General features: G+C 42.7%; 1 protein-coding gene and 1 pseudogene across 4 annotated transcripts; both read right to left on the reverse strand.

Annotated features, from left to right (window-relative positions):
• Nucleotides 1-16407: 16407 nt before the first annotated feature.
• Nucleotides 16408-101406, reverse strand: AK4 (adenylate kinase 4). 4 transcript variants are annotated; one of them, XM_032136612.2, is made up of 6 exons: nt 101293-101406; nt 100425-100699; nt 59235-59354; nt 30003-30175; nt 23700-23818; nt 16408-22503 (listed from the first exon to the last, which is right to left on the reverse strand). In XM_032136612.2, the coding sequence occupies exons 2-6, from the start codon at nt 100567-100569 to the stop codon at nt 22389-22391; spliced, it is 672 nt and encodes a 223-aa protein (XP_031992503.1). In that variant the 5' UTR covers nt 100570-100699; nt 101293-101406; the 3' UTR covers nt 16408-22388. The 4 variants fall into 4 exon arrangements, with proteins under 4 accessions (XP_031992503.1, XP_031992504.1, XP_031992506.1 ...); XM_032136613.2 differs by lacking the exon at nt 101293-101406 and adding an exon at nt 100902-101106; XM_032136615.2 differs by lacking the exon at nt 100425-100699 and having other exon boundaries at nt 101293-101383.
• On the reverse strand, nt 94367-94537 carry LOC116457413 (small ribosomal subunit protein uS14-like; annotated as a pseudogene).
• Nucleotides 101407-125339: the final 23933 nt, after the last annotated feature.

Raw genomic sequence — 125339 nt, forward strand, 5'->3', positions numbered from 1 at the left:
GGTGAGTCCTGGCACATCCAGTGGATTGAAAGAGCTCCTTTGAGAGGCTCCCTTGCTCACTGCTTAGACTTCACTGGTCAGAGGAAGATGCAAGGGACATTCTTTGGCTTGCCCTTTTAGTCCAAACATCACATGGTTTTATGGCACTCTTCCAACTGGAGCTGAAAAAAGACCAGAAGCCTCTGACTCCCACAGTCGCTGCTTGCTCCAGGCAGATCCAGTGGCAGACTTTTGCCACAGTCCCTGGAGCCCATGGGAAAAGAATGTGGTCTGAGAGAAGATCTTCCACCATGTGGAAACACCCAAGTGCCTGAGGCACGTTCATGAGCACAAGCAACATGGAATTTCTTTTCAAATGTCAAAAATGCAAACCAAGTAAGCCTACTTATTTGTGCATCTGGCTCACTGGGCGTGGAGAAAAACAAAATGGGAAAAAAAAAAATCCTGAATTCCATGCATGTCACTGTGTTTACAAAGCTAGGTCCAGAAATATGATTATGACAGTACTCAAAGTCAACAGGATACAAGATTCGTGTGTGTACATGCATGTATATGCACACGTGTGTGTGGTGTGAGTGGAGGGGAGCTGGCAGAAAGGACCTAGACTTCCCAGCTAAGCGCAACTGTGTGAATCCTAGCTCGGCCACTGACTGACTTTACAGCCTTGGCCAACTTGCCTAACTTCTCTAAGTCTCTGTTTCCCAATCCGTAAAATGGAAATAATACCTAGCACCTAATTCACAGTTGTGATAGGTTTTGCTGTTACATGTAAATGATGAAAAAGTCTCAGTAAACGGTAGCTTACTATAATACTTTGTCCACTGAGAGAGACAGTGACAGACAAAAAGGATGGCTTTTTTTTTTTTTTTTTTGAGACAGGGTTTCACTCGGTCACCCAGGCTGGAGTACAGTGATGTGATCTCAGCTCACTGTAGCCTCAACCTCCCAGGCTCAGACATTCCTCCCACCTCAGCCTCCAGAGTAGCTGGGACTATAGGCACACACCATCACATCCAGCTAATTGTTTTATTTTCTGTAGAGACAGGGTCTCACTCTATTGCCCAGGCTGGTTTGAATTCCTGGGCTCAAGCGATTCTCCCACCTCAGCCTCCCAAAGTGCTGGGATTACAGGCGTGAGCCACCATACCTGACAGAATGGCATTTTTTTTTTTTGCAATGAATAAATAAATGTGTGGTATATGCATGTGTGTGGCTAAAGAGAGAGAAATAAGAAGGTCTTGGTTTTTGGAGATCACATCCTTGAAACTTCTTTCTTTTATTATGCTTGAGGAACGCTGTTGCCCGTCCTCTTTTACAGAAAGTTCCAGAATATAAGCTAAACTACATAACCTAATATAAACTTACATTCCAGAATATAAGCTAAACTATATAACCTAACCCAGATGCTTCTGGAGCCACTGGAACCAACAGTGTTGTTTCACGTTTCTGTTTCCCCAATGGCAATGACAGTAGGACTGTCGTTAGTGCAGAAAACAATTAAGGGTAGTCTCCACTTTAAATTTATTTTTTAATCTAAAGTTTACAAAATTAAAGAGTGATACCTACGTGTGGCTAGTAGCTATCTATTGTATGTCATAGTCATGAAACATTTCTATCATTCCAGAATATTCTATTGGACAGTCACTGCTCTAGAAACATGCTTCATGTACTTTGGGCTTGTTTCAAGATCTATACCCACAAGCAAAGCATTTTATTCCAAAGCCCTTCTTGTTTCACTATGGTTTACTCCTATTCCTTTCTCCTTCGACTAGTGTACACTGAACATCCACATATATCAAACCTTACAGTGGATTGTCAAATAGGCTGCACTCTCATTTTGCTAAAAATTTCACAAGATTAAAGAGTGAGACCTGGCCGGGCGCGGTGGCTCACGCCTGTAATCCCAGCACTTTGGGAGGCCGAGGTGGGCGGATCACGAGGTCAGGAGTTTGACACCAGCCTAACCAACACGATGAAACCCCGTCTCTATTAAAAAATACAAAAAAAAATTAGCCGGGCGTGGTGATGCGCGCCTGTAATCCCAGCTACTCAGGAGGCTGAGGGAGGAGAATCACTTGAACCCGGGAGGTGGAGGTTGCAGTGAGCCAAGATTGTGCCACTGTACTCCAGCCTGGTGACAGAGTGAGACTCCGTCTCAAAAAAAAAAGAGTGAGACCTACATGTGGCTAGTGGCTATCTATTGTATGTCACAGTCATGGAACATTTCTATCGTTACAGAATGTTCTATTGGACAAGGGCTGCTCTAGAAATGTGATTCACGTACCTTGGGCTCATTTCAAGATCTGCACAAGCAGAGCATTTTATTCCAAAGTCCTTCTTATTTCACTATGGCTTACTCCTTTTCAGAGATTATTATTATTATTATTTGTTTTGGAGCAGGGGATGGAGTCTCGCTCTGTTGCCCAGGCTGGAGTGCAGTGGTGAGATCTTGGCTTATTGCAACCTCCACCTCCTGGGTTCAAGAGATTCTCCTGCCTCAGCCTCCAGAGTAGCTGGGATTACAAGCACTTACCACCATGCCTGGCTAATTTTTGTATTTTTAGTAGAGATGGGGTTTCACCATGTTGGCCAGGGTGGTCTCGAACTCCTGACCTCAAGCAATCTGCCCACCTCGGCCTCCCAAAGTGCTGAGATTACAGGTGTGAGCCACCACACCTGGCCATAGATTATTGTTTCTCCTTCAACTGATGTACACTGAACATCCAGTGTGTATCAAACCTTACGATGGATTGTCAAACAGGCTGTACTCTCATTTTGCAAAAAGTGCATGAAATATAGACATACTGGACTATCCCCTTTGCAATGGTCTGAATGTTTCTGTCTCTCAAAATGTGTACATTAAAACCTAATCACTAGGGTGATGGTATTAGGAGACTGGGCCTTTGAGAGGTAATTAGGTCATGAGGGTGGGGCCCTTATGAATGGATTAGTGACCTTATAAAAGAGGCCCAGAGAGCTGCCTTGCCCCTTCCACCATGTGAGGACACAGCAAGAAGACATTATCTATGAGCCAGAAAGCATGCCTTCACCAGAGACCACACCTGTCTTTATCTTGGACTTCCCAGCCTTTACAACTACGAAAAGGAAATTTCTGGGCTGGACATGGTGGCTCATGCCCGTAATAACAACACTTTGGGAGGCTGAGGTGGGAAGATCACTTGAGCCTAAGAAGTCAAAGGTGTAAAGAAAGAAAAGAAAAAGAAAGAAAGAAAGAGATTTCTGTTCTTTGTAACTACCCAACTCAATTTATAGTATTTTGTTACAGTAGCCCAAACAGACCAACATACCCTCTTTTGTGGGGTTGTGGGTGGACACTCAACCCTTGGGCAAGTTATTTAATCTCTCTGACCTTCATAGCATTGTAGGGAGGATTAAACAAGATAGTGAAAAACACTCAGTAAACACTCAATAAATGGTAAGCATTATTGTTCATAACATCATCATCATCCCAGTTGGCAGGGGACACAAAGGAAAGGAAACTCAGTCTTATCTGTAACAGGATAATTTGAGCATTGCAGGCCTTCCTTGAATTGAACACAGAACTGTCTTCTTATGGCGTTTTGTTGCTGGTCTTTGTTCTGCCTTGGGCTACTCATTACAGCTGAAGAATACAAACAGTTGTCCCCTCCCCTGTCACACCCTCCTTCTGCTCCTTCTATATCCTTTTGCTCTCCTTTGAATATTTTCTCCTTTCACAATATCTTTCTAAAAAATAGAACCTAGAGCCCTCCTAAGTTCTTCATACATTGCCCAACTTCTATGTTCAGTGTCTACCAAGATGCATGGCCATGAGAAAGGATTTAAAGCATTTTAAAAATGTTATGAAGGTTATACTTCTGCAACTGAATGTTGAAACCTAAATGTAGAACGTTCTTCATATCTATTCCACAAGACAAGCACATACACACACATATATGATATTATTTACACAAATGGTGTCATAATGTACACATTGTTCATATTTTTTATTTACAATAAATATATCTGGAAATATTTCCAGTGCTGAGTTCAATTATATGATCACTTTCATGAATCTGAATACAATACTACATTTCTATTATAGGAACCAAGATTTTATCAGATGTTTTTGAGGGTGTGGAAGATTTTTTAACATTAGGTTGAGCTCATTTAGAGTCATCTAAAATCTTAGAATTTTTTTCATATAAATTGTTATCAAACCAAGTTTCTCCTATCCTATATACTTTTGTAACTGAATTTTAAAACATAAATATAGAACTTAGCATTTAATTGCATTTTGTTGTTTTGACCTAGACTCAAGGTCTTTTGAAATCTTTATTTTTTATCCAGATAGTGATCTCTCACAGCTGTAAATCTAATCAGCATGATTTTACTTGCATCTAAGCCACTGAACCATCCAAGGCTAAGAAGGAAGCCTTGTACATGATGAAACAGGTGTGACCTTGCTTTAAATACATGGATCTACTTCCGCTCCCACTGATCTTTGCAGGAGTCTTGCTCTAGGACTACTGGATCCTGTCCCTCTGATTTTCCTCCTCTCCCATTTTAGGTCTCCCTGATGAGACGTGAGATAAAGATAGTCAAGCGTGGTGAAGGAGGGAATGTATAGCCTACTTTCCTTCTCCCTAACAGCTTTGGTGACAAAATCAAAACTCAACATGAGAGGAGTTTGAAACAATAGAGATAAAATAGGATTTGGGGTTCTACTGAAGAGCCCAGTTGGAAGTTAAATAAGATCAGAAACTCATTTGAGGAATCCATTAGTCATGAGTATATCCCCAGTCAGGAGGAAATGAAACACAACCAACCTGTTTGTAAAGAATCAGCAAACAAGAAGGAGAAACCGGGGTATCCCTTGTACATGTCACCTCTTCTTTTGCTGCCGAATCTCTAGTTTGGAGTGTGTTGAGTCATATCAATGGGTTCACAAATGTCAGTTCATTGGGTTGGCAGTGCCTCGCCACTACAGATGGGTGCCGGAGTCAGCCTCCAGTTTAAGAGAACTAGATGACCACTTGGGCTGGCCTCAGGATCTGTCACCAGAGGGAAGCTACAGAACCATTGCCAACAAGGGCAATCCCAGACAAGCCCCCAAATTTGTAACTGCCCAACAGGTTCACCTTGCCCACTGCCTAGACAGAACCAATGTATCAAGAGAGGGGAATTGAAATAGAGAAAGAGTAATTCATGCAGAGCCAGCTGTGTGGGAGACCAGAGTTTTATTATTACTCAAATAATTCTCTCAGAGCATTCAGGGATCAGAGTTTTTAAGAATAATTTGGTGGGGGGTGGGGGGGCCTTTGAGTCGGGAGTGCTGATTGGTTGGGTCCCAGTGCAACACTTAATGAAACTAATAATTGAACTTTTTCACAGTCCATGACTTAAATGCTGATATGCAGTGAGAGAGGAACATAGCTTCTTTTTAAGCACTCATGGAGAGTCACAAAATTTGACCAAAAAAAATCTTCAAAAGTTCCATCAAGTAGGCATAATACAAAAAAAATTATTTGGTCACACTGCAATAAAGCTAGAAATTAATATCAAAACTAAAAAGCCCTTCTACCTAGAAATCTAAAAGAAAAACTATTGAGCAACCACCGTGTGAAAGAGAATATACAAAACAACATCGGAGAATTTCTGGAAAAATATTATAATGAAAAATGTTACATTTCTGAATTTGTGAGCTATTATAACAAATATCAGAAAAAAATCCACAACCTTAAATACATATAAAAAATAACAAATATAAATTAATTAAATTATCAAGGGCTAGAAAAACAACAAACTGAACTAAAAGAAAGCACCAGGAAGGGGATTTTAAAAGATAAAAGCATAAATTAAATGGATTGTAACATATACCCATAATTAAAACTTCAGGAAAAAATCAATAAAAGGGGTGTGGCAAACTTTTAAAACAGGAAGTTTAAGAATTCTTATTTAATGGAGAAACATGAGAGATGTTTCTTCTAAGGTCAGGAACAAGTCAAAGATGACATTATCTCCATCACTATTTAACAGTGTATTGGAAATATTAACTAGTGTAATTGGACAAGATAAAACAATTAAAATTAAGAAGTGGAAAATACCCTTCACCACTAAAAGAAACCAAGGCTCTTTGGAAAAATAGTTAATTCCAGGTCTTGAAAGGGAAAGTATTGGATGACTGTGAGATCTTATGCCAAAACTCACAGAAGCACTCAAACCCTGATGGTACCACATTTAAAAAGAAACAAGAACAATTTGAAGAGGGTCTCACCAAATTCGGGACAATTTGAGTAAGAGAAGAAATAATAATTAGAGCTAATAAAGGAGTTTGACAAGGTGTCAGAATATAAGATCAATATACAAAAATCAATTGTATTTCTACATACGAGCAATAAATAATCTCAAAATGAGTATGAAAATTCCATTTACAACTGCATCAAACAAATAAAGTACTTAAGAATAAACGTTTTCAAAATAAATTTTAAGACTTGTACACTGAAAATTATAAAACATCATTGAAATAAATCAAAGAGCTAAATAAATGGAAAGACATCACAAATTCATATATTGGAAGACTTAATATTGTTAAGATGGCAGTACTCCCAGATGGATCTACAGATTTAACAAATCCCTATCAAAATCCTAGCTATTTTTTTGAAACCAACAATCTGATCCTAAAATTCGTATAGAAATGTAAGGGATCCGGAAGAGTCAAAACATTCTTAAAAGAAAACAACGAAGTTAGAGAGCTCGCACTTTCTGTCTTAAAATGTACTACAAAGCGGCCGGGCGCGACGGCTCACGCCTGTAATCCCAGCACTTTGGGAAGCCGAGACGGGCGGATCACGAGGTCAGGAGATTGAGACCATCCTGGCTAATATGGTGAAACCCCGTCTCTACTAAAAATACAAAAAAAATTTAGCCGGGCGTGGTGGCGGGTGCCTGTAGCCCCAGCTACTCAGGAGGCTGAGGCAGGAGAATGGCGTGAACCCGCGAGGCAGAGCTTGCAGTGAGCCGAGATCACGCCACTGCACTCCAGCCTGGGCTACAGAGCAAGACTCCGTCTCCCAAAAAAAAAAAAGAAAGAAAAAGAAAAAGAAAAAAAAATGTACTACAAAGCTACAGCCATAAAGACTGTGTGGTACTAGCATAAAGACAGACATAGATCAATGGAATAGAATTGAGAGTCCAGAAATAAAATCATACACTTATGGTCAATTTTTTCAATATGGGTGGGAAAGACAATTCAATAAGGAAAGAAAGGCCATTCTAGCAAATGGTGCTGGGACGACTGCACGTTCACATGTAAAAGAATTGTTGGATCTCTACCTCACACCATAAGCAAAAATTAATGCAAAATGGGCCGGGTGCAGCAGCTCATGCCTGTAATCCTAGCACTTTGGGAGGCCAAGGCAGGTGGATCACTTGAGGTCTGGTATTTGAGACCAGCCTGGCCAACATGGTGAAACCACATCTCTACTAAAAATACAAAAATTAGCTGGGCATGGTGGTGCACACCTGTAATTCCAGCTACTTGGGTTGCTGACGTATGAAAATCACTTGAACCCTGGAGGCAGGGGTTGCAGTGAGCTGAGATTGCGCCACTGCACTCCAGCCTGGGCTGCAGAGTGAGAGACTCTGTCTCAAAAAAAAAAAAAAAAAAAGGATCAAAGACCTAAGTTTAAGAACTATAAAACCTTAGAAGAAAACATAGGGGTAAATCTTTGTGACCATGTATTACATAATAGGTACTTAAACAAAAGAAAAAAATAGGTAAATTAGATGACACACATTTAAACTTTTGTGTGTCAAGGGGCACTATCTAAAAGTAAAAAGACAACCCACAGAATAGGGAATCTAAATTAGTTCCGACACCATGGAAAGCAGTGTGGAGATTTCTCAAAGAACTTAAAACAGAACTACCATTTGACGCAGCAATCCTGTTACTGAGTCTACATCCAAAAGAAAACAAATTGTTCTACCAAAAAGACACATGCATTCGCATGGTCATTGCAGCACTATTCACATAGCAAAGACATGGAATCAACCTAGGTGCCCATCAATAGTGGATTGGATAAAGAAAATGTGGCACATATACATCATGGAATACTATGCAGCTATAAAAGAGAACAAAGTCATGTCCTCCACAGCAAAATGGATGCAGCTGGGGGCCATTGTCCTAAGCAAATAACTCAGGAACAGAAAACAAATACTGCATGTTCTCACTTATAAGTGGCAACTAAACATTGAGTACTCAGGGACATAAGATGGCAACAACAGAAACTGGGGACTACTAGAGGGCAAGGAAGAAAGAGGGATAAGGGTTGAAAAACTGTTGGGTACTACGCTCTGTACCTGGGTGACAAAATCATTCATACCCCAGTCAATCCTCAGCATCACACAATATACCCAGGTAACAAACCTGCACGTGTACCCCCGATTCTAAAATAAAAGTTGAAAAAAGAATTGGATAGTGATACCGAAGTGGATAGTGATACCAATCCTCCACCCTGCCACAAAGACAGAGAGAAAGAGAGAGAGACAAAGGCAAAAGGGGAAAGCTCTTCTTTTTAATAGAAGAATATAATCTAATGAATATAGAAGAAATGATATGATTAGAAAATGACCATTTTAGGCCGGGCGTGGTGGCTCACTCCTGTAATGTCAGCACTTGGGAGACCAAGGCGGGCGGATCACCTGAGGTCAGGAGTTCAAGACCAGCCTGACCAACATGGTGAAACCCCATCTCTACTAAAAATACAAAATTAGCCGGGTGTGGTGGCACACACCCAGCTACTCGGGAGGCTGAGGTAGGAGAATCACTTGAAACTGGGAGGCGGAGGTTCCAGTGAGCCAAGATCGTGCCATTGCACTACAGCCTGGGCATTAAGAGTGAAGCTCCATCTCAAATAAAAAAAAAAAAAAGAAGAAGAAAGAAAAGAAAAATAGAAAATGACCATTTTGTAACTCTCAAGGTAATAATTTATTCAGGAAAGTATTATCAGTGGATATGAAAACCATTAAATGAAGGCTATTAGAGGAATAGGATATGTATAACTTCTCAGAGCATGACCCCACAGATCACTTACTAATTACAAAGGGAAACCTACTTTTAGGGCAGTCATGTGCATGTATAAGGGTAACCAGAGAACTTATTTTGGGATAATTAGGCAAATATAAATGACTTGATTAGATGAGAATATATAATTATTTTAATGTTCATTTTCTTATGAAAATGGCATTGTGATTGTGTAGGAAATGTTTAAAGAAATGGATACTAAAATATTTAGGGGTAGGTTGGCCAACAGTCTTGGTTTGCCTGGGACTGGGGGATTTCCTTGAACTCAGGGCTTTCGTTGCTAAAACTGGGCAGTCTTGGCCAAAACCAAGATGATGGGTTACCCTAGATGAAGTGTCATGTTGTCTATAACTTTCTTTAGAAAGTTTTGGCAAAAAAGAAAAAAAAGAAAGTGGGAGGGCAGTGGAGAGAGAAAGCAAATGTAAAAAATTTTAGTTGCTGACGCTGGGTAAAGAGCCCAGGTTCAGAATTCCTTTAACTTTACTGTAGATGGGAAAATTCTAAATAAGAAGTTGGGGGAAATGTTTAATAAGTATTGATTATTTTGAATTTGTTACGCTCCTAGAAACGTATTTATAATTTCTGTATCTAGATAAATATAATGCATAAATTTGTTAAAAATAAAAAGCCTATATACTTCTGGGTTTGCCCAGATTATTCTGGACAGATTTTTGTATTATTTGGTGCATTTCATATCCATTATATTTTCAGTGTGGACTGTGTGAATTGTGTGAAGTGTGCTTCTTTATCTCATTTAGCACTTTTGGGTCTGAATTCTAGTTTCTTTTATATCACAATCACAACTTCTGTTTTCTTACTGTTTGCATTTTCTTTGTATATGCTCTTTCGGAATAATTTTATTTTAGATATGCCCATTGTATACCATAGACTTGGATTTTGTTTTGTGAGCTTCTCTGAGAAAACTTTTTTTTAAAGTAAATGACTAAACCCATTTGCATTTATGGATAGGGCTGACGTGTTTGGTCTTAGCTCATCATATTATTTCGTATTTATTTTAAGTATTAAATTTACCACATTTATGTATTCTTTTCTCTTTGTCCTTTTTCAATTTATTTTGGTATTTAGAAAAGTTTTTATTTTCTATTAATATGCTGTATAATGCTGCCACAACTTTTTCTTTACTTAGTCTTCTACTACTTGGTTTGTCAGCTTTAAATGATACTGATATGGTTTGGCTGTGTTCCCACCCAAATCTCATCTTATAGTTCCCATAATCCCCATGTGTCGTGGGAAGGACCCTGTGGAAGATAATTTAATCATGGGGGCGGTTACCCTCATGCCGTTCTCGTGATAGTGAGTTCTCATGTGATCTGATGGTTTTATAAGGGGCTTTTCCCCATTTTTGCTGGGCACTTCTTCTTACTACCGCCATGTGAAGAAGACATGTTTGCGTCCTCTTCCGCCATTATTGTAAGTGTTCTAAGGCCTCCCCAGCCATGCTGAACTGCGAGTCAATTAAACCTCTTCCCTTTATAAATTACCCAGTCCCAGGTATGTCTTTATTAACAGCGTGACAATGGACTAATACAGATACCCTCCAGTTTCTACCTATTACTTATATGGCAATCGAGTAGCTTATTCTGCTCTCCTCTGTCTCCCTCTGTTCTTCTATATTTTTATTTCTTTAGTTCTGTTATTTCTACTTTTGGACATACAACATTTACATATTATCCTCACGCCTTTGTCTCTGCCTTCATTTTAGTCTCTTCAATTAAATAAAGGACATGTTCACCACAGTTAGCTGCTGTATTTTCTCCAGTTATCTCTTGGTTTAATGAGGATTGTTATCTAGCGTTAACAGAGTCCTAATAAGGGCCAGTCACAGTGGCTCATGCCTGTAATCCCAGCACTTTGGGTAGCCGAGGTGCGCGGATCACTTGAGGTCAGGAGCTCAAGACCAGCCAGGCTAACATGGTGAAACCCCATCTCTACTAAAAAGAAATACAAAATTAGCTGGGTGTGGTGCTGTGCACCTGTAGTCCCAGCTACTCAGGAGACTGAGGCAGGAGAATCTCTTGAACCCGGGAGGTGGAGGTTGCAGTGAACTGAGATCGTGCCATTGCACTCCAGCCTGGGCAACAGAGTGAGACTCCGTCTCAAAAGAAAAGAAAAGAAAAGAAAGATTCCTAATAAGGAACATTAAAATATACAGGCATGGTGCCTCATTCCTGCAATCCCAATACTTTGAGATGTCAAGGTGGAAGGATTGCTTGAGGCCACGAGTTCAAGACCAGCCTGGGCAACATAGTGAGATCCCATCTCTCCAAAAAATTAAAAATTAGCCAGGTATGGTGCCACACACCTAAAGTCCCAGCTACTCTGGAGGCTGAGGCACTTGGGCTCAGGAATTTGAGGCTGTAGTGAGCTATGATCACGCCACTGCACTCCAGCCTGGAGGACAATATGAGACAAAGAAAAGAAAGGAAGGAAGAAAAGGAAGAAAAGAAAGGAAAGGAAGAAAGGAAAGAGAGAAGAAAATATAACTTGAATTTGCATTTTAAAACTATTTATCAATCTTGATAACTGAAGATCAGCTTAACTGGATATAAAAATCCATGGTTCACACTTTCTGTCCTCGAAAAGCACTGCTCCACTGTAGTTTTGATTTGTGTATTGAATCACGTGGTCTTTTTGCCTGGAGGTTTAGAGGTATTTTCCTGGGCATACAAGAAAATATCTTACACTTGACCACTTGGGGTTAATTTTCACACAAAGCATCCTTTCAGTAAATAGATTCAGGATTTTTCAACTTAATCTTTTGGTAAGTTTTATTGGATTATAGCTTTGAATCTTAGTCTCGATTCACTGCTTTGTTTTTCTTCTTTAGAAAACTCAATTATAGGTGTGTTAGATCTTCTTTGTCTTCCATAGCTATTCTTTTCTTTTGGGGCTTTTCATTTTGTTTCAATTCTCTTGGAAATTTTCATTCCAATTTTTCATGTGTTCTTTGTATACTTTTTTGAATTTGTACCTTCTTGCATACCTTATAATTTAGCTCTAATTTTTAGGATTAGTGTGTTCCTTCATTTCGTTTCTGTGCTCAGTCAACTCATTTCACAAATTCTTGTTTTGTACCCACTTCTATTTTGCATTTGTGAGTTTCTGTTTTGTGTGTTTTTTACATGTCATTGATACTATTTGATTTATTTTGAAGTGTTGTACTGTGGTTTTCTCTGCCTTGAAGTTGGGTCTTGAATATTTTCATCAGCTGAAGAATTTTGATTCTCATTTTCTTTTCTTAAAAAATAATTTTGGATGTTCGTTTTCAAGACTGCTGGATTTTCTGTTCATTTTCAAGACTGTTGGATTTTCTTGGGCCAGGTATTTCTACAAATGAGGTTGAAGGAGTTGAGTAGTTTACTAGGTTTCTTAGCTCAAGACTGACCTCTTCAGTTAGTACAGTAAAATGCAATTTCCTTAATGAACAGCATCTTTTTTCTTTTCTCTCTCTCTCTCTCTTTTTTTTTTCCTTCTCTGCATGGAGTGGAGTGTTAGGGGAGTTTAGTATGTCATCGTTTTTATGAAACTCTTCTTTCTGTAGGATTCTTAACTTCCAACTTTTTCTTCCCTCTTCATCACCAAATTTCCAAGAGATACCTTTTCTTTCTTAGTTCCTTTGTTCTCTCCCAGAAGCAGTACCCTCTGAAGACTTAAATGTTTGGGCCCATGCACTTTCAAGCCCCTTCAATTCCCCAGTAGCAAGTGCTGTAATGCAGTATGGCTATTCTTAGTATTTCTCCACTTAGTGTGAGACTCTCTGGGATCCGACTGCATTATATTTTTTTCAAATAATTCCTGTTTTTCTTTTCCTTCTACTTGAGTTTAATAGCTGGGACTATGATTTCCCCTCTTAAACAAAATGAGAATTTGTATTAAATTTCCTAGTATGTAGTAGATATGAGTTGTAATTTTATTTGCTGTTCTTGTTGAGCTGTATGTACGTGTGTATGTGTGTGTGTCTGTATATATGTATTTATTTATTTATTTATGAATGACAGGGTCTTTCTCTGCTGCCCAGGCTGGAGTGCAGTAGCATGATCTTGGTTCACTGCAGCCTTGAACTACTGGGCACAAGCAATACTCCCGTGTCAGCCTCCCAAAGTGCTGGGATTACAGGTGTGAGCCACCATGCCCAGCATGTATGGTTTTTTGAAGATGTGTAGAAAGATTCAGATCTAGGCATCTGTCATTATCTTCTCAGAATCCTTACTATCTAGCCTCAACTTATAAATGCAATATCTATAAATATTTAGGTGAGACTTTCATGTGTATCCTAAATAATTCACCTCCTTTAAATTATCTTTATACTGAGGAAACATACCAAAGTTTTTTTTTTAACAAAGATAAAATATAAAAGATGGTTCACCCAGGTCTCTAAGCAATTTTAGTCTGCCTCCCTTCTCCTTGACCCTGTTGGACTAATAGAAGGTTTTCATATTGTGGTGGTGTATATGATCAATGTATCCAGAATAGTCAGGATGTCATGGTGTTCAGTATGTCCAGAGTAGCCTGTCTGAGATGGTCAGTGCCCCCACGATGGTTGACATAGTCAGTGGATCTGGAGGGGTCAGTGTATGTGAGCCACTACTTCGAAGAGAGTGGCTGGTCTGTCCTGACTGATATAGTTATGGACTATTCATTTTTGTGTTTCTGATTCCTCCTTGTCAGGAAATGGCATCCCTCTCTCAGGTTATATGGCACTAGATTGGCAGGGATGCAACGTGTCAACTACTAATGGGGTGTGAGATAGAATTTCTTCATGGGAGGCCTTCTAGGCTTGTTAAAGGGACTGACCCCAGGATCCTGGCAGGAGAAAAACTGGCCACAGGAAAGACTCAGCACTGCTCAGCTCCTAGTCACTTCCAAATAGTAGGGTTCCCTGTCCCCAACTCCTTGTGGTCCTGAGCAAGGCAAAAGGTGGTGCCTTGACTGTGGTCCCCCTGGTAGAGAAAGAGAAAGAGAATCACTGGATATACATACACATATTCACTGGCTGAAATTAATATGGGAAAACATCACATCAGTTGAATTATGGAGCAGGGGAAAAACTCAAGTGATTTAAATGGGTAGTGCTCTCTTATACAAACAGAATTCTCGACAACTCTGCATTTTGTTGTTGTTAAGGCTGGAAAGCCCTCCCCTAATTTTTTAAAATTAAAACTGCAAATATTTAACAATAAAACTTCACATGCAACAAAAATTTTTGGCTTCTTTTGGCAAATTGAATGATGGTGGCAGCATTGAGCCACCATCCGTAAGATGGTAACAACTGTCCAGAACTGAGCAATGGCTCCCCTATGATAGGGCAGTGCTCGCCAGTCCTCACAGCCCCACCACTCACTGCCTCACATTCACCACGATTTCACTCATTTTTGTTCCCTAGAGTCATTTAAGTTTTTCTCTTCTGCTATTATCCAACCATCCTTTTTTGTTGAACTCTGCTACCACATCTTAGTTCAGACTATGGTACAGTTACAACGTTATCGTGCAAATCTGATGGTGTCATTTTTTGGTAATACACTGCCTACCACCAACCAAATGAAGGCCAGGCCCTTCCCAACATAATTCAATCTTATCATTATCTCCCCGGTCCTGCCTCACACTGCTGTGGCCTCCACCTGCCATGCATGCTCAGACTTCCTTGTGCCTACTATTTCCTCTGCTTGGGTTCCCTTTTGCATGCATCACTCAGCTCAAATATTAGCTCTTCCATGGGCTCTACTTGGCCAGCCAAGACAGTTACTACTTCTGTTGTTTCCTTTGTAGTGCAGTGATCAACTCCAACAGTCATGTATAGAGTAATCTAATAATATGTCCATCTCCTCCAGTACATTGTGAAGAGGTCTCGGGCAAAAACTGGGTCTGATTCATCTTTGCATCCCAAGAGAGTAAAAATGCATAATAAAAGAATCAAAGTTATAACTGGATGACAAGATATATTAGTCTTAGGCCCGGTTTTGTCAGTCAGCTTGGGCTAAGTTATGCTGTGAAAATAAACTCTATCCAAATCTCAGTGGCTTATAAAGCAAAGGTTTATTTTTAATGCATACTACTCATCTATGATGGATTGGCTACATCTCCGGTCCACGTCTTCATTTTAGGATCCAGGTTGAAAGAGCTCTGTGAGGTCGCCAGTCTCACTGCAAAGGAAAAAGAATGGTGACCATGCCCTAGCTCCTAAAACTTCTGCTCAGAAGTGGCACACGTCATTTCTGGCCACATTTCACTGGTCAAAGCAAACCGTATGTCCAAGCATGAAGCCAATGGGGCCGAGGTGTAAAATCCTCCCAAAAGAAGGGAAAGTGGCCAGGCACAGTGGCTCACTCCTGTCATTCCAGCACTTTGGGAGGCCAAAGTGGAAGGACTGCTTGAGCCCAGGAGTTTAAGACCAGCCTGGGCAACATAGTGAGACCCTGTCTCTACAAAAAAATCAGAAAAAAAAATTAGCCCATTGTGGCATACATCTGTAGTCTCAGCTACTAATGAGGCTGAGGCAGAAGGATCACATGAAACCAGGAGGTTGAGGCTGCACAGTGAGCCATGATTTCATCACTACACTCCAGCCTGGGTGACAAAGCAAGACCCTGTCTCAAAAAAAAAAAAAAAGGAGGGGACTGGATGTCATTAAATTTAATACAATCTACCACATTGCCATCCTCTTCAGTTCCCCTTTCCTCTGCCTTTTCAGCGGCATGGACAAGCCTTTAGAACATGTTTCTCAGGCTCCTGTGTCAGCTGGCTTCTGGCTGGGTTCAGCTAAGGGAAGCCGCCCCAGAGATAGGAGAGTGTGAGGCTGGGAAATGCCAGAGTGTTTTTCCCCATCCCTCACTATCTCAGGGAGCTTCTCCTATAGCAGCTCTATTTTCTTTGTGGTTCTAGCTCCCATGTGATAGACCTGCTATAGTTTCTGCTTCTGCTGAGTAATCCCATATGCTACAACCTTAGAGTCATATAATCTGATCTAGTTTCCTAACGTGTAAAACAGGGAGAGAATCTGCTCACATTATGTTTCAAGAAACAGAAAAATCCCTGGTTGTCTTGTGGTTAGAGGGAAAAAAACAAAGAATGTACATTAAAATTGTAAACAATAAAGTGCTGGACAAATAAGGAATTTAAGGGTATACGAATAAGGCAATATGGTGTAGCAGAAAAGAAAACAGGACTGGGGATAATAATTCTTGGTTCAAGATCTTGCTTTTCTGCAAATTGGAGACAACATTGTTGATAATATAGTTGTTGCAGAGAGGCATCAATGAAAGTATTTGTGAAACTTTATATTATCAAATATAAAAAGCTATACAAACATTAAATGAATTCACTAGTTATAAGCAGAAAAAACTTTATTTCTATCAAATTGAAAAGTATGAACCTTCAAGCAAGATAATCAAAATAATCAATAATACAATTAACAGTTAGGGTAGCATATACAGATCAGACTGGAGGTTTAGATACTTTGAAGCACATACACCGAAATGAAGAGGGCCAGCAACTGTCCCACCGAGGAAAAGCACTCTGACTCATCATAAACACACGACTTCTGGGAAACTTGAGCTGACATTTCACAGGACAGTAAACCAAAGAGACAGCTCGTCATTGGGTTATAGAACTGATCTGCGCTTGAGAGGGATCACAGTGAAATGCCATTGTAACTCAACAATTTCCCCAGAGATCTGCTCATCTCGAAAACAGGAATATATAAAAATCAGTAGTACAAATTCTCATAAAACTAGAAAAGCCTTCTAAGCCCTAATATCCTTGGAGCTTACATAAAGACTGAGTTTTCATTTTTCTTCCCTTTACTCTTCTCTAAATTAAATACAAAATAGTGTTATTTAGGACATTTCTGACTATACAGCCAAAGCTTTAAAATGAAGACAATAATAATTTTATAAAATGAATTAGACACATATCAACCCTAGGGGGAATCTTCAAGGTGGTCTGCTCCTTTGAAAAGCTTTAAACAGGAAAGCTTTTATTTAAAGAATGACACTGTGCTTCTGGGAATAACCTAATTATTACCAGAGGAAGGAATTCATATCTATGCCATACAAGAGCTTTCATCCTTTAGAAATGTTTTACTGCAGTATCTCTCTCTCTCTCTCTCTCTCTCTCTCACACACACACACACACACACACAAAATGATCAAATTAGGGAACTCCCTGAAGCATACAGATAATGGCGTTTATTCTGGCAAGAACTGTGCAAATTGTTACAAGAAAGACAAGGGATGGCAAGTATGAACAATTATATTTCAATAGATGCAGGAAGCAGATTTTTTTCACAGTTGAAATACGGCTTCTCAACCTCCGGGGCTTGCACACTTCTCATTTGGAAACCAGACTGGGTCAGTTACATGTGGAAAGAAACAACTTACTACTAGACCACATTTCCATATTAAAAGAAGTCTCCATTACCAGGTTATTTTTTTTAAAGACACTAAATAGACCAGGAGTTACTAAAAATTGAAGGAGATAGTGAGAAAGCAAGTCATACTATGAACAGGACCTCACCTTATGAATTGCCTCTCTAGCAAAATCAACTGCAGAAAGGAAAGACACTGTCTGTTAAATGAAAGGTAATAAACGGAATTCTCAGGTGGACATAAATACCTCCTGAAATCCTGTAACCCAGCAGAGTACAGATGAGACACGCCCTCTGTAGATACAGTGTGCAACTACCAGTGTGACTGAGTGCCCGTTTCCTGTCTCTGCACCAAAGCACCAAAAACAGATTCCAGGCTGAAGCAAATATGTTGCTTTATCTGTTAAAGAGAACAGGGAGCTCAAACTAGGGAAAGGTATAAAAAAGGCCCTTTGAATTTCCTAATCCCTATAGGTACATGAAAACCCGTTTAAATAAACAGGATTATTTCCATTTATAATACAAGGAGGCGAGTTTAGATTATTACATAGGTAATTGATGAGGATTTGATTAGCCAATACATGTGATGTGCCTAACGGGTAAACAGACAGTACCTAGTGCCTATGCCTGAACACATTTGGAAATATGCGGTATTTATTATTTGAGCAAAGACCTCCAGCAGGCTTCAACTCTTTGGACAAAAAGCTAATGTCAAATACTGAACTCAGGTTCCAGTGAACTAAACTTTATAAAAGCGCTATTTATGGGTTTGCGCAGGCATCTTTCTAAAGTTATCTGGTCTCAACATCTTAAATAGCAGGAAAAACCACAGCGGCCCCTCGCTCCGAGAATCGTTCCTCATTGATGGCTATTCTTACCTTTCTCCTTCCGTACCAAAGAGATGGGCACACCTAGGGTAACCATGGAGCTCATCTGAGCTTGGCTGCTGGAGGGCAGCAGGGGAAGTGATCCCTGGGGAAGGACAAGACAGGAAGTGAATCTCCCCTGGTTACTGCCTCAACTGTTGCACGACAAGCAGATGGTGGGCAAAGGTTTGGATTTGGCATTCAGAGTCATGTTAATGTGTAATGGAATAGAGAGACAATGATACAAAAGTCAGGAGTTAACCTGTGTTCAATGCTTTATCATCGCTTGTTTACCTACCAGCATTTTAAGAAGGATTAGTTTAACATCAAGACCTTGTTTGGACTGGGAGTAAGGGGGTGATTTGTTCTGATCTCAGGAAGGAAAAGTGAGCAGGGTCTGGATAGCTCCAAGGAGCTCAAAAGCCTATGTGTGAGCACCATGGCTAGGGATGGCTCAAGGGTAAAGGTCACTTCAGGGGCACAACCCAATGGACACCGAAAGGGTAGGTAAGGAACACGAGCTTGCTTCCTTCATAGATTAGCCTGGGCCCAAGCCCAGCCTACTCTGACAGTCTTTTATCCTATTCATAAAGGAGGTCTTATGCAGGAAAACTAAGACTCTCCTCTAGAAGCTTTCTTTGCTTAAGCAAAGGAAAAAGAAAAAAAAAAAAAAAGGAACGTCATAAAAAGGTGAACATCACTTTGGTGAGCTCTATTTTTTTTTTTTTTAAGAGACAGGGTCTTGCTGTGTCGCCCAGGCTTGGGTGCAGAGGTGCAATCATAGCTCAGTGCAGCCTCGAACTCCTAGGATCAAGCAATCCTCCTGCCTCAGTCTCCTGAGTAACTGGGACCACAAGTGTACACCACCATGCCTGGCTAATTTTTCATTTTTCTGTAGAGATGGAGTCTTGTGATATTGCCCAGCCTGGTCTTGAACTTTTGGCCTCTGACAATCTTCCCATCATGGCTTCCCAAAGCATTGGGACTACAGGCATGGACTAGCTCCATTATTCTTGGTGTGAGGCCATAAGCAGAACCAAGCAGACTCAAGGCCCTTGGTTGCTTGGACACTAGTAGCTATTAATAACATCCAGGAACAAACTCAGTCTTCTGAGTCAAGAAAAGCTAGGCTGCAGTCCCAGCTACACTGGTCACCAGCAGCAGAAGCCTGGGCAAGATGCTTCACATCCTTGGGACCCCTGTCTTCTTTATCAACATGAAATCATGGCTATTTCAAAGGATGCTAGAAAGATTAAATGAGATGTTTATGAAGGTCCTAAAACCGCACATTTCACTCAGTAGGTTTTCAATAAACAGTACCTATCTTAAGTCTGCGTTAGTGTTGGAGGCAGCCTTTCCAAGTTCTAAGTAAGTAAGAAGCCTATTAGGATAATGGAAGCAAACTGAATTAAGAGCTGGGTAGAATGACAGAATGCGAGGTCAGGTTGGCATCTTAGAAACCATCCGAATCACTCTCTTTGCTTAAAGGTGAAGAACGGTCATGTGCGGCAATAGAAAAAAAAAAAAAGAACAAGAAAAGATGTCCCTTTAATTTTACTTTTGTCAAAACATTTTCGAGATAACTTTAATTTTTACAAAATCATTTAAGGGAAAACTAGTGAGTTGTTGAAGAAAACCAGAAATAGATTTTTTTAAAGCCACTGACCACAAAATAAGCATTATGTTTCAAAGACCATGAAAAAGGTATTTGTCTCTTTTTGGTCTCAACTAGCAAAGGAGGTGAGACCAAACTGCTCAACTGCTGGACAATCTCAGCAAACACACCCACTGTTGAGACTTATTGAGTGACTCAGCGTTGGCTAGAATTGTCCATTTAGTTGGAGGGGAAGAGGGAGGGAAGGATGGATGGAGGAGTGAACTATGGAAGCAGGGATCAGGCCACTTCCCATACCTCTCCCAAACTCCAAAGGCAATGATTACATTGCAGGGTCAGCTAAACACAAAGGGAAGTGAAGAAAGAAGTGCGAAGATTTTCCTGTTTCCAAAAAAGCACGGACTTTCCTCCTTTGAGTATTCTATAGAATAACTCTCTACGTTTCCTAGTTTGTGGAAATTTTCTCTATGGCAGAACTACTCTAAATTGTGCAATTTTCCTCATATCAGACTTATTTTTCTCTATACCTGGTTCCCTAGCAAACCTGAGCTTTATCTATATATCTGATATGCACCCCATCTCCACAGCTGGCATTCAATTGCAACTCTAAATTCTAAAGTGCTCAGAGTCAATATAATGCACTGACGATTCATAGACCTGATTGGGCATTTTCACTGCATAAATCTAAAAAGTAAACCATCTCATTATGTTTGAGAGGATGGATAGGGAGGAAACTGGTCTATATTTCCACTAAGGTAGCCAAAAAATATTCACATGAAGGGACAATGGGAGAGGAGCTGGCAAGAGTTTGGGCAGTACTTAGAAGGAAGATGCATTCATTATCATATAGATTACATATGGCGGTGAATTGACAGAGGATTCACTGGGACATCTTCCGAAAGTAAGTAATGTGTTTCAACACCACTGAAGTGTTAAAACAGGCTTCTTCTCACCAGTATGAAAAGTTAGACAGGAGTCACTTCCAGGAATAGTAAAGGACACTCGCTGGGGACAGTCATGATGCATGAAGAAGGGATACATATTTTTAAGGCAGCAGGAATAAATTTCATCATCCTTCCCAGAGGACAGCAAGAATTATTCAAGGTGGCCACCAAGTCTGGAAACCAGGCAAATCTTTTAACAAATGGTTTATTGATATGTTATAATGAATGACAAAATATTAGTATCTAATTCTAGACTTTATGGCCACCCCATAGGATGAATCTTTGGAACAGAAAAAAATAAAGATTTTGTTTTCTCATAATCATAAAGCTGTTATACTCAGTCCAAGCACAGCTAGTACAACATTCTGCTCAACCCCACAGGCTCCATTCCCTTTACCACATATTTATAATATGTTTGGGTCACTCATAGGAGTGAAACACTGTCGGCGTCAATAGTTAGCAGCATTTTCAAAACACATTTTATTGTCCTGAATAGAAACCTTAACTATTCAATTAGTCCAGTAATTCCAAACGGTCTCATTATTAATATACATAAGATATGATCTTACAACAGTTATGTAGCTAAATACTTAACTTCCCATGCTTTTTGAGGATCCCCAAAAGACTTTAGGGGGTTCCCAAGACTTTCAGAGGGTTAATTTTTTTTCACAATAAAAGAAAGCAACACTGTCAATCCATAGAGTCAGACCAGCAGTTTAATAAGATGCTCTTCATAGCTCAGTTCCCAGTGCATACAGAGATTCAATACAGCCCCATCACTCTCAGTTCTTAGAATCTGAGAGGGACAAGAGCAATAATTATTGTTTAACAGCCTAAGAGTGAAAACAGATCTCAAAAAAAAACAAAACAAAACAAAAAAAAAAGAAGCCAAGTTCTTTCATCCCAGGATGTCTGAAAAGGAGAGACTCTATGGAGTACGGATGCAGAAAAGGAGTTATTCCTACTGGAACAAAATGAACTGTGGACACAGTCACTCAAGACCAGAGAAACAACCACTATGAGTAAGTATTTCACTGTTTCACTGTTACCAGGAGGGCACACACTGGAAAGGCTGGGACAAAGCCTGGGCTAGAGCCCTTAGGATTCATTCTCAGGCTTCCTGGTGCTGTGGTTCAATAGCCTTTGTGAGGATGGGGAGAACCAGACACTATCACCATCACATGTAAAAAAGAATACCACGGCAACAGCTGTCAAAAACCAGCTGCAGCTGAAGTTACACACTGTTTGAAATCCACACTGTACTTGCTTTCTTGTGATGGGCTTAAGACATGTGCAGAGACACCTTAAACATGGGTAGGTGACCACCCTTTTGAAAGGCAGAGGAGGGCCTCTTCATGAACTCTGTCTACTCATTTGTTTTCCTATCAGTTCACCATTTCAACTAGAAAAGATGCTGCAAGCTACCTCAGCTAGCTTCTAATTTGGACACAGCACCAATACTACACACGCAATTGAATGAATGACCACATCTTCCTGGTTCTTCCATTGGGCAGGGTCAATATGCTTCTTTGGACTGAATAGGTGTGATCTTGTTTGAGAAAAGTGTATAAACGTAGGGCCAGATTTTGTTCGTCTCCGTTCCGGAAAACTGGTGGAGCACTCCTCGGCTCCTGAAAAACAAAGTCCAACATACAATGGCTTTTTAGGCTTCTTTTCCACATATTAGTGCAGAAGATCCTAGACATAAAACGAGCATGATCTCATGGTCTATATCATATATCACACTAAGTACTAAAACAGCCCCTTTCAAAGGTATCAACACCTCCACTGGGTGTACCTAAATAAGGTCATAGCTTTTGCAATTCTGGTATGCTTGTCATGATGCCACCTTTTTCCTCCCCTTTAAAACATATCAAAGAATAGCATTATAGGGGCCATTCCAAATGTGCCCCAATATATAATTTTCAAAAGCAAACCACTGAAAAGCTTTACTAAAACCCTTATTACTTAGTCAATCATGGAACACATAATTGATGTATCATAATAATATGATCATAAAACTCTGATCTAAAGGTTTGCTAAATTTTTGGGGGACTACAAGGCCAGAAAGTGATTGTAACAGAGAGTATACACTGCTATTTTGAATGCACTCAGCGTAAAGTTTTGTTTGACTTGCATGTTATTTAAAAAAATTAAATATGTAGCCAATATGAAAACTGAGATTCCCCCTCACACACACACACACAGAAAGCCAGAGTTCTGCTATTCTTGAAAAATGGGAATCATTGGCCTGTGTGCCCTAGAATGACAACTGGCTGGAGCAGCCCAAGACCTGTCCAGTTCAACTGTCACTCAACTGTCTAGCTTGACACATCCCCCACCATGTTTGAGACTCATTTCCAATACCTGCCCTAGCCCCTGCAGCCATTTGGATTTTTAATCTCTGGTTTATGGTTTTAGCCTTTCTTTGTTAAACTCCTTACAGGCACTTCAAGAAGGGACACACCAAAAGTCTCTTCTAATCTTCTATCCAAACCAGATATTTATATGTGGGAGTATCAACATATGTGGGACCACTATCTCAGTCACTTAAAATTTTAAGAAAATGAAAATAAATCTCAATGTTGTTTTACATCCAGAACAGATAGAGATGATCAGGTTTGGGTCCTTATGTTCTAACAGCAGTATGGAACCTTATCTTTCATGCACAGATCCAGCATTTCATCTGACTTCTGGGAAGGTTTTGGGTCGCTAGTGGTTATCTGTCTTAAAGAAACACTACTCTGCCTCAGCCCCGTGTTCTTCCCAGCAGGCTCCACACCTTTCCAGTCTGTCTTTTATCATGAAACTATTGAAGCACACTTACTTGTATAATTCAATGACTGGCTTTGCCACGTCTTTGTACTGTCTTAGCCTGGCAGCAACTGCTTCGGGTTTATCATCCTCCTGCTGGACTAATGGTTCACCAGTGACATCATCAATACCCTACAAATACCAAATAAACCAATTAATATAGACAACAGTTGGGCCATTTCATAGGTTAAAAACTTTTCTGTGCAAAACCATGTATTCACCTTTGACTCCTACCACATGAGGAATTAGGCCTTGGTGACAGTGGTAATTTTAAGAGTAGTAGAAAAAGAAATAGCACACTTAAGAGTATGTTAACCTTATTTCCTGGGAGCTGACATTAAATCTTTATTAACAGTTCAGATCTTTTCAAACATGTTCCAGTGCTGTTGATAAATGGTACTTTCAATTCAGCCTAAAATTCCATGCAACCTCCCCCAACAACAAACCTTGTCATCTTGGTTCTCTAAATATCCCTAAAACTACCTTGTCTTCTAAAATAAAGCCTGAGTTCTTAATGTGGAAAACGAAATCTCAAAAAAACAACTTGGCTTACTTAGGAAAAATACTAATCTAGGAGAATACAGTTCAGTACCATCTCTGCCAGCTTTCCAATTCTATCCTGGAGCTTCTATGATATTTCTCTTATTCAGGTTATTTTACTAGATCAAATAATGACATACACTGTAGGAACATATAGAAGGGAAAAAAAAAACTGAAGTGACTGCATCCTCACCTAAATTGTATTACTCAAAAGGGAAGCTGGTGTTGGATTTGTTAAATCCTTTATTTTAGCTTTTCTTATGTGTTGCTTCTTTCTCAATGTAAAATAAACAAAAAATATACCTTAACTGCTAGTTCTGATTAATATAGGTTTTATTTTATTTATTTATTTTTAAGATGGAGTCTCACTCTGTTGCCCAGGCTGGAGTGCAATGGCTGGATCTCGGCTCACTGCAACCTCCGCCTCCCGGGTTCAAGTGATTCTCCTGCCTCAGCCAAATAGGTGGGATTACAGGTGCCTGCCACCATGCCCAGCTAATTTTTGTATTTTTAGTAGAGACGGTGTTTTACCATGTTGGTCAGGTTGGTCTCGAACTCCTGACCTGAGGTGATCCACCTGCCTCGGCCTCCCAAAATGCTGGTATTACAGGCATAAGCCACTGTGCCTGGCTGGTTTTATGTATTTGATTTGAAAATGTATATGATTTTCTGCAGTATGTTTGTCTAATTACTTTGCTAGCTTTCTATTCCCCCCCAAAAAAAATCTCATGAAGGACATTATAATAAAGTTATAGCTGATATCATATATAGGATTAAATATTAAATACACTTACTATAAGTTTGGGGAAAAAGGCAAGAACCCCCCACTCTCATCATATGTAATAACATTTATCAGTTGGTTGGGGCGCAGTGGCTCACGACTATAATCTCAGCACTTTGGGAGGCCAAGGTGGGCAGATCACTTAAGGTCAGGAGTTTGAGACCAGCCTGGCCAACAGGGCGAAACCCCATCTCTACTAAAAATACAAAAATTAGCCGGGAGTGGTGGCAGGTGCCTGTATTCTCAGCTACTCGAGAGTCTGAGGCAGGAGAATCACTTGAACCCAGGGGCGGAGGTTGCAGTGAAATCATGTCACTGCACTCCAGCCTGGGTGACAGAGCGAGACACTGTCTCAAAAAAAATTTTTTTAATAAAAATAATAAAAAATAAAAAATAACATTTAGTGAAACTCTTAACCACTAATATTAAGGAAAAGAGAAATAGAAGGCATGAATTAGAGTATTTAAAAAATGACATATTTAAAGGTGTATTAAAATAGGAATAAATTACCCATGACAATCAGGGACAAACATTCTGAGAACTGAAAAATTATAATTAGAAAAAAAAAAAAATCTTGATTTTCAATTTGTTTTAATCTCTCCAGGAATCATACCTCCTTACAAATAGCAAAATGGACACGTTTTGAATTTTGCCTCCCACGTCCATGACTATTACTCACCAGGGGAGATAGTCACAAGAAATAAATCTGTCAAAAGGTAGGCCAGAACAGAACTGAAAGGCACAGGCAACTCAACTGGATAATCAGAAACTGGCTATAAATTTGAAACGCACTAAAATTCCATTACAGCTCAGGGCCTCAGGTATATGACTTATTCTTATGATTTATGAGTGAGCCATGCAATTATCACATGTGTATTCCACGGTTGTTAACCCAACATGACAAGAGAGATGGGGATGGGAGAAGGCTATATATTGCCTCTGTTGCCACCTTCTTTATTTTACTTACAGCCACAAGGCTCAAAGGCTCAGAAAGTCATTTTCAGAATTTCAGAGCATCAGCAAATACAACCCTATTTCCAGAAAGCAGAATGATGCTAGAGCAACAGCATCCCTCCTTCCCAGGGAATCCAGCCACCACTGACATAGGAGTTAAGAAGAAATCACTTAGGCAGTGATTTCTCCCATCCCCTTACGATGGGAGTCCTCAGTAAGGCTTTTCTCTTTAATGAAAAGCAGCCCCAAATCATTTTCTAACAAAGAGCAGCCTGTAAAGTCGAGCTGCAGACATAGACAAGCAAGCTGGGAGCTTGCACGGGGGAATGTTGGCAGGAAGTAGGGACTACACATGTTCAAGATGGCGGCTCCATCTTCCCTTCTCTTTGTCAGCCACGTGTACAAGGAGGAGCAGGGCAGGGAGAGTTCATTTGCATAATAAGGTTAGGGTGGGGCCACCAGCCTTTCTCCAGCACTATGTAAACGTCATGCCTGATCCAAACAGTCTGACCCCTATGTAAATCAGACACCATCTCCTCACCCTGGACTATAAAATCCAGGGCATCAACCACCAGCTGGTCTTTTCCACTTGGAGCCCGCTCTATCTCTATAGAGAGAGCTGTTTTCTCTTTCTCTTCTCCTCTGCCTATTAAACCTCTGCTCCTAAACTCCTTGCATCCGTGTCCTAAATTTTCCTGGCACGAGATGACAAACCTCAGGGTATATATCCCAGACAACACAGCCACTTCACCACAGCTGGTAGAGTTGGTCTAGGTTAGCACTTTCACTATGGTCTTCAAAAGCAACATGGTAATTGCAGATGTTCTTTGAGGGAAACCCAGGCTTTGAAAAGCAACTCAGAGGTAAGGCTTTTCAAATGTTATAAGAATCTCTGGGCCGGGCGCGGTGGCTCACGCTTGTAATCCCAGCACATTGGGAGGCCGAGGCAGGCGGATCACGAGGTCAGGAGATCGAGACCACGGTGAAACCCCGTCTCTACTAAAAATACAAAAAAAAAAAAAAAAAATTAGCCGGGCGTGGTGGCGGGCGCCTGTAGTCCCAGCTACTCGGAGAGGCTGAGGCAGGAGAATGGCGTGAACCCGGGAGGCGGAGCCTGCAGTGAGCCGAGATTGCGCCACTGCACTCCAGCCTGGGCCACAGAGCGAGACTCCGTCTCAAAAAAAAAAAAAGAATCTCTGCGTCAGCAGGTCTGGACAAATGCAAAATGTAAAGCGTCTGTGTTGGACGTCAGCGTTCCCATCTGTATTGTCAGAACTCCCATCTATATTGTCAGAGTAAAAAAGGAGTTTTTTTACTCCCCATTTTTTCCCCCATTTTACCACCCATTTTTCCCCCATCGTAGCTTCCTGAGATAGCTATCAGGAAGGGATCTAATAAAAGAATTACAGAATTTTTACATTTTTTGGAGGTGGTAGGGAGGCCAGCCAGGTCTTACTCTGTCACCCAGGCTGAAGTGCAATGGCACAATCACACCTCACTACAGCCTTGACCTCCCAGGCCAACAGGCCTGGCCTGCTTTTACATTGTTAAAAGAAGACTTCAAAAGGAGTGCTTAACTCAAGTGAAACGGTCTCATTGGGACTTTACTGACACAATGGCACCCAGGAGTTGGGAAGCCATTCTTAGCCCCTTGAAGACATTTTCTATAGTAATTACTGACTCCATCTATATCCAAGTGTAATGTTTCCATAAAGACTAACCTAGTTAGGGATGTATTCCACATTTGAATAACAAGTAATACTATCTACCACCCAAAACTGGAGTTCATTATTATATGATGAAGACAGCTCAATCTGTCTTTATCAGATAGTCTGTCTTTATCAAAAAAAACAATAATTCCTTAAGAAAATTTGTTAAAATATCTTTACACATATACCTTTACACATGTCTAATTTTAGGTAACTGTATCAATGTTATGCTTTGAACTTTTTAAGGGTAATCTTTTTATTCCTTTAGCCTTCCCTAGTCACTTAACTACCCACTCTGCACATCAACTATGATTCCTTTCCCTCATCCAGTTGCAGCCCAGGATACAGCCTTCATGACTTTCTCCCTGATCTTATAAAGCTGGAGATCACACACTCACACACACAAACAGATACACATAAAGAGGTGTAGTCCCTGTTTTACAAAAACAGGATCATTCTGCTGTTTGCACTTCTCACTGAAAAATACTTTCAGGGCCGTGCGCAGTGGCTCATACCTGTCATCCCAGCATTTTGGGAGGCCGAGGCAGGTGGATCACTTGAGGTCAGGGGTTCGAGACCAGCCTGGCTAGCATAGTGAAACCCTGTCTGTACTAAAAATACAAAAACTAGCCAGGTATGGTGGCATATGCCTGTAATCCCAGCTACTCAGGAGGCTGAGGCAGAAAAATCACTTGAACACGGGAGGTGGAGGTTGCAGTGAGCCGAGATCACGCCACTGCACTCCAGCCTGGGTGATGGAGCGAGACTCCATCTCAAAAAGAAAAGAAAAAAGAAAAGCATTTTCAGAAGATTTCTCCATGTCAAAAAACTATAATGCTCACCTAGTAGAATGGCTGAGATCTAAAACACTTACTACACTAAATACTGGTGATGATGTGGAGAAATAGAAACATTTATTGCTGGTGGAAATGCAAAATCAAATAACCAGTTTGGAAGACAATTTGCCAGTTACTCACAAAGCTAAAATATACACTTACAATCCAGCAATTACATTCCTTGGTCTTTACCCAAAATAGTTGAAAACTTACATTTGCACAAAACTCTGCACATGAATATTTGGAGCAGCTTTATTCATAAATGCCAAGACATGGAACCAAGATGTTCTTCAAAACGAATAAACTGTGGTACATCCATACAATGGAACACTATTCACTTACAAAAATAAATGAGCTACCAAGCCTCCAAAAAACAGAATGTGTAGTGCATATCACTAAGTGAAAGGAGCCAAGTCTGACAAGCAGACATATCATATGATTCCAACGATATGACATTCTATAGAAGGCAAAATTATAAGGACAGTAAAAAGATCTGTAGTTTTCAGAAGTTTGGGGAAAATCAGGGAGGAATTAATAGGTAGAGCACAGGAAATATTATAAGACCATGAAACTATTCTGTATAATGCGGTAATAATGGAAAAATGTCATGTCATTGTACATTTGTCAAAATCCATAGACTATAAAAGAAAAAATGAAAACGCCAATGCAAACTATGAATTTTAGTTAATAACTCTGCTATATTAGTTTATTAACTGTAACAAATGTACCACACTAATGCAAAATGCTAATAATGGAGAAGCTAGGGTGAGGGAGGGGATTTTCCATTTAATTTTTATGTAAACCTAAAGCTTATCTAAAAATCAAGTATATTAATTTTTAAGTAGTGCTAATTCATTCTTTTTACTGACTATATTATATTCCAAGATGGTGTAAATATTCTCCAATTTATTTAACCATTCCACTATAGATGAACATTCATTTGCTTTTTTGAGATTTTTTGGTTTTGTTTTTTGCCCACTACAGCAACATTGAAACAAGCATCAACGTATACATGACCTAACCTGCTAATGCTTCCATTTCCACAGCTATTCTCTTAAAAGTAGCCTGAATTAAATATTTACTTAAAATTCTTAATGTACATTGTTGCATTGCTTTAAAAAGAGGCTAGTAATACTTTAGCTAACAAAAAAAGGGAGTATTATTTTCCCCAGATCCCACCAGCAATACTTTTAGTTTTATTTTTTAAATAAAATATATAATTATATACATTGTATACATAAATTTATCAGTAATAAATATGAAATTAAAATTTTTATATTTTGATTTTGCCAGTCCAATGGATCCAAAGTGATATCCTATTTAAATACTTAAATGTCCCTTCCCTGACAACTACATTTGAACATTTAAAAAATGTTTTTTGGTCATGTAGATTTGTTCTTTTTTGAATGGTCTACTCATATCTTTTTCTCCACTTTTCAATGGAAATTGTTTGTCTTTTTCTTGTCAGGTTGTGAAAGCACTTTGTATATGCTTACATGTACATGAGGTGGATTGAAGTCCAGGTTATATACCCTTCCACTAGGAGGGTGAATCCAACGGCGGCTGAGACGATCTTTAAGTGTTTCAAATGGAATATTCAAACTGATCACTAGATCCACTTCACAGATTTTGTCCAGGGCTTCGGCTTGTCCTAGTGTCCTAGGAAAACCTAAATGCCAAAAACAAAGCAAGTCAAATGCAAGACATTGCCCAATTCCAATTAGTTCTTGAAACATTTTCAGTGACAAAATTAAATCTGCATATACCATTCTAAAAGGAGCTTTACACTATCTGGGTGATGGGATCATTTGCATCCAAACCTTAGCATCACATAATAAACCCATGTCACAAACCTGCACATGTATCCTCTGAATCTAAAAGTTGAAATTATTTTTTAAAAAAGAGCTTTAACCAAAAATATCTACCTCCATAAACGTAATATTAAAATAAAATATGCTATTCTAAAACCTAGCTTCTGCATTTGGAAGACTCAAAGATTAAGGAATCACATGATAAAAATTTAAAATGCGCTAAACTAACAGTCCTGGCTCTAGTCCTTTCTCTGCTCTTAACTACCTGTGTGATCTCAGGCAAGTTACATCACCTCCATTTCCACTTCTGTTAAAGAAGTGAAGGGAAAGCATTATATCTTACATCCTTTTAACACTAGCTATTTATGAGTAGGTTCTTAGGTTAGCAAAAATAACTATATATATTTGTTTTAGAGTCTAAATCAATTAAAGTATGATCCTCCATCCAGACCTTCACCTGAGTCTGCACTTTAACCAAGGTAGGCAATCTGATTAACAGCATGGTGACTATCATAAATACTGTATTGTGCACTTGAAATGTGCTCAGAGTTGATTTTCAGGATTCTCGCCACACACATAAGAAATCATACCTATGTGAGGTGATGGATATGTTAATTATCAAACCTGACTGTGGTAATCATTTCACACTGTATGTATCAGAGCATCACACTGTACACCTTAAATATATACACCTACTTGTCAAGTATACCGTGATAAAGCTGGAAAAAATTTTAAATTGTTTTAAGTCTATTTAAAGATTTTAAAAGGAACTAGAGTTTTTAAATCTATTGGGATAATGCAAAACTTATTCTTCCTACTTTTCTAAATGTGTGGAAATAACAAAATTAAAATTTCGACTCATGGGCATCTCTTCCTTTTCTGATTAAAGTATAAGCTCTGGGTGACCTCAGGAGTTAGGTCATATGACCTCAAATTACACTTTTCTTCAGAGATTGACCTGTTTAAATGTAACTCTAGGTTTGGCTCTGGTGGGGCTACATAGTGGTAACTTTTTCCTAAATAAATCACTCCAGTTTATCCGCTCTGACAAAAATCTTGCTGGATCTAATATCGCTTTTTAAAAAATGTCTTTATATCCTAGTTAAGAACCAGGTGGATGAAGAGCCGAAAGCATAATAAAAGATGCAACATCCAGAAGAGAAACTTTAAATCCATTCAGATAAGGATACCAGCCATCTCTACCCTTTCAAAATGGAAGTATCAAGATGACAACTTAAAAATGGGTATTCATGGCCCTGTAGCACTTACAATTCAAAGAATTCCTTTCCTTACTGCAGGAAGTTGGTGGCTCAAACATGAATGTGCAGCACTGCATTGAAACCCCCAAGTCTGTATGAATGCCAAGCTGATTTCTGAGTGCTCACTGAGTTGAATGTGACAAAGTCCACCCATGCTACTGCTTCAGATACCTATTGCTTGCAAACTCTCCAATGCTCCCTCCAAAGCCTTCCTTACTGCCTGTGAGCCATCCACATAAAGTCCCCTCTCAATGACTGTCAGGTTCTGTCTTTCCCTGGACAACTCACTCTTCACTAAAATGTCAAGATGACAATTGGAATAAAAAGTTGCCTGCAAGGCCAGGCATAGTCGCTCATGCCTGTAATCTCAACACTTTTGGAGGCTGAGGCAGTGGTATCACTTGAGGCCAGGAATTCCAGGCCAGCCTGGGCAATGTAGAGAGAACCCATATCTACCAAAAATAAAAACTAAAAAATTAGCTTTTACTGGTGATGCATGCTGAGGTGGGAGGATCATTTGAGCCCAAGGAGTTCAAGGCTGCAGTAAGCTACAATCACACTACTGCACTCCAGCCAGGGTGACAGAGTGAGATAGTGAGCTCCTGTCTCAAAAAAGAAAAGAAAAATAAAAAAAAGAAAAGGAGGACAGAGAGACAGAGAGAAAGAGACAGAAAGGAAAAAGAAAAAAAAAGAAAGGTACCTACAGCCCAAACAACCTCAAGATCATCTATAAACTCTTTCCCCGCAAACCTCTGCCACATCAATGAAAAGCATTTTTTAAAGCAGTGGCTTCCAAAGTTATCTTCATTGAAGTACAGAGAGAAAATATTTGAACTTTGGGGAAGGGGGAGGCAGGGAGGGCTTGGCTCATTCTTTTAAAAGAATGTCATATTAGTGGCTGGGCATGATGGCTCATGCCTGTAATCCCAGCACTTTGGGAAGCCCAGGCTGGTGAGGCCAGGAGTTCGAGACCAGCCTGGCAAAACTTCATGTCTACTAAATATACAAAAATTAGCTGGGCCTGGTGGCGCATGCCTGTAATCCCAGCCACTAGGGAGGCTCAGGTACGAGAATTGCTTGAACCTGGGAGGCAGAGGTTACAGCGAGCTGAGATTGTACCACTGCACTCCAGCCTGGGTGACAGAGTAAGACTGTCTTTAAAAAAAAAAAGTATCACAATCACATTAGTGAAATTGCATGGGTAAATAAATAACTTATACATAATTATCCCTATATTGAAGATGTAAATTCAACCTTCTCACTGATAAATGTGAACAAAGAATTTTAGAGATCCCTCTTCTAAAGACCTGAAATCTCAGCCACAGTCTCTGCCTTGTGTTCTAGCATCACTAACTGTGACCTTGACAAGAAAACAGTCTTTATATCCTTCGGATAGAGGTTGAGAGCTGGGAGCGGGGGAAGCACTAGAAAAGAAAAGAACAGGAAGCTCTAAAAGATAATATAACATTAGTTCCTCCAACAAATAAAAGCTCAAATCTTATTGGCTAGTTTCTTTGTCTAATGAGGGTAACAAGCCAGTCTGCTCAGCTGAGCTCTAGAGCCCTCTGGAGGAGTAAAATGCAAAGTGTACATAATAGGCTGAACTCGGCAAGACAAATTTCAAAAACATGTTGGATAGCACCTGCTACCTACTGGACTCTCACATTCAGACCTGCTAATGACCACAGATTATAATTAATTCCAGTGGTTTAGACTACAAGCAACAGGTACCTGAAGCTGGTTTAGAAGGAACAACTATAGAAATAAACCATTCCGCAACTTCAAGGGTTCTCCATTTGATGAGCACATCAAAGTCACCAAGGAAGACTCAAAAGAAAAAATCAGGGTCGGACGTGGTGGCTCATGCCTGTAATCCCAGCACTTTGGGAGGCCGAGGCGGGTGGTGACCTGAGATCAAGAGATCAAGACCATCCTGGCCAACTTGGTGAAACCCTGTCTCTACTAAAAATATAAAAATTAGCCGGGTGTGGTGGCCGGCGCCTGTAATCCCAGCTAATCAGGAGGCTAAGGCAGGAGAATCAATGAAACCCGGGAGGCGGAGGTTGCAGTGAGCTGAAATGGTGCCACTGCACTCCAGCCTGGTGACAGAGCAAGACTCCACCTCAAACCAAAAAAAAAAAAAAGAAGAAAAGAAAAGAAAAAAAATCAATGATGATGGATGCTCAGATCCTGTCTCAGACTTCCTAGAGGAGAACATCTAGGAGTGAGAGCAGGACTTGGGTATTTCTAATATTTACCCTGATTCATGACAAACCACCAAACTTCTCAGTGACAGCAACAGTGCAAGTATGATACTAAACACTCATCTGCCCCATTTTTCTGTCAGGCTTAACTCTACTTCTAAGCAGGTAACAAACCACTTTGAAGAACAAGTCGCCTCTATCTCACTTCATCAGAAGAGAGCTGGGAAGGAAAGTCCCAAACACGTGCAAATCTTTCCAGGTTTACAAAGTCCCTAACTTAGTCACCTGTTTGTGACATTCTTCTCCAGAGGTGCTCATGTACTTGTCCAGTATCTTACCTCTAAGGAAAGTGGTGACAGGGGAGGCAAACATGGTATATTAGTAAGACCAATGGACCAGACATAAGTCAAAGATCTGGGTGCCACTCACTATTTCAAAAGTGAGGAGAAACAGCCTTAAGGTAGACACGCTGAGGACTCAGTAACACATTAGGTATAAGCACACGCTTTGGAAACAGACACACCTGGATTTAATCCCTAGATTTATCTCTACCTGGAATCAGACACACCTGGATTTAATCCCTAGCTTTAGCTCTACCTGGAATCAGACACACCTGGATTTAATCCCTAGATTTAGCTCTACCTGGAATCAGACACATCTGGATTTAATCCCGAGACTTTAGCCGTAACTGTGAGAACTTTGGCAAGTTTCATATACTCTCAGATACTTAGTTTCATCAGATATGAAACAAGGGGCTGGGCACAGTGGCTCACGCCTGTAATCCTAGCACTCTGGGAGGCCAAGACGGGTGGATCACTTGAGGTCAGGAGTTCAAGACCAGCCTGGCCAACATGGCAAAACCCCATCTCTACTAAAAATACAAAAGTAAGCCAGGCATGGTGGCCCACGCCTGTAGTCCCAGCTACTCAGGAGGCTGAGGCAGAAGAATCACTTGAACCCGGGAGGTGGAGGTTGTAGTGAGCTGAGATCGTGCCACTACACTCCAGCCTGGGCAACAGAGAGAGACTCCATCTCAAAACAAACAAACAACAAAAAAACAACAACAACAACAAGGGCACATTAGTTTGCTAGGGCTGCCACAGACTGGGTAGCTTAAACAATCCGGGAGGCTACAAGTCCAAGACCAAGGTATCAGCAGGGTTTGTTCTTTCAGAGGCCTCTAATTGATTCATAGATGGCCATCTCTCCTGCTGCCTTCACATGGTCTTCACTCTATGTATCCATGTCCAAATGTCCTTTTCTTATAAGGACACCAGTCAGATTGGATTGGGGCCCACCCTAGTGACCTCATTTTAACTTAATCACCTCTTTACAGACCTTCTCTCTAAATATAGTCACAATCTGAGGTACTGGGGGGCAGTTAGGGCTTCAACACAGGAATTTGGGGTCAGAGGACACACCCACAACTCAGCCCATGACAAAGGGTAATGCCTACTGCACAGGAAGGTTTGAGGATTAAAAGTGACAATCCCTGTCAAATGTATAAGATGCAAAGTGCTGGGCACACGGAGAGTGTGCTGATTAATAAACTGTCGCTGCTGCTCTTGGTAGAGCTCACCTAGGAGCTCAGCTCATTTCCCAATTCAATAAAAACGCAGCAGCAGGAAAGAAAGGCCCTCATCCACCCACATTTAATTTCCCACATTTAATTCCTTTTCTGGGTTTTTTCTAAGAGCTTGGGGAGTCCCTGGTGCTTTCTGTGGCAGTTACAGCTCAGCACAGGTAGTCATTAGTCACAGGGAGCTCAACCCTAGCACAGCACAGAACCTGGGCACGACACAGCCACTACTTGCATAAGCCTCCTTCCCTTGGTTTTCAGTTTGCCCCTTTCATCACCTACCTGACTCTTCAATAGTAAAGCTCCTTAATCTACTTTCCTGATCTGGTTCAATACCTTATCACGGTGAGGTTTCATTTGGGTTACAGATGGATAAATTCAACACAAAGACTCACTCTTAAGCTGTTGATAGTACAAGTGTACCTTGAGGCAGCAACATGGCATAACTTCCAAGGAACTAGTGCACGTGCAGGCTGTGTTAACTGTAACTAAGGATCCAAATCAAGAAAAGTGGCAGCTTTGTGGTATTTTTCGTAGTGAGTGCCCTTTTCTAGAAGCATTCACAAAGACAAGACAGCTGTGCCTTGGAAGGAGCTGGACTACATGGCTTCCAAGTCTGCAACTTAGCAAACATAGCCTTTATGCTTCACATATACTAAACTGTTCACAAAGCATTTCTATAAATGTACTTATCTCTTATTCTTCTCATTAACCCTATGAGGTGGACAGAGAAGTTATTAGCCTTAGTTTAATGAAGCTTGGATTCAACAAAAGCCAACAGCACAATGCATATGACATCAGGTCCTTAGATTTCTGCTAAAGTGCTCTCTCTTTCTATCCAACGATGCTGCTGTATCAGGCATATAAAAAGTAATTGTTAAAAAGAATACTCCAGCCTGGGCAACATAGTGAGACCTCATCTCTATAAAAAGTACAAAAATTAGGTGGGCGTGGTGGTGCCCGTCTGTAGTCGCAGCTACTTGGGAGGCTGAGGTAGAAGGATTGCTTAAGCCCAGCAGGTTGAGGCTGCAGTGAGCTGTGATCATGCCACTGCACTACAGCCTAGGTGACAGACCAAAATCCTGTCTCAAAAAGAAAAAAAAGTGGCGGGGGGAGCATGGGTGGATCCTAGGCGGGGCACAGTGGCTCATCCCAGCACTTTGGGAGGCTAAGGTGGGAAGATCACTTGAGCCCAGGAGGCAGAGGTCGCAGTGCACTGAGATCGTGCCACTGCATTTCCAGCCTGGGAGACACAGGGAAACCCTGTCTCAAAAAAAAGAATCCTAAAATGTTACCCTATCTGTCTTTCTTCTACCTACCTAAAAAGCAGAGCATCATGGTGGCATCCTCATATCACAGTTACCATTTGTAGAGCATCCCTTATGTGCCAGATATATTACATGCAGAGGAAAAGCCAAAATTGTACAGGCTTGCAAAGGCCTACCCATCTAGGTCCCTGCCCTGCCACCTCTCTCACCTCATTTCTCTGTCCATGTCTCCGTGCCAGCCATACCGGCATCCTTGCAGCTCTCAAGCAGGCAAGCATGTGCCCACCTTGGACATTCACAGTTCATATTCCCTCCGCTTTTGCTCCAGATACCCATGTGTATCCTCAGCTCCTCCAAATCTTGGCTCCAGTGGTGCCTTGTTAAGACTTCTCTAACTGTCCTGTTAAACTGCACCTCTACCACACGCCAACACTCCTATTCACTCTTTATTTTCTTTTTGTTTTCCTTCAGAATATTCATCACCATTTGCCATATATGATTTACCTTATTTTTTAAGTGTTTCTATTCCTACCAGAAGTAAACTAGAGTAGAACATTTTAAGTTCTTGTTTACTGCTATAACTTTAGTGCTGTAAGCGTGGTTTGCACACGGTAAGTGCCGAATAAAAATATTTGTTGAATGAGTAAATATTATCTCAAAAGTCACAATAATTCTGTCAGGTAGGCCTTATCCCCATTTTAAAACTGTAAAAACCAAGGCTGGGAAAAGTGAAGTGACTTGCTCAAGATCACATGATAAGTGACGAATCTGGATTTAAATCAAGTGCTATTTGTCTCTACAATCACACGCCATGTACCACACCATGCTGTCTTCCTCCTGAACAGAAAACTGCAGTCTGTGAGAAGCAAATTCTCAGACAGGGAGAAATGCCTGATCCTGATGTCTCTGACAGGCAGCTTACAAAGCGACTTGAGAAATCTAAATCTTGTATGGCTTCAGGAACCGCCTGATCCAGTGCTACACACACACAGACCAGATTTTCTCCCCACATACACACAACAAATGTTCTGCACCTTGCTTTTTCTCTTTGGAGATTTTTTTCTGCATATTACCTATTACTGTCTCATTCTCTTCTGCAGAGACAGGGTCTTGGTTTGTTCCCTAGGCTGGTCTTGAACTGCTGGCCTCAAGCAGTCCTGTGGCCTCAGCTTCCCAAAGTGCTGGGAATCATTCTCTTTAATAACTGCAGAGTACAGCATGGTTTGGATACAGCATAATTTAACCAATCCCCTAATGATGGACATCCAAGTTGTTTCCAGTCATACTGCAATAAGCATCTTTGCACATGACCTGAAACACATGACTAAGGAAAAGTTGATTCGCAGTTAAGAATATAGATCCAAGGCCAGGCACGGTGGCTCACGCTTGTAATCCCAGCACTTTGGGAGGCCGAAGCGGGAGGATCACGAGGTCAGGAAATCGAGACCACAGTGAAACCCCGTCTCTACTAAAAATACAAAAAATTAGCCGGGCGTGGTGGCGGGTGCCTGTAGTCCCAGCTGCTCGGAGAGGCTGAGGCAGGAGAATGGCGTGAACCCGGGAGGCGGAGCTTGCAGTGAGCCGAGATTGCGCCACTGCACTCCAGCCTGGGCGACAGAGCAAGACTCCGTCTCAAAAAAAAAAAAAAAAAAAAAAAAGAATATAGATCCAGAGGTAAGCTGCCTGTGTTTGAGGTCCAGCTAAGCCACTTACTTGTGACCCTGGTTACTTAACCTCTCTGTGCCTATGAAAATAATAATACCTAATTCATAAAGTCATTGTGAGAAATAAGCAAATTTCTATATGTAAATTCCAGAATAGTGGCTGGCTCAGGATAAACTGCATGGCAGGGGGCCGGCAGTACCGGGAAAAAATGAAGGCAATGTGGGACTGGAGGTAAAAAGACAAACAGCATGTTTGAGAAGAAGAAAGATATGAAGGATAAAGATAGATTTGAGCTTTTAGAAAAGGATGAAAGACACACTAGGAGACAGAATAATAATACCACCACCACCATCACCCAACATGAGATTTTCACATAGGAGAAGGTCCTCAGTAACAGAAAAGACAAAGTAGCATCCTAAGGGGAAATCTAGGTTTTCTTTAATACAGAAAAGTGGAGACTTCTGCAAATAGCATGTGTATGTGGCGAGGAGGGTGGGGGAAACAAGGAAAAAGGATTCCAGAGGGTACGGTGAGGAGGGGAATCAATAATAAAGAAACCGAAGCGGATATAAAAGAAAGGAGAACAGGATGGCTTACCTTCCTCGCAGAAATGAAAGGCAGAGTTGGAAGTGACTGGCCTCAAAGAGTGCCATTTTCAGGGCAAGTGTGGTGTCCTAGACCCAGCAGTGGCCACAGAGGCCCTGGGGATAGGCTAAGGCTGCCTCCAAAGTTTGGGGTGCTGTGTCACAGGTCCTGAAGAGGGGCTCTCTCTCACTCTGGTTAGACATAAGGGCAAGGGCTCTACCAAGTGAGTAGTAGTATTTATTCGTCTACTAGACTTTTCAAATATGGATACTCAGCCGAGAAGAATGGCTAACACCTACAGTCCCAGCATTTTGGGAGGATTTCACTTGAGCCCAGGATTTTGAGACCAGCCTGGGCAACAAAATGAGATCCTGTCTCTACAAAATAATTTAAAATTAGCCAGGCATGGTGGTGTATGCCTTTAGTCCCAGCTACTCAGGAGGCTGAGGCAGGAGTCCAGGAGGCCAAGGCTGCAGTGAGCCATGTTCATGCCACTGCACTCCAGCCTGGGTGACAGAGCAAGACTCTATCTCAAAAAAAAAAGAAAAACATACTTTTCAGCCACAGATCCACTTTAAGGCTTCAGGGCATACAATATGAAATGGTGTCTTAAATGATGGATTCTATAAGGTAGCACGGGAGCTTCAGCATTCTTTAAATTGATCTACATCCGTGTCTCAAGTTGGGCTAAACAAATCAAGGCAATTCAGGTGTACTTCTCACACCAATCAGCTGCTAAGAACAGAATGTCAGATAAGGTACAGTCAGACCAGCACATTTTAAAGCATTTTTAGCTGAGGGTCATTATCCAGCCAGTAAGATCCCCTGTGGGCAGGGATCACTGACCAAGTGGAGTAGAATGCACACTCAAATTTTGTCAACAGGTGGCAGCATTTATAATTTTTCCATTTAGAGAGAATTACAAGTTGAAGTACGCTTTTACATTTACTAAAAGTAACACTCCAAGAAAGGCTTTCTAAATGACTGACTAGTGTTATTCTAGGTTCCTTAATTAGCCTATTCCAAATGTGAATATATTCCATTAATTGTTGAAGAAGTAGAAACGCCAAGACCTAACGTAAAATAAAGATCATGTTTAAGCATGGACTGCTTGCTTTCCTCCCTTTAGCTCCTCAGAGGGTCTGTTCCACCGCATGCTTTATCATGCTTCCACACCAGACTATCCCTATCCCTCATCCTCTAACCAAGCCTAGAAAAGCTGCTCACTCTTTTCATTCAAACAGCCAATCCAGATTGAAAGCTGAAATTTTATATTTTTAAATTTCTTCCAGAATCTGTCTTATTATATCACTAATTATGACATCTACGGGTTGTTTTTTTTAAGACCCCCCCCCAAAATACTTATTAAGTGCAGTGAGATATCATTAAATTCCTGACTGGTATTGTGTTCCCAGCGGTGCTGGCCACTGGGCCTTGGCACCTGCTCCTCCCAGCCATGCCAACAGCCCAAGAAAGGGCAGCTGAAGCAGGAGGTGCCGCAGCAACAAGCTGAGGCAGTGCTGGGAAATAGAAAGTAGGACACTTCTGTTTTTCTAATTTGGAGCGCATTCACTTGCAGGAAGGGTGCAGAGCCAGAGTCCACCACCACGTTCCCAGGCAGCAAAGCAAGCCCTCCGCCTGCTGGAAATGAAAGGGCAGTTCGGAAGGGCAACTTTCAACATCCACCTGGGGTTGGCAGCTTGTGAAAAGGCTGTGCGACATCAGCCCCCTTCCTACCTCCATTAAGATCTGCAGCTAACATAGTTGCTTCGGACTGCCCATCTCTTCCCAGTTGTTGAATAAGTAAGAACCAAGTTACAAATGCAAGCCATTGTTCATGACAATCACTGAATGATTAGCTTAAAGTTGAAAGCAGGTGGTTGGTTATTCTTCCACAGCCTTCCCTAGCCCAGGAGTTCAAATCATTCACACCACCAACTGGAAGCCTTAGTAGCAAATTAATTACCACCAAAACCTGCTTCATAAAGGCCTTTTCTCTCTCCTATCTTATACTTTCCTTATCTGTTTACACAATGTTTATTTGTACATGTATCAAAGACCTCCATATTCCATGTCATCCAGTTATTATTAAAAGATGGTGAAAAGAAGCAGCAGCTGTCCTACTATGAAAAAGTCAAAAAACAACAAATGCCAGCAAGGTTGCAGAGAAACAGGAACACTTACACACCACTAGTGGGAATGTAAATTAGTGCAGCCACTGTGGAAAGCAGTGTGGAGATTTCCCAAAGAACTTAGGACTACCAGCAAAACTATTATTGGGTATATACCCAAAGGAAAATGAATTGTTCTACCAAAAAGACACATGTACTTGTATGTTCATCACAGTACTATTCACCATAGCAAAAACATGGAATCAACCAAGATGCCCATCAGTGGTGGACTGGATAAAGAAATGTGGTATATATTCCATATACCATGGAATACTATGCAGCCATAATAAGAATGAGATCATGTCCTTTGTAGCAACATGGATGCAGCTGGAGGCCATTGGCCTAAGAGAACTAACACAGGACCAGAAAACCAAATACCATGTGTTCTCACTTATAAGGGGTAGCTAATCATTGAATACACATGGGCACAAAGATGGGCACAACAGACAACAGGGACTGCTTGAACCAGGACCAGGGTGCAGGTTGGAAAGCTACCTATAGGGTACTACGCTACCTTGGTGACAGGATCATCTGTACATGAAATTTACCCTTGTAACAAACCTGCACATGTATCCCCTAAACCTAAAATGAAAGTAGAAGAAAAAAAACAGCAGCTGTGCTCCAGATGTTGGCAACTGAAGTTCATGCTCCCTCCTACCACTCTGTGAGCCCCACACTCCCCACTGTGCTGAGAGCTCTAGAACCCACTTCCTGCTCATGGCAGCTTCCCGGGACACTAGTTATAGATCCTAGGGTTTAAGAGATTTGAAATAAGTGGGTCCTGCCCTCAGGAAGCTTATAGGTTAATAGAAAAATACCCCAAAGCTGAGGTGCGAGGATTTCTTGAACCCAAGGGACTGAGGATGCAGTGAGCTGTGATCGTGCCACTGCACTCCAGCCTGGGTGACAGGGCAAGATAGAGGCAGGAAGGGAGGTAGGGAGGAAGGGAGGAGGAAAGAAAAGAAAGAAAAAGAAAAAGACTTTAAAAACCTAGATATGCTACAATCACTACTTGGTGATCCACTGATAAGCAGAAGATAATTACTCCAGAAAATCTGGTTTTAAACCACAAGTGTGCATCTTCAAAGAGGCTTAGGGAAATAAAAGATGAATTCCTTTCAGGTAGGAATTCTTGGGGAAATTTCCAAATGGCTTCACTGAGATCCTCTGGGATCATCGCAATGATTTTTCCTGAATAAAGACACAGATAAAACTGTTACCTTATAACCCTTGTTCTTAAATAAGTTATACTAAAATCACTGAGCCCTTTTCCCATAAGGCAAAATGCATATTCCATTGAGGAAGGAGCTGTCATCTGCATACCCCTTGCTTAAAGGCTCTTCTGTTTAAGAATTCTGCTTGGTTTTTTCTTTAGTTTTGTTTGAGACAGGGTCTCGCTGTCACCCAGGATGGAGGGCAGTGATGCGATCATAGCTCACTGCAACCTCTAACTCCAGGGCCTAAGGGTTCCTCTTGCCTCAGCCACCCCCCACCCAGGTAGGTGGACTACAAGCGAACATCACCACACCTGGACATTGGTTTTGTGTGTGTGTGTGTGTGTGTGTGTGTGTGTGCGCGCATGCACACACGCACAGGCAGATGGGGTCTGGCTTTGTTAACCAGGCTGGACTCAAGCGATTCTCCTCTTTGGCCTCCCAGAGTGCTGGGATTATAGGCATGAGCCACCGCGTCCGGCCTGCTTGCTTGTTCTTTGAATATAAGTCCCCATACACAAATTAGGGGAAAACTGGTCCCACTGTATCTCAATTAAGACTAAAGAAATTTGTAAATGATTTCACCATAGGCCCATATTTTTATCCCCAGAAAAGTAACAGAATTCAAGTATACCTTCTGAAGCCTCAGCTACAGATTGCAGGCATGACCTGTCTACAACTGGACGTATAAATCTTTACTATATGCCAAGCACTATTATAGGTACTGGCAATATAGCCATCAACAAAAGGGACATAACCTGTGATTTCTGGGGCCTGCACTGGGGGTGGAGGGATAGGGGAAGAATGGAAAATCAAATATGCTTATAAATATATAATGTCACATTATAATAATGTAAGAAGGGTGATGTAGGTAGACAGAATGGTACAAGACAGACCTTCTGAGGAAGGGTTATCTGTGTAGGGATCTGTATCCAGCAATCCACATAGATATATCTGGAGACAGGGCACTGCCGGTAGAGGGAACAGTAAGTGCAAGGGCCCACAGCACAGGTGCATGGCACATACAGGTTGAAAAATAATCAAACAGTTATGGAATACAAACAAAGTTTCATTCTCTCCTGCCCTCAAAATAAAAGATATGAGTGTGCCTGAAAGCAGAAGGAAACACAGAAGCAAGAAAAATTTAAAGTATAAAGACAAAAAATAGTCAATAGAATATCCAGTATAACTAGTATCATTGAAATAGAAATCTGAACAAATGACAAAAAGGATATAATACAGGAAAACTTCCCTGAAAGGAAAGAACTGAATTGCAGATCAGGAGGATACACTCTATATAGGACATACATAAATAAATAAAAACAACATCCAGTTATTCTATTGACTTCAAGTATGAAGAAATAACTCTTTAGAAAGTCTATACGGGGTGAAAAAAATCACCTTGAAACAGGTGGAAAAGGGCTGTGCATAGTGGCTCACGCCTGTAAATCCAAGTACTTTGGAGAGCTGAGGCAGGAAGACCAGCCTGGGCAACATAACAAGATCCTGTCTGAACAAAAAATAAAAAACTAGCTGGGCATGGCAGTGCACACCTGTAGTCCTAGCTACTTGGGAGGCTGAGGCGGGAGGATCCAGGAGTTTGAGAGTGCAGCAAGCTATTAATACGACTGCACCATTGCACTCTTGCCTGGGGAACCAGGCCAGAAGAAATATTTAACAAATAAAAATAAAATAAAATGGGGAACCAGGCCAGAAGAAAATGTAACAATGGTTGCAATGTTTTGAAAGACACAAGAACAACTCAAAAATATCACAGTTAGCTAACTGTAGAAAAATTACACATTCTCAAACATATTATGAGCTCTTCTGCAGGGAGGGGAGAGGGGGGAGGGATGAAAAAAATATCCAGCAAAATCCAGTCAACCCAGTGTTGAATGAAAAAGTTGTGTTAAACAGCAGTGCACCTTTACTCAGATATAATTCACATACCATACAATTAATTCACTTGAAATGTACATTGCAATGATTTCTAGTATATTCACAGAGATATAACCAAGAGATTAATCAAAATAAAATGAGTAGAGGTGGGTAAAAGAACCAGTGCACAGAATTCATCTAAATTTTTTTAATGTAAGAAAAAAACTGAGGAATTACATTCGCAGAAGAAAATTGTAATAAATTTTTAATGACAAAAGCCAACAAAAATTGGGGGAGACGAAGGGTAAGAGGAGGTTAAAGGAAGTATAAGTTCCCTCAGGGTTCACTGTGGAGACAATGCCTCCTGTCTAAATTTGAAATGTGAATTTTAAACAAAAGAAAACAAATATGTCAGTCTCCTAGTGGCTTTCATAATGTTGAAGAGCTCTCACAGGAATTAATATCCTTGGTGATGAACAAAGATTTATCTGAAGCTCAGTAATAACTCCTTCAGGTTCACTTTAGTTTTGTTATTGTTAAATTTGAGTAAAATTAAGGCTAGTTACGGTGGCTCACACCTGGAATTCCAGCACTTTGGGAGGCCAAAGTGGGTGGGTCACTTGAGGTCAGTAGTTTTGAGACCAGCCTGCCCAATACGGTGAAACCCTGTCTCTATCAAAAATGTAAAAAATTAGCCAGTCACAGTGGTGCGTGCCTGTAATCCCAACTGCTTGGGAGGCTGAGGCAGGAGAATAGCTTGAACCCAGGAGGTGGAGGTTGCAGTGAGCCGAGATTGTGCCACTGTACTCCAGCCTGGGCGACACAACGAGACTCCATCTCAAAAAAAAAAAAAAAATTCAGTAAGATTAAATACTTTTTTAAAGCATATAAAGTCTGATGCCTTCTTACACATTTCTATCTACATATGTGCACAGGGAGGTATCTAGAATGATGCTTTTCAACTGTTCACCCTGGCTGTTTCTGGCTGGTGGAATTTCAGGTGATTTGTTGCTTTCCGTTGCATTTTTCCATATGACCTGGATGTTTTATAGTGATCCTGTATTACAGAAAAAGATAAAATTAAATTCTCTGCAGTTTTCCACATCTCATTCTCCCTTTAGCCCTAATCAACCTGTCCATCTCTCCAAAATCTGGGTTCTCTTATTGGTGACAGGACAATCAAGAGTTTTATATTGTTTGGTTTTACATTACTACACAAGGTTTAACGGAGGAGGGGTGATTTTTTTTTTCTTTGAGACGGAGTTTCGCTCTTATTGCCCAGGCTGGAGTGCAATGGCACGGTCTCAGCTCACTGCAACCTCTGCCTCCCAGGTTCAAGCAATTCTCCTGCCTCAGCCCTCCCAAGTAGCTGGGATTACAGGCACACACCACCACGCCTGGCTAATTTTTGTATTTTTAGTAGAGATGGGGTTTCACCATATTGGTCAGGCTGGTCTTTGAACTCCTGACCTCAAGTGATCCACCCCACCTCGTCCTCCAAAAGTGCTGCGATTACAGATGTGAGCCATCGCGCCGGGCCAAGAGGGGTGATTTTATGCTTTGCCCAAATGTGCTTTATGAGGGGTGAATATATTGATCCTTATTCATTAGAATGACAGTATTTTTTGTAAAGTTTCTCAGTAAGTTATTATTGAAATGTTAAGTCCTAACATCTACATAAGTATCAAGGTATCTCTATTGCAGCTTAAAATCAATTATAATAAATAATAATATCAAATGTCTACCATTTGATGACCTATTTTCCAGAAGTCCACTAAGAGTTTTACATTTGTTAGTCAATCCTCACAAACCTATGCCATGAACATGCTAATTTTATGGATGAAGAAAAAGAATCCAAGAAAGAAAACTTTGCTTGCTCAAGACTATACAACTTGGCACAGTGGCTCATGACTGTAATCTCAGCACTCTGAGGGGCTGAGACAGGATTGCTTGAGGATAGGAGTTCAAGACTAGCCTGGGCAACATAGCAAAATCATCCCATTTCTACAAGAAGTTTTAGAATTGGCAGGCGTGGTGGCCTGCATCTGTAGTCTCAGCTACTCAGGAAGCTGAGATGGGAGGATCAATCACTTGAACCCAGTTTGAGGCTGCAGTGAGCTATGATGGTGCCACTACACTCCAGTCTGGGTGACACAGCACGACCTCATCTTAAAAAAATAAATAAATAAAAATAAAAGACTACGCAGCAGCTTGTAAGTTACAGACTGATGTTCAGGTCTGATTCATAAACCCATGCTTTTTCTACCATGTTAATGTCTTCTTAGCATCATGGTTTGTGCATTGTAAGTGCACAATAATTATTATTAAATTAGCAATTAGCAAAGTATGCCCTCAAATGCCTTGAATGATGCTTTGTAATGAATTTTCTTAATTCATCCAATTCCCAGGAATTGGATGAATTACCTGTTTCACAAATTAGGGAAGCAGGTTCTCCTAGCAACTAAACTTACGAGTTGAAGTATTTCATCCTGTACCTTACTTTATCAACTTCTAATTAAGCAGCAATGGCAAATGGGCTAGGAGCATCTGAACATACAAGTCAAGACACACCCAAATACAGAGAAACCACAATTTAACATCGAATGTAGATCTAAATTTAAAAGGTTAATAATCCAGTTAATTTTTATTTTATTTTATTTTATTTTTGAGACGGAGTCTCACTCAGTTGCCCAGGCTGGAATGCAGTGGCACGATCTCGGCCTCCTGGGTTCATGCTATTCTCCTGCCTCAGTCTCCCGAGTAGCTGGAACTACAGGCGCCTGCAACCACGTCTGGCTAATTTTTTGTATTTTTAGTAGAGATGGGGTTTCACCATGTTAGCCAGGACCATCTCGATCTCCTGACCTTGTGATCTGCCCGTCTCAGCCTCCTAAATTGCTGGGATTACTGGCGTGAGCCACCACGCCTGGCCAATCCAGTTAATTTTTAAATGTTGGAAATAGAGTTAAAAAACATGTTGTTCACACTTTTAAACTCAAAGTTTTAAATTTTACTTTTAACTTCCCCTAACTCATTTTTAATATTAACTTTGACGCTTACTCAACTCCCTGTTTCTAAATTTCATGAAAGGTTTAACTTTTGCCCCTGTCCACTTGTCCAGCCTCATCTGCTCATATTTTTAGCTCCAGGGTTACCCAACTACTTGTGGTTTCCAGAATACACCATGTTGTTTCATACCTCTAGAGCTTTTCCATGTGATCTTCCCTCCCTCTAAAATGTGCTTCATTCCCACCTTCCAATTATGGTTCTGGGTGTCAGCTTCTCCAGGAAGGCTTCCTAATACCTGCCTCCCTCACCTTCAAAAGAGGGTCAGTTACTTCCCTCTCTGTCACCTTTCACTCCCTCTTCACTGGTGCTCCCAAGACCCTACCTATTCTGCAACCATTTGTGTGGCACTCCTGGACTATGGGGTCAGGAAGCATGCTACTCCCTCTTGGGAATGATGGACGCCTAGCTTATCAAGACACAAAAAATGTATACTCAATTTGTTTATTGATCCATGAACCAAGCTTTGCTAGAGTCTAGTCAAATATGTGTATAAATATGTTTTCCATACTGTCCCCTTAATGTTCTTTAATGTTGAAATCTAGTCAGTCTCTGAGACACACATAAAATAAGCCACCATTGTCTACTATACTATGGTACAACTGTTCGTCACCCCAAAGCAGCAGTCAGATCAATCAGAAGAAAAACACTGGAAATGGACATAGAAGACAGGAACGCAGGACAGAATCTATATCAAATGACAAAGAGAAGAGATCCAAGGCTTTATCATGTTTTTCAGTCAGCTACTCTGAGCTCGTATTGACAGCAAGGGTGCAGAACGTAGGAAAAGTCACTAAGAGAAAAAGTGAGTTATCAGGGTTTTGATTTAAATTAAAGAAATTAAAGATAACCCTCACTGCCTAGGGTAGCAAAAAAGCTGAAAACTGGCTGGGCGTGGTGGCTCACACCTGCAATCCCAGCACTTTGGGAGGCCGAGGCGGGCAGATCACGAGGTCAAGAGATGGAGACTATCCTGGCCAACATGGCGAAACCCCGTCTCTACTAAGCACACAAAAATTAGCTGGGCATGGTGGCACTGCCTGTAGTCCCAGCTACTTGGGAGGCTGAGGCAGGAGAATCGCTTGAACCCAAGAGGTGGAGGTTGCAGTGAGCCGAGATCGTGCCACTGCACTCAGCCTGGCGTAAAAAAAAAAAAAAAAAAAAAAAAACCCAGCTGAAAACACCACTGGATTCTGAGTATGAGGAGAGCCAGGCCCCACCTAGTCTCTTTGTTGCTCTACTGTGGTGTCTGGCACACAGCTGCTGATCAATAAATACTTACTGAAAATTATGAATGCTTAGCACCAGAAGAAATTCATGCGATCACCTGGGAGCATTAACAAAGGAGTTGCAATAGCTTCAGTGGAATCAGCAGCTAGATACAAAGTCTGATCAGGCTGTGTACTTTAGATAAAGTGTGTAAGAAGATGGCAGTGTGCTAAAATTTCAGGTCACGTGTCACCCAAATGTCTCTTCATAACTTAACCCCACCGAATAGCGGTATTTCCTGTGTAATTCAACCAGTATTACTCTGTTTAGAAAACTGTTACCTAGACCGGGCGTGGTGGCTCACGCCTGTAATCACAGCACTTTGGGAGGCCGAGGTGGGCAGATCACCTGAGGTCAGGAGTTTGAGACCAGCCTGGCCAACATAGTAAAATCCCGTCTCTACTAAAAATACAAAAAATTCGCCAGGCATAGTGGCAGGCACCTATAATCCCAGCTACTCAGGAGGCTGAAGCAGGAGAATCACTTGAGCCCATGATGCAGAGGTTGCAGTGAGCCAGGATCGCACCATTGCACTCCAGCCTGGGCAGCAAAAACAAAATTCCATCAAAAAACAAAACAAAACAAAAACCTGTTACCTAGTCTTATGTGAAGTAGATACACTCTTTCTTCTTATTGCCCATCTTCTTCTAGCAAAGTCATTTGGTCTCTCTTAGTGCACTATTTAACTTGAAATTAATTATATGTCTACAAATTATTTTATTTCAGAATATCCAAATACTTATCATGTTAGAAAGTACGAGTATCCCTAATAGGAAAATCTGAAATCTGAAATGCTCCAAAATCCAAAATTTTGAGTGCCAATATGATCCTCAAAGAAAATGCCTATTGAAGCATCTCAGATTTTGCATTTTTCTGGATTAGAGATACCCAACCAGTAAGTACAAGGTAGATATTCTAAAATCCAAAAAATCTGAAATCCAAAATACTTCTGGTCCCAAGCATTTTGGATAAGAGATACTCAAGCTATATAATCAAACATAGGTCTTGGGTTTTACAATTCCTTCTTCTAACATGATAAAAATTGTCAAACCGGCCAGGCGCGGTGGCTGAAGCCTGTAATCCCAGCACTTTGGGAGGCCGAGGTGGGCGGATCACGAGGTCAGGAGATCGAGACCATCCTGGCTAACACGGTGAAACCCCGTCTCTACTAAAAATACAAAAAATTAGCCGGGCGTGTTGGCGGGCGCCTGTAGTCCCAGCTACTCGGGAGGCTGAGGCAGGAGAACGGCGTGAACCCGGGAGGCGGAGCTTGCAGCGAGCTGAGATCGCGCCACTGCACTCCAGCCTGGGGGACAGAGCAAGACTCCGTCTCAAAAAAAAAAAAAAATAAATAAATAAATACAAACAATTAGCCCGGCGTGGTGGCAGGCGCCTGTAGTCCCAGCTACTCGGGAGGCTGAGGCAGGAGAATGGCGTGAACCCGGGAGGTGAAGCTTGCAGTGAGCCGAGATCGTGCCACTGCACTCCAGCCTGGGCGACAGAGCGAGATTCCATCTCAAAAAAAAAAAAAAAAAAATTGTCAAACCTGCTTTACAACACAAACTTAAAGACACAGCATTCTGGGGAACACTGCTACAGTTATCTGGCTACAGATTTTTTTTTTCTTTTTTGAGATGGAGTCGCCTGGGCTACTGCACTGTCACCTGGGCTAAAGTGCAGTAGCATGATCTCTGCTCACTGCAACCTCCGCCTCCCGGGTTCAAGCGATTCTCCTGCCTTAGCCTCCCGAGTAGCTGGGACTACAGGTGCCCACCACCACGCACAGCTAATTTTTTTAATTTTTAGTAAAGATGGGGTTTCACCATGTTGGCCAGGCTGGTCTTGAACTCCTGACCTCGTGATTCGCCCACATCGGCCTCCCAAAGTGCTGGGATTACAGGCGTGAGCCACCGCACCCGGCCCAAAAATAATTTTTTTATGCAAACCAAACTCAACAAATAACTGCTGATCCTTCATGCAAACCAAACACACAGTAAAGAAATGCCTTGATCAAACTCTACCTTCAAAGTCCAGGGGAGAAAATGCCAACAAAGAAAATAACATTCATCTAAGGGTCACTGCCCAAATTCTCTCTTTTTTTTGAGGCGGAGTCTCACTCTGTCACCCAGGCTGGAGTGCAGTGGCATGATCTCAGCTCACTGCAGCTTTGACCTCCCCAGGCTCAGGCTCCGGTGATCCTCCCACCTCAGCCTCTGACTAGCTGTGAGTATAGATAGGCATGCACCACCACGCCCAGGTAATTTTTCTATATTTTTGTAGAGAGGGGCTTTCATCGTGTTGCCCAGGCTGGTCTCAAACTCCTGGGCTCAAGTGATCCTCCTGCCTCTGTCTCCCAAACTGCTGGGATTACAAGCATGAGCTACCACACCCAATTGTCTCCTCAAATCAGAATTTTGGATGATGAAAAAAAAAAAACTGTCAGGCATATTTACATTGTCTTGGGGCATGGATATAGTTTCCGGAAATGTAGCACTAAGACTAATCTAAACACACACCCATCTTTTTTCATGCAATCATTTTGACCAAAAATGCCACTCCTTACTTGCAAAAATCATTCCACGTACCTCTCGGAACACTTCACCTGTACCATGTGTGGCTGAATATATGTCTCTGAACCCTCCTAGACAAGCTTAGTCTACCTCTAATCCCTCTTTTCCACACATTCTTCTTCACTGTCACCAGCCTAGTGCAAAGTTAGTCATACTTGCACTTTATTCACTTTAGAAATATCCAGGACCTATTAGATATAATAATGCTTACTGAATGAACAGAGCTACAATGAGAAGGGCAAGTCATGGTTATGTCAAGGACAATCCTGGTGAGGAACTAAACATTTTAATTGTGCAATCCACATTTGGCAGGCATAGATGGCCACAGCACCCTAGTAGAGTTCCACAAATTTTACAACTGTTCTTCATTCTTTAGAAATCACCACAATTGGCCGGGCGCGGTGGCTCACGCCTGTAATCCCAGCACTTTGGGAGGCCGAGGTGGGCGGATCACGAGGTCAGGAGATCGAGACCATCCTGGCTAACACGGTGAAACCCCGTCTCTACTAAAAATACAAAAAATTAGCCGGGCGAGGTGGCAGGCGCCTGTAGTCCCAGCTACTCGGGAGGCTGAGGCAGGAGAATGGTGTGAACCCCGGGGGGCGGAGCCTGCAGTGAGCCGAGATCGCGCCACTGCACTCCAGCCTGGGTGAAAGAGCGAGACTCCGTCTCAAAAAAAAAAAAAAAAAAGAAATCACCACAATTGCTTTAAACCTTCCATTCAAGATACCAGAATATACATCACTGCCTCAGTAACAACCTGAGATAGAAGGGTTATGTGGCTATGATTTTTCAGGGCTAAATATTTAAAGATAAATGACTAAGATAAACTATTGCCCTCCTACACATAAACACATACACACAGGAAGAAAAAGCTGTTTTTTTAATTATTAAAGCAGAATTCTTCAGTAACCTTCTAAACAAATCTATTACACACTTTATTCTTGAAACATACCCTAGACTCACAAGGGCAACAGAAAAAAAAAAATTACGCTTGGCATTTCCTAAAAGATGTGATTCAGAAGATACTGTTGGCTTTTTCCTATAGACATATGTTGCCCAGTGGGATGTGACACTCCTCAGAGGTCTGAATCAGAAGGAAAAATGTGGAGAGGATAGGTCAGAGCTGTTACGTACTAGCCTCGTATGGTAAAACACATCTGCAAAATCAGGGCAAAATACTCTGGCTCCAGCATCTATAGTTTAGTTTCTGAACATACACCGACACCAAGAGCTCTGAGTGAGTGCGTAGCCAGGAACATCTCAAGTCTGAAATCATTTAGCTCTCAGGGAAAATAGACACACACACACACACATACACACTCAAACACTGTACACATTCAAACAACTCTGACTTATGCTAAAAACAGAATTACCTTCAGAAAGCGCTTGTTAGTGTTCAACATTGCACAGAATGAAACAAACAAACCAGGTTCCAAATACAACCATGGACCAAATGATGACTCTTGTGCTAAAGGTTATCATTATTACCAATGAAAAGGATTAAATCACATTTCATTTACAATTCCAAAATTTAAGGTTGTTTTGTACAAAACCAAACTTCGAAATACCAATTTAAAATATTTTGATAGTTACCCCTAAAATCATATGGCAGATAATTCTACTACATCTTGGTACATAAAGATAAATTAGAACTGATTTGTGGAACTTCTAGATTACGATTTCAAGGCACAGGTAAGCAGGCAAGTTTAGAAATGAAAAAAAAGTTACTAATACATCTGTCTCTATGGCTATACCTCACTGCTCGCCTGATGTGGTTTGGCTGTGTCCCCACCCAAGTCTCATCTTGGACTGTAGCTCCCACAATTCCCACATGTCATGGGATGAACCTGGTAGGAGGTAACTGAATTATGGGGGCAGGTCTTTTCCGTGCTGTTCTCATGATAGTGAGTAAGTTTCATGAGATCTGATAGTTTTAAAAACGGGAGTTTCCCTGCCAAGCTGTCTCTCTTTGCCTGCTGCCATCCATGTATGATGTGATTTGCTCCTCCTTGCCTTCTGCCACGATTCTGAGGCCTCCCAAGCCAAATGGAACTGTAAATCCATTAAACCCTTTTTCTTGTATAAATTACCCAGTCTCGGGTATGTCTTTATCAGCAGTATGAAAACGGACTCATATGTGACCCTTTTTTTAAAAAGTGAAAAATTAGCCAGGTGCGGTGGCTCACACCTGTAATCCCAGCACTTTGGGCGGCCGAGACAGGCAGATCACTTGAGGCCAGTAGTTCAAGACAAGCCTGGCAAACATGGTGCAACCCCATCTCTACTAAAAATACAAAACATTAGCCAGGCATGGTGGTGTGCACCTGTAATCCCAGCTACTCGGGAGGCTGAGGAAGGAGAATCGCTTGAACCCAGGAGGCAGAGGTTGCAGTGAACCAAGATATGCCACTGCACTCCAGCCTGGGTGACAGAGACTCCATCTCAAAAAAAAACCAAAACAAAACGACAATATTTCTTACCCAACTGGAAAGCACGGTGAAGGGAAGGTAGTGCTGAACGTTTTTTTTTTAGCAAGAGCAAAGCTGACCAAACCACAGAGCACTCATCCTCCCTCCCCTCCCCACATCCCCACTTAGGGTTCCCTTGGCTTGGATCCACTCTACTCATTTCCACCCACCATTTGCAGGATGCCTCTCTACAGCCATATGGACCAAGATGATGAGTCATCTGTCATCAGAATGCCTTTCTCAACCTTTCCACATTCAATCACCTTTAGCACGCTCAACAGGCACGTCCTCCACAGAGCACGTGCCTGTGTAACATAAGGAGTCTAAAGCTGAACATAGGAACCAGGCATCCCTCGCACTCCACACCTTGCCAAATGGATTTATTCCAGAGCTTTAAAGAAAAATCGCAACTGAAAAAGTGACCAGATGGGTTTTCAAGGAGAAAAGTACTAACCAAATCACTTGGGAGGCTGACGTACTTTACTAAAACAGGCCTATGATGTCAAAGAACTTCAGTTATTCAACCCTGAGAGGAAGTCATGGCAAAAGCAAGCACTGAAAAGATACAGAAAACATTCCATAACTGAAACTGACTTTTATTCTGCCTGGCTAAATACTTTTAGAGCTATTTTTGAACTGAACACTTCAAATAGTCACCCCCACCCAAAAAACTTCAGGACCTGTACACTAGTCACAAAATAGTGACAAACACTCATATAGCACTTATATAGGGCAAGCACTCTTTTAAGCACTTTACATATATTTGCTCACTTTGCCCCTCTTTGCTAATTTGTGTTTCATGAGCAACCAGAGGCCCAAGGTCACACAGGCTGCCAGAAAGTGGCAGAGCGGGGATTCAAGTCAGGCAGTCTGGCAGCACCAGGGTCTATGCTTTAAATTATCACACTAACCCTCTTTCCAGGGGAGTTTAACACAGATGATCCTTTTTAAACGCAGATTTTTAAGTTCCCTAACACTACACAAATTCATTTTGCAAGGTGAGAAGACTCACAATTTAAAAATGTAAACTAGAGAAATTGCTGTTAGGTAGTGGCAAAGCCAAAGTTTATCAGTCATGATGAATACCCACACAAAAAGCATTGGGGGTGCTATAGTTTGAATGTTCCCTCCAAAACTCATGTTGAAATTTAATTGCCAATTTAAAGGTATTGGGAGGTGGTGCCTTTAAGAGATTATCAGGTCATGAGAGCTCTGCCCTCATGAATGAATTAATGGGTTGGTTATCTCAGGAGTGGGCTCCTGATAAAAGCATAAGTTTAACCCTTTATTCCCTCTCTTGTGTGAACCTTCTCATCATGTGTTGCCTTCCAACACACAGCAAGAAGGCTCTCAACAAATGTGAGAACCATGGTCTTACTCTTCCCTGCCTCCAGAACTGTGAGAAATAAATTTTCTTTCTTTATACATTACCCAACCTGAGGTATTCTGTTATAGCAGCACAAAACAGACTAAGACAGAAAATGGATACCAAGGAGTGGGGCTGTTTCCATAACAAATAGCTAAAAATGTGGTCATAGCTTTGGAACCAAGTAATGGGTAGAGGCTGGAAGAATTTGGAGGAAGCGGCTAGTAACACCCTAGATTGCCATGAATGATGCATCAAGGGCAATTCTGGTGAAGACTCAAAAGAAGAGGGGAGCTGTAGGGAAGGTCTGAATCTTCTTAGAAATTACTCAGTGGGCCAGAAACAGTGTGGCTCACGCCTGTAATCCCAGCACTTTGGGAGGCTGAGGTGGGCGGATCACCTAGGTCATGAGTTCAAGACCAGCCTGGCCAACATGGCGAAACCCTGGGCATGGTGGCACATGCCTATAGTCCCAGCTACTTGGGAGGCTGAGGCAAGAGAATTGCTTGAACCTGGGAGGTGGAGGTTGCAGTGAGCTGAGATCAGGCCATGGCATTCTGGCCTGGGTGACAGAGACTTCATCTCAAAAAAAAAAAAAAAAAAAGAAATTACTTAAGTAGTCATGACCAGAATATTAGCAGCAATTGGACAGTAAAGTCCATTCTGATGAGATCTCAGACAGAAATGGAAAAGAAGGTATTAAAAACTGGAGTAAAGGTTATTCTTGTTATATGGTTGCAAAGACCTTGGCAAATTTTGTCTGTGCCCTAGGGCTTTATGGACTGCAAAACTTAAGAGCAATGAACTAGGATATGTGGTGGAAGAAATATCTAAGCAGTAAAGCTTTCAAGCTGCTGTGTGGTTACTTTTAATTGCATAAAATGAGATGTGAGAGCAAAGAGACAATCAAATACAGTTGACCATATGGGTTTGAACTCTGAGGGCACACTTTATACAACATTTTTTTCTTTTCTTTTGAAACAGGGTCTCTCTCTGTCATCCAGGCTGGAGTGCAATGGTGTGATCATGCCTCACTGCTGCCTCAACCTCTCAGGCTAAAGTGATCCTCTCACCTCAGCTCCCAAGTAGCTGGGATTATAAGCACATGCCACCACATCCGGCTAATTTTTGTAGAGAGGAGGTTTTGCAGTGTTGCCCAGGCTGGTCTCCTGGCCTCAAGTGATCTGCCCACCTCAGCTTCCCAAAGTGTTGGGATTACAGGTGTGAGCCACAACATCGGCCAAGGATTTTTTCAATAAATACAGTCGGGCCTCCATATCACTGGGTTCCACATTCGCAACCAAATGCATACAGTATTTGCCGGATGCAAAACCCTTGCACATGGAGGACTGACTTTTCGTACCCATGGGTTCCACAGGGCCGACCATGGGGCTTGAGTAAGCATGGATTCTGGCTATGAGGCAGTGGTCCTGGAACCAGTCCCTTCCCACACCCCTTACCCTCAGCAGATACTGAGGGATAACCATATAGTTAAAAGAGAAGCAAAACAGAAGAATTTGGAAAATTCTCGGCATGGCCATGTAAAGAGTGGAAAAGCATGTTCCAGAGGGAATATTAAGTGTGTGGTCAAACAACCTATTGCTAAAGAGATTAGCATGGCTAGAAGGAAGCCAGGTGCTATCAATCAAGACAATGGATGACAGACCTAAAAGGCATTTCAGAGATCTTCCAGGCTGCCCCTCCCATCACAGACCCAGAGCTCTAGGAGGGTAGAATTGTTTCAGGAGATGGATAGCATTCCTTGGCCTCCTCAACCATAACTCAAACAGCTTCAGGCGTGGCTCCACCTGCTCAGAAAGGGATAAGCCTTGGTGGCATCTCACAGAATGCAAGACCTACAGAGCATGGCTTCCTCCACCTAGATTTCAAAGAATGCCCCTGGTAGGCCCAGGCAGAAACCTATTGCAGAACAGAGCCACTGCAGACAGCCCCCATTAGGACAATGCCCAGTGGAACTGTAGGGTCAAGGCTGCCACAGAGTCCCCACTAGGGCAATGCCTAATGGAGCCATGGGAGTGGGCCACTGTCAACACCCCAGAACTGTAAATCCACCAGTATACAACTCCAACCCATGAGAGCTGCTGAGTGGATTGAACCCAGCAAAGCCACAGAGGGTGGGGCTTCTGAGGCCCTGGGAGCCCAGCTCCCATCCCAGTGTGCCCAGGAGACAGAATATGGAGTCCATAGAGATTATTCCCCATCTTTAAGACTTAATGTCTCCCCTGTTGGATTTTGGACTTATCGGGGACCACCTGCCCCTTTCTTCTTGTCTATTTCTTCCTTTGGAATGGGAATGTCCATCATATACCTTCCTACCATAGCATTTTGGAAGTAGATGACTTGCTTTGATTTCACAGGCTCGCAGCTGAAGGGAATTTGTCTCAGGATGAATTGTACTTTATAAGTCTCACCCATGTCTGATTTAGCTTGGACTTTTGAGTTGATGCTAAGTTAAGACTTTGGAGGCTAATGGGATAGAATGAATATATTTTGTATGTGAGAAGGACATGAGTTGTTTTGGGGTGGGGAGGTGGGTAGGGGCAGAATGCTAAGGTTTGAATGTCCCCTCCAAAACTCATGTTGAAATTTAATTGGCAATGTAATGTTATGGGAGATGGAGCCTTTAAGAGGTAATTAGGTCATAAGGGCTCTGCCCTCATGAATGAATTAATGCTCTTATCACAGAAGTGGGTTCTAGATAAAACAACAGGCTCCTGATAAAAGGATAAGTTCGGCTCCCATTCCCTCTCAGAGGCATGCACTTCTTCCCCATTTGATGCCTTCTGCCATGGGATGATGCAGCAAGAAGGCCCTCATCAGATGCTGACACCATGCTCTTGGACTTTCCAGCCTCTAGAACCACGAGAAATAAATTTCTTTTCTTTATAAATTGCCCAGTACAAAGTACTCTGTTGTAGAAGCAGAAAACAGACTAAGAAAAGGGCTAAGTTTTATGAGTTAAAAGTAGAGTCTAGAGAAATTAACATGCCTAGGTAAGTGTAGAGACGGTGATGAAAGCTAAGAAACTCAAAAAGCCTGAAAGGCAATAAAAGAAAACCCTGGGGCTGTAGTACCTAACATCAGCTACAACTCCTATCAATTCTTTTTCCTCAATCCACTCTCTTATGAATGGTGCCTACTTTCCATCCCACTATTATTGCTTAAATTCAGGCCTTCGACATCCCTTAGTCCAGTTATTCCAATGATCTCTGGTTTGTAGTCACAACTCTCCTCCATGCCCCAGCACCTCATCTCTCCTGTGCTGCTAATAGAATAGTCTTTCTCAGAGAAATATGATCATATCACACCCCTACTTAACAACTCTTCAGTGCTCCCTAAAGCCAACAAAATCCAGTTCCACCATCTTTATACAAAATCAAAGGCTATCCACCCCAGGATTTCCTCTGCCAACCTCTGCTAGTAGGCTCAGAAAAAATACTAAGATAACTCATTCCGCTTTCACCCTGTTCACATTGTCCCTCTGCTGAAAAAGATTTAATGGGTGCAGGAAATCAACATGGCACATGGATACATATGTAACAAACCTGCACATTGTGCACATGTACCCTAAAACCTAAAGTATAATAATAAAAAAAATAAATAAATAAAATTTAAAAAAAAAAAAAACCCTACCTTCCCTATCCCCACTCATCTATCTGTTCATCACTTTCCATACAGTTGTCCCAACCCCTCCTCCCACCAACAGAATAATTTTCCTCTTTGTGTCCTCAGAATACCACATATATAATGATTCTTTTATAGTGTCAGTAACAGTGTCTTCTTATTTACCAATAATGCTGAAATAAACCTCCTTGCATCTTTAGGCAGAAATCCAGAATGGAACTGCTGGATCAGAAAGTATATATAAAGCTAACTGCTCTACAAAGGTTGCTCATTTTATACTTTCAACAGTATTTGTTTCCTACATACTCAATAAAGGATTTTCTGATCTTCTATCTCTGCTAATCTGACAGGTGAAAAATAATAACTCATAATTGTATTTTGTGTGTCCTGTGGTGAATGAAAAGAACCTCTGACTGAAGAGGAGTTATACTCAGGATGACTTACGGAAACAAAAGGGCTGAAGCAAAAACAGAAATTTAGTGAATATTTGCTTCAAGTCAGTGGTTCTCATGATGGTGATCTAGAGACAGAAGAAATAAGAGGCTTCACCACAATGGGTTCCTATCATGTTGCCGAATTGCAATATTAAATAAATGACAGAAAGTTTAGAAAATAAGGCATTTTCCATTCAGTAAGAAGTTAAGGGAGTGTGCAAGACCTTAACTGACTATTCCCAGAAATTCGGTTTACCCACAGTTTCAACTCACCATCGAGCAGCCAGTGCTGGCCACGCCTATTCTCCAACTCGGACATCATTAGGCGTGTGATCACATGGTCTGGAACCAAAAGACTTTTCTCTATATACTGCTTTGCCATCTCACCAACTTCTATTAAAAAGACAAGAAAAAAAGAGGTATTCAAGAAAACTTTCCAAACACAAAGCTTACCAACTCTTACTTTGCGTTCTCTCCATCCTTCCTGATGTGGGAAGAAATTTCTAGGAAGTTGTAGGTATGTTTTAAGTTTTTAAAATATTCACATCAATAAGCTGGGACTGTTGCTTATTTAACACATTTATCTCCCAAAAAATTATAAAAGCAGCTCTTTGAGATACCATAGCCCCCCACCCCAAAAAAGGAAGAAAGAGTGGCCAGGTGTGGTGGGGCTCATGCCTGTACTTCCAGTACTTTGGGAGGATGAGGTGGGAGGATCACTTGAGCCCAGGAGTTTGCACTTGCAGTGAGCTGAAGCTCATTGAATGCACTACTGAATGCCAGCCTGGGCAATAGGAGGAGACCCTGTCTCAAAAAAAAAAAAAGAAAGAAAGAAAGAAAGAAAGAAACCAAGAAAGCAGGAAAGAAAGAAAGATAAATTGGGCAAGAAAAAAATAAGAGTAGAAAATAAAGTCAAGAAGCAGTATGGTACATAAAAAGGCTGATAAAGAGAAGCCCTGGATAATTCCTAGAGGTAGGCCTCAAATTGGGCACTGAGCCTCTCACCAGTTTATGGTCAAAAGGAACGTGATCAACTACACAATGTACAGAAGACTAAAGGGAGATGAGAAGCACAACCATTCCTTACAGAGACCAAAGGAACAAAGTTCCAGTGGTCTAAAAAGAATGCCACACAATACAAACAATGACAGCTTTACTTCTTTTCATCAACCTCAATATAAGCAGATGGCACCTTGCGGACACAGCTGTAAAAGCAACTCAGTGTTATTAGTGGAATGCCAAGTTCATAAAAGGATGTGAAGTTTTAACAAAACCACATAAATACTTTCAGGGGAAAACTGCTTCTATCTTCATTTAAAACATTAATTTCCTATATGTAGAAATTGTGAGTTAGGTTCAGCAGAACAAACTACCAGTTTGAATCTGTACATTTCTAAAAACTAAATGTGTGTGTGTGTGTGTGTGTGTGTGTGTGTGTTTTACCACAAATGAAATCCTCCTCTGCTCTCTGGGGAACTTATAATGAATGCTAAGAATCACATTCTCAGCTGGGCGCAGTGGCTCACGCCTGTAACCCCAACACTTTGGGAGGCCGAGGCAGGCAGATCACCTGAGGTCGGGAGTATGAGACCAGCCTGACCAACATGGAGAAACCCTGTCTCTACTAAAAATACAAAATTAGCCAGGTGTGGTGGTGCATGCCTGTAATCCCAGCTACTCGGGAGGCTGAGGCATGAGAATCGCTTGAACCCAGGAAGCACAGGTTACAGTGAGCCGAGATTGCGCCATTGCACTCCAGTCTGGGCGACAACTCCATTTCAAAAAAAAAAAAAAAAAAGAATCACATTCTCAACAGACCAATTCAGTTTTTTTAAAAACACAAAGAGCCAGGTGTGGTGGCTCATGTCTGTAATCCCAGCACTTTGGGAGGTCGAGGCAGGCGGATCACCTGAGGTCAGGAGTTCATGGTGAAATCCTATCTCTACTAAAAAATACAAAAAATTAGCTGAGTGTGGTGGTAGGTGCCTCTAATCCCAGCTACTTGGGAGGCTGAGACAGGAGAATCACTTGAATCCAGTAGGCAGAGGTTGCAGTGAGCCAAGACTGTGCCACTGCACTGGGTGACAGAGTAAGACTCCATCTCAAAAAAAAAAAAAAAAAAAAAAATTAGGTGGCAGGCACCTATAATCCCAGCTACTCAGGAGGCTGAGGCAGGAGAATCACTTGAACCTGGGAGGCGAAGGTTGCAGTGAGCCAAGATCGTGCCACTGCATTTCAGCCCAGGTGACAGCGAAACTCCATCTCAAAAAAATATATAAGTAGGCCAGGCGCAGTGGCTCACGCCTGTAATCCCAGCACTTTGGGAGCCTGAGGCGGGTGGATCACGAGGTCAGGAGATCAAGACCATCCTGGCTAACACGGTAAAACCCTGTCTTTACTAAAAATACAAAAAATTAGCCAGGCGTGGTGGCAGGCGCCTGTAATCCCAGCTACTTGGGAGGCTGAGGCAGGAGAATGGTGTGAACCCGGGAGGCGGAGCTTGCAGTGAGCCAAGATCGCGCCACTGCACTCCAACCTGGGTGACAGAGCGAGACTCCGTCTCAAAAAAAAAAAAAAAAAAGTGAAAATAAAAACACAAAGCAGAATTATATTACTAGAAAAAGGCTGAAGAATCATTTGACTCCACTTTCTTTTTTTTTTTTGCAATGGAGTCTCACTCTGTCACCCAGGCTGGAGTGCAGTGGTGTGATCTCTGCTCATCGCAACCTCTGCCTCCCGGCTTCAAGCGATTCTCCTGCCCCAGCCTCCCAAGTAGCTGGGATTATAGATGTGCACCACCACGCCCAACTAATTTCTCTATTTTTAGTAGAGATAGGGTTTCACCATGTTGGCCAGGCTGGTCACCAATTCCTGACCTCAAGTGATCCCGCCCACATCTGCCTCCTAGAGTGCTGGGACTACAGGCATGAGCCACCATGCCTGGCCTCCCCACTTTCACCTTTAATTTAGGTAAAGCCCTTGCCTCCCCAGACTGAGTCTGTACCCCCCAACCCTAACTTAAGCACTGAAAGATGGGCTGTGAAGGGCTCCATATCTCTTGAGTACTACCACCAGACAAGAAGCTCAAAATACAGGCCCAGTTGATGCAGATTCACTAACATGCTGCAAGAGGCAGAACAAGAAAGACAGCCACATTGGTGAATGTGACTGAACATGAATGTGAACAAGCCACATTCATTTGACTAGTATGATATTTATTGGCTACATACTCCATAACAGGTCATATTCTGGAGATGTAGCAGTGAATAAATAAAAGTTCCAGCTTACAGATATTTAAACCGTATTACTTTAAGAGCGACAACAACCACCGTTAATTAAGTGCATACTATGTCCCAGGCACTGGGCTTTAAGTGCTTTATGTTATTTCATTTCATAAGATCCTCACCTTCAGATAAAAGATAATCCTAGCATTTTTTGTGACAGCTTTATTGTGATAATTCACACACTATAACATCTGCCATTTTTAAATGTAGGACTCAGCAGCTTTCAGTATATTCTCAGTGTTGTACAACCATCACCACTCCCTAATTTCAGAACACTTACACTACTTCAGAAAGAAACCCTGACCCATTAGCAGTCACTCCTTCTTCTCATCTCCCTCTCGCCCCTGGCAACTACCAATCTTTCTGTCTCTGTAGATTTGCCTACCCTGGACACTTCATATAAATGCAATCACAGTTTTCTGTGATTGTTTTCTTTCACTTAGCATGATGTTTTCAATGTACCACGTATCCATATTTCACTCCTATTTATGGCTAAATAACATTTCACTGTATGGTTATACCACATTTTATTCATACATATAATGGATATTTGGGTTGTTTCTACTTTTTGGCTATTATGAATAATGCTGTAGTAAATGTTCATATACATTGTGTGAATGTATGTTTTCAGTTCTCTTGGGTAATACCTGTGTGGTATCTATGTTCTATGCCTAAACAATCACTATCAGAAAAGATGCATGGAGCAACTGACAACTTGGGTGCTGTCCCACTCTGCAATAGTCACACCAGGCCCAGAGCCCCATTCTTAGTCTCATCCACCAAACTTTAAGGTAGATAAACAACAAATACACATCTTCTAAGGTGAAAGACCAAAATGTGTATTTTGCATTGTTTTCTAGAACTCTGGATCTAATTATATATTGAGGTATTTGTTCATTCACTTTCTGCCCCCTCTACTAGAAATTATTAGCTCAGAGAAGGAAACGTTAAAACAGTTTGTTCAACGCCACATCCTCAGTGCTTAAAATATAGTCTGGTGTATATTAGATGCCCCATAAAAATGTGTTGCATGGGCCAGGCTGATGGCTCATGCCTGTAATCCCAGTGCTTTGGGAGGCCAAGGTGGGCGGATCACTTATGGCCAGGAGTTTGAGACCAGCCTGGGCAACTCGTTGCCCTACTAAAAATACAAAAAAATTAGCTTGGTATGGTGATGCATGCCTGTAATCCCAGCTACTTGGGAGGCTAAGGCACAAGAACAGTTTAAACCCAAGAGGCAGAGGTTGCAGTGAGCCGAGATTGCACCACTGCACTACAGCCTGGGTGACAGAGTGGAGACTCTGTCTCAAAAAATTAAGTTAAATTAATTAAAATTTAAACATTTAAAAAATATGTTGCATGAATGAACACCCTGAAGAGAATTTTCTTTTACCTTGCAAAAATCAATATGATCATCTTGGAGAGTTATTATAGAACCATTATCCCAAAATCAAATATGGCCCAACCTCACCAGATAGCAACCTTTTGAAAAGAGGTATGATACAAGCAAAGTGTGATCATGAGTTAAGATAGTCGTATGAGGCCAGACACAGTAGCTCACGCCTGTAATTCCAGCACTTTGGGAGGCCGAGTTGGGCAGATCACCTGAGGTCAGGAGTTTGAGACCAGCCTCTACTAAACCCCATCTCTACTAAAAATATAAAAATTCACCAGGTGTGGTGCCATGTGCCTATCTGTAATCCCAGCTACTCGGGAAGCTGAGGCAGAAGAGCTTGAGCCCAAGAGGCGGAGGTTACAGTGAGCCAAGATCATGCCAGCCTGGGTGACAGGGCAAGACTCCATCTCAAAAAAAAAAAAAAAAAAAAGATGGTCATATTAGGTTTCACAGCCCAACCTTATTTCTTCAGCATTTCAAAACACGAATAGAAGTGAGCTAGGTTGGGTAGGGGAAATGAGAAGAAGGAAACAGCAACAGCAAATGTTGCGGAGGTGTGGGGCCATTTGGTATACCTGGAAGAACTTATTCAAGCACTGACAGTCAATGAAAAGCCCACCACTAAGAGATGGTGCTGGATGGGCAGGATACAGAGTGTGAACTTTGAGGAATTTTAAATAGATAGTTTTAGAAGTGCTATTCCTAGAGCCAAGACCAGCTACTGAAATCGTAGGGACTACTACAAATTGAAGATGTTCCTCTTGTTGGAAAATGAAGAATTTCAAGATGACAACAGCAGAGCACTAAACTACGCACAGGGCCTTACGTGCCTACATGGGTTGCAGGCCCATGGAAATGTGACATTTGGATGTGGCATGGTGGAAGCAAAGGAGGCTGCGATAATAATCCAAGCACAAGATGAAGGCCTGAACTAAAGCAGAAGCAGTGGAGGAAGACCTTCATATGCCCCTTGAGAGAGAACCTTGAGTTAATTCAACAAAAGCAGTACGACCCCAAGTTTAAAATAACTCTGTGGAAGACTTCCAGAGGTATCTTACTCCAATTTACTAATTGAAAGATCTAAGTGCAGCATACTTTTGCAGCTATTCCTGCCAGCTTTGGCTCTTCTCTGAAGCAGCGCAAGCAACATGTCCTCTAACCTGATACAAGATCAAACTTGTCCACATATCTCAATCTCTACCATGAAAAACCAGAAAGATCCTCAGACAAAGCAAAATGACCTTAACATATCTGTATCTGAATGAAGACCTCATGACAACAGCAAACTACAATAAAACATCCTGTCAGAAGACTGAGGCCCATTTCGGAAAACTGGACCTTCATCTGCCCTTGTCAGTTTGCTTGGAAGAGAAAGCAGCATCATTAAATGCTGATGATAGCATGCATGGACAAACCTGCTCTAATTTCTCAAGTAGTATTCCAAAGAAAGGCTGTGGACACACATATATAGTCCCACACAGCTTCTGAATCCTGAATGTGTTCACACACACACACAGCACACACACAAATAATTCAGAAAGCACTAGGAAGGTTTCAAATAAATGTAATAAATATAGGGTGCCCCAAATAGGCCACTATCTTTGCCTTTTTCTTAAGTTTCACAACAAAACCAACAAATAAATCCATCATGTGTTTATGAGATTAAACAAAACGCCAATGATTAAGGTGACATATAAAAAATCTTTCTTCAGAAAAAGAAAGATGAAGTGTCAGATTACAAACATTATATATAACAAAATTATGTGTCCATACAGAGAGAAAGATAGATGGATGGTATCATCCACAATGTTAAGTATATTAGAAGAAAATCAATGTTCTACCTATCTTACAACAATATAAATTTTGTGGCAATTCACCTTAACAACCTATTCCATTCAATCACTACTAAATTCAAATAGATATAATCTTGGTAACCTTGAGAAATATACATTTTCAATTTCTAACTAGATCAGATAATACACAAATTTTCAGGATTTAAGACCATTAAACTGTGCATTAAGATAATACCGCATTTAAAATTATACGATAACACAAAACTTAAGACTATCTGTTAAGTTGGTCATCTCTCCAAAATTCATGCTTCCAGGATATGGAAAGATATTTTGTTAGCCTCAATTCCTACACATTAAAGCTGTCCACATTTACATCAACACACTGAAATAGATCACTGTATTCAGGGCAGCACATATGCCAAAACACTGTCAACTGCTGAAGGAGTAGGATGTTGGACTTAAATTCTGCATCATCTTAAGGCTGGTTAAAAAGAAAATACCTCTAAGTAGAAGAGCCAATAAGCAGATGACACTTCTTTAGAAAAACCATGAGAACACACACACACACACACACGGATATTTATATAGCACAAAATCCATTCTACAGCAACCCTAAATGTGCAGGACAGTCAGCATAAACACTGCAGGGACTGAATGACTCTCAAAAAGAAAGCAATATTGGCCGGGAACGGTGGCTCACACCTGTAATCCCAGCGCTTTGGGAGGCCAAGGTTGGGTGGGTTGCCTGAGCTCAGGAGCTCAAGACCAGACTGGCCAACATGGCAAAACCCCCAAAAATACAAAAAATTAGCTGGGCGTGATGGTGTGCACCTGCAGTCCCAGCTACTCTGGAGGCTGAGGCACGAGAATCGCCTGAACCCAGGAGGCAGAGGTTGCAATGAGCCAAGATAACGCCACTTCACTCCAGCTTGGGCGATAGAGCAAGACTCTGACTCAAAACAAAAGAAAACAAAGGAAAGAAAAAATAAATAAATATGTAAAGATCCAAAATACAAAAGGCTGATTTTGGTCCTGAAATGGGAAGAAAAAAAAAGGTACACTGTTCCCTCTGACAATACAGGGTATGGTTAGTTTTGGGGTTTGAATACTCTTTAAATCCACTAAATACTCGTTCAGCTGATATTTATTAAGCATCTATGTGCCAGGCCCTATATCAATCTAGCATGAGGCCTGTTCCAGAGCTCAGAGTCTTAAACACCGGGATTGGGTACTAATCCACCAAAAGCTTTCAATAGCAAAAGTTTATGGAATTTTACTGTGTTAGGCAGAAAAATTAAACAGTCAGTAGTTATCACAATTAAGATATAGAGGCTCTTACACTGCCAATAAAGTTCTACATGAATACATTATGAAAGAGGAATAGGCTATAGGTCACAAGCTAAATGAAAGCGTTTAGTCAAACATTGAATCTGCCAGCCAATCCACCTTTCACTATTGAAGAGATTATCCCTAAAAAGTCTAACACAGACACAATTATACAATATAATGTTGAGGGCTACATGCATATACAAAAGTATATGGTAAAGCAAGAGAATCATTACAAGATGCAGGATAGTGCTGGAGGAGAGAGATGGAAAAAGGAGCTATGGGGGTACTGATAACATTCTGTTTCTCAGGCTGGGTGGGAGATACAAAATTGTTATCCTTTGTAGCACCCACACACCCACACATCTGTATCCTCTTTTTGTTGTGACTGTCTATAAAGTGAAGGCAAACTAGATACACAAGACAAAGCTGAACAAATGTTCACAAAACAGCAAATTCCCAAGATGCCTGGCTAAGTCACCAGAAATAGATAATTACTCAATGTTCTTTTCATTGTTCTACAGAAAATGCTGACAGTAAGATCCCTGTAAATGAGCTCAATTCCCTTGTAAGACCGCTCTACCCTGAAGTATCAGACTGCGTGTATGGGACAGAACTAGGTGAAGCCTTGCTCACCCTGGTATCATCCCTTCGCCAAAACATCACTAATAATGGCAGTGCACACGTGTGCGCACACCTGCGCACACACATACACGCATCTCAAGGGGCCTGGTCAAAGATGAACTGTAGAGCTTTATAATTCTTCAAGCTGCAAGTTCTTTATCTCACCACTTGTAAGAATATTTTGGCACTGAAGTAGAAATAACTACTTTGGGGGAAAAAAAATACACTGAAGAAAGACTTCATTCTATGTTATCCCTAACATCACTTTGATGAATCTCTTCCAGTAAGAAAATAAGCTTTAAAAAATAAAAAACCTTGATTGAAAAATAGATGTCAAAGTCCTTTAGAGGCAGAAATTATGGAAGAAACTCTTAAATTTAAGGCATTTTGGCACTTAAGTGACTCATTTCAGACATCTAGTATTCACCTTCCAATTGGTATTTGTTCAAAGCTTGACTTTCTTTTCCTTCCTACCACAAATACAGTTTTAAATTGCTCCCTGACACTTGTTATGGGTAACTATGAAGAAAACACCTCAGCCTCCTGAGTAGCTGGGACCACAGGTGCATGCCACCATGCCCAGCTAATTGTTGTATTTTTAGTAGACACAGGGTTTTACCATGTTGCCCAGGCTGGTCTCGAACTTCTGACCTCAAGTGATCCTCCTTCCTCAGCCTCCCAAAGTGGTGGGATTACAGACATGAGCCCCAGCGCCTGGCCCAAAGAAAATTCTGAATCCAGTATAATTGGTCAAGTACATACGCTTTAGAGCCAGACTGCCTGAGTTCAAATCCTGGCACCATTACTTAAAGGCCGTAGGACTTTTGTCACGTATGTTTTTGCCTCAGTCAAGTTTGTGCCTCTGTTTCCTCATCAATAAAATGGGAATAATATCACTTAGGGTTGTTCTGAAAGTTGTATGTGATTAATATATGTATAAAGGACTTGGAATGATGCTGCTTTGCAAATTTCATTCAAGAACATGGAGATACTAAGTATTTGTGTCTATGTGCCAAGGGTTGTTCTAGACCATTTCTTTTTTGTTTTTGTTTTGGAGACAGGGTCCCACTCTGTCACCGAGGCTGAAGTGCAGTGGTGTGATCACAGCTCACTGCAGCCTTGACCTCCCAGACTCAAGCGATTCTCCCGCCTCAGCCTCCAGAGTAGCTGAGACTACAGGCACATGCCACCATGCCTGGCTAATTTTTTTTTGTAGAGATGGGGGTCTCATCATGTTACCCAGGTTGGTCACAAACTCTTGAGTTCAAGGGATCCTCCTGCCCGGGGCCTCCCAAAGTGCTGGGATTACAGGCATGAGCCACCGCACCTGGCTGATTCTAGGAAGTTTACATACATGAACTCATCAAATGCTCACAAATATCTATGAATTCTAGGGTATAATATTCCCTATTTCTTAGATAAGGAAATTGAAACACAAGAGAGATTAAGTAACTTGCCCAAAGTAACTGAGTTAAAAAGTCATACAGCCTAGACTCAACTTCAAGCAAGCTGGCCCCAGTCCATTTTCTTAACCACTACACACTGCCTCTCAATGTTTGTGAGCATTTCCTTGAATAGAAACAACTCTGCATGTTAGCATACGCGCTGCTGAAATATGACACTAGCACCTGTATAAAAGGGACAGGTTTGGCCGGGCGCGGTGGCTCACGCTTGTAATCTCAGCACTTTGGGAGGCCGAGGCGGGTGGATCACGAGGTCAGGAGATCGAGACCACGGTGAAACCCCGTCTCTACTAAAAATACAAAAAATTAGCCGGGCGTGGTGGCGGGCGCCTGTAGTCCCAGCTACTCGGAAAGGCTGAGGCAGGAGAATGGCGTGAACCCGGGAGGCAGAGCTTGCAGTGAGCCGAGATTGCGCCACTGCACTCCAGTCTGGGCGACAGAGCGAGACTCCGTCTCAAAAAATAAAATAAAATAAAATAAAAAATAAAAGGGACAGGTTCTCACTAAAGAACTGAGCTGCTGACTGTAAGGAAATATCTGGTCCTGCGTATCACCAGTGCTTCCTTTAGGTACTGTATCTCTAACTAACTAAAAACTTAGTTTCTATGTGGCTGTTTCGTACCAAACCATAAGCATCCTTTAATTCCAAACCTCCTCACCAGTCAGCTTCCTTTTCTCTCTCCCAGACCTTCTCCCTCCCCTAATCCATCCTAGACACAACTCCGAGATAGACCTTTCAAAAACACAAGGTGGCACAAGTCGCTCCCTTGCTGACACCACAGTGTGTTCCTTGGTTTGTAGGATGGCAAGGATGAATACTCCTTAGGATAGCATTCAATGTCTCTCTGATCTGGCCAGAAACTACTTCTCAACCTCACCTCCCACCCTCATTTCCTTATCATTCATCCTTTGACCCCTTGTCTGTGCCAGGCACAGAGTCAAGTGTGACTGTGGTTCCTACCCTCCCGCAATCTACAGACTCATGGAGGAAAGACGGGACAGAACACAGAGGTGGACACCCCAATCTGACCTCAGGTCCAAAAGAAGCTTCCCACACTGGCGCTGGGCTTCTGAAGGGCTAGCAAAAGTTGGCTGGAAGAAACACCCTTCAGTCTGTGTGTTCCTCTAAGAAGCTTTCCCTGATCGTTTTTCTCCTATCTTACTTTGAGAGTTAATCCCCCCTTCTGTAATCTACCAGCACATGGGCCAAAGCTAGTCCATTCGGTGTCTGTACTACAGAGGTGTTCCCTTTGGGAAAAGGCAGCCCTGTGGGCCCCCAGCTGAGTAAACACATTGTGGCTATGCACACATTTCAAGATGCTCATTTCTCCAGGCAGACTCAGCCATGTGCTGGAGAACACAGCTCGGTGGGCAGAACCAGCGTTGGACAGCAGGCCCCACACACCCCTTAGCCAGGTTCCCCCTGACAGATCACGATTTGTACAATCATATGCAGTGGCCTTGTACCTTTACCTGACATTTCACTCCTCCAGTGGAACAAACACTGTTTACAAATCCTCCAGAGCAGATTACAATCCCCTTGAGGCCAGAGGCCATCTTAACAGTCAAGCAAGAGCCACTCTACTTGAGAAGAAGAATTATCATACCTTTAAACTCTTCCACCTTCCTATCCACAGGACCCTACAAATTATTAGATGAACTTCTCACCACACCCTTTACCATACCATACTTTTTGTATCATTCACCCCTGACAGCCACGGTCATGACTTTCAGGCAATTAAGACTCAGAAAAGCCTTCTCAACAAATGAAACATCATGTGCAGCAATGTTTTTTTTTTTTTTTTTAACGCTATCTTATAGTCTGATTCTTTGGCAAGCCTTGAATAACTGAGGAAAATTGCTGAATTAAGCAAAGCATTCTTTTATCTGATTGGACTACATAAGTGGACATTTGGTGCATGTTGCCCTTGGTTCTCACAACTGTTGCTTCAGTCTACACAAGTTGGTGCAGAAAGATCATTACCACAGGTTGTGTTTGGATCCCAAGCCTGATCTCTTAACAAGGAAGGATCTGTTCCCACAAGTGGATGCTTGCTCCTCCTGAAGCTATCTGACATTCTTCAACACCCACAAAATGCATGAGTCAACTCTGAAAGATTTCTGAGATTAGGATTCCGAAGTATTCTCTGACAGAAGCAGCAGAAAGTTTAGCATTAAGGAAACAATTTACCGTTTTTAACATATAGGTACACAGAAGTCACCTCAAGGGAGGTTGTACAAGGCTTCACCAACAAAACCCAACTGCTTCTCTTTGAGCCATCTCTTCTGGGTGTCTGTGTGACACAGATAAACTTTACCCTAAAAGTGTCCTAATAAATCCCAAGCCAGCAGGGATTTGTAAGCTATTTCTAAAGAAGACAACAAAGACAGGTTTATAACTTATTTAATATAATTTTTAAAACTTTGAAACTGTAAAGACTATAATCCCACTCATTTTCGTTCCTTTGGATATTAGACTAATATGCTCGTGGCATCAAGTCACCGATCACTGGTCTCTGAGGGAAAAAGAGACCTCACATGGAACACATCTGTCTTCAATACCTTTCCTTTGCCATTTAGTCTGCAATATTTAGCTCATGACAGGGGCAATTATTGTTGGTCTTCAACCAAAGGAAGTTGTAGCCAACATTACTCAAATCTGTGATGTGCACAATCGATTATCACCTAAGTCAAAAGCAGATTAATAGTAAAATGAAAAATTATTTAACCTAGATTTGAGCTCAAAAGTACAAATGTGCATCTCTTAATCACTAATTGTGAGATTAAAAATAAAAGAATTTGTAATGTGATTTATTTCCTGACATCTGCATTTTATCAAGGGACAATACCTTTTTAAAAACACTGAAATACCGGAATGGCTTCATACTGAGGCAATGGCCAATATGACACCAGGAACTACTACTGCCAGGCTGGGAATCAGGAGTCCCAGCTCTTTGTTCTGCTTTCAGCTCACTGCCCACAGGAGTCTGAACACAGCAATGTATTTCACTTACTGTGGCCTCAAGTTTCCTCACCTGCAAGAGAGCAGTAGACCGTTCCACCTCTGCTATCTCTGTGGTGGCACTTCAATTCCCTGCATTTGGGGCCTTGTGTGAAGGGTAGAGGACTAGCCTCCCCACACTAGCTGCCCTTAAACCACAGAGGTTCCATCTCTGTGGTGAGGAGGGGACTTTACAGACTAAGGAGAGTCTCCCGGCATTCACAGGCAGCAAAGTCAACTGCTCATTATGCCCATTCTAAATGTGAGAGGTGGAGCTGGGACAGGAACTCAGGCCCGAATCATCAGTTAGTGTTCTTTCTACCATCCCTTCCCTAAAACGCTTCCTGAGAATAAGGGCCAATGCTTCGTGAGGCCTCTTCACTCTTTTCTCTCTAGCCAGACTGGATATTTATATTCACTTAGTCTAATTTTGTACCCAGGGTCCAGAAATGTGTTGGCAGTGGGTATGCTTCTATAATAGCCAAGATAAAAAGATGCATGGACAACAGCCATGACTTTGGGTAGGGGAGGGGCTGGCATTACTGAAAAAGAAGGTGATCCAATCTCTAAGCACAAAGGATATCCAGCCAATTCTTCCTCCTTAGGCTTTCTCATTCTGCCAGCAGATCAATTATTATTTCACCCTTCATATTTATTCAAAGAATAAAACAGTACAGTAACCTTCCTTTAAAACTAAATAAGTCGTGAAAGCAAAAGATACTGGAGCTTCATAAGCCAAAAAATTTTGGACGTCCTATGTCAAGTGTATTTTCTTGGCCCGGGATAGGAACACATGCATTCACAAACACACCATGAACATCTGGTGTCATACCACATGCAGCTTTATATAAGCAGCAGAGGAGAAAAGCAGATTGGGATGAATGCAACAGAAGTTGGGCAAGAGAGCAAATAGGAAAACGGCAAGATTTGCCAAAATCACAGAAGAGTTTTAAACTCAGAATGTTTAACCGTCTCCTCAAGCTCATGTTCTGCAAATCTGCCTTGGTATCCGCCATAGCAGGCACTTTCAGCCCTATGGAGTAGGATTACATTGGAAATCTCAGGGGCCCTCTGGATTTTCTTACTCGGTAAAAACCACAGAACAGCCTCCCTGTAACCTGAGCACAGCCCAAGTACTAGCTGCATTCAGAGGATAAGGAGGAATGTCACTTTCAAAGCAACACAAATAGTAATTCCTTGCCATTGCACAAGGCCCAGAGTGTGAATCTATCCGGCTGTGCCGCGCACCTTGTTGGCTGCCTCCCTGAGCAGGATCTTGGCTGCAGCTCAGCAGAAGCAAGGCTGCTATTCTCCAGTGCCATCTGCTCACACAGGATGGATTGCTACTGCTGCCCATGAGAGTCTTCCCTCTCTCTCTCTCTGTAGTAACTCTGGCAATGCCCTGTTGGAGGACTACAGCAAGGGCTCCAAAAATGTGTGCTGCTCAGCAACCTCCGGAAGGGAAACAGGAACAGGGAGAGAGCTGATGCGGACACTCTTCTGACAGGACCTCCTCAGCTCTCAGCAAGGACAAGCAGTCCACTGAGCGGGCCAACACGCAATCATCCTTCAACAGCCAACAAGAACAACGATACCAGTGGCAACAGTAATGAAACACTTAGGAAGTACTGGACCAGGGGTTGTCAAATGAAGGTCATGACTACTATTTTGGTTGTTTAAAATAAAAAGTGTTTGGCACACAAAAAGAGAAAATATTATAAATTCTTAAAATGTGTTTCACTTAATTGCAGGATTAAGCTAATTCCTACCATGGAGCACATTAAAAATAGATATCCATAAAATTTTTAAAAAGAAAAAATAAATAAGCAAATATCGGGTCAAGTCTTTTTATATTCCCTTGTATGTATTATCTCAATTAATTCTGGCAACAACCGTATGAAGTAGTACCATTGTTATTCTTGGTTTGTGGTTGAAGAAATAGAAAGTGTTTGAGTAACTTGCCTGGCTGGCTTCCCAGTCAATGTGGTTCCAAAGCCTGAACTCTTAACACATGCCCTACAGCAAGTAGCTCCTAGACCCTGTGTCCAAAGCCTTCGCTCACTTCCTCAAGCAATTGCTCTCACACCGTAATTCTTTGTTCAACCATCTGTCCCTTTCCCCTTGTGAACTGAGAACACCTCAAGGGCAGGTCTTGTTGAGCTGAGTGACTTAAAGGCTCAGGGAGCAAAGGATCTCATCAGTATTTTTTAAATTAAGTGAGTAAATGAAGAATGTTAAAAGAAAAAAGAAGGCAAATTGTAGCCAAGAAAAAAATAATAATAAGTCCTGACACTCGAGGGTCTGTCTTTGCCAAAGGGAAATTCGGTCTCTGAATTTAAGAAAGAAAATTAAGAAAACTCAGTCTCTGAATTAAGAAAACGAGTTCCTAGCATCCTTAGAGAGACTTGGGGGAAAATAAACTTCATCTAAAAATTTTTAATCAGGTTAAAAAAAAAAAACAACTAGAGTGTCAAAACATCTGCCTATGCTTTGTTCTGGGCCCTTCATTCAGGAAAAACTAATGAGTTTTTGGATCAATAAAGGTAAGGCTAGGGTTTATTTCGGGGGTTGAGGGTGAAGAGGGAAACTATTCTGGATTAGAAAGCCAAATCCTTCTGGTATTAGAGGATTGAAAGCTGAGAGATAGAAAAAGAGCAGAGTCTCCAGAAGGGAAAAGAGCAAGAAATCAATGAGCTGAACCTAAGCCAGGGGAGGGGCAGGCAGTGGCTGAAGGGGTGTGTGGGGAATGGCTGATAGGTTTTTAAGACACTGGTGTCTAACATGCCATGTCAAGTTCCTTGTGCCAGACTCTAATCCCCATTACCCCAAACCTTAATACAACCACCTTACCTAAGTAGTCTATTTTTTTTTTTTTTTTTGAGACAGGGTCTCCCTTTGTCACCCAGACTGGAGTACCGTGGCGCAATTACGCCTCACTGCATCCTCAACCTCTCGGGTTTAGGGGATCCTGCCACCTCAGTCTCCTAAGTAGCTGGGGCTACAGGCGTGCGCCACCACACCTGGCTAATTTTTTTTGTATTTTGTAGAGATGAGGTTCAACCATGCTGCCCAGGCTCCAACTCCTGAGCACAAGCGATCTGCCCACCTTGGCCTCCCACAGTGCTGGGATTACAGATATGAGTAGTGCTTTGGGAGAAGGAAAGAAGGAGGGTCGTGTCCAACATGTGATGAAGTCATACAGAAAGGGCAGCCTTTCCAAGGAAAGACTGAAACTCAGAAGTGAAAAATTACAGAGAAGCATGCAATCTAAGGAAGAGGTGACCAGAGAGAATACCCAGTATTAGAGATGTGGTGTGGAGTGCTGTGAAGCCACTGAATAAAGGATGAGGGCCCAAGTCTTTCTAATTCAGTATATAAAGCTGGAGGACAGGGACAGCTGATCTCCTGTATGTTAACTCTGTGGTGCAAGCCAAGTGCCACGGACTGTTACCCAGGGTCACTAATATCCCCCACCATGAGAACACATTTACTCCCACATGGTGCAGCCACTACCATGCCACACACCATAATGATTCAATACTGACGACCAAGACTTGTGGTTCAAAAATCTCTTGCTAGGCTGGGCGCGGTGACTCACGCCTGTAATCCCAGCACTTTGGGAGGCCAAGACAGGTGGATCACTTGAGGTCAGGCATTTGAGACCAGCCTAGCCAACATGGTGAAACCCTGTCTCTACTAAAAATGCAGAAAATTAGCCAGGCTTGGTGGCACATGCCTGCAATCCCAGCTACCTGAGAAGCTGAGACAGGAGAATCGCTTGAACTCGGAAGGTGGAGGTTGCAGTGAGCACAGATCATGCCATTGCACTCCAGCCTGGACAACAGAGCGAGAGTTCATATCAAAAAAAAAAAAATCTCTTGCTGGCCAAGATGGCCCAGAAGTAGAAACAGTGAAGAGGAAGAGAAGAAAGCATTGCATTTCCATCTTGCAACTCTGGAAGTCTTATTCTACTAATTAACCTAAAAACGAGCTGATAAAATACCCAATAGGAAACCTCAAACTCTGCCAGATTTTGCTTTCTGGGTAGGACAATCTATTCCCACAGTTGTCTCTATTCCAATATGAGTTCCTGGATATCTGAGGGTGTTTCCGTCATAAATCAAACTGCCTATAGTGCATCAGGCCCTTGATTTCCATCCGTAAGCTTATTCTATACCCAAGTCTCTGCATCTTATTTGATTCCATATTGCTATTCCAAATAGCACATTCATGAAATTGAATGCTCCACCAGATATACTAATTTTAGAGTCACTTTAAAATTGTCACTTTCTCCATCGCCAAATAAGAGGAGCAAAACAAAGCAGGCATATATAATTCAGCAGCTGCCACAGCTGCTCTCTAAAAACTGGTACAAAGAAGGTGACATATTCGAGACAAGACTCTCCCCTCCCTTTTTTCTTTTTATTTAACACTAAACCAGAAGATACCTACAGTCTTTAAAGATGATCAACACTGGTGCAGTAGAGCTACTTCACCAAGGCAGCAATGTCTGGCATCAATCAACAAACAAAAGTTACGTTTTAAAAAACGTAAAGTTTACGTTTTAAACTCATTCCAAATATATATATATATTTGAGAAGTGTAATGAGTTTAAATATATATATATATATATATATATATATATGTATATTTGAGATGGAGTCTCTCTCTGTTGCTTAGGTTGGAGTGCAGTGGCACAATCTTGGCTTACTTTAACCTCTGCGCCTGGGTTCAAGCAATTCTCAAGCCTCAGCCTCCCGAGAAGCTGGGATTATAGACATGTGCCACCATGCTAATTTTTTATTTTTAGTAGAGATAGGGTTTCACCATATTGGCCAGGCTGGTCTCAAACTCCTGACCTCAAGTGATCCACCCACTTCAGCCTCCCAAAGTGCTGGGATTACAGGTGTGAGCCACCATGCCTGGCCCTAAGTATATAATTAGATTCCACTTCTTTGTGACTTAAAGACATGACAATCTTCAGATAAATTTAAACCTAATAAAATCCAATGATAGCTGCTATGGTGATTATCAGTCTATTCAGCCCTATATATTTTAGGCAAAGCATCAACAACATTCGTTTTACCTGACCTTTTAAGAGCAACTATTGGCTGGGCGCAGTGGTTCATGCCTGTAATCCCATCACTTCGGGAGGCCGAGGCGGGTGGATCACGAGGTCAGGGGTTTGAGACCAGCCTGGCCAATTTAGTGAAACCCCGTCTCTACTGAAAAGACAAAATTAGCCGGGCGTGATGGCGGGCGCCTGTAGTCCCAGCTACTAGGGAGGCTAAGGCAGGAGAATCGCTTGACCAGGGAGGTGGAGGTTGCAGTGCGGAGATTGTGCCACTGCACTCCAGCCTAGGCAACAGAGGGAGACTCCGTCTCAAAAAAAAAAAAAAAAAGCAACTATTTCTGACACAGAATAAGTATATATCCAAAAAAAAAAAAAAAAAAAGGCCTATAATTACGCCTGTAATCCCAGCATTTTGGGAGGTTGAGGCAAGCAGATTGCTTGAGCCCAGGACTTCCAGACCAGCCTGGGCAATATAGTGAGACTCTATCTGTACAAAAAAAAAACAAAAACAAAAATTAGCCAAGCATGGTGGCATGTGCCTGTAGTCCGAGCTACTCAGGAGGCTGAGGTTGGAGGATCTCTTGAGTGATAGGCAGAGGCAGCAGTAAGCCATGATCGTGCCACTGCACTCCAGCCTGGATGGCAAAGCAAGACCTTGTCTCAAAAAAAAAAAAAAAAAGGAAGAAGAAGAAAAGACAGACCAATAATTACAACAGGAATGACACCCTAACAAGGAGACGCCTAGCCTGAAACCCTTAACAGAGGGCTGCTTTGCCTTGCATAACACTTGAACTATCAAGAACAAAGCTTTAAATAGTTGATTCTGCAAATTTTTTTGGCCTTTCACTGGTCACTAACCATGTGACAGATTTCCAACATATAACTAAAGGCAAGGAACAGAACCAGTATTACAGGAAGATCCTACCATCATAATTTAACTTCTAGAAACACCACAGTGAGTTCCTGGCTCCCGTCACTTAGAACATCTCGCGCCGACTAACAGCAGTTCCAGCTAGAGCTCAGCCACCATCTGTGGCTGTCTTTCACAATCTCAGCCATAAAGGAAAAGCAATGTTTCAAACGTGCTGTTTGGTTTGGCTAGGCTCCTCTACACATAAGCTAAGTGCACGCATTTTTCATTTTCTGGGATCTGAGCTCCAGCAGTGTTTGAAACATGACATTCAAAGCACCATTTAACAGAAGACAAGAAAGAACGACATCCTCTAATACCTTAAAACTGATCCTTTTTTTTTTTTTTTTTTTTTTTTTTGGTGAGACGGAGTCTCGCTCTGTCACCTAGGATGAAGTGCGGTGGCGCAATCTCAGATCACTGCAAGCTCCGTCTCCCGGGTTCACACCATTCTCCTGCCTCAGCCTCCCGAGTAGCTGGGACTACAGGCGCCCGCCACCACGCCCTGCTAATTTTTTTTTTGTATTTTTAGTAGAGACGGGGTTTCACCGTGGTCTCAGTCTCCTGATCTCGTGATCCGCCCGCCTCGGCCTCCCAAAGTGCTGGGATTACAGGCGTGAGCCACCGCGCCCGGCCAAAACTGATCTTAGTTATGAGATTTGGATTGGGACTCTTAGACAACCTAACAGAAAATATCCTGGAGGTGGGGGGGACTTTGCATGAGGCACTAAAATTCATTTCCTCTACAAAACTAACCCTAGAGTAATCACTACGAACAACAAATACCAATACACTGGCCTCACACCACCTAGAGTGAGGGAGTGAGGGACTGTGAGCAAAAAATTGAAGAGGGGCCACACACACACAAAACCGAACAACCAATGACCGAGAAAAAACAATACTTTAACGCAATACTTTTAAACGTGCCCAAAAAATCCATGATAAAAAAACTGCAGAAAGTTTAAATAAAAATAGGACCTGACCCTACGTATGCCTGACTTAGTCTTACTTCACCCTCATCCTGACCAGGCCAGATCTGGAATTTATTTGAAATTTTGGTATGTTGTTCATTTTATCACATTAAACTATTATTTATCTTGATTACTGAGTGTTTTTGTTGCCCCCTTAAACTTTTCAGTGGCGGAGAGTGCCTCAGCTTCACTCCCCTCGCCCTGGCCAGGCTGTCAATATATATGAATCTGTGTAATACTAGAAAACCCTGTGTGTTCGCTCTACCATTACTCTCATTTACCAATGAGTAAACACAAAACATTGGCTACTCTGCCCAAAGTCACAGAGCTAGGGTGGTCAAATCAGGATCCAAATCCAGAGCCTACACTCTTAAATACAACCACAATACCTCTCTGAGCTTTGCATCACTAAGTCATTTGGCATAAATCAATACAGTTCTGGATTTTAAAAAATCCAGATATGTGGAAACAATCCAAATAAACTCTAAATAAAGATAATTTGGGGAAATTCAGTCATGAGTTGTTCGCCGCTGAATATCCTGCAATATTTAGGCTAAGTGTGTTTTTTTATTTTCTTTTTTTTTTGAGACAGGGTCTCATTCTGCCAACCAGGCTGGAGTGCAGCGGTGCAATCATAGGTCACTGTATCCTTGTACTCCTGGGTTCAAGCAATCCTCCTATCTCATCCGCTCTAGTAGCTGGGACTACAGGGGTACACCACCACAGCTGGTTAATTGTTTTTATTTTTGTAGACACAGGGTCTGCTTGCTACATTGCCCAGGCTGGTCTCAGAAGTCCTGGCCTCAAGTGGTCCTCCCACCTCAGCCTGCCAAAGAGCTGGGATTACAGCCATGGGCCACTACACCTGGCCTAGGCTAAGTGTTATTTCCACCATGCTCCCAGCATTTTTGTCTTGCCAATATTTTAGATAGCCATCTTATTGTTCAGCATATGCCAAGGGAGAAAATCTCTGGCCCGACTCAAAGGACAGGACTACAGATTTGAGTAACCTGAAGTAGCTGGTAGGTTCTGAGACGGCCCTGGTATGCACCCTCAAATATGGTAGGTAGGCTTTTATGAGGCTGAGCTACAGTGTGCCCTGCAGGACAATGTTCAGAAATACTTTCCAAATAATGTGTTTATTTAGAAAGAGAATAGAATATGGAGAGCAGGCCAGGTGTGGTGGCTCATGACTATAATCCCAGCACTTTGGGAGCCTGACGGGGGAGGATCACCTGAGGCCAGGAGTTCAAGACCCACCTAGATAACATAACAGAGACCCTCATCTTTACAAAAACAAACAAAAAGAATATGGAGGGCCAGGCACAGTGGCTCACACCTGTAATCCCAGCACTTTGGGAGGCCGAGGCAGGTGAATCACCTGAGGTCAGGAGTTCAAGACCAGACTTACCAACATGGTGAAACCTCGTCTCTACTAAAAATACAAAATTAGCTGGGCATGGTGGCACATGCTTACAAGCCCAGCTACTTGCGAGGTTGAGCCAAGAGAATAGCTTGAACCTGGGAGGCGGAGCTTGCAGTAAGCTGAGATCGTGCCATTGCACTCCAGCCTGGGCAACAAGAGCAAAACTCTCAAAAAAAAAAAAGAATATGCAGAGTAACCTACTAAAGCTACAGTGGTTCTACCACACTTAACCAGTTGTTAGTGGTGGTCATTGCAGTTTAAAAGGGTCATGGTGAGAGGCTGAAAAAGAATTAGAAATGATATGGAAAGAATGGTAGAGAGAACTGGGGCTATTTTTCCTGGGGAAAAAAAGACAACTTAAGTCAGAGAAGTGCTGCCTAGCAACTATTTTCAATTATCTGAAGAGCTAGTGGATTTAATTTATGTGACAACAAAAGACTGATGTTGGACAAATGGATGACAGTTTATGGATGACAGTTTCAAGGAGCTGGCTTTCATCTCAGTATAAGGGGAAAAAAAATCTTCCAACAATTAGACCTGTCCAGCAATGAAAGAGCCTGTTTCCAGAGGAGGCGAGTTAGCTGTCAGCTGCTATAGAATGGATCCAGCACAGAATGGCCCCTTGGATAGAATGACTTAAAATCCCTTCCAATTCTAAGACATTAAGAAATGGAACAAATCATTAAAATTAACACATTCATTGTTATGCATAGTGTTTAGTCTCTAAGAACCCTAGAAAACCAAAACAGAACTGAGCTCCACGGAAAGGAGATCTTGCATTTTTTTCATGCTCCAAGCTAGATCCTTGATCTTTTTTTTTAAAAAACTAAGCCATCAAAGTAATACAAGTTAAAAAAAAAAAAAAAAGTCTATCTCCCTTTTGGAAAAACTAAATTATGTCCTGAGACAGTATTTATAGTTACCATTTAAGAAAACTGGGAAACTGTACTCATATATACAATCAATATTTTATAGCTCTCTTGTAAACTACATTGGCTGTTCTACCACAGCTATGCAGAAGAAAAAATAAAGAAGCAGCTGAGTTCAAAAAACAAAGCAGACCAGAAGTTGAATCAGATACATCAGCAGCCTAGCATATTAAAAGATCCTGGAAAAAAATCCATCCGATTAGACCTACAGGAAAAGTTAGAAAACTGCCCCTCTTAACGATGACATAATTTGTTTCTATTTTTGTTTTTTGAGACAGTCTTGCTCTGTCACCCAGGCTGGAGGTGCAGTGGTGTGATCTTGGCTCACTACAACTTCCGCCTTTCAGGTTCAAGTGATTTTCCTGCCTCAGCCCCCTGAGTAGCTGAGACTACAGGCACAAGCCACCACACCTGGCTAATTTTTGTATTTTTAGTAGAGACAGGGTTTCACCATGTTGGCCAGGCTGGTCTCAAACTCCTGACCTCAAGTGATCCGCCCACCTTGGCCTCCCAAAGTGCTGGGATTACAGGAGTGAGCCACTGCACCAGCCAAGATGACACAACTTTTAAAAAGCAAGTATGGCCAGCCCCAGTGGCTCACACCTGTAATCCCAACACTGTGGGAGGCCAAAGTGGGAGAACTGCTTGAGTCCAGGAGTTCAAGACCAGCCTGGGCAATACAGTGAGACCCCCGTCTTCAAAAGAACTTTAAAATTGGCAGTGTGGTGTTGAGCACCTGTAGTCCCGGCTACATGGGAAACTGAGGTGGGAGGATTGCTAGAGTCTGGGAGGCTGAAGCTGCGGTGAGCCTTGATCACACCACTGTACTCCTCCAGCCTGGGAGATAAAGCAAGACTATTTCAAAAAAATTTTAAAAAGCAATTATGGATTCAAGGAGTCTTCCAAATGAGGAACACACATTACTTTAATGCAAATATTTTTGTTTGGACAAGACCGAACATAAGAGAAGTCCAAGGGAAAATAGACAGCACAACTAATAGTGAGCAAGTGTAGCCTCTGCTGGGTGGTACACACACACACACACACACACACACACACACACACAGCTTAAATCCCACTGGATTGTGCTAGTGCTTCCATTCAAAGCACCGCATTCACTAAGGAAGATTATAAATGAAATCAAAGCATTAGGACTGCAGAAAAGAAAGAACAAACAATAGAGAAAAGCCTCCTACTTGCCAGGCATTTTACACAGACGACCCTATCTGACCCTCAGGAATCAAGTTTAATTAACTTGCCCCAAAGTTTACAAAGCCAGTAAAAGGTGGAGCCAGAGTTATGCCTGCCTCTAAAGCCCACCTATATTTTCTCTACAGCATATAGCCAACTCCCTGTGCCTACCACTTGCTGTGCCGAAGGCCACCAGATACCTCCACCTGAAACTTCTCACAGGTATGTTAAGCTCATTATCCTCTTCACACCTGGACTGCCCTCCTTGTGTTAAATGGGACTACTTTCCTGGCACAGTCATTCAAGTTCACCCCTTCAAAGGGCAGCACTTGGCTCTGCCCCGCCCACCATTCTCCTACAGTCCTACAGACACTGCCATCACTACCCCCAATTAGTAGAGACGGGGTTTCACCGTGGTCTCGATCTCCTGACCTCGTGATCCGCCCGCCTCGGCCTCCCAAAGTGCTGGGATTACAAGCGTGAGCCACGGCGCCCGGCCCGCTTTTATCCATTACTGTTACCCTAGACTGCATCTAAACTGTTGTGGCACCGTCTTGGCTGTGCTCCAGTTTCCCCCCACTACAATCCACTTCATACTCTGCTACGAGAAACAGCCACCAAAAGGGGTTTGAGGAACTCAATCTGGAATTACATGTAAGCCTCAACTCTACATATAATTCCTCCAACTCTAGATTTCAGTGAAGGTTCCTTTTTTTTTTTTTTTTTTTTTTTTTTTTTTCCAGACATGGGATCTGCCTGTGTTGCCTAGACTGGAACGCAGTGGCTATTCACAGGCAGGATCATCAGGCACTACAGCCTTGAACTCCTGAGCTCAAGTGATCCTCCTGCCTCAGCCTCCCAAGTAGCTGGGACAACAGGTGTGGTGTGTGTCATCTCACCTCACAAAGTTCCCTTAATTTTAATTGTCTACTCACAGACATGATACCTACATCAAAAATACCCTGCTTTCACATGTTTCCACCTGCTACTCATCCTTCAAGGCTCGGTTCTAATGCCATCTTTCCCAAAGCTCTCTAACTCTTTTGTCCAGAGGTGTAACAAACAACTATTAAGCAAGGTATGTTAGACACTAGAGATTTTTTAAATGAACTTAATAAAAGTTCATACAAGTAACTCTTCTCTCTACTGTTCTTAAAAAAGTGTTTTCATTCCTATTTTTTATAGCACTCAATATAATTTGCTTTATAAAATAATTGAGTGTACTTTTATCTTGTAAATTGTTGAAGGTAGAGACCATTTCTTACTCTGATTAACAAAATGCTTTTGCAATAGACTGATTTTACAAGTACTTAATAAGTTTAAAGTCTACCCATTTGTCTGCCAATACTGACAGCCTCTTAACTGTTCTCCCTAGTTTCACTCTAGAACCTTCAACCCCAGTTTCCAAATAGCCTGAGTGAGCTATTCAAAATGTGAGCCAGATGTCAGTCCCATGTTTAAAAACAATGGCTACACTGTGGATTACGCAATGGTGCCTTAGCTATGACACCAAAAGCATAAGCAACAAAAGAAAAAATAGATCATCTGGACTTCATCAAAATCAAAAACTTGTGCTTCCAAGGGAGCCATCAAGAAAGTGAAACAGGATAGGAGAAAATATTTATAAATCATATATCTGATAAGTGACTTGTATCCAGAATATATAAAGAATTCAACAAGACAAATGAGCCAATTTTAAAATGGGCAAAGGATTTGAATGGAATTTCTCCAAAGAAGATATGCAAATGGTAAGCATATGAAAAGAAGTTCAGCATTATTAGTCCTCAGAAAAATACAAATCAAAGCCACAACGAAATACCACTTTATACTCAATAGGGTAGCTAAAATTGAAAGAGAGAGAAAGGGAGGGAGGGAGGGGTGGTTAAAGCAAACTAAATATGACCTGAGAAGGACTCCATACTTCTGTATTTGGGTCCTTGTGAAACCACCTTTGCAAAATTATAACTGAGGAAATTATGACAGTGAAAGAAATCAGACCTAACTGACTCCATCTTGCTTCTAACCTTTAAGCTGCCCTTGTTCATTCCCGGGTGTAGGCCAAACTAACTTTGGGAAGGAATTCAGTACATGGGTTTGACTCTGAAACAAAATTGATTAACAGCCCTTTCCCGAAAAGACCCCTTCTTGCCTGGGGACCAGTCTGCCTTTGCAGGACTAACAAATTAGCTACAAGATAAAAATTACAGTTTAGGGGCCATGCAGCCTCTGGCTCCAAGAGTCCAAACCTCCCCAAATTGCTCCTGGGGATAACATCACTCTGTAAAATCTAAGATCAGTTCTCGAGATATTTTGCAGATCCTGCACTCACTGGATCAGCTGACACCACCCAGACCCATAATCTGGCTCAGCAAGTTCTGCCATCCCACCCAAGAACAGAAGACAGCAAGAAAACCTCACTTCAGCCCCCTATGATTCCATCTCCAACCTGACTAATCAGCACTCCCCACTTCCCAGGCCCCACCCGCCAAATTATCTTTAAAAACTCTGATCCTTGAATGCTCAGGGAGATTGAGTTGAGTAATAATAAAACACTGGTCTCCCGTGCAGCCAGCTCTACACGAATTACTCTTTCTCCATTGCAATTCCTGTCTTGATAAATCAGCTCTGTCTAGGCAGCAGGCAAGGTGAGCCCATCGGGAGGTTACACTTGTGGACAAACTGCAACCTGGCTTAGGTAGATAAGACTAAAAACCTAATTTAGGAGTATGCGACTGTAACAATAGCTGAGTCTTGGCCAATCCCAGTGGCCATACTTCAACCACTCATACACTGCTGAGTGTTCAAACTGTGTTCAAATAAGGCAAACGCCGGGCTGTAACCAATCCAGCCATTCTGTATCTCACTTCCGATTTCTGTAGTCATTTCTCTTTTTTGGTCTATAAATCTTCTTCCACCATGTGGCTGTACTGGAGTCTCTGTGAATCTGCTGTGATTCTGAGGGCTGCCCGATTCGTGAATCATTCATTGCTCAATTAAACTTGGCTGAAGTTTTTCTTTTATCAGAAGGTAAAAATTGACAATGATGAGAAGAAACTGGAACCTTCGTTCATTGCTGGTGGGGAGGTAAAATGATGCAGCTGCTTTGGGTAACAGTTTGGCCCTTCCACCAACTATTAAACGTCGAGTTACCAAATGAACCTGTATTTCTATTCTTAGGTATATACCCAAGAGAAATGAACATTTACGTCCACACAAAAACATATACAAATGTCCCACAGCAGGAAACAACCCAAGTGTCCATTAACGAATGAATGGATAAACAAAATGTGGCATACCCATTCAATAAATTATTTGGCAATAAAAATGAATAAAGTACTGATACATACTACAATATAGATAAACCTTGAAAACATGCTAAGCAGCTAGACACAAAAAGTCACATATATTAACATACAACTATCCAGAATAGGCAAATCCATACAAACAGCACTAGAGTAGTAATTGCCTGGGGCTGGGGCAAGGGGGAAATGGGGAGTGACTGCTAATGGGTATAGGGTTTCTTTCTGGAGAAATGAAAATGTTCTGAAATTAGGTAGTGGTGACGGTTTTACAACTCTGTAAAATATAGGAAAACCTCTGATTTTTACACTTTTTTTTTTTTTTTTTGTAGAGTCGGGGTTTCACCGTGTTAGCCGGGATGGTCTCAATCTCCTGACCTCGTGATCTGCCCGCCTCGGCCTCCCAAAGTGCTGGGATTACAGGCGTGTGCCACCGTGCCCGACCCTGAGTTGTACACTTTTAAAGAATAAATTTTACTGTATGCAAATTTTATATTCAGTATAGCTGTTACGTATAAAAAATAAATGAAAGTAACAACCTGAAAGCCTTCCATGGATTCGCATCCAGTTACAATGAAGCCCAAACTCCTGGCCATGCCTCAAGGCCCTATACCTACCTTTCCAGCCTCCACTTCTACCATCTCCTCCCCACTTACAATGCTCAAGACACCAGCCTCCTCCCCCATCCTCTCCACTTACTGAGAGTTCACTCCTATATTAGGCTCTTTCCACATACTGTTTCCTCCGCCTCAAATCTTGTTTAAGACACTTCTCACTCTATCGCCCAGGCTAGAGGGCAGTGGTGTGAGCATAGCTCACTGCAGCCTCCACCTCCTGGGCACAAGTGATCCACCTCAGCCTCCCAGTAGCTGGGACTACAGGCCTGCACCGCCACGTCCAGCTAACTTTATTTTTATTTTCCATAGAGAGGGGGTCTCGCTCTGTTACCCAGGCTGGTCTCAAACTCCTAGCCTCAGCAATCCTTCTGCCTTGGCCTCTCAAAGTGCTGGGATTACAGGTGTGAACCACTGTGCCCGGCCTGCTACCAAATCTTCACATGCCTGACTCCTACCCTTATTCAGAGCTCAGCTTAAATATTACCTCCTCAAAGAGGCCTCTAACTTCACAATCTCAAGTAGTCTTCCCACTCTTCCTCACTGTACTCTCATTTTCTTTAGAGTACTTCCAGAAGATATCAGGTACAAGGCATAAGGTATATGAGGTGTCTTATTTTTTGTCTCATCTCCTCTCATCATAGCCTATTAAAACATTAGTTGAACTGAACCGTCATGAAAAAATTTACTATTCAAATGGCAACAGACAATAACTGAAATTATGAAATAGAACATCTTACAAGAGATAATGAATAACAAATTAAAGGTACCAATGGGTATAAGAGAATTTTAGAGAAGAAAATGACCTGTAGCTACAACAGGTGTGGAAAGGCTTCATGGAAGCAATGAGAGTAGAAATGGACTTGAGATTAAAGAAGTGTGAAAGGCATTACAGGCAAAAGGTGCATGTGAACAAAGCACTCCTTGCTGCCTTGTCTATGACCCCCATGCTTTACCTGCATGCATGTGCACCACCATGCCTCCTGGGAACGTAATGTAGAACTTAGAGCTCAAACCCTAGACTGTCAGTACCTCAAGGACATAGAACAAGTTTTACTTTTTTGCACGCCTCCCCATACCTAATGCTGGGACATGTGACGAATGGGACAAATGAATAATAAAATAACACCAACTTCAGGCATTATTCCTGAACTCTTACCATTATGATGAAAAGCAATTTCTACCTCCTCACAACCAAATGGCTTCTATTTTTGACCTCCTTTGGTCCTTTTGATCATGGGAGGAGGAAGTCAGTGCTTCCTTTTTTAGGTTTTTTTAAAAAAATGTTTTAAGGACAGAACAACAACAACAAAAAGTACATCCCTCTGTCCTACCCTTAAAGGGCCTTCTGAGCCTCAGCATACTTGTTCCCTGCTATCCATGGTGCTATGGTCTGAACGTGCCCCCCAGATTCATATGCTGAAACTTAATAACCAATGTGATAGTATTAAGAGGTGGGGCCTTTAAGTGGTCATAAGGGCTCCTCCCCTGTAGTGTGGTGGCTCATGCCTGTAATTCTAGCATTTTGAGAAGCCGATGCAGGCAGATCACCTGAGGCCAGAAATTCAAGACCAGCCTGGGCAATATAGTGAGACCTTGTCTCTACCAAAAATTTAAAAATTAGCCAGGTGTGGTGGCATGCGCCTGTAGCCCCTGCTATTCTGGAGGCTGAGACAGGAGTACTGCTTGAGCCCAGGAGTTCCAGGCTGCAGTGAGCCAATATTGCACCACTCCACTCTAGCCTGGGCAACAGAGCAAGACCTCATCTCCAAGAACAAAAACAAAAACAAAAACAAAAAACCACAAAAACAATAAATTAAGTCTTGTGTCCCTTTTTTTTTTTTTTTTTTTTTTGAGACGGAGTCTCGCTCTGTCGCCCAGGCTGGAGTGCAGTGGCGCAATCTCGGCTCACTGCAAGCTCCGCCTCCCGGGTTCACGCCATTCTCCTGCCTCAGCCTCTCCGAGTAGCTGGGACTACAGGCGCCCGCCACCACGCCCGGCTAATTTTGTGTATTTTTAATAGAGACGGGGTTTCACCGTAGTCTCAATCTCCTGACCTCGTGATCCGCCCGCCTCGGCCTCCCAAAGTGCTGGGATTACAAGCGTGAGCCACTGCGCCTGGCCATAAGTCTTGTGTCTTATAAAAGAGGCTTCATCACCTTGGGAGTCTGAGGCAGGAGAACTGCTTGAGTATAGGAGCTCAAAACCAGCCTGGTCAACAAAGTGAGACCCTGTCTCTAGTGGAAAATTTTAAAAATTAGAAAAAATAAAATCAAAGAAGCTTAATGTGGCCTTTAGCCCTTTTCCCCTTCCATCCTTTCTGCCATGTGAGAATACAAAGTTCAAGGTGCAACCTTGGAAGCAGTCAACAGGCCTTACTGGACACCAAACCTGCCAGCGCCTTCATCTTGGAATTCCCAGCCTCCAGAAATGTGAGAAATACATTTCTGTTGTTTATAATTACTCAGTCTCAGGTATTTTGTTATAGCCACACAAACAGACTAAGACACACTGTCCCTACATGGCATTTATAAGACATGAGTATTTCACTAGTTTCTAGAGTACTCAGATGTCAGCACGACATAATGGGAAGAAGTTCAATCCTAGCTATGGAGCCCTAGGTTTGAATGCTAGTTTCTCTTTAACTAGCTGCTTGACTTAGGACAAGTTACTCAACCTTTCTGAGGCCACATATTTGTCACTCAACTTTTTTTTTTTTTTTTTTTGAGACATAGTCTCGCTCTGTTGCCCAGGTTGGAGTGCAGTGGTAGGATCTTGGCTCACTGCAACCTCCACCTCCTGGGTTCAAGCGATTCTTGTACCTCAGCCTCTTGAGTAGCTGGGACTACTGACGCACACCACCATGCCCAGCTAATTTTTATATTTTTAGTAGAGATGGGGTTTCACCATATTGGCCAGGCTGGTTTTGAATTCCTGACCTTGTGATCCACCTGCCTGGGCCTCCCAAACTGTTGGGATTACAGGTGTGAGCAACACGCCCGGCCAACTTTTTTTTTTCTTTTTGAGACAGGGTTTTGCTCTGTTGCCCAGACTGGGGTGCAGTGGCTCAAACACAGCTCGCTGTAGCCTCACTATAGACTCACTGTAGCCTCCAGGGCTCAGGAAATCCTCCCACCTCAGTCTCCCAACTAGCTGGGACTACAGGCATGCGCCACCATACTGGTTAACTCTGTTAATTTTTTGTAGAGACAGGGTCTTGCCATGTTGCCCAGGCTGGTCTCAAACTCCTGGGCTCAAGTGATCCATCCGCCTTGGCCTCCCAAAATGCTGGGATTACAGGCGTGAGCCACTGCACCTGACCAAGTTAGTTACTCAACCTTTCTGAGGCCGTTTATTTATTTGTAAAGCAAATGATATAACAAAAACTGCTCTGGAGATCTGTGTGGGAATTAGAGATAATATGCATTCATTAGTCAGTCCAGGGCCTGGCAGTTGCTTCGTCCACTGCAAATGTTGGTTATGACCAAGTCACAAGAATTATAAAATGCCAGGGTCACAGGTTACTGCTGCCCAGACAGAAGGTGCTGAAGATCAGAAAATAGTTGATTTCTAGCTTCTTGGAAGCTAGATGATAAACAAGAATGACTCTGCATTATTTCAGTATTATCTGTCTGGCTAAGTAAGGGATGCTTGCTGCTGGATCTGTTGTTTAACTAGTACAAAAACTCTCAGAACTTAGAGGTGAGACTGTTAAAATATAACATCAGCCATTTAAATTCAACTACATGAAGCTGTACAAACAAGACCTTTTGTACTATGTCTTAAAGGCCAACCTGAGAGCTTAAACATCAAGTGGAGGGGGTAAAATATGCAGAGTAATCCAAAAGCCTCTATTATCTACTCATGCTTTTTAAAAAAAAATCTAGTTTGGGCCGGGTGCAGTGGCTCACACCTGTAATCCCAGCACTTTGGGAGGCCGAGGCAGGCGGATCACCTGAGGTCAGGAGTTCAAGACCAGCCTGGCGAACATGGTGAAACCCTGTCTTTATTAAAAATGCAAAAAAAAAAAAAAAAAACTTAGCAGGTCATGGGGGCAGGAGCCTGTAGTCCCAGCTACTCAGGAGGCTGAGGCACAAGAATCGCTTGAACCCAGGAGGCAGAAGTTGCAGTGAGCCAAGATCACACGACTAGCCTGGGCAACAGAGTGAGGCAACAGAGTGGGCAACAGAGTGAGGCTCCGTCTCAAAGAAAAAAAAATCTAGTTTGCTAAAGGAGAATACATGGTTGAGATATCTGATCCATTGTCCACTGTGAAAGTACATCATCTAAAAAACTTACGAAATGTCCAAGTCCTCAAACCTTCTCACAATGTGCACCAATACAGATTGTTAAAGAGCAGACTAGCATAATATAATACCATTTAACAATTTACTTGGTAGATTTTGAAGGGAACAGGTAATTCAACATGCCTTTCAGAATGGGTGAATTTATAGTTAACAGTGTGAAGCCCAATTTACTAGTTTTAGGATTGTTTGCCATCCTTCAGTTCTAGAAGTTAAAAGCCAAAGTTTACATGCATATACTACAATGCCACTATGTTTATGTATATCTTAAAGGCAAGCACAAGTAATGAGGGCTGGAAAGGTGATATGCGGCAGGCATGATAACCCTTTCCTTTGACAATGTCATTAGAGATGGATGTGGACTAAAATGGTAATAGAAAAGGTAAGGCCAAGCCATAAAAGCAAGGACCTCTTGTGGACCATAAACAAACCCTAGAAGAGGAGTTTCAGGTATGCTGTGACAATGACCATGCCATCTTTTTTTAGCTGTACTCATTTGTCAAAACTCAGCTCAGGAATCGCCTCCTCTAAAAAGCCTTCCCAAATCTCACCTCCTCCTAAATGCTGGGTTAGCTGCCTCTTCTGTAAGCATGCACATCTTGCAGCCTCAATTAATTTCTTTTTCTCGGACACAGGGTTGTGCTCTGTTGCCCAGGCTGGAGTGCAGTGGCATGATCACAGATCACTTCAACCTCAACCTCCTGGGCTCAAGTGATCCTCCCGCCTCCTGAGTAGCTGAGACTACAGGTGTGCACAAACACACCCAGCTAATTTTCTTACATTATTTTTAGTAAAGATGAGGTCTTGCTATGTTATCCAAGCTGGTCTTGGACACTTGGTCTCTGGCAATCCTCCAGCCTCAGCCTCCCAAAGTGCTGAGATTACAAACGTGAACCACCACACCCAGCACAACTGTGTTATTTTCTTCTTGTTTGCTTGCCTGTCTGACTGCCTGCCTCCACCAAAAAGCAGCAGCTCCTTCAGGAACAGACCTTGTTTCACCTCTTTGCATCCCACAAGCCAAGATTGCCTGGCACTCAAACATTTGTTGAAAGACACATTTACCAGGACATTCAGTGCAGCATGCTCTGTATATCGAATGACTATAAATAACCTAAATTCCAATCAACAGGGGACTGATTAAATTGTGGTCCCAGGACTCCTGTGAGTCCATGAGAACTTTTCAAGGGTCCATGAGTTCCCCTTTAATTACATGTGTATAAAGCCAGATGTTCTTCAAATACTTTAACCAAAACAACATAGCACCAAAGACTGAATGAAGAACCAGATATGAGAATAGTTTTCTTCTATTAGGCCAGAAAGATTTGCAAATGTGCAAAAGCAACAGTACTTTTCTCATTAGATTTCATTTTGGAAAATAGTTAATTTTCATAGAAATCTGTTAACATACAGTGGATTATTGTTATTTTTGATGAATTAATATTTTTAAATTTTCTCAATTTTTTTTTTTTTTTTTGAGACACAGTCTCGCCCTGTCATCCAGGCTGGAGTGCGGTGGCGCAATCTTGGCTCCCTGCAACCTCCGCCTCCTGGGTTCAAGCAATTCTCAAGCAAATCTCAGCCTCGGGAGTAGCTGGGATCACAGGCACGCGCCACCACGCCCAGCTAATTTTTGTATTTTTAGTAGAGACAGGGTTTCACCATGTTGGTCAGGCTGTTCTCAAACTCCTGACCTCATGATCCGCCTGCCTCGGCCTCCCAAAGTGCTGGGATTACAGGCATGAGCCATCGCGCCCGGCAAATTTTCTCAATTTTAATTTCAAATCCATTTAACATCTATATGTATAACCCACATAAACAAAGCTTCTTTGGGTCTCGATTTTCAAATGTGTTAAAAAGGACCTGAGGCCAAAACGTAAGAGAAAGGCTAAATACACTATGCTATATCTGTACAATAAAAGATAATGCAGACATCTTTTTAAAAGAATAAAGTAAACTGATACATGCTGATGGAAACCACTATCTAAGCTTTACTGCTAAGTTTTTCTTAAGTTCAATACAAAGAACAAATGTGTACATTAAAAAAAAAGAGGCACTGCTATACACACATAAATGCTATAGATATATGACAAAATCTTTGGATGAACATCCAAAAAAAGTTAAAAGCAGATGCCCCTGTGGAGAGAAACTGGGGAACCAAGAGTCAGGGACAGGCATGAAACTTTCCACTCTATTCCCAGTTTATTATTTGAAAATTTTACCATCTGCATGTACCTGTATTACCTTTTCAAAATTAAAAATGGAATAACAAATTATATTTGAACATTGGAATTGTACATGAGTATTTAACTCACATTAAAAAACAGTATTTAACAGAATTGGAAAATATTAGATGATAGATTGTTAAAGCAAGCAATTTTCAAAACAGTAATACTATAATACGATGCAATAATAATGTAACTCAAAATGTGTGTGTGTGTGTGTGTGTGTGTTCCTGAAAAAGTCTAGAAGGATACGCTGCATATAAAAGTATTAGCACTGTGGATGGTGGCTCATGCCTGTAATCCCAGCACTTTGGGAAGCCAAGGCGGGCAGATCACTTGAGGTCAGGAGTTCGAGACCAGCCTGGCCAATATGGTGAAACCCTGTTTCTACTAAAAATACAAAAAATTAAGCCAGGCATGGTGGCAAGTGCCTATAATCCCAGCTACTTGGGAGGCTGAGGCAGAAGAATCACTTGAACTCGGGAGGTGGAGGTTGCAGTGAGCCAAGAGCCGAGAACATGCCACTGCACTCTAGCCTAGGCGACAGAGCGAGACTCCATCTAAAAAAAAAAAAAAAAGTATTAGCAATAACTTTTCCTTCCAGTTGGTAAATTATAAGTGATTGTTTTCATCTTTCTAAACTTTTGCTAACTTATACATATTATTTCTATAATCAGAAAATCAGTTTATATATATGCTACATATATCCATACCTAAATAAAATATTTTTCATTTTATTTTTTTATTTACTTTTTGAGACAGAGTCTTGCTCTGCCGCCCAGGCTGGAGTACAGTGGCGCAATCTCAGCTCACTGCAACCTCTGCCTCCTGGATTCAAGCGATTGTCCTGCCTCAGCCTCTCAAGTAGCTGGGACTATAGGCACACGCCACCAAGCCCAGCTAATTTTTGTATTTTTAGTAGAGACAGAGTTTCACCATGTTGGCCAGGCTGGTCTCAAACTCCTGGCCTAAATTAAACATTTATTAAGCCAAAAAGTACACAAATAAAGTAGCACCTATAAACTACCAAGAACTGGAGCGAATATTTGTAAGCTATGTTTAAAACTCTCCCTATGTCAGCCGGGTGTGGTGGCTCACACCTGTAATCCCAGCACTTTGGGAGGCCGAGGCAGGTGGATCACCTAGGCCAGGAGTTCAAGACCAGCCTGGCCAACATGGTGAAGCCCTGCCTCTGCTAAAAATACAAAAATTAGCTGGGCATGGTGGTGGGCGCCTGTAATCCCAGCTACTTGGGAGGCTGAGTCAGGAGAATTGCTTGAACCCGGGAGGCGGAGGTTGCAGTGAGCCAAAATCGCGCCACTGCACTCCAGCCTGGGTGACAAGAGCAAGACGTCTTAAAAAAAAAAAATTCCCTCTATGATTTAAGTTCTATTTTGGCCAGTAGTTTTATTCCTAGAAACCTATCCCAAAGAAAGTACATTTGTCCAGTGATTTGTACACAATGACATTTGTAAGAACATTCTTCGTTTGTTTAAATGCTTATTTTACGTACAAAGAACTATCATGGTTTTTTATTGGGTAGATGCCATGGATAATCCTTTGAAGGAAGATCATTTAGTCCAACTTAATAAAACTGATATCGTTCGTGTACTGATGGAAACACTGGCAGCACGTATTGAGGCCATATTTCTGGATCAGACAGCGCCGGTTTGAACAGACGCGACAAGAGCGAGAACCCTGGCTGAATTTTCAGCAGTGGCTCCAGTACAGCTGCTGGTGACCCATCTTGCTCTCAGGAGTGCAACAAGGTAAAAGGAAGGAGCTAGCCCACGCATGTGCTCTTCCAAGGGCATTCCTAATCAGCAAAGTATGCAAATAACCCAAATGTTCCACAAAAGATTGGTTAGACACATTCTAGTTCATTCAACTCTATAGCACATTCACCCAGGCAGGCACTCAGGGCAAAATCCTAGGATTCATTGTAGACTTCTTTCTCTCCATCACCTCTCACAACCAATTCATTATGTCCAGTCAGCTCTGCCTTCATACATATCCTCCTTTATTTCTCTCCTCCTTTGCCACCAACAAGTTCAAACCACAGGCCACTCTCCTCATCCATACTGGTCTCCCTCTTGCTCACCTGAGTCACCTCTCCACACAGCAGGCAAAAGATCAACTTTTAGAAAGTAAATCTTTTCATGTCATTGTCCTATGTAAAACCCTTCCTTGACTTTCCAGTGCCCTTGGAATAAAATCCAATCCTTACCAGGATCCCCCAGGCTCTACCTGTTCTGGCACCTGCTCGTCTCTCTGACCTGACCTATTTCCACATCCCTTCTACTTGCTAGGCTCCAAACATACTGCCACTTCTTTCTGTTCTTCAGACACGCTATGCTAATTCCCACCTTAGGGCCTTTGCACTTGCTGTTCCTTCTTCCTGGAACACTCTGTTCCTAATCATCACAAGCTCATTGTTTACGGTATGAATAAGGACATTCACCTCCTGGAGAGGCCTTCCCTAATCACACAACCTAAGACAGTCACCTTTAATTTATTTGCTTAAATTACCCTTAAGGAATTAAGGTAACTTTTACTTGCTGCTTTCATTTCTTCTACCATTTTACATTCTCTAAATTTTGTACAAGGCATGATTTTGATCAGAAAAAAACTACTTCTAAAAAATGATCCTGGCCAGGCATGGTGGCTCACACCTGCAATCTCACCATTTTGGGAGGCCGAGGCAGGCAGATTGCCTGAACTAAGGGGTTCAAGACCAGCCTGGGCAACACATAGAAACCCTATCTCTACAAAAAAATACGAAATTATCCGGGCATGGTGGCGCATGCCTGTAGCCCCAGCTACTTAAGGGGCTAAGGTAAGACAATCACTTGAGCCCGGGAAGTCAAGGCCACAGTGAGCCATGTTCACGCCACTGCACTCTAGCCTAGGTCACAGAGTGAAACTATGTCTCAAAAAGAAGAAGAAAAAAAATCCCACTGGAAGAATGTGCAAAGATTCAGATGTACATGTGGCTAAGGCAGACATACTGTCATGGAATGCCTTATTCAAGTCACAAATAGTGTTCTTCAAATATGTGTGAAAATCCTCAAAGAAACCAAAAAAGCAATAATAATAAGTGGATATGGAGTGGACCTTTGGACTGGAGAGGTCTCAAAACCAGTCAGACCCTTGCTTGACCTGTGCTACATCCTGAGTCTCACCAAGCTGGGGGGGAAATGGAATAGAACATACTCTAGAAACCCTGTAATAAGCCAAGACTCTGTATGATCTATAAAAAGGATAACTATTGAAACCTGTTTTAGATACATTGTTGAACTCTGTCTGGCTCCCAAGTCTCTCTAATACAATGTTTCTATCTTCCAGTTCTCAGAAGTTTTCCCTCTTACATAAGACACACATTTATACTTAATGAGCACCAAAAAAAACCCTGAGCCCTCTGAACTAGGCCATCTTTTCAAAAAGAGGCTGGGCCCATAGACTAACTTGAAATGCTAGCCCCATCAGCAAAACTCCAGCAAGAGCCGCAGTTAATATTGACAGCAGAGGCCAGGTGTGGTGGCTCACGCCTGTAATCCCAGCACTTTGGGAGGCCGAGGCGGGCAGATCACGAGGTCAGGAGTTCAAGACCAGCCTGGCCAATATGGTGAAACCCATCTCCACTGAAAATACAAAAATAGCCACGCATGGTGGTGTGTGCCTGTAGTCCCAGCTACTCCGGAGGCTGAGGCAGAAGAATCGCTTGAATCCGGGAGGCGGAGTTTGCAGTGAGCCGAGACTGTGCCACTGCGCTCCAGCCTGGGTGACAGAGTGAGACTCCGTCTCAAAAAAAAAAAAAAAAAATATATATATATATATATATAGAGAGAGAGAGAGAGAGAGAGAGAGCGCGCGCAGAAACAGGTTTGTTCCTTAACATCTTTTATCTCAATTAAGTCCAAGATGCTTCCAAATGGAGACGTGCCATTTTCCTGCACCTGAGATAGTAGATCCAGTATAATGTGGTTTTAAAAAATACCACTATCTCCAACCTTTAAAACAGGATTTGCATATCCTTTAGATATGACCCAATAAAAGAATCTATCATTAAATATCAGAATTTGATCAGAATTTGTAATAGGACTCACTCAATAGAGTGCCAGTCCCTGTGTGTGTGTGCGTGTGTATACTCATACATACATGTGCATACCCATACACACACAGAGAAAAGCTAATATTCCTTATAACAGAGGGTAAGACCCAACTCCTGGCAATCTAAGAGAACTCTCCCTTCTATTTACTCTTGCAGTGTGCTAAAGAAAATCTGAGCCAAAGATATGGGGGTGACTCTTCAAATGAGGTATCTGATAAGCCTCAGCCTGTACCACTCTAGGCAGTGTAGAAAGGGCCAATGGGTGACAGCTATCATGAAGCTAATCTCAGATCCATATTAAGTACAAACTTTTACCATAAATCAGAGCTAATTAAACAAAATGGACTCTATGCTATAGGTTGCTTGACTTCTGGACTAAGATATACTGTCTAGAATTTGCGACCCAGGCCTTTAACACAGACTTGGTAAGCTCCTTTTATACATTAGGTACTTCGCCTGATCCCTGTCCTCCAAGTTTCAGAGTGGAAATTGTACAATGGTACAGGCAGAAAGAACAAAAGGCCCAAGAATGGGTCAGGTGCAGTGGCTCACACCTGTAATCCCAACATTTTGGGAGACTGAGCCAAGAGTTTGAGACCAGCCTGGGCACTAAAGCAAAACCCCATATCTATAAATAAAGATAAAATAAAAGAGGCACAAGATTATCTTAAATAATGCTATTGCCCCCAGCACCTAGAACATTGACGCACAGCAGCCACCCGGCAGATATCTTACTGGGTGTGAGACAGGCATTTTTACACTGCATGATATGTGACTGCAACATTAGAATCAATAAGACATGTGCAGAGGAGGCCAGGTGCAGTGGCTCACATTTGTAATCCCAGCACTTTGGGAGGCCAAGACGGGTGGATCATCTAAGGTCCCGAGTTCGCGACCAGCCTGGCCTCAAACCTTCGTAGAGATGGTGAAACCCTATCTCTACGAAAAATACAAAAATTAGCCGGGCCTGGTGGCAGACGCCTGTAATCCCAGCTACTTGGGAAGCTGAAGCAAGAGAATCGCTTGAACCCGGGAGGCGGAGGTTGCAGCGAGCCGAGATAGCGCCACTGCACTCCGGCCTGGGTGACAGAACAAGACTCGTCTCAAAAAAAAAAAAAAAGTTATGTGCAGAGGAAAGAGATGAATTCTGCCAGAGCAGGTGAGGGAAGACTTCCAAGAAGCAATGACATCAGAATGGCCCTTTCCTGAAAGAGCAGCTTTTCACCAGGCTGCAGGAGGAGGAAAGCCATGCAGCCAAGAGTGTGCCCAAATCCAGGCTGGAGCAGATGGCCGGAGCTACTTTCCAATTCAAATTCCTACACGGTTCTATTTCCTGGGTTTTTGTTGTGCTTCATCGTCTCCTTCAAACCTTCCATTATAAAGGGTACATACAGAAGAAGTGGTTGTGCTTCCCACCAGGAAATCAGCTAAAAGCAAACAGCAGGTAACAGACAGAAAAATAAATACCGTGGAATGGAATGTTTTATTTACCAGGCAGTAAGCCTATAAGATTCTCAGACCTTCTGAGAGGGAAAAATAATCCGATAACCCGAAAGTTCACTAGAAACAAGCCACTTTCAAAACAAATTGCTGTCCTTTATTTTTCTTATTTCTTTGATAAAGTTTTTTTTTTAATTGGCTCATGCAAAAAGCTGCTTGATTCCCAACAGAAAAAAGAAAATCTAAACATTTCAGTCACTTCTCACTCCAGGGAGGATCACTGGGGAGGAAATGAACGCATTCGAAAGAGAATGAAAACTAAAATTTAGAACACAGGAAAGTTGAAATAAAAAAAAGAGAGAGAGAGAGAACAAAGGAAAAGAGCAAATGGAAAATTTTCAAAGCCCCTAAGAAAGTGCAGAAATAAGCTATTCCCATCACACTCTCTTTAAAAATGGAAAGGGTTATGAGTCCAATCCCAGGATGGACAGTGTGAAGCCCTTCATTCCAGAAGGAGACAAGTCACCTAGTCAGGTACAGAGAATTATGGAACGGGCTCATAGAAGGAAACAAGTCACCTAGTCAGGTACAGAGAATTATGGAACGGGCTCATCTCTTCTCACTGTCTTCCTTCACTGACTCCATGCTCCTACCATGAAGAAGCCCAACCTAAACACCAAACCCTTAGGATGAGAGCCAGCCTTCCCTCTCAGGCCACTCTCCCCTGAAACCGCAGCATTCCAAGAATAAAATGCATTTGAATGTATTAAAATCAAAATAGGCGCACTTGAGGTAACAATACTCACAACAGAAAACTCAAGTGCAATCTGGTACACATAATTCTTCCTTTTGAGATATGGGGGTGGGGGAAGAGTTTCCTGTAACAGTCCGCTTTTTCAGCCTGCTTAAGAGATAAGGAATAAAACTCCGGAGATACTTCTTAATTTCTTGCTTTTAAGCTTTCCTTTTGTTTTCCGGTACTGTCCTCCACCTTCCTTTTCAAACCACTCTGTGCTTCTGAAATGCAGATCCCCGGATAATTAGTCCATGATGGGCAATAACCAGCCCGGACACCCTTGAGAAGTACAGCGACAGTAAAGGACCCCTGCTGGGAAGAACAACTTTTCATAAAGGAGTTGCTAATTACCAGCATCTCCATCCCAGAAGGGTTAAGAGCTTCGCAGCAGCACAACCGCTACCTCTCGCCTTTTAACGCCAATTCTTTTGGAACTGGTGTGAACGTGGAGTGGGAGGAGAGGGGGAAAGGGACGCACTCAACCCCGTCAGACTAAGAAATCAGGCGATCTACAGATCCCCAAGTTCACCACGCCAGCCAAAGGAGGCACCTCATGCCAAGGGAGGCTGCTCAAGAAACCATTTCCAGGAAAGCTGCATTCAAAATGTAATTTATCACAACGAGTCTCCTCCGAGTCTCCTGACGGCCAGGCCCGGCGGCTTTGGGAGGAGGGGGAGTTGCTGGGGAAGGGTTTACCTTAGAAGGCGACAGCGAACAAACAGGCCTTTCAAAGCCACCGAGGGCTCTGCCCCGAGGCCCGAGGCTGCGTGGAGGGGCTGGAGAGGCGCGAGGCTGCGAGCCCCCCGGCGCCACAGGTTCCCCGGCGCGCGGCCCCGCCCGACTGCCACAGGTGGGCGGCGCTCCGCCTCTGGGCTCCCGCGGGAGGGGGCGCGCGGCTCTCTAGGGACTCGGGGGAGGGGGCCGGGGCTAAGGGGTACGAGGGCGGCTCTGCCTTAAGGAGGGCAGCGTGAGACGGAAGCTCCGGGTTTTCCCTGCCTAGTTCTCGTTCCCTTGGCCGGGTGGCTCGGGCTTTTCCTCGCGGCAAGAGGAGCGGTGGAGAGAGGAGCCGCGGGCACCTCCCACCGGCCGCCCCTGGAGCCTCGGCCTCCTCCCCGGGCGCGGTTAAGCCGCGCGGCCGCCAGCTGCATGCGCCCCGGCACGTACGAGCCTGCACGACCACACGCGGGCGGGGGAAGGGCGCCGCGATCGGGGAGCCCCAGTCCCTCCAGGGCCTCACCCCAGCCCAACACGGCTCGCCCCCGGCCCTCGTCCCCGCAGCCCCTCACCGGTGTTGGCCTTGATGTTCTCCCGCAAGAAGTGGCCGCTGGAGAGATGCTGGAGGCCAAAGTTCTCGGCGATCCTCTGGCACACGGTGCCCTTGCCCGAGCCGGGCGGCCCGAGGATGACCGCGCGCAGGAGTTTGGAAGCCATTGCCTTCGAGAGGAGGGGGGCGGTCAAACGCGCAGCCCCGACCGCGGCCCCTGAGGGAGCCCCGGGAACTTTGTTTCTCGGCCCCCTACCTCTGGCACCCTCCGCTCTCACTGGGACTCGCCGGCCGCCCCTACAGGGGGAAGGAGAGACTTTTAAGACAACCCCTCCCCTCAACCCAGCGCCGGGACCGAGTCGCAGGCGGAGTGAGCGCCACGCTACACCTCCCCGCCCTCCTCCACCTCCTCGCCCCCACGCAGAGCTGCTGGAGCGCGCCGTGCCCCGCCCTGCCGACTCGGCCTCCAGGGGTCAGAGGTCGGCCCGGCCAGTCCCACCTTCATCCTTTCCTCCAGCTCGCTCCCCACGCTGCGTCCGAGAAGTGGGCCGGGCGGCCGGGCATCCCCAAGCCAGTCTCCGCCGAGCCGGGGAAGCTGGCACAAGGAGGATGACTCAAAGCCAGCCCCCGCCGCCCCACGCACCGGGCGACCTAGGGGCTGAGCCCCTGCTGGGTCCTCGCACGTGGGCAACGTGTGGTCTGCGTCTCGCCCCCTCCCCGGCGGCTGTCACATCCCCCGGAGTCTCAGCTGCCGCCGCTGCCCGCCGCCCGCGCGCGCTCGGAGGGGCCCACCTCCGCCCGGGGTTGGCGGATGCGCTCCCCGGCCGTGGGGCGCGCGACGAGCCCGAGCCTCGCGCCTCGCCACCAAAAGCAATCAAATAAACACACACCTTGGCTGGAGGCAGCACTCCGAGAGGCTTCCAGCCCGGATCCTGCAGGGCGGCGCCGCCTCCGCCCGCCCAGTCGCGGAGCCCCGGCCGGCCGCGCGGGACTCGCGCCTTACGTAAGCTCGGGAGACCGGCTCCGCGAGCGGCTGGCCGCCGCCCCCTCCCCTCCCCTCCACTTCACTCCCACCCAGCCTGCCTGGCCCACGTGCTCCCTGCGACCCAGCGAGGGCTGCGGGGGCGAAGCGAGGTGCAGACCACGCGAGGTAGAGAAACCCCTTTTTTTCTTTCGCGGTCGCCTGAGGACCGCGGTCTATACTGCAAGGGAAGGGAAAAATAACAACTTGTTGAGCGCCTACTGTGCGCCAAGTTCGCGGCTAGGTGATTTCATTGTGTTTACAGCCGAGGAATGGAGTGTGACCATTCATTCATGATTCATTCAGCAAATGTTTATTGAGTGCCTACTGTGTGCCAGAAACTATTCTAGGCGCTTAGGAACTAGCCGTGAACAACAGATCAAATCCTGCTCTCAAGAAATTGCGTCCTAGCGGGAGGCTGGAACCCAAGACTGACTGACTCCAAAGCCTAGGCGCCTTGGGGAACAGGGAAGAAGGGGATGTCCCTCACCTGTGCTCAGGACCTTCTTGGTAAATGATTCCAGGACTTCCATGCGCATTATGTTGGTGCTGCACCTATAACTCACCAAGTCCTAATGGAGTCTGTCTTCCCCCACTCCACCTCCCCTGCATATCCCAATCCACATTCTGTTAGATCTGTGCCCACCTTACACACAGCCTTTAATTTCCCACCCCAACTAGTGGGATAACTGCCCATAAGACTCCAGTTTCTGTGCCATTCCATTTTCTGTGCAGTTGCCAGGAATATTGATAAAGTGAAAATCAATTTCTATTATTTCCCGGCCTCAGATATTGTCTTCCCTTCAGGATAAAGTGAAAAATCTTCAGCAGGGGCGCAGAAATGCCTTCCGTACACCTTTGCATTCTGCAGGCCCCCTCCTTTGCCTTCCTTCCACAGGCCACCTGCCTTTCAGGAAATCTGTTGCAGAGTTCCCAGCGCCAATACCCAGGGCTCAGAGAAGGTGAGGGACACAAGTAGTGGGATGGTGTGGAGAAGAACCCCCTCTCAGTTCCTGACTGCTCTTTGATTGGGGTTGGTGGAGGGCAGGGCCTGGCATAGTTTCCTGACACCCAGCGCCTCTCCCCACTGCTTACTCCACGCACAAAATTGGCCAGACAGCACACCCAGGCCACCAACCCCCGGCCAGCATTTGTTCCATAGACTGATCTCCCTCTGAAATGTCTCAGTGTGGCCGGGCGCTGTGGCTCACACCCATAATCCCAGCACTTTGGGAGGCCGAGGCAGATGGATCACTTGAGGCCAGGAGTATGAGACCAGCCTGTGTAACATGGTGAAACTCCATCTCTACCAAAAATAGAATGATTAGCCAGGTGTGGTGGTGCACTCCTGTAATCCCAACTACTCCAGAGGCTGAGGCAAGAGAATCACTTGAACCTGGGAGGTGGAGGTTGCAGTGAGCTGGGATCATGCCACTGCACTCCAGCCTGGGCAACAGGGCGAGACTCTGTCTCAAATCAATGATAAATAAATCAATAAATAAATCTCAGTGTGCTGTAGACCTGATACTGAGCCCCTTCAAACCTTTTCTGGGAACAAAGGGGAAGAAAAACTTGGGGGTCTGGGGGTGGGGGCATATGTGTATAATATGTAGCAGATACTTCTTTGGAGTGGCTCTGAGAAGTGAGGATGCATCAGAATCACCTGGAAGGCATGTTGAAACATATTGCTGAGCTCCCCCTGCACAGTGCCACACGCGTCCGTGTGAAGAGACCACCAAACAAGCTTTGTGTGAGCAATAAGGCTGTTCATTTCTCCTGGGTGCAGGCGGGCTGAATCCGAAAAGAGAGTCAGGAAAGGGTGGTGGGATTATCATTAGTTCTTATAGATTTTCGGATAGGTGGTGGAGTTAGGAGCAGTGTTTTGTGGGCAGGGGGTGGATCTCACAAAGTACATTCTCAAGGGTAAGGAGAATTACAAAGTACATTGATCAGTTAGGGTGGGGCAGAAACAAATCACGGTGGTGGAATGTCATCAGTTAAGGCTATTTTCACTTTTGTGGATCTTCAGTTGCTTCAGGCCGTCTGGATGTATACATGCAGGTCACAGGGGATATGATGGCTTAGCTTGGGCTAGAGGCCTGACACACAGAATCCGATTCAGTGGATGGAAGGTGGGCATTTCCATCAAGTTCCCAGGTGATGCTGAGTTTGCTGATCTGGAGACCACACCTTGAAAACCACTGCCATAGTGAACAGAGCATTGAGACACAAGATGTGTGGTGTCCTGATTCCTCTGCCAATGTATGACCTTTGGCCCTTAACCTCTTTACTTTGTAAAATGAGGAGGTTGGATTTAGTACATCCTGAAGATTCCTTCATATCTATTAAGAATTGACTGTCACTGGCTGGGCGCGGTGGCTCACGCTTGTAATCCCAGCACTTTGGGAGGCCGAGGCTGGCGGATCACAAGGTCAGGAGATCGAGACCATGGTGAAACCCCGTCTCTATTAAAAATACAAAAAAAAATTAGCCGGGCGTGGTGGCGGGCGCCTGTAGTCCCAGCTACTCGGAGAGGCTGAGGCAGGAGAATGGCGTGAACCCGGGAGGCGGAGCTTGCAGTGAGCCGAGATTGCGCCACTGCACTCCAGCCTGGGCGACAGAGCGAGACTCCGTCTCAAAAAAAAGAATTGACTGTAACTTTCCACAGGAAGTATGGCTTTTAGCCCACACGGACTAGCTATCCTATAGCCCTACCTTACCCTACCACCTAGTTCTTTTGCCTACTTTTGAAATGTCTTTACCAACATCACTTTATAGTGTCATGGAACAGTGCTAACCACCCACATGATTCTAGGACTTTATGCTTTTAGGAGTATAAATTATGAAACAAAGAGTTATCACACACATTAGAGAAACCAAGATTGGAACCTCACATTTCACAAAAGAGCCCTCAATGGACCATCCCAGTGCACAGCCATCTCAAGGTCCCTCAGCTCAGCTGCTGCTGACTTGGAAGTGAAGCAGAAGATGAAGAAACAGACTTTGGAGTCCAACACACCTGAGATCAAATTGCAAAAGCACCGTTCACTAACTGCAAATTTCATGATCTCTGTGAGCCTTAGTTTATCTGTAAAAAGAAAATAATACTTCAAAGTCTTGTGGTGAAGCTTAAATGGAGATCTTGTATATAAAGGACTGAGTACAGGGCTGGGCATGCAGTAAGTATTCAGTCGTAAACATCATCATCACCAGTATTAATCATGGGTCGATTATTTAGCCTCTCTAAACCCAGTTCTTGAGTTGTGAGAAATAAATGAGATAATACAGCAAAGCACCTAGTCAGTTCCCTGGAGCTTGAAAGAGACTCAGTAAATGATAGCCATTCTTTTTTTTTTTTTTTTTGAGACAGAGTCTTGCTCTGTCGCCCAGGCTGGAGTACAGTGGCACGATCTCGGCTCACTGCAAGCTCCACCTCCCGGGTTCATGCCATTCTCCTGCCTCAGCCTCTTGAGTAGCTGGGACTACAGGCACCCGCCACCACGCCCGGCTAATTTTTTGTATTTTTTTAGTAGAGACAGGGTTTCACCTGTTAGCCAGGATGGTCTCGATCTCCTAACCTCATGATCTGCCCGCCTCGGCCTCCCAAAGTGCTGGGATTACAGGCGTGAGCCACCGCGCCCAGCCTAATGATAGCCATTCTTATCATATACGTACACTCAGGTAACTTCTTCCCATTTCCTTTGTCTAGGGTTTTTAACCCATTCGTAATACTTATCACAGTCTTTGAGTTATTACACAACTATTTATGTTTTTGTCTCCCCTCTAACACTATGAAGTCTGAGGTTTCTGTACTCAAACATATACGCTTTGTAATAATGCGTTAATGTTGGCAAGTCTCTATCCCTCGTAACGCACTCAGTATCATGCAGCATTGCCTGCCTGGGATGACAGTACAAAGGGAGCCAGACCTCAAATCAGATTTCCTCATTCTGAGCACAGTGCTCTTGTTCTTCTAAACTTCAGTTATTTCCACACTATTTTTACAGTTTTGCCATAACCTTGTACCACCTTGGCTGTTATTTGCTTATCATTTTTTAAATATATTTTTTATATTGACTGAGTTTGTTTAAATAATTGATTTGAGGCTGAGTGCAATGGTTCATGCCTGTAATCCCAGCACTTTGAGAGGCCGAGGCAGACGGAGGTCTGGGGTTTAAAACCAGCCTGGCCAACATGGTGAAACCCCATCTCTATTAAAAATACAAAAATTAGCTGGGCATGGTGGCGCACGCCTGTAATCCCAGCTGCTCAGGAGGCTGAGGCAGGAGAATCCCTTAAACCCAAGAGGCGGAGGTTGCAGCGAGCCAAGATCGCGCCACTACACTCTAGCCTGGGTGGCAAAGTGAGACTCTGTCTCAAAAATAAATAAATAAATAAATAAATTTGAAAAAGAAATTGTATATAATAATAACTCACTAACCATAAGTAAAAGGATACACTGAAATAAATACAAGAAAAATCAAATAAGGTACCAAATACCAGCTGGAATCTACCACCTATTGATTTTCTGAGCTTAATCTTTGTCTAAATAAAAAACAACAAAAACAAACAAAAAAAATAACAGAGCCAAGCAGGGTGGGATGAGTGTTGGAAAGTTTGTTTACCAAGTGTTAAAAGGTGTTTAAGACATACAGCATCTAAATGAGACTCTGCTTAACTGAAATCACATGGCTCAAAATAAGACAGGGAGTACTTTCTAATATTCAGTTTAATTTTTTTATATATGGAGTCTTGCTCTGTCACTCAGGCTGGAGTGCGGTGGGATGATTTTGGCTCACTGCAGCATCTGCCTCCCAGGCTCAAGCAGTCCTCCCACCTCAGCATCTCAAGTACCTGGGACTACAGGCATGTGCCACCACACCCAGCAATCTTTTGTGTGTGTGTGTATTTTTAGTAGAGATGGGGGTCTTGCCGTGTTGCCCAGGCTGGCCTGGAACTCCTGAGTGCAAGCTACTCCACCTGCCTTGGACTCCCAAAGGGCTGTGATTAGAGGTGTGAGCCACCATGCTGGGCCTCAGACCACGTACCACTTTGAATCATTTCTAGTACCACATCAAACTGTCTCCTCCACTATCAGTAATACATTGCACATAATCTAATGTACCTCAAAGTATACCTTTGAAACTTAATTTAATATGACTCACCAGATTTTTGTAATGCTATGATTAAAAATATCACCCGAACCACAGTTCACAGGCACAACACTGACCTCACCTCTAAATTCAAACCCCCATTGTTAACAGCTACCACATCTCTCCATCATTGTCATGTATCATAATTTCATGTTTATTTCTGTTGTATTTGATGAAGACTGTATGCTCCTTTAACATAGTGGCTTCATCTTTTTTACCATGGTTTCCACACAGCTTAGTAAAAATGCAGCACATGGAGAATATTAAGCAAACATTGTTAAAAGATGGACTGCTGCATGAATGAGTGGATAGAGTTATGTCTCCCTTTGCCTTCTGTGAAGCTTCTCTGGAAAGACAACAGAAAGGCTAGTGGCTTATACGTGCAAAGTTTCAGAAAAGAAAATAATGGAAATTAATGGGAAGGAGTAATAAGATATCTGTCCCAGCATGTGCTGTTCTTTTCTCTCTGTAGGCACTCAATAAATACTCAAAAAGCCAAAAGATTGTGTTGAAAGAAGAATAAATGGCGTATAAGGGACTAACATGGTATTATGTGTGACCTAATACATTCTTACAAGTGAAAGAATCATCTTAGCCCCAATTTTACCAGCCCACATGGTTATTAACCTGTAACATCTCAACAGGATTTGAAAAGGCAGCAGCACTTATTTTACAGCCCTGCCCTCTCAGATGAAAAGAAAAAAGCTCCCAAGCTGTTCACAAAAGAAAACTAGAAGGAAAGAAATCAACATTCTTCTAAGTTTACCTGGTATGGCCCACTATTCTCCATGAGCAACAGACTTTACAAATCATTCCTAGAATAACAGTACATGATAGAGGCAGGCTCTCAGGAAGATGTGGAACTCCCAGCCTTGGTCTTTTCACCTTGAAACACTAGAAAGCAGTTTAACAATCTCTTATGCTCTTCCCTCAAACATAATGATATAATGATGATGTCTTGCTCAAAACTTTGCTCTGATTTGTACGTCTGGTAGCAGGGATGGACAGGACTCTGTCATTCACATTCTTCACTCCATGTTCCCAACCACAGTCAATAGGAGAATTCCTTCTAGAAGCTGCCTTGGGATTTGTAGGCATGCCTGGAGATCAGATGTGTTTGGGCGTGTCTTTCCTCTGTGCAAAGTTAACTGCCAGAGGAAGTACAGCTTTCTTCCTGCTCCAGCTGGATGAAGGGGCTGAAACTGAATACTAGGTTTATTCTGTCCAAGCCTAGCTCCTCAAGGCTGGGTAAGGAAAGGGGATCCCACTTAGGAGAGACTTCTAAGTTTGGGCTTCTGTTAAGAGCAGAAGATGATAATTAGCGTGTATTGAGTAATTACTATGTGCCGGGGAAACTCTAAGATATAGATAGATAAATAGAGATATAATAATTAAAAAAAAATATTTTTTTTGAGATGGAGTCTCGCTCTGTTGCCCAGGCTGGAGTGCAGTGGCGCAATCTCGGCTCACTGCAACCTCCACCTCCCAGGTTCAAGCAGTTCTCCTGTCTCAGCCTCCCAAGTAGCTGGGAATACAATACAGGTGCCTGCCACCACACCTGGCCAATTTTTGTATTTTTATTTTTTATTTTGTTTATTTACTTATATTTGAGACAGAGCCTTGCTCTGTCGCCCCATCTGGAGTACAGTGGCACAGTCTCGGCTCACTGCAACCTCCACCTCCTGGATTCAAGCAATTCTCCTGTCTCAGCCTCCCAAGTAGCTGGGATTACAGGCGCCTGTCATCACGCCTGGCTAATTTTTTGTATCTTTTTTAGAGATGGGGTTTCACCATGTTGGCCAGACTGGTCTCGAATTCCTGACCTCAAATGATCCACCTGCCTCTGCCTCCGAAAGTGCAGGGATTACAGGCGTGAGTCACCGTGCCGGGCCTAATTTTTGTATTTTTAGTAGAGACGGGGTTTTACCATATTGGTCAGGCTGGTCCCAAATTCCTGACCTCAGGTGATCCACCCACCTTGGCCTCCCAAAGTGTTGGGATTACAGGTGTGAGCCACTGCACCCCGCTTAATTATGAAAATATTTAGAGATTATTTTCAAATGTTATTCTAGGGGCCAAGGGAAATACTTCTTTGCTCTCCTAAGGTTCCCTGAAAAATCAATTCACAAAAGACAAATTAATTGGAGAAAATGCCTACATATTTTATTAACGTGCATACGGGGAGGATCACACAGTGATTACTTACCCTCCCAGTAGGGTTCAGAAAGTTATATATCATCTTAGCAAAACAGGTTATGGTGGAAAAATAGATTTTTGGCGGGGAGAAGAGGAACAATGAATAGATAAGCGAATGGGAACAGAGATTAACTTGTAAATCATTCTCTTTGGAATTTGAATGAGACAGAGAGGCGAACACATTGCTTCATGAAAGGGTCTATTCAGCTGTGGTTACATTTTTGGTCTTAAAAGGAGGATAATTAAAAACAATTGTTCTTGGTAGGTCTGGATCTTAGGCAGATAAAGGAACTTCAACTTCATCCTGTGCTTTGGTCGAGAGACGGTGGAGGTGGGAGGTCAGAGAGATCTTGAGGCTTCTTCAATTCAGCAAGTCAAAGCCCCATATTTTGGGGTATTAATTTCTGAGCTCCAATGATCACTTACAAGCTGGGTGATTTAAAACTATTGTTTAACCTTAATTCTCCTATATCCAAAGGGGAATAATTACCACTAATAATACTAATATGTATTTTCATAAGGTTTTTGAGGATTAAATTATCTCTGAAAAATCACATCAAACACATCATAAGCACTCGATAAATATTAGCTATTGCTACTATTCATTCAACACTATATTTCAAGCACGGTTCTAGATGTTGGCAACACATCAATGAATAAAACAGAAATATCTCTGTCCTTGTGCAGCTTACATTACTATTAATATTTCCATGCAATATGGTAAAGTATGAACGCTCATCATTTTGAGGCAGGAGAATAGGGTCTGGAGGCAGGGAACCTAAGGACTTCCTAGAACTAAATCAAATGGAAACACTTCAGCTATAACAGGTAATATCCCTTCCCCTTACATAGGGTGTACACCAAGTAAATGACTTTGTAATTTTACATCATCCTCTTCATTTACATAGGGTGCACACCAAGTAATCAATGGAAACCTCTAAAGGGTATTTAAACCAAAAAAATTCTGTAATGGGTCTCTTGAGCCCCTATGCTTGGGCCCGCTCCTACCCTGTGGAGCATACTTTCATTTTCAATAAATCTCTGCTTTTGACGCTTCATTCTTTCCTTGCTTTTCTTGTGCGTGATGTCCAATTCTTTGTTCAAGACGCCAAGAACCTGGACATCCTCACACTGGTAACAATTTTATCCCCAGAGTCTAGTTGTCTTGACTTGGGATTGCCCCAGTTCCTGAGAAAATGAATTGGGTCAAGTCACTTCTTTGAGAGGTGGTCCTAGATAGCACAGTAAAGGACAGAAAAAGTCAAACAGGAAAGGGAGAAAGGCCAACACAATATACTGAATTAGTGAGTTACCTCTATGTGCAAATGGAACTCAACCTCACAGAGACCCTCTGAATGGCTGTGTAGAACACACTTCAGAAGTGTCCTGGGATATCTGTCCCCCAACTTGTTTTTCATTGGTAGAAGGTTGCTCCTGAGGCACCCCTCCAGCAGAAAGACCCAGAAAGCCATTCCTATGCACAAGAATTTTCTGCAGAAGATCTGATGAGAGGGCTGAGGGGATATGGGTAAGGAACCAACAGCTCTGCTGTGCTCGCTGAGTGCCAGGCATGTGACAGGCTCTGAATAAATATGTAAAATAAGGAACAAGGCCGGGCACAGTGGCTCACACCTGTAATCCCAGCACTTTGGGAGGCTAAGGTGGGCAGATCACGAGGTCAGGAGTTCGAGACCAGCCTGGCCAACATGGTGCAACCCCATCTCTACTAAAAATACAAAAATTAGCCGGGCGTGACTGGGGGGAACCTGTAATCCCAGCTACTTGGAAAACTGAGTGTCTCACGTGTCCGTGTGAAGAGACCACCAAACAGGGTTTGTGTGAGCAACATGGCTGTTTATTTCACCTGGGTGCAGGAGGGCTGAGTCTGAAAAGAGTCAGCAAAGTGTGGTGGATTATCATCAGTTCTTATAGGTTTTGGGATAGGTGGTGGAGTTTGGAGCAATGTTTCTCGGGCAGGGGGTGTATCTCACAAAGTACATTCTTAAGGGTGGGGAGAATTATAAAGAACCTTCTTAAGAGTGGGAAAGATTACAAAGTACATTGATCAGTTAGGGTGGGGCAGAAACAAATCACAATGATGGAATGTCATCAATTAAGGCTATTTTCACTTCTTTTGTGGATCTTCAGTTGCTTTAGGCCATCTGAATGTATACATGCAGGTCACAGGCTTAGCTTGGGCACAGAGGCCTGACACTGAGGCAGGAGAATCGCTTGAACCTATGAGGCGGAGGTTGCAGCGAGCCGAGATCATGCCATTGTACTCCAGCCTGGATGACAGAGTGAGACTTTGTCTCAAATAAATAAATAAATAAATAAGAACAAAAGAAAAAGAAAGGGGGAAAGCACTCAAGTCTGTCTGAGGACACAAGAAGCCTTTCCAGCAAAACTGGTAATTATTGAATGTGTCGTTTTGTTTTATTTGTAAGAGATGGAGGTCTCATTCTGTTGCCCAAGCTGGAGTGCAGTGATGTGATCAGGGCTCACTGCAGCCTCAAACTCCTGGGATCAAGTAACCACCCCCGGCCCCCACCCTCTGGAGTAGCTGGAACTGCAGGCACACACCACCATGCCCATTTTTTTTTTTTTTTTTTGAGATGAAGTCTTGCTCTGTAGCCCAGGCTGGAGTGCAGTGATGCAGTCTCCACTCACTGCAACCTCCAGCTCCGGCATTCAAGTGATTCTCATGCCTTGGCCTCCTGAGTAGCTGGGATTACAGGTGTGCACCATCACACCTGGCTAATTTTTGTATTTTTTGATAGAAACGTGGTTTCACCATGTTGGCCAGGATTGTCTCAAATTCCTGACCTCAAGTGGTCCAACTGCCTTGGCCTCTCAAAGTGCTGGGATTACAGGCATGCGTCACCATGCCCAGCCCATCCTAACCATTTAGATTTTATTTTAAAGGAATGGATAATCATTGAGTTATACAAGTACAAGAGTGATATGACTGACTTGATATTTTAGAAAGATAAATCTGGAGCTGGCCCACTGGTGCACTCCCATATTCCCAGCTACTTGGGAAGTTGGGGCATGAGGATAGCTTGAGGCCATGAATTTGAGACCACTTTTGACAAAGCAAGATGACATCTCCAAAAAAAAAAAAAAGCAAAAACAAAAAAAAGAAAGATAAATTTCTTTTCCTTACAGATACCTCAGTAGAAGGAGTTGAATCTGATGTCAGACAAACTAATTAAGAAGATGTTAACAATATTCTAGGAGAAAGATCACAGGATCTTCAAATAAGACAGTGGCAGGGGAAATGGAAAAGAAGAGATGAACACAAGCTTTGCCTAGATATAGCATAAATTGGTTAGATGTAGAGGAATAGAAAGAAGCATGGATGGTGCTCAAGATTCTGGCTTTTATGGGAAAATGGCCCCTCACACTGAGCTGGAATACACAAGAAGGAGAGAAATAGGTGAGGGGATGATTTTTTTCACATATACTGTATCAGGAGCCTTTGAACTTTTGTATCCTAGTACTTCCCAAAATTATTTTGAAACATGTAACCCACACACATTTTGACATTGTTAAAATTGTCCGTCATAAATGTGAAATGTTGGAAGGGGTGAAATTTCCAGCCATCCCATAAATACTGACTTTTTTTTTTTTTTTTTTTTTTGAGACGGAGTCTCTCTGTCGCCCAGGCTGGAGTGCAATGGCGCGATCTCGGGTCACTGCAAGCTCCGCCTCCTGGGTTCACGCCATTCTCCTGCCTCAGCCTCTTGAGCAGCTGGGACTACAGGTGCCCGCCACCACGCCCGGCTAATTTTTTTGTATTTTTAGTAGAGACGGGGTTTCACCGTAGTCTCGATCTCCTGACCTCGTGATCCACCCGCCTGAGCCTTCCAAAGTGCTGGGATTACAAGCGTGAGCCACTGCGCCCGGCCAAATACTGACATTTTAAAATAAAACTTGTATCACTCCTTTTACAAAAAATTTATTTAATTGTTTTTATTTGAGAGACAGGATCTCACTCTGTCACCCAGGCTGGAGTGCAGTGACACAGTTTCAGCTCACTGAAGCCTCAACCTCCCAGGCTCGAGCCATTCTCCCACCTAGGCCTCCTGAATCACTGAGACTACAGGCACGCACCACCACGCCTGGCTAATTTTCTTTACTTTTCGTAGAAACGAGGTCTCACTCTGTTGCCCAGGCTAGTCTTGAACTCCTGAGCTCAAGCAATCCTCCTGCCTTGGCCTCCCAAAGTATTGGGATTACAGATCTAAACCACTGTGCCCAGCCACGTCACTCCTTTAATGTGTGTAATGAAATCTAAATACCATAGCAAATTGATAGCCGTTAGCATCCTCTTGAAAATTACAAAGCCAGGCATGGTGGCTTATGCCTGGAATCCCAGCACTTTGGGAGACAAAGGCAGGAGGATTGCTTGAGGCCAGGAGTTTGAGACCAGCCAGGGCAACATAGCAAGGCTCTATCTGTACAAAAAACAATTTTAAAAAATTAGCCAGGCATGGTGGCATGTGCCTGTAGTCCCAGCTACCTGGGAGGCCAAGGTGGGAGGATGGCTTGATCCCAGGAGTTCAATGCTGCGGTGACCTATGATCGTGCCACTGCCACTGCTCTTCAGCCTGGTAGACAGGGTGAGACTGTCTCTAAAAAGAAAAAAAGGAAATTACACGAACAAGCTCTTTTATGAAAGCCAAATTTTTACATGAATTCTTTTTCACCTTGAACCAAAATTTCCACTCCACTTTCCATCCATTTTACTGTGATATAACATATTTTTATTCTTAGAAGACTTTTCTTCATCACTCTAATGTACTCAGCAAGAAAAATATGCATATAGATGGAAATTAATTTTGCTAATCTCCTGTGATCCTAAGTTCTTTTTTAAGAACTCAAGTCTTCAGAATTAAGTTATCATTATAATTATTAGTAGTACACTAATGATCAAAATGACCAATGCATTACTAATTTTGATCAAAATCGTTAAATAAAAATTAATACTTTATAATAAATGCCTCTAAGATAAGTTATAATTTTAAGAAATTAGTTCATATGCATATTACATGTGAATATGATTGCTCAACTGAGATAGTATTCAACATTAATTCCACTCTGTGTTCCATTTTCATAGATAAAAGTGCTGAGAAATCTCATTCATGTAAGGCAGAGGATGCGAATAGAAGATTTCTTACAGTAATGTCATTAAACTTTGAAGTCCTTCCAAATTGTATTCCAAAAATCGCAGAGTGATCTATCATTGAAATGCATTGTTTAGGCCGGCTGCAGTGGTTCACGCCCGTAATCCCAGCACTTTGGGAGGCTGAGGAGTACGAATCACCTGAGGTTGGGAGTTCGAGACCAGCCTGACCAACATGGAGAAACCCCATCTCTACTAAAAATACAAAATTAGCCAGGCGTGGTGGCGCACGCCTGTAGTCCCAGCTACTCGGGAGGCTGAGGCAGGAGAATTGCTTGAACCAGGGAGGCAGAGGTTGTGGTGAGCTGAGATTGCATGATTGCACTCCAGCCTGGGCAACAAGAGTGAAACTCCGTCTCTAAATAAATAAATAAATAAATAAATGCATCGTTTAGTGATCTATTGGCTAAAACTCGATTCTTCCCAAAATTCTGTTGCAAGCAAAGAATTAGAAAGCACCTGACTTAGAAAAGGGTTTGCTGTCCAGTCATGAGAGTCATTCACTTTCTCAGTTTCTGAAACATTTGCCAAAAAGACTCTCTCCAGAATTATCAAATGATTATTAAATTACACCTCTTATTTTTCTACCTAGAAACATTTTGATTAACCTGATATATTCAGAAAGGGTTAGGAAGTGAAAATATTAATTTCTTTCTTTCTTTTTTTTTTTTTTTGAGACCGAGTTTCGCTCATGTTGCCCAGGCTGGAGTGCAGTGGCGCAATCTCGGCTCACTGCAACCTCCACTTCCCGGATTCAAGAGATTCTCCTGCCTCAGCCTTCCTGAGTAACTGGGATTACAGGCATGTGCCACCATGCCTGGCTAATTTTTTGTATTTTTAGTAGCGACGGGGTTTCTCCATGTTGGTCAGGCTGGTCTCGAACTCCCGACCTCAGATGATCCACCTGCCTCGGCCTCCCAAAGTGCTGCGATTACAGGCATGAGCCACTGCGCCAGGCTGAAAATATTAATTTCAAAATACCTTGTGTAATAAAAATTTTGACAAAGCATTTGTCTCTCATCATGTGATTTAAATATATTTTATTCAAAATCTCAGTGCTATATTTTTAGCTCATTTGATTTATGAAAAATGTCCACCTATTGCCTAACTAGCAAAGTCAGCCTTCACTGTCAAACCAAGGGGCCAAGTAAAACTTTTTTTCATCAGTAAAGATGTGACTACCTTTTTCTATTCAAATAAACAGATTGAAACACATCTCCCTTTGGGAGGCCAAGGTGGGCGGATCACAAGGTCAGGAGATCGAGACCATCCTGGCTAACACAGTGAAACCCCGTCTCTACTAAAAAAATACAAAAAATTAGCTGGGCGTGGTGGCAGGCGCCCGTAGTCCCAGCTAATCGGGAGGCTGAGGAGGAGAATGGTGTGAATCTGGGGGGCGGAGCTTGCAGTGAGCCAAGATCGCGCCACTGCACTCCAGCCTGGGTAACAGAGCGAGACTCCGTCTCAAAAAAAATAAAGTAAAATAAAGACACGTCTCCACCGAGGAGCACAGTGACTCACACCTGTAATTCTAGTACTTTGGGAGGCTGAGGCAGGCGGATCATGTGAGATCAGGAGTTCGAGACCAACTGGCCAACATGGTGAAGCCCTGTCTCTACTAAAAATACAAAAATTAGCTGGAAATCACTTGAACCTAGGAGGTAGAGGTTGCAGTGAGCTGAGATTGCACCACGGCACTCCAGCCTGGGCGACAGAGCAAGAGTCTGTGTCAAAAAAAAAAAAAGGCACATCCCCATGACAACCATTTCACTTCTGAATTGAGAGAGAGAGAGAGAGAAAGACAGAGAGAGAGAGAGAGAGATAGGAGAGAGAGAGCCCTGCCAAGAATTTGCTCCTAAATGAAGTTGTTATTCTCTTCAATATTTTTTACTTATCTTTCCCACCCCCCCACCTTTTTTTTTTTGGCTGTCAAAAAGCCCCCTATCAGAAGTGATAGATTCTTTGACAATAGTCAGGGGATAGAAAGGCTGAGTTTGTTAAACAAAAATTGTCATCCTATCCCTAGCCCACTCTACAGTGTAACTGAATTTAGAACATTCCAACAGAGGCCAAAATAGTCCATTCCAGAGGCCATACTTCTTCCTTCACAGGGCATGTGTTAAATCAGAAAAAAATGCCAGCCCTGCTTTGAGTGCACGTTGCCCACATTCAAAGAGCTTTCACCTCCTCTAGTATCTTGAATAATCTCTTTAGAGCCCGGGAAGTTTTTGTGTTTGTTTGTTTTTTGAGATGGAGTTTCACTCTTGTTGCCCAGGCTGGAGTGCAATGCCGCGATCTCGGCTCACCGCAACCTCTGCCTCCCAGGGTCAAGCGTTTCTCCTGCCTCAGCCTCCTGAGTAGCTGGGATTACAGGCATGCGCCACCATGCCTGGCTAATTTTGTATTTTTAGTAGAGACAGTTTCTCCATGTTGGTCAGGCTGGTCTCAAACTCCCGACCTCAGGTGATCCACCCTCCTCGGCCTCCCAAAGTGCTGGGATTACAGGTGTGAGCCACTGCGCCCAGCCTGGAAGTTTTTACACCTAATGCAAGGTACCATAACAAGATAGGGACAAGTATGCCTTTTTATTTTACCAAATGGGGTATGAGTGATTAGGAAAGGTGAGCTGAAAAGGACAACTGGCGTAACACCTCAACACTCAGCATTTTCTCAGATTAATTCTTTCTAGCAGAATTACATATGGAAATGGAAATCCAGAAACTGACTCCCTTCAAATCATCTGTGTCATCATATCTCTTGGAAAATCCCTCTATCTGTCTTCGAAAACTATTTGATATATCATTTGATCCCCACAACAGCTCTTTGAGTTTGGTACTTACAATGACTGTTAATGTGACTCCTATTTAAGAAATGAAGAAACTAAGGTGCAGAGACATCAGTCCAATTATCCAAGATCACTTGAACCCAGCTGAATCAGTATCTTGGCCTCTGTCAGCAAAGTCCCCCATTTCTGCTCTAGCTAAGCAGACCAATATACAGCTCCCAGCACCACTGGCCTTTCTACCTGGAAAGGCTCTCCTCCTTCCCTCTGCCTCCTTGTAGAATGCTGGTCTAAATGACACTCAGGTTTCTATCAATTTCTCATTTAGACTCAGTTAGTGTGTTTTATCCTTGGCTCAAGCTAATTGTTTTTCCCATTTTATTAAGAAAAATTTCTGCCAGGAGTGATAGTTGATACCTATAATCCCAATGCTTTGGGAGGCAGAGGTGGGAGGATTGCTTGAGGGTAGGATTTCAAGACCAGCCTGAGCAATATAGCAAGACCCCATTTCTATAAAAAATTTAAAAAATTAGCCAAGAGTGGTGGCAGGCTCCTGTAGTCCTAGCTACTTGGGAGGCTGAGGTAGGAGGAGGGCTTGAGCCCAGGAGTTCAACGGTACCATTGCACTCCAGCCTGGGCTACAGAGTGAGACCCTGTTTCAAAAACGAAAAGAAAAAGAAAAAATTTAAAAATATATCTCAGTTGAAAAATATTTATATACTCAACTGTATATCCATTAGCTAGATTCTACCATTAATATTTTAACTATACTCGCCAGGTTTTTTTTTCAAGACAGGGTCTTGCTCTGTTGCCCAGGCTGGAGGGCAGTAGCATGATCATTGTTTACTGCAGCCTCATCCTCCCAGGTTCAAGCAAATCCTCCCACCTCAGCCTCCCAAGTAGCTGGGACCACAGGCATGCACGATTATACCTGGCTAATTTTTTTTTGGTAGAGATAGAGGTCTCTTCATGTTGCCCAGGCTGGTCTCAAACTGCTTGCCTCAGGCGAGCCTCCTGCCTTGGCCTTCCAAAATGCTGGGATTAAAGGCAAGAGCAAACAAATCCTTGGCAGTTTACATTCCCACCCCCAAGCTCCATAAAAGAGGAAAATACCACATACCATCATCTGAGGTCTTTTCAAGGAGTAGGGCTTCTGACCCACAGAAGACTATAAAGAAAATTTCTCGGCTGGGCACGGTGGCTGTCACCTATAATCACAGCACTTCGGGAGGCTAAGTCAGGCAGATTGCTCGAGCCCAGGAGTTTGAGACCATCCTGGGCAACATGGTGAAACCCCATCAAAAAAAAAAAAAAAATACAAAAATTAGCCAAGTATGGTGGCACATGCCTGTTATCTCAGCTATTCAGGAGGCTAAGACAGGAGAATCACTTGAGACCTGAGGCCAAGGTTGCAGTGAGCTGAGATCGTATCACTGCACTCAGCCTGGGTGACAGAGCAAAACCCTGTCTCAAAAAAAAATTTTTTTTTTCTCATCTCCACAGGTTCAGGTCATTCATTTAGTCCAGTGGTACCGAACCTGGAAGTACATCAGAATAACCCAGAGAGCTTTTAAAATACACCATTGCCACAGCCCTATCCCAGACCAACTGAGACAGAATCTCTGGGGGAAGAGGTAGGATTTCACCATTCAATTAGCCAACAACAACAACCCGGGCACCATTTTAGGCATCCGGGTGAGTAAAGATCCCTGCCTTCATGGAGCTTTACCCTCTTGCCTCACCACAGTGTTCCCTCCCGCCCAGAGTGTCTCAGCCCCTCCTGCCTCTCTTTCCTTCTTAAACCTCCAGATATTTGATCAGGCCCAGGATCCTCTTCTTCCTCTTCTCTGGTGATATGGTTTGGTTGTGTTCCTACCCAAATATCATCCTTTTTGGACAGAGTTTTGCTCCTTCACCCAGGATGGAGTGAAGTGGCGTGATCTCGGCTCTCTGCAACCTCCATCCCCCCGGATCAAGCAATTCTCTTGCCTCAGCCTCCTGCGTAGCTGGTATTACAGGCACCTGCCATCATACCCAGCTAATTTTTGTATTTTTAGTAAAGATGAGATTTCACAATGTTGGCCAGGCTGGTTTTGAACTCCTGACCTCAGGTGATCCACCCACTTCAGCCTCCCAAAGTGTTAGGATTACAGGCATAAGCCACCACGCCCAGCCCCAGATCTCATCTTGATTGGAGTTCCCATAATCCCCAAGTGTCACAGAAGGGACATGGAAGGCATATGGGAGGTAATTGAATCATGGGGGTAGCTACCCCCATGCTGCTGTTCTTGTGACAGTGAATGTGTTCTCACAAGATCTGATGGTTTTATAAGGGGCTTTCCTCCTGACTTCGCTCTGCAATTCTCCTTGCTGCCACCATGTGAAGAAGGGGTGTTTGCTTCTCCTTCTGCCATGATTGTAAGTTTCCTGAGGCCTCCCTAGCCATGCTGAACTATGAGTCAATTAAACCTCTTTCCTTTATAAATTACCCAGTCTCTGGTATGTCTTTATTAGCAGCATGAGAATGGACTAATACATCAGCCTAAAGAGGGCCTGCTCATCCCTCATGGTCCAGCTTACAGGTCACTCCTCTGAGGTCCCACCTGGCTTACAGCTAAGTTAATCACTTCCTTCTCAGGATTCCTCCTGCTGGTTCCTCATCTTGTCACTGTCTAGGATTATGCTGAGGTTTCTTGTCTCCTGTGTGGAACTCTGTACTAACTGCAAAAAGGCAGAGACTGTTGTATTTGACCTGATAACCTCATCACTTAGGAAAGTGTCTGGAGCATGGCATAGCCTCAAAACTTAAAGCAAAGACCAGTTTATATTATATTGAATGTAAGGCAATCACCATCTCCATGCATTACATGTTTCCTGGGTCTAATTTTGAAATTCTGAATTCTTCCAGATGACTTGTGACAGTCTGACAGATGCTCCGTTTTACCCAAAAGGAAAGAAACTAGACTTCTCAGTGTACAGATCTGAGATCATGAAGAGCTCTGGGGGCTTATAAATTGTGTTTTTGGATTTTGTAAGTCCGCCATTGAAAACTTTTTTTTTTTTTTTTTTGAGACGGAGTCTTGCTCTTTCGCCCAGGCCGGACTGCAGTGGCGCTATCTGGGCTCACTGCAAGCTCCGCCTCCCGGGTTCACGCCATTCTCCTGCCTCAGCCTCTTGAGTAGCTGGGACTACAGGCGCCTGCCACCGCGCCCAGCTAATTTTTTGTATTTTTAGTAGAGACGCGGTTTCACCATATTAGCCAGGATGGTCTCGATCTCCTGACCTGGTGATCCGCCCACCTTGGCCTCCCAAAGTGTTGGGATTACAGGCGTAAGCCACCGCGCCTGGCCGAAAACCTTTTTATAAAAAAACTCCTTCTCCCACCAATAGAATGTTGCAGTGGGAAATGTCCTAGAGAATAACTGCTGGCCCGGTGTGGTGGCTTACACATGTAATCCCAGCACTTTGGGAGGCTGAGGCAGGTAGATCACCTGAGGTCAGGAGTTCAAGAACAGCCTGGCCAATGTGGCGAAACCCTGTCTCTACTAAAAACACAAAAAAATTAGCTGGGTGTGGTGGTGGGCACCTGTAATCCCAGTTACTTGGGAGGCTGAGTCACAAGAATTTTTTGAACCCAAGCAGCAGAGATTGCAGTTAGCTGAGATCGTGCCACTGCACTCCAGCCTGGGCGACAGAGTGAGACTCCGTCTCAATTTGAGAAAAAAAAAAAGAGAGAAGAACTGTCATGAAATAGCCTGCTCAGCATGGCAGAAATAGTGCAGGCCTTGAAGTCCAATGGAACAGAGGACAAAGTGTCACCTCCACCCTTCCTATTTATTTGACTTGGGAGGCAGTTTATTTAACCTCTCTGAACCTCAGTTTCTTTACAGGTAAGATGCAGACAAATATTCTCACGCCCTTCTCCCCACCTCAGATGTAAGCTTCGTGAAGAATAACATGAATAGCTCACATGTGCTGGGTGCATGCCATGTGTCAGGCACGGTGCTGACTCCTTAACAACTCAACACACAAACTCTTCAAGGTGCTATTATTATCCCTGTCATACAGACCACAACACTGAGACACGCTGAGTGAGTTGTCAATGATTATACAGCTAGTAAAGAGGGGATTCCAGCCAGGCAATCTGGTTCCATGTGCCAATTCTTTTTTTTTTTTTTTTTTTTTTGACACAGAGTCTCACTCTGTTGCCCAGGCTGGAGTGCAGTGGCACTATCTTGGCTCACTGCAACCTCCACCTCCCAAGCAATCCTCTGCCTCAGCCTCCTAAGCAGCTGGGATTACAGGTGCCCACCACCAAGCCTGGCTAATTTTTATATTTTTAGTAGAGATGGGGTTTCACCATCTTGGCCAGGCTGCTCTTGAACCCCTGACCTCGTGATCTACCTGACTCGGCCTCCCAAAGTGCTGGGATTACAGGCGTGAGCCACCTCACCCAGCCCCATGTGCCCACTCTTATCCATCTTCCAGGGACCCTGCTTGCTTCATTCACCTTTGATCCCTAGCTCCTAGAAGCTCTTTAGTTTAATTAGTGACTGACACATGGGTGCTAAAAATTACTGTTGGGTGGATGAATCAATACCTTCTTACTGCATTGTGAGGATTAAGGAAGAAATATTTATTATCTACCATATTTCAGCCTCTTTTATGTGTATTATTTGGCTTAATCCTCCATACTATTAAATCCATTTTAATAATAGCACAGAGGCTGAAACTAAAGAGGCAGAGTAACTTGCCTTAGGACACACAGCTAGGAAACAGCCTCTAAGCCTCCAAACTCCAAAGCCTATATTCTTTTCTCTATGACTGTGGTCTTCATGTGTTTTTATTCACATACCCCTAAAATAATGTTGTATAATATATACCTCTTTGCACCTTTTTATGTTGATATCTTGAATTTTAATCATTATTTTAAGTAATTACAAAGGCTGTAGTTTCCAGAGTATTATAAATATTGACCTTTTAAAACCATTGCATCAATTTTTTTTTTTTTTAAATGCAAGCGGAAACAGTTTATTTAGTCTTAGCCACTTCATTTTTACATTTTCTCTGGTTAAACCATCCCACTTCATTTTTTTCATATTTCACTTTCTCTTGCCCTTTGACACTGCTACACATTGCTTGAAATAATTTTCTCTTCATTGCCAATGGCATCCTTCTGAAGTTGACCATGTTAAAGTAAGAAACAAGAATCTCATCTACTGGGCTGTTCAGCGTATCATGAAAATAGTTTAGTATTAAATTGACCAGTCATTTGTTATTAACGTACATATATACTTCTCTATGGACTGTGTTTTAAATGACTGTAAAACTCACTCTGTAATCATTAGATTTGGGGCATTGTTAGGACAAGAATTTTTTTTTTTTTCCATAATTTTTTTTTTATTATACTTTAGGGTTTTAGGGTACATGTGCACAATGTGCAGGTTTGTTACATATGTATCCATGTGCCATGTTGATTTCCTGCACCCATTAACTCATCATTTAGCATTAGGTGTATCTCCTAATGCTGTCCCTCCCCCCTCCCCCAACCCCACAACAGTCCCCGGAGTGTGATGTTCCCCTTCCTGTGTCCATGAGTTCTCATTGTTCAATTCCCACCTATGAGTGAGAACATGCGGTGTTTGGTTTTTTGTCCTTGCGATAGTTTACTGAGAATGATGTTTTCCAGTTTCATCCATGTCCCTACAAAGGACACGAACTCATCATTTTTTATGGCTGCATAGTATTCCATGGTGTATATGTGCCACATTTTCTTAATCCAGTCTATCGTTGTTGGACATTTGGGTTGGTTCCAACTCTTTGCTATTGTGAATAGTGCTGCAATAAACATACGTGTGCATGTGTCTTTATAGCAGCATGATTTATAGTCCTTTGGGTATATACCCAGTAATGGGATGGCTGGGTCAAATGGTATTTCTAGTTCTAGATCCCTGAGGAATCGCCACACTGACTTCCACAATGGTTGAACTAGTTTACAGTCCCACCAACAGTGTAAAAGTGTTCCTATTTCTCCACATCCTCTCCAGCACCTGTTGTTTCCTGATTTTTTAATGATGGCCATTCTAACTGGTGTGAGATGGTATCTCACTGTGGTTTTGATTTGCATTTCTCTGATGGCCAGTGATGATGAGCATTTCTTCATGTGTTTTTTGGCTGCATAAATGTCTTCTTTTGAGAAATGTCTGTTCATGTCCTCTGCCCACTTTTTGATGGGGTTGTTTGATTTTTTTCTTGTAAATTTGTTTGAGTTCATTGTAGATTCTGGATATTAGCCCTTTGTCAGATGAGTAGGTTGCAAAAATTTTCTCCCATTCTGTAGGTTGCCTGTTCACTCTGATGATAGTTTCTTTTGCTGTGCAGAAGCTCTTTAGTTTAATGAGATCCCATTTGTCAATTTTGGCTTTTGTTGCCATTGCTTTTGGTGTTTTAGACATGAAGTCCTTGCCCACGCCTATGTCCTGAATGGTATTGCCTAGGTTTTCTTGTAGGATTTTAATGGTTTTAGGTCTAACATATAAGTCTTTAATCCATCTTGAATTAATTTTTGTATAAGGTATAAGGAAGGGATCCAGTTGCAGCTTTCTACATATGGCTAGCCAGTTTTCCCAGCACCATTTATTAAATAGGGAATCCTTTCCCCATTTCTTGTTTTTGTCAGGTTTGTCAAAGATCAGATAGTTGTAGCTATGCGGCATCATTTCTGAGGGCTCTGTTCTGTTCCATTGATCTATGTCTCTGTTGTGGTACCAGTACCACGCTGTTTTGGTTACGGTAGCCTTGTAGTATAGTTTAAAGTCAGGTAGCGTGATGCCTCCAGCTTTGTTCTTTTGGCTTAGGATTGACTTGGCGATGCGGGCTCTTTTTTGGTTCCATATGAACTTTAAAGTAGTTTTTTCCAATTCTGTGAAGAAAGTCATTGGTAGCTTGATGGGGATGGCATTGAATCTATAAATTACCTTGGGCAGTATGGCCATTTTCACGATATTGATTCTTCCAACCCATGAGCATGGAATGTTCTTCCATTTGTTTGTATACTCTTTTATTTCATTGAGCGGTGGTTTGTAGTTCTCCTTGAAGAGGTCCTTCACATCCCTTGTAAGTTGGATTCCTAGGTATTTTATTCTCTTTGAAGCAATTGTGAATGGGAGTTCACTCATGATTTGGCTCTCTGTTTGTCTGTTATTGGTGTACAAGAATGCTTGTGATTTTTGTACATTAATTTTGTATCCTGAGACTTTGCTGAAGTTGCTAATCAGCTTAAGGAGATTTTGGGCTGAGACAATGGGGTTTTCTAGATATACAATCATGTCATCTGCAAACAGGGACAATTTGACTTCCTCTTTTCCTAGTTGAATACCCTTTATTTCCTTCTCCTGCCTGATTGCTCTGGCCAGAACTTCCAGCACTATGTTGAATAGGAGCGGTGAGAGAGGGCATCCCTGTCTTGTGCCAGTTTTCAGAGGGAATGCGGGTTTGTCGTATATAGCTCTTATTATTTTGAGATACGTCCCATCAATACCTAATTTATTGAGAGTTTTTAGCATGAAGGGTTGTTGAATTTTGTCAAAGGCCTTTTCTGCATCTATTGAGATAATCATGTGGTTTTTGTCTTTGGTTCTGTTTATATGCTGGATTACATTTATTGATTTGCGTATGTTGAACCAGCCTTGCATCCCAGGGATGAAGCCCACTTGATCATGGTGGATAAGCTTTTTGATGTGCTGCTGGATTCGGTTTGCCAGTATTTTATTGAGGATTTTTGCATCAATGTTCATCAAGGATATTGGTCTGAAATTCTCTTTTTTGGTTATGTCTCTGCCAGGTTTTGGTATCAGGACGATGCTGGCTTCATAAAATGTGTTAGGGAGGATTCCCTCTTTTTCTATCGATTGGAATAGTTTCAGAAGGAATGGTACCAGTTCCTCCTTGTACCTCTGGTAGAATTCAGCTGTGAATCCATCAGGTCCTGGACTCTTTTTGGTTGGTAAGCTATTGATTATTGCCACAATTTCAGAACCTGTTATTGGTCTATTCAGAGATTCAACTTCTTCCTGGTTTAGTCTTGGGAGGGTGTATTTGTCGAGGAATTTATCCATTTCTTCAAGATTTTCTAGTTTATTTGCATAGAGGTGTTTGTAGTATTCTCTGATGGTAGATTGTATTTCTGTGGGATCGGTGGTGATATCCCCTTTTTCGTTTTTTATTGCATCTATTTGATTCTTCTCTCTTTTCTTCTTTATTAGTCTTGCTAGCGGTCCATCAATTTTGTTGATCTTTTCAAAAAACCAGCTCCTGGATTCATTAATTTTTTGAAGGGTTTTTTGTGTCTCTATTTCCTTCAGTTCTGCTCTGATTTTAGTTATTTCTAGCCTTCTGCTAGCTTTTGAATGTGTTTGCTCTTGCTTTTCTAGTTCTTTTAATTGTGATGTTAGGGTGTCAATTTTGGATCTTTCCTGCTTTCTCTTGTGGGCATTTAGTGCTATAAATTTCCCTCTACACACTGCTTTGAATGTGTCCCAGAGATTCTGGTATGTTGTTCTTTGAAACCAACGAGAACAAAGACACAACATACCAGA

The sequence above is a fragment of the Hylobates moloch genome, unplaced genomic scaffold, assembly GCF_009828535.3.
Source record: "Hylobates moloch isolate HMO894 unplaced genomic scaffold, HMol_V3 SCAFFOLD_18, whole genome shotgun sequence".
Classification (NCBI taxonomy): Eukaryota; Metazoa; Chordata; class Mammalia; order Primates; family Hylobatidae; genus Hylobates; species Hylobates moloch.

Coding starts and splice junctions, on each gene's coding strand:
- AK4 (XM_032136612.2), bottom strand. CDS start 100,569: ATGGCTTCCAAACTCCTGCGCGCGGTCATCCTCGGGCCGCCCGGCTCG. Junction 30,176..59,234: donor CCAGCACTGGCTGCTCGATG/GTGAGTTGAAAC, acceptor TTTGGCATTTAG/GTTTTCCTAGGACACTAGGA. Junction 22,504..23,699: donor CCAGTCATTGAATTATACAA/GTAAGTGTGCTT, acceptor TTTGTTTTTCAG/GAGCCGAGGAGTGCTCCACC.